The sequence below is a fragment of the Dendrobates tinctorius genome, unplaced genomic scaffold, assembly GCF_039654945.1.
Source record: "Dendrobates tinctorius isolate UK_male_01 unplaced genomic scaffold, ASM3965494v1 ptg000060l, whole genome shotgun sequence".
Classification (NCBI taxonomy): Eukaryota; Metazoa; Chordata; class Amphibia; order Anura; family Dendrobatidae; genus Dendrobates; species Dendrobates tinctorius.
Window position 1 is genome coordinate 78039821 of NW_027361728.1, and position 144179 is coordinate 78183999.

At 44.7% G+C, this 144179-nt stretch overlaps 1 long non-coding RNA gene across 1 annotated transcript; it reads right to left on the reverse strand.

The window, feature by feature from the left end:
* Positions 1-12623: 12623 nt before the first annotated feature.
* LOC141092797 (uncharacterized) lies at positions 12624-58978 on the reverse strand. Its single transcript, XR_012232924.1, has 3 exons — positions 58909-58978; positions 43691-43773; positions 12624-13434 (listed from the first exon to the last, which is right to left on the reverse strand). It is a non-coding gene; the product is annotated as an uncharacterized lncRNA (long non-coding RNA).
* Between the last annotated feature and the right edge of the window lie 85201 nt (positions 58979-144179).

Below are 144179 nucleotides of genomic sequence, written 5' to 3' on the forward strand. Positions count from 1 at the left end.
AGTCTAGGACGGTTCAGTCTGGGTGTGTACTGCACAGAAGTGACAGCCAGAAAGGGAAAGATGAGGAAACAAATAAATGTCACAATGTATCAACTGTGGATATAACGTGTGAAGTATTCAGTGAAGAAAATGTTAAAGTTAACTTGGACTGTGTCTCCATTGCTGGGGGTCACCAGGAAGAGGGACCGTCATTGTCTGGGAAGTGCCCACAGGAAGCTGAACTTGGAGATGCAGGTACGCTGAAGAGAAGATTACAGTTTTCTGTAGGGGAAAGACTGGACATAGATGTTGCAGTAATTCAGGTCACGACTACAGTCCTGTCCCTCCCTTACACAGACCCAGGGAGGCACCACACTCACTCACAACCATGACAGGCTGAGAGGTCCCTTTCACTAGCACCACTGAAACAGAGCTTTGCCTGCCTAGTAGGACTGCCATCAGTTCGACATTAGATATAAGCCCGATCTGTTAGGCCAGGTTCATACTGACCTGAAAGGGAGATTTACCAGTAGACTGATTAATATGGCAGTTGAACGCAAATTCTGACATGGGCAATACCTCACACCAGTCCTCCTGTCTGGAAGAGTCCAGGCATCTCAGAATTTGTTTCAATGACTGCTTGGTGCGTTCAGTCTGTCCGTTAGATTCTGGGTGGTAAGCAGAGGAGAATGACAATGTGACCCCCAACTTCTTACAAAAGTCCCTCCAAAACCTGGCCACAAAATGCACACCCTTGTCAGACACCACATTAACAGGTACCCCATGCAACTGACCTATATGTTGTATAAACAAGCGAGCGAAGGTTCCAGCAGAAGGTAACGCAGGTAACGGCACAAAGTGGGCTTGCTTAGAAAACCTATCAACCACTACCCATACTACAGAGTTGCCCTTGGAAGGGGGAAGATTAGTGATAAAGTCCATGGACAGGTGTGTCCATGGTTTATCCGGAATTGGCAAAGGCACCAATTCCCCGGCCAGCCGGACCTGAGAGCTTTTAGAGCGAGCGCACAAACCATAAGTACAGTATTTACAAACCTTTTGATATCAGTACCCATAGAGGGCCATCAAAAACCCCTAGCCAATGCCCCCCAGGTAGCTGCAATTCCAGGGTGTGCACTTAACACAGAATCATGAAATTCTTGCAGGAGTGTGAGACTCAAATGTTCAGGTACAAACAATTTACCTGGGAGTTTATTCCTGGGAGCTTGTGCTTGTGCTTCCAGAATATCTCTCTGTATATCAAATGAGACTTCTGCCACAACCACTCCCGGTTGAAGAGTGGAGGAAGGAGGTTCTGGAGGGGACACAGAATCAAAACTTCGGAATAAGGCATCCGCCTTTACATTTTTAGACCCTGGTTGGAACATAATAGTAAAACGAAACCGAGAAAAAAAAAGTGCCCATCGAGCCTGTCTCGGGGTTAGTCTCTTAGCGGTCTCGATATAGGCTAGGTTTTTATGATCAGTAATGGGATGAACAGCCCCCTCCAGAAAATGCCTCCATTCTTCGAAGGCCAATTTATCCGCCAGCAATTCCCTGTTGCTGACATCATAATTTCTCTCGGCCAAAGAGAATTTTTTTAGAGAAAAAGGCGCAGGGTTTAAGGTTAGCAAGGATGGATGGACCCTGGGACAACATTGCTCCCACCCCCACCTCCGATATGTTGACCTCCATGATAAAAGGTCTTGACGGATTGGGTTGTATCAACACGGGTGCTGAAGTAAAACATTTCTTCAGTGTCTGGAAGGAATTTTTTGCGGCCACGGACCAATTTTTTACATTTGCCCATTTAAGAGTGAGGTCCGTCAAGGGTTTCACCACCTGCGAAAACCCTTTAATAAATTTCCTATAGTAATTAGCGAAGCCCAGGAATCGTTGCAACCCCTTCAGGTCATGAGGTTGCACCCAACCTGAAATGGCCTGAACTTTCCCCGGATCCATGCGGAATCCCTCCCGATACAATTAAACCCAGAAAAGACAGTTCTTGCATAAAGAATGAACACTTCTCCAAACTAACGTATAAATGGTTCTCCCTGAGTCTTTCAAGAATCGTACGTAGATGGTGTAAATGTGACGGACTGTCCTCTTAGTGTATCAAGATGTCATCCAGGTAAATGACCACATAGCTCCCAATCAGGTCAGAAAAAACAACATTAATGAAATTCTGGAAAACAGCAGGGGCAATAGTGAGATCGAAGGACATAAGCAAATTTTCAAACAACCCCTCGGATCCTTACAAGGTTATAAGCTCCTCGTAAGTCAAGCTTAGAAAACCATTTGGCCCCCGTGAGTTGATTACATAAATCAGGAATCAGAGGGAAAGGGTAGGTTTTTTTCACAGTAATCTTATTCAGTTTCAAAAGTAGAGGAACAGCCGCAAACCACCATCTTTTTTCTTCACAAAGAAAAACCCTGCTGCCACAGGTGAGACAGAGGGCCGAATATGCCCCTTACGGAGGCTCACTGTGATGTACTCTTTCATATCTTGGTGCTCAGGCCTGGACAAATTGGGTAATTTTGCTCCTGGGACCAAATCAATAGCACAATCACAAGGTCGATGTGGTGGAAGCGCCTCAGCCTCGCTTTCGGAAAACACATCTTCGAAGTCCTTCAGGTACTCTGGAATACCCTCCAGACCAACAGACGGCACAGATACAGAACAACAGTATAGCTGACAGGGAATCCTAATATGGAGTGAGTATAAATACCCCTCCCAGATTCAATGGAGGCCGTCAAAATTAACCCTGAGAGAACAGGACATTAACCATGTCCTAACCATGACAGTTCCACACTTCAATAAAAGAGACTGTCGTTCAAATATAGAGTCTTTACTGAAAGATAACTTGGCAAGCGATATATACAAGTGATGTCGAGTACAAAGTCTTACGGACGTTTCCTCTATGGTATAAAGCATTCCTCCTTTACACCACATCCTTTTTTGTAGTTCTACTCCAGGGCTCTGCAGCTTGTCTGTTTCATTCTGCATCGCCACAACCCAGCCTGAATTACATAGTCCTGATCAGCGAGTCTCTCTACTCGCTCACTGGTTCCGCATCCTATTACTTCCACTACTAGTGCCCTGTATCTACTGCTCGGGACTACAACTAGTACCATAAAATTCAGTCCTGTTTAGGCCAGTTATTTTTGGTGTTGTAAGCTCAAGGGTTTGTGACTCGGCGTCCTATCCACAGATGCCTCCTCCAGATGGTCAGCCATTTCTCTTTCTGGATCTCGCTATCCCTGTTATTGAGTCTCCTCTTGACTGTGGATCACCCCAATGGTAGTACTGATTTCTTCACTCTCCATACCAGTCCCTCCCACTATGGGCTAGTCTCAACATTAACTACTTCTGACCTTGCTGTCTGTTGCTGGGCAGAATTTCCTATACATTATGTATTTTATAACACTATGCATACTACTCTTCACACCACTACTACTACACAGGAATATATCTCATTCCACATGGCACATTACATCACAAAATTACAATATATATATATATATATATATATACTGCTCAAAATAATAAAGGGAACACTTAAAAAACAAAATGTAACTCCAAGTCAGCCACACTTCTGTGAAATCAACATTGATTGTGATTAAGTTTCTCCTGTTGTTGTGCCAATGGAATATACAACAGGTAGAAATGATAGGAGGGTCACTAACATCCATGTGTCTGCTCAGTAAGAGTGTCCAGTGTCCCCTTTATTTTTTGAGCAGTATATATATATATATATATATATATACATATATATATACACACTGTATTTATATATATATATATATATATATATATATATACATATACAGCTCTGGCAAACATTAAGAGACCACTTCCAAATGTTCAGTTTGTCTGATTTTTCTCTTTATAGGTATATTTTTGAGTATAATGTAAATTGTTCTTTTAGTCTACAAACTTCTGACAACATGTCGCCGAATTTCCAAGCAATACATTTTTTTTTCTGAAAAGGAGGAATTGTCAAAATTTAAAAAAAAACCCAGTGCTTTCAGATCTCAAATAATGCAAAGAAAACAAGTTCATAATCATTTAGAAACAACAATACTAATGTTTTAACTTAGGAAGAGTTCAGAAATCAATATTTTGTGAAAACCATGATTTTTAAAAACAGCTTTCCTGCATCTTGGCATGCTTTCCACCAGTCTTTCACACTGCTTCTGTTGCAAATATTTAATCAGGTCTTCTTTGATTGCTTGTGACTATCCATCATCCTCTTTATTACATTTCAGAGCTTTTCAATGGGGTTTAGGTCTGGAGAATGGGCAGCCCATGACAGGGTTTTGATGAGGTGGTCTCTTAATTTTTGCCACAGCTGTACATACAAAGATGCAGGACAAAATAAACAAGATGCGATTGGTGTCTTCAGGGGTAGGAAAGCGGCAGCCATTGTCCACCACCCTTACAGCTGCAAGCTATGACATAAATATCCGATTGATGGTGTCCTAGAGATGGGACCTACATTTCTGGCATATCCTGTCCTGAATGCACAGTTGTTTTTTGCAACCATAACCATTTCAACATTCAGAATCGGGGTAGATGTATTCCGAGAGGTAGGAACTGCATTGTTCAGGCATTTATGTGGGTATGCCATAAATGTCTAAAATGAGATTAAGCTGCCCAGTGAAGAAGGTAAAAAGCAACAGATATTATTACACCTCTGCGGCACCTGGAATTGCTATGCAAGCAATACAATGAATGCATAAAAATGGCCACATATGGACATATGTTGTTCACTTTTTATCTATTAGTATAAGATCAGACAAAGAGGCTGAGAAATTCCCGAAACAGAACAATATTGACTACGAAGTTCAAAGCAGGATAAAGTTAAAGGCAAGTTTAGGCACAATTTCCATTTATCTCCTTTAACAGAGCATTCCCCATGGTAACTGTATAAACATCATCATTATACTCCGTTCTGCCAGTAGTGTGCAAAATGACATGGCTGCAGTTAAAAAAGGACACCAAGAAATTGTGAAGTAAGAGCTCCAGAAGTGTATTAAAAGATATCCCTGCCTGAAATGTAATGTAATGTACAGTGCATTGTGTTTCCAATGACCTCATCCATAATTATACAATTCTAAGATTATATGCATAATTGCACATGGATCATCTCAGCTTTTATTGTGAAAGCACAGATTTACGTGCTTGGGGATTGAATCTCTTATCATGTGGCAGTCACATGGAGTTGAGAAAAAAGTCAGTAATCACTTCTAGAAGTGTCTGCGGGCTGATTTCATTGCATCATGTAACGTACAGTGTCATGTATTATTTTGTATTAATTAATACCAGATAATATTACATAGTCTTCTGATTCTATATTTACATCTGTTCTTTTTTTTATTGGATCAATTTATTGTAAGTAGTTTTAGTCAACATTTTTGGCACCTTTTGAAGTTTTTTTTATATAAAAGGCCAATAGCTGTAGAAATAAGTGGTTACAGTTGAATATTATAATAGCATGTCCCTATGCAAACAACAAAGACGTTGATCAGTCACAAATCATGATGTCATTAAAAAAAGATGTACATAACATGGACAGGATTAAAGGCACCGTTCCCTAATACGTGGTTGAACAACCTTTGGCAACAATGACAGCCTACAGCCTTTAAACATTTTTTTGCATGTGTGAGCTACTTGCACCTGTCTGTTGGTAGAATCTTGTTCTTTTCCACCATTATTTTATCAAGAAGTGTAATGTTCCTTTTTAGAATTTCGGATTTCAGCTCCCTCCAGAGATTTTTAATAAGATTGAGATTCCTTCTTAACCATCCTCGAGCACTTTTACATGTGTCCTTGGAGTAATTATCAGATCTTGTAATACAAGTAGTTAGAGTGCACTTTTCTTTATAGGATCCTTCAACATATTTCACTGTAGGTAAAATGTGCTTTTATTTAAAGGGGTTATACAGGATTAGCAACTACCTGCCTGTTATACCCAGCACTGACTCATAGCAGTCATTGACTGCTCCTGCCAGCAATTCAGCTGCTCCACGTCAACAAAGCAGCTGTTCTTCTTCCGGACTGCTCCATCAACAGTTCATGTCTGCCGACATCATGCTGATTGACAGCAGGCCTTCTTCAGTTATGCAGCGGGAAGCTCGCTGTCAATCAGCATGACATTGGCAGGCACGCTCATCAACAGAGCAGAGCAAAAGAGAAGTTGCTGCTCTGTTGACATGACATCAGTGGAAGCCAAAGAATGCACAGCAGGAGCAGTCTGTGACCAGGTAGAATAGGCAGGTAGTTAGCAAAAAAAAAAAATCTAAGCCTTAGCCTCCTATATATTCAGACATAGCTTGGGGGAGCATTTATGCAGGGGGCATTTATGTACATGTAATCGAAGTACATGTATCAAAGTACGAGGCAGTTATAACATGGCAGTTAGACAGGGCAGGAGACAGGTAAGACATTTATATACATCTACTCCCTGTACATTTGGAGTACAACAAATATATACCATATGCATTTGTGTAATTTATATCCTGGCCGCTGCATTCACACACATCCACCGCCCTAGCATTAACGCTCTACACTCCATCCATATCGGCCCCTCGCTCCTTTCTTCTCCTATGTATAGCACTCACGCTCTTTTCACATTGTTAAATTGCACAGATCCAGTCAGTCCCACCATTCAACATAAGAGATGCTCTCACAAATCACTTAACCATCTGCTCACTCTTTCTATCCTCCTTCTCCTAGTCGCAGGAGACATTGCTCCCAACCCTGGTCCCTCATGTTATAGAAAGTCAAACCCCCCAACTGCTACACTCAGAAACCCCTCTAATCTTATTAATATTCCCTGCATGCCATCTGTCTCTCTTAATTGTGCACTTTGGAATTCTCGCTCAGTGTGTAACAAACTTTCCTTCATTCACGACTTTTTCCTTTCTAATTCTCTTAACCTTCTGGCTCTTACTGAAACCTGGATCCAGCAGTCAGACACTACCGCTGCTGCTGCTCTTTCATATGGGGGACTACACTTCTCTTATACCCCAAGATCAGACAGTAGAGCAGGTGGAGGCGTTGGTCTGCTCCTATCACCAAAGCGTACCTTTCAGGTTATCCCTCAACTACCATCACTAGTCTTCCCTTCTTTTGAGGTCCATGCCGTCAGACTCTACACCCCCTTCTCCATGCGAGTGGCGGTGGTGTATCGTCCTCCCAGCCCTTGTCAACAGTTCCTGGATCATTTTGCCACTTGGCTTACACATTTTCTCTCCTGTGATATCCCTACCCTCATCATGGGAGTTTTCAACATCCCCATTGCTCTTCCCCTCTTCCCATCTGCTACTCACCTTTTATCTCTAACCTCCTCGTTTGGCCTTTCGCAGCTTACTATTTCTCCAACGCATGAAGATGGAAACTCCCTCGACTTGGTATTCTCTCGGCTTTGTGCAGTGGATGATTTTGCAAACTCCCCTCTCCCGCTCTCTGACCACAATCTTCTTTCATTCTCTATCAAGAACTGCCAGGCTGCGCAGGTCACCCCCACTGTCCATACTTATAGAAACATACAGGCCATTAACACCCAGAAACTTATGAAGAACTTGCAGTCTTCATTGGCCCCTATCTCCTCCCGCTTAGGTCCAGATTCTGCATTGAAGCATTACAATGAAACACTTCAAAGTGCCCTGGATGAATTTGCACCCCCTATAAATAGAACACAACAACACAGACGGCGACAACCCTGGCACACCCTGCAAACACGTTTCCTGCAGCGGTGCTCCAGGTGCGCTGAATGTCTGTGGAGAAAATCCAATCTACACGAAGATTTCATCCATTATAAGTTTATGCTTAGAGCATACAACACTGCCCTTCACCTCTCCAAACAAACCTATTTCAACACCCTCATCACCTCACTGTCCAATAACCCAAAACATCTCTTTGACACTTTTCATTCTCTACTCAACGCAAGAGTACAGGCCCCAACCACGGAGCTCCGAGCTGATGATCTGGCCAATTACTTCAAAGAAAAAATTGACCAGATCTGACAGGAAATTATCTCCCAATCATCTCATACCATGCACTGTCCTCCCTCCCCCACTGCATCTAGCTCACTCTCTGCTTTTGAACCAGTCACAAAAGAAGAAGTAAGCAGGCTCCATGCATCTTCTCGCCCAACCACTTGCACCAGTGACCCATTTCCGTCACATCTCCTCCAGTCCCTTTCCCCTGCTGTCACCCCTCACCTAACTAAAATATTTAACCTCTCTCTCTCTTCTGGTATCTTTCCCTCCTCATTTAAGCATACCATCATACATCCACTACTTAAAAATCATCCCTCGACCAAAACTGTGCCGCTAACTATAGACCTGTCTCTAATCTTCCATTCATCTCTAAACTCCTGGAACGCCTGGTCCACTCCCATCTTATCCGCTCTGTCTTTGATAAATCTCTTCTCGATCCTCTCCAATCTGGTTTCCACTCTTTACACTCTACTGAAACTGCCCTCACTAAAGTCTCTAATGATCTACTAGCAGCTAAATCAAATGGTCATTACTCCATGCTAATTCTCTTGGATCTCTCTGCAGTATTCGACACTGTGATCATCAGCTCCTCCTCACTATGCTCTGTTCCATTGGCCTCAAGGACACCGTTCTCTCCTGGTTCTCCTCCTATCTCTCTGACCGCTCCTTTACTGTATCTTTTGCCGGTTCCTCCTCCTCTCACCTTCCCCTTACTGTTGGGGTTACTCAAGTATCGGTTCTAGGCCCCCTCCTCTTCTCCTTGTACACTGCCCCTATTGGTCAAACAATCAGTAGATTTGGTTTCCAGTACCATCTCTATGCTGATGACACCCAATTATACCCTTCTTCTCCTGACATCACGCCAGCCTTTCTAGAAAACACCGGCGATTGTCTAAACGCAGGGTCTAACATCATGGCCTCACTATATCTGAAACTTAACCCGTCAAAGACTGAACTCCTTGTGTTTCCTCCCTCTACTAATGTACCTATACCCGACATTGCCATTTCTGTGTGTGGTTCCACTATTACTCCCCTGCAACATGCCCGCTGTCTTGGGGTCATACTTGACTCCGAGCTTTCCTTTGCCCCCCACATTCGATCACTGGCTCGCTCTTGTCATCTGCACCTCAAAAGCATTTCTAGAATTCGACCTTTTCATACTTTTGACTCCGCAAAAACTCTTACTGTTTCTCTTATTCATTCTCGTCTCGACTATTGTAACTCTCTTCTAATCGGCCTTCCTCTTACCAAACTCTCCCCTCTCCAATCTGTCTTGAATGCTACAGCCAGGATCATATTCCTCACCAATCGTTACACCGATGCCTCTATCTTGTGCCAGTCATTACACTGGCTACCCATCCACTCCAGAATTCAGTATAAACTTATTACCCTCACCCACAGAGCCGTCCATGGCTCAGCACCACCCTACATCTCCTCCCTTGTTTCTGTATACCACCCTACCCACACCCTCCATTCTGCTGATGACCTGAGGTTAGCATCCTCTATAACCAGAACCTCCGGATATCTATCCTCTATAATCAGAACCTCAGGATATCTATAAACAGAAAGATAGTGAGGAAACACTTAGCTAACCTAAATGAATTCAAGTCTCCAGGTCCAGATGAATTACACCCCAGAGTACTGAAGGAGATAGCAGAAGAAATTTTTGAACCCCTCTCCATAATCTTTGAAAATTCTTGGAGAACAGGAGAAGTCCCAGAAGACTGGAGAAGAGCAAATGTTGTTCCTATCTTCAAAAAGGGGAAGAAGGTGGACCCAGGCAACTATAGGCCGGTGAGTCTGACTTCTATACCAGGAAAGATCTTTGAACAAATTATTAAACAACATGTATGTCAGTACCTGGATAAGAATGAAGTGATTAAACAAAGTCAGCATGGGTTTGTAACTAATAAGTCATGTCAGACTAACTTAATTTCCTTCTATGACGGAATCACTGATTGGGTGGATCAAGGAAATGCTGTAGATATAGTATATCTTGACTTCAGCAAAGCATTTGACAAAGTATCTCATACAATCCTTATTGAAAAAATGACTAAGTATGGAATGGACAAGGCAACTGTTTGGTGGATTCATAATTGGCTTAGTGATCGGACCCAAAGAGTGGTCGTAAATGGCTGCACATCAAGTTGGAAGAATGTCTCAAGTGGGGTACCACAGGGCTCTGTCCTGGGCCCTGTATTGTTCAACATGTTTATCAACGATTTAGATGATGGAATTGAGGGTAAACTGATTAAATTTGCTGATGACACAAAGCTAGGAGGGATAGCTGATACTAGAGAAGAGAGAGAGAGGATTCAAAAAGAAATAAACTGGAGAAGTGGGCAGCAACTAACACAATGGTTTTTAACAGGGAAAAATGCAAAGTACTACATCTGGGCAATAATAATGAAAAAAACATATACAGAATGGGAGGTATAGGCCTAAGCAACAGCACATGTGAAAAAGATTTGGGTATACTAATAGATCACAGACTGAATGAGTCAACAGTGTGATGCAGCAGCAAAAAAGGCAAATGCAATTCTAGGATGTATTAACAGAAGCATACAGTCTAGATCACGTGAAGTCATTATTTCCCTCTACTCCTCTTTGGTCAGACCTCATCTGGAATATTGTGTCCAGTTTTGGGCACCACATTTTAAAAAAGACATCAACAAACTGGAGCAAGTTCAGAAAAGAGCAACCAGAACGGTGACCGGTCTGCAAACCCTGTCTTATGAGGAATGGTTGCAGGATTTGGGATTGTTTAGTTTGCAAAAGCGAAGACTGAGAGGAGACTTAATAGCTGTCTACAAATATCTAAAGGGCTGTCACATTGTAGAAGGATCAACTTTATTCTCATTTGCACAAGGAAAGACTAGAAGCAATGGGATGAAACTGAATGGGAGGAGACACAGATTAGATGTTAGAAAAAACTTTTGGACAGTTAGAGTGATCAATGAGTGGAACAAGCTGCCATGAGAAGTGGTGAGTTCTCCTTCAATGGAAGTCTTCAAACAGAGGCTGGACAGACATCTGACTGGGATGATTTAGCGAATCCTGCTTTGAGCAGGGGGTTGGACCAGATGGCCCAGGAGGTCCCTTCCAACTCTATGATTCTATGATTCCCACTTCTGTCTCCAAGACTTTACACGTGCTGCGCCAATTCTTTGGAATGAACTTCCCAGGTCAATACGATTAGTCCCCAATCCCCACAATTTTAAGCGTGCCCTGAAACCGCATTTATTCAGACTGGCCTATCACCTAAACACATTAACCTCATCTATCCCTGGGTGACACAGTCAAAAGTTTTACTATAACCAGGTTCCTCGCATCATGTTCCCACATGCTTTATGCATCCATTAGCCCTCTGTGTCTGTACTGTTACACACTTAACATTATGGCTGCTCCATACAATCAGGGCAACTGTTACCACCCACCTTTTGTGTCTACCTCTTTCCTCATAGATTGTAAGCTTGCGAGCAGGGCCCTCATTCCTCTTGGTATCTGTTATGATCTATGTGATTATTGTTATGCTGTAATGTCTATCGTCTGTACAAGTCCCCTCTGAAATGTAAAGTGCTGAAGAATATGTCGGCGCTATAGAAATAAAATTTATTATTATTATTATTACCTGTCTGTTAATTCTTAGGTCCACAGTAGAAAATTAATATAGTCCTCGATATCCCCTTTAAATGATTTATCTAAGCATTTATAAATATAACGCTTGTAAACATTGCCAAGCGGTTCTTATTTCACCTGTCCTAGAACATTGTCCCAAAGGATTAAGGTTTGTCTTCCTAACTTTTGACAAAGTTCAGTCCTTTTTTTTTTATACTTTTCATTATCACCTTCAGGAGTGCCCATTGACCTTAAATGTTGGGCGGTCCACTCCTACTCTGCAGTGACATTCTAAAATGTCACTGCATAGGAGCTCAGCTACACACAATCATGTAGCTGTGGGAGTAGAGACCCAGCTGTCAGAGACAGCCGGAGTCCTCATAGCGCAACGCATGTGGCATGATGACATCACTATGTCGCTCCACACGCGCTTTGGACTGTGTAAACATGAGCTGTACTACCGATAGCATGATATGTATGGAGACAGAGCAATGTTAATGATCATTCTACATCCATTGTTCTTTGTTGGCCTATTTAAGAAGGCCAGTAAACAAGCACCAAAGGGCTTGTATATAACCAAATGCCGCTTGTTTAATAACCTGAAATCATGTTGCACCCTAAAAGTTTCTGTGTGATAGTACAAATATGTTAGCATCTAGGGCTTCACTTTTACTTTTTGCTCTGGAATACACTTTATCTAAAACTGGCCCTGCACACATCAGTCATGTGATCGCTATGTATAGGGAAAGCACAGGAGCTTCGGGGTCATAGGAAACCCACAAATGGCCCCAATTAAACTTCCCTTTAATTGGGTCAAATATACCAGCTCCAGTTATAAGCAAAGTAAAATAAAAATATAAAAAAATTATAATTAAATGTCCCCCATGGGTCTTTTATGACCTTACAAGGGACACACTGTGTAAGATAAGTGAAAAATTAATACATAGAAAAATAACAGTCAAAAAAATAAATAAATAATATAAAAATGCCTCTGTCAATCCAAATTGCTGTTATTTGCCCCTCCCCCATAAAAAGGGGCCAATATATAAAAGTATATATTACAGAATGTGGAACTAATTTTAAAATGTCTTATACTATGGTCATAATAAAAAAAAATGGATTGGAAAAACAGACACTTTATTTTGCCACCAATATCATTCCATATTGGGAAAAAAAAATATAAAGAATATGACAGTGACATTAAGATGAAACCCTTCGTATCACAAGCAAGATGTAAAAATTACAGCTTTTTAACGGCATGTAGAAAAATGTGCCTGGTCAGGAATGGGAGGGATAAAATTAGCCAGGTCCTGGATTGGTTGAGCAGTGGGCTCCTCCTTGCTCTTGTTTTGTTCTATGTGTGTTGTATGGTACAGGTTGAGACCATCACTTCAGATGTCTCCAGTTCAGTCTGAAGTTCTTTAGATGGAGTTCTTGGTTTCTTTGTCACATTTAAAACCAACTTTCATGGGGTTCTCTCATCAATTTTCTTCTGTCCATTACATCCCGGATGGTTTTTGACTTTTCCGTGAGTAGGAAACGTCCTAATAACGTATGAATCTGGGCTGCCAAGGTCTTTGGAGATAGACTTGCACTGTTTAGATTGCTTGTGCTTGGTGATAATAGCAATTCTGGTCTGCTCAGAGCAGACATTTCTGTTGTCTTTGCCATTGTGAACAAGAAACAGGGAATAAAACTTTCACTTGTGTTTCTGTTTTTTCCTCCTCTTCTTCCAATATCTGGCTTTGTCATTTCATGTTTTATTTTTCTGTTGGACGAGTTGTAGTTTTCAATGACATCACTCACTTTAGCATATAATTTACTGAAAATCTGAAAAATTGAAAAAAAAAGTGTGGTGGAACCCTGAGAAAATGGAATTCTAGCATAGATTTTTGTATTTCATTTTATGACAATCATTGTGCAATAAACATGTCCTGAAAATGAGATTATTCAGATCGATACGATGATACCGAACTTATCTATTTCTGTTATATTTAAGAGGTTACAAAAAAAGTAGAGCTTTGTAAAAAAAACCAAATAGGTTTGTCGACATTTCTGAGACTCGTAACATTTTTACTTTCATGTCGATGCAGCTGTTTGAGGGCTTACCTTTTACATGGCAATCTGTAATTTTTATTGGTAACATTTTCAGGAAAACATGATGTTTTGGTATCTTTTTACTGCATTTTTGTGAGAGGTGCGGTAAACCAAAAAACAGCAATTCTGGCATTTTGATTTTTTTTTTTCCTTTACATTTACCGTATCAGTTAATTAATTTTATGCTTTAATAGATTTAATTTGTAAATATCTAGCCAAGCCAAATATGAATATTATTTTTTATTTATTTCTTTTGGCATTTAGGGAAACAGTGTGAGTCAAACTTTTTTTGTTTTGAAATTTTTTAAAAATTTTTTTTCAAGTATTTATTCATTTTTGCTGTTTTTTTAAGTTCCCCTGGGAAATTCAATCTGTGATTGTCTGATCTTTTGTACTATTCAGTATTCAGGCATTGCAGTATATAATGCAACTGGGCTTCATTGACATACAAAGATGGTGACCACAGGGGGGTTCAATAGGCCTTTGGCTGCCATGGTCACACATGGACATCAGAAAATACCTTTGTCCCCAATTGCAACACTTAAATGCTGCTGTTAGAGATGGGTGCTAGCTGAATAATGCACTCACTGTTTATGGTGCAGGCTCACTTTCTGAGCCTGCCCCATATTCTTTCCGCTGACGTGCACCATACTTGTACTTTTTATGTTGGGAAGGGGTTTTCTAGTCAGGATATATTGATTATGTATCCATTGGATAGGGCATCAATATCAACTCGGTGGTGTCCGGTATCCAGCACACTCACCCATCAGCTGTTACAAGCTCCAGCTGCTGCCTGATGTAAACAGATGGAACAGCACTGCACAGCACTGCACAGTGGAGCTTTATTTACTGTGTAGCGGCCACTGTTGGGTACAGCAGAACATTTTATTTTTTATGGGGTTCAGCATGGGTCTATTAAATGTTATGGTGAACATATTTGCTTGATACAGATCTTAAATACAGAAGTATGCATGAGGAAGTCCAAATTAAAGAACGTTGTAAGGATGCAGTTAATTTTCATAATTTGTGACCACCCTTCCAATTGTACATGGTGAGTAAGTGCCAAAGAGATATATTTCTACATGTCACATATACTATACACGCTGATTAAGTAACACAAATGTTGCCTATGTTATTTCTGTACCAGCCTAGTTGATATCATTTGGAAACATCTTAAGTTACAAGACGATGAAATATACCTTGCTGGTTCTCAGTAAGATTGGACTTTAGGCGCTCTAGTTTGCATTGGCCTCTGGTAATACTAATAAGGTGCCAAAATGAACACGATTCAACTCTACCAAGTGGATCTGCTTAAAAGGAACTTTGTAGCTATGATTTACAATATTAATGAGCAGCTGAGTTTCAAGGTCAACAAGTGTGTCCCTAAAATAGACCTCTCACTATCTGTAACTGCATCATCATGGCACTTGAATACATATCCAGTTATGATTATGAATGCTAAAGATTCAATTGATATATTATTCATATCCAATAGGAGGATTGAGGTCATCTCAGCACATGCTCAAGTATTTTTGTATTTTTTGAAATTGCATAGTCTTTTGACTTTTTTTTTATTTTTAATTATATTTTCTTGCACCTAAAAAACAGATGGCATATGTGGGCTCATTTATATATATGTATATACTTGGACGTGAAGAACCATTGGGTTTCTACATGGAGGATTTTTTAACCGTTAATACAATGAAAATACTTGAGCGTATCAGTAAATAGAGAAGGAAAACCAGAGGAATTTCTCATTCTCTGAAGCTTTTCTTCTCTCTGTCAAAAGACTATAGGCTGCTTTGTTTATGTCAGTCTATGTCCAATTTTCAGATTATAGACTGTCTATAGCTCGCTGAAGGAAAAGTTCCCCAGGCTGACTTGGTTTTAATGTGCAAATTAATTGGGGGGGAAAAAAAAAAGTTATTTCGCACAACAGTCACAAAGGAATCTACATTCCTGTGCTCTCCCCATATTATCCTTTACTTTCTATACAATCTTGTGGCCATCAGATCATTTCAAAGATATTCAGCCAAATTCATCAAGACTGGCATTTTGTAGACCTCTCATGATGGACTGTATGCTGCACCAAATTCGATATGAGGCGTGCACCTTAGGCCTGTTTCACACATCAGTTTTTTTGTGTCAGTTAAAATCCGCCAAAATGGCGGAAAGTGGATCCGTTGTTAACTGATGTGAACGGAAGCCACCGGACCGTTTTTTGACGGATCCGCCGAATGAAGAATTTTAAAGGAACCGCTGCCCGGGAAGGGGAGAGAGAGAGAATTTTTTCTGTCCGCCAGAAATGATTTCAGGGTTAAATTTCTGCCTGACTTCATTCCTCCGGGCATGCGCACTATAAAAGTGCGGATCCTGTAGCACAAAAAACGGTACATGGTCCGTCCAGGCATCTCGGCGGACGCAAAAAAAATTGACGGATCCGCAAAAAAACGGATCCAACAGATGGCCATCCGTCAAGATCCGCCGGTAATGCAAATCAATGGGGAAAAAAAGGGATCCGCCCAAAAAAATGTCGGATCCGTTTTTTTGCAAAAATGGCGGATTTTGACTGATGGTCAAAAACGGAAGTGTGAAAGAGGCCTTAGATTGTTGTGCGTCATTGCCAGAAATATTATTGCAGTCAGGGTCTGGAGCTAATTTCTAGCAAAATTTACACCACCTTAGAGGGGCTGTATCTTTTTTCTGTGACTTTTTGTATTGAAGAACTGAAATAAATTAACTTTTTGATGATATTCTAATTTTGTGAGCAGCACCTGTATCTTCTATCCAATAGTGTGTTGCTTTACCTGAGCTCGTTTACTTTGCACAAGAACTGATACTCTATGTAAAATGCGCTGAGACACTATGATTTTGTTGTAGCACACCTTGTTTGTTCCATTTAAGGTTGCTAAATACATAGATCTCGCTTTGGAAAATGCATATTTTCTGGTTAGTATTTACAGGCACATCTACATTTTTTTATATATAATCATCCAGCAGACAAGTTCTCATCATGTATTTACATGCTTGCAGGGTCAGCTCTTCATTTACTACCGATATTAACTCATTTTGTAAATAAAAATGTAATTCATCTTGAAAATGTAGCGTAAGTCTGACATCTATCATCAAGGAGTTTATTTTTAATTTATGCCTTAAAATACACATTAATTTGCGTGTTAGAATGTATAAGAAAGAAATAACAATACACTTCCGTTTTACAATATTTATGCTTAGCTAGATGAACTGTACATGTGGCAAGGCTTTTCTAGTAATATGAAGGGATCATCTTTCTTAAAAATCACTCTTTCAACTTCAGCCATTTCCTATGTTTTTGTATTTACATTAGAAGATTATTTTTCTCCACTGTCAGTGTACATTGATAGGATTACAGCATCAAAGGAAATGTCTTTTTTCCTTTCCCACTCTATACTACTGAAAGAAAGGGGTAGCTCTAGTCTCTAATGTAATTTACAAGCAAACAGAATGGAGAGTATGCTTTCATTTTTAGCAATTGAATCACACAGTAAATATTTATGTATCCTTTGGGTGATTCTAATGCCCATGTATCAAAAAAAGTGCAACAGTTATTTGCCTAAGTGCTCTTCTGCATTTAGTAAGTTGTCTGTGAGTAAATATGGATCTCCGGATAATTCATCAAAACAACATTATTGATTTAGGTGGTAGAATTTGTAAGTTTGCAATCCATTTAGATGGAATGCAAACATGGCATTGGAAGTAACCCTTCATTTACCAGTAATAAATGAGGGTCAAGAAAGACAATCTATAGTCAGGTTGAGTTTGCACATTGCACAGAAACAAGCTTCAAAACTTTGTCAGAAATTGCAAAAGTAATTCCAAATACATATAATGCGATCCAGTGTTTTAAGGGGGCGTCACACATAGCGATATAGCTAGCAATATCGCTAAAGCGTCACCGATTTTGTGACGCAGCAGTGATATTGCTAGCGATATCGCTATGTGTGATACTTACCTCCAACCGGCTCCCCCGCAGGCTGTCGCTGACCGCGCGAGAACGTCCTGGACCGTTTCTCGTCAGCCGCTTCCTGCTGGGCTTCCTGCTGGCGCCGACGAGCGACGCGTAGACGCGGGCGGGAGGACGTCCTCATCGCCGTGTCTGAAAGGTAAGTAACGACCGCCGACCGCTGCTGCATCGCTGGTGAGATCTGCCTGTTTGGCAGCTCACTAGCGACCATTTAGCGATGCACCAGCGATCCTGACCGGGTCGTATCGTGGTTGGGATCGCTGGTGCATCGCTAAATGTGACGGGACCCTAACTCCTTAGTGACCGAGCCAATTTTGACTTTAATGACCAAGCCAATTTTTACAATTTTGACCACTGTCACCTTACGTGATAATAACTCTCACTGATTCTGAGAATGTTTGTTTTTTTGTGATATGTTGTGCTTCCTGATAGTGATAACATTTCTTTGGTATGACTTGTGTCTATTTATGAAAGAAACTAAAAGTTGGCAAAAATTTAGAAAATGTTGCAATTTTCAAACTTTTAGTTTTTGTGCCCTTAATTCAGAGAGTCATATCACGCAAAATTGTTAATAAACAACATTTACCTCATGTCTACTTTACATCATCACAATTTTTTAAACTTTTTTTTGTTAGAAAGTTAGAAGAGTTAAAAGTTGACCAGCAATTTCTCATTTTTCCAACAAAATTTACAAAACCATTTTTTTAGTCACTTTGAGGGGTATATTGTATATGACAGAAAGTACCCAAAAGTGAAACCATTATAAAACCAAAACCCTCAAGGTGTTCAAAACCTCATTCAAGAGTTTATTAACCCTTCATTTGCTTCACAAAAACTGAAGCAATCTAATTTTTTTTCACAAAAAATTTACTGTAGACCCAAACTTTTTTATTTTCACAGGGTAACAAGAAAAAAATGGACCTCAAAATGTGTTGTGCAATTCCTCCTGAGTATACCAATACCCCATATGTGGGGGAAAACTACTGTTTATGCGCACTGCAGGTCCTGGAAGGAAAGGAACACGCTTGACATTTTGAACGCAAAATTGGCTGGAATTGAGAGCGGACAAGACTCCCCGAGATTTTCCGATGCTGAGGGGCACTATACCTTTGTTTCCCGTGCCATTAAAAAGCAGCGCTGAGGAATAAGTACCCTTAACTACTGCCATTAAAAGGAGGCATATCGATGGTCATAAAGGGGTTAAACAAAATGTGTATATTGTGGTGTAGTGACCACTGTGTCCGCTAGGGGGCACTGTGCGGATGTCCCAGGACAAGAGTATAAGCATTTCCAGTGTCCTGATAGGTGTAGGATACTGAATGACCGTTATGTATCCCAAGGTGGGTGGCCTTGAGATGGAGACATATGTGTTTGTGGATCGTCAGTGATACTGCTGAGGTGCTGTTTCAATGTGTCAGGGATCAGCTACCTACAAATTCACCCAGGTGTGTGGTTAAGAATGCTATTGTAAAATGTGTATTAGTGGTTCAATGACCTGTGATGAAGTCATAGCCATGTGACCCGGTGGGCGTGGCTACGGACCATATAAGGTGGCTAGGGTAGGTCACATGAGGTTAATGCTGGGACCTGGTTGGTCCGTTTTGTAAGGTCCCGTCTGAGAGAGATGGGGCTGTCTTCCTGACAGCAAGGAGCGCTGTGTTGAATGGCTGCACGTGCCTGATGATTCCCTGGAGGGAATGGACATCTGCAGCATGATGAAGGAACTATGAGGAAACCCTGACATGGGTGAGATAACTGAGGCTGAAGAGCCTGTGTTTGCATAATCTGTGTGACCACAGGGATCACAGAGCCGAACTCTGTCATGGACGCTATGCTGATGTGATGACGTTTATGTTGCTGCTGTGGGTTTATGATGCTAAATAAACCGCATGGACTATGATTGTTTAAGGAAAACCCGTGCCGAATCTGGTTTTGTGGCGGCTAAGCAAGTATCCCCTATTTGAATAACAGCACTACCTTACAATATGTATACAAATTATAGTTTTTTTCAAACAGATTTTTTATTGTTTCTTTTTTTGTTAACAATAGAGAGAAAAACATTTATTTTTTACAAATTTCGGCTCAATCTTGAGCCATGGCAACTTGATGGATGAACAATCTGCAAGCCTAGATAACTCTATCATGGTCTTCTCCACTGTTATCTTGATGGTATCAAGCCATCAGGTAGATGGTCTTCCTGATTTGTTTGTTCGTATTGCCATCCATGGTTTTGATAACATCCTTCTCCAGCATCATATTTCAAAAGCATTGAGTCTTCTTCTGTCTTGTTTCTTCATTGTCCAGGTTTCACAACCGTGTGTGACCATAGAAAAGATAAAACATATGTACGAGATATGTTTTATTCCCCAGTGAAATGTTCATCGAATTGAAGACCTTGTCCAGTAACTTCATTGATGATTTGCCCATAGCTATGCTCCTATTGACTTCCGGTGTCGTCACTGCATCTTGAGTGTTGATCATCGATCCAAGTAAGTTGAAGTCTTTTACAACTTCCAGTTCATCACTGATCATCTCAATTGTGTCCCGGTTGTACCTGGCAGTAGTGTATGTCTTTGCCTTTTATGTGTTGAGTAGCAGTCCCATATTCGCGCTTTCCATCTTGACTCTCCTTAATAAGTCCTTAATTCCATCTATGCTTGTTGCTTTCAATGTTTTATCATTGGCGTATTTAAGATTGTTAGTAGTGTTGAGCGATACCACCCAATACTGAAAAATATTGGACCGGAATGGATCGGCCGATCTAAAAAAGTATCGGGTATCACCGATTCCGATCCCGGAAGTCCCATTCAAGACAATGGAACAGAAATATCGGAATTAAAAAAAAACCTTTTTTTCCCTGTAGGTTAATTCTACATGAAGAAAAACAACTAATAATAATGTAGAATGTATTGTGGGAGGTGTAGGAGACATTAAAGCCATAGAGGTTTAGCCCAATCAAATGGAATAGCAGTAATTTTTTTTTTTTTAATGACGTTCGTAGTTACAAAGATATTGACTATGTTAAAGCCTTTAATATTTTGTCAGATATGTATGTTTCACTACTTACATGCTCTTCACCTTTTTTACTTCTCCCACACTTTCTCCTTCATCATCCTCAGCAGCATCTTTTTCATCAACTTCTTCACCTTATTCATCTTCTTCACCTTATTCATCTTCTTCTTCTTCTTCTTCCAATTTTTTTTTTTACATTCTTCATATTCTTCTTATTCAACTATTATTCTTCTTCATATTCTACTTCTTCATCTTCTTCCTATTCTTCTTCATCATATTCTTATTTGTGTCAGGCATTCCTGTAGCTGTAATCTATAAAAGTTTGAAGATTACGCCTTCCGTTCAGTCTGTCACAAAAGATTTACAACAGGATTTGTCCGCGTTCAGTTTGGCCTGCAGCAGCAGACCTTTTCCAGGGGCACCACGAGGAGGAACGGACTCACCCCCATACACTGCTTAGTCTTCTTCTGCTTATAAATTAGATAATATCATTTGCTCAGATTTTTAGTCTTATGCTTAATGTTCTTCTGCTTTTGGTTTTTATGCTTCTTGTTCTTCTGTCTCTTGTTGTTCTGCATCTTGGTGGTTGTCTTCATGTTCTTTGTCCTCTTGGTCATCTTCTTCAGGGTCATCTTTTAGGTATTCTTCTGTGTGGTCTTCTGGGTCGTCGTCTTCAGGGTCATTGTCAGGGAGATCCAGAGTGAGAATCAAAAAACATTTCCACAAGCTTGAACTTGGAAAACTAGCAGAAGGTACAAGAAGGCTGAGGAACTGCTGAGGACCAGCTGACGGTGCTGGAGCCCGGAGGGGCAGCAGAAGGAACAAGAGCCAATGGCACAACTGTGGACCAGCTGACGGTGCTGGAACACGGTTACTAAGCAGGAGGTACCCGTGCTACAAAGCACTACCAAGGACCAGCAGACGTTGCTGGAACTCGGATACCAAGAAGGAGGCACCTAGGCCAAATGCTCTGCCGAGAACCAGCTGACGGTGCTGGAACCCGGATGGGTAGCAGAAGCTGCAAGAGCAAATGAAACTAGTGAGGACCACCTGACGGTGCGGGAACTCGGAGGGGCAGCAAAAGGATGAAGAGCCAATGGGACAACCGTGGACCAGCTGACGGTGCTGGAACACGGTTACTAAGCAGGAGGTACCGGTGCTACAAAGCACTACCAAGGACCAGCAGACGTTGCTGGTACTTGGATACCAAGAAGGAGGCACCTAGGCCCAAGGCTCTGCCGAGAACCAGCTGACGGTGCTGGAACCCGGATGGGTAGCAGAAGATACCCATAATTAACAAAGTTGCAAGGCCGTGAGCAGGACGCAGCTACCGAATCCCACAAGCAACAGGGGGTGCTTGTCCTATTGGCACTACGGAACCAGCCTTTAGTACCAGAACCCGCAGCCCACATAGGAAGCACCGAAACTGCAGGCACCATAGGCTCGGCTAACCCGACTGCAACACGACAGGACAACGTATTGGTGGCAAAGTGACGTTGACACTACCCAGAAACAGAAGGCGTGCTGGAACCAGGCTGGGCAGGAGGGAATACCCGTGCCAAAGACACTGCCGAGAACCAGCTGACGGTGCTGGAACCTGGATGGGTAGCAGAAGAAACAAGAGCCAATGGCACAACTGTGGACCAGCTGACGTGCTGAAACACGGTTTCAAAGCAGGAGGTAGCTGTGCTATAAAGCACTACCAAGAACCAGCAGACGTTGCTGGAACTCGGACACCGAGAAGGAGGCACTTCGGCCAAAGGCTCTGCCGAGAAACAGCTGACGGTGCTGGAACCCGGCTGGGCAGGAGGGAGTACCCGTGCCAAAGACACTGCCGAGAACCAGCTGACGGTGCTGGAACCCGGATGGGTAGCAGAAGGAACAAGAGCCAATGGCACAACAGTGGACCAGCTGACGGTGCTGGATCACGGTTTCTAAGGAGGAGGTACCTGTGATTTAAAGCACTACCAAGAACCAGCAGACGTTGCTGGAACTCGGACACCGAGAAGGAGGCACCTCGGCCAAAGGCTCTGCCGAGAAACAGCTGACGGTGCTGGAACCCGGCTGGGCAGGAGGGAGTACCCGTGCCAAAGACACTGCCGAGAACCAGCTGACGGTGCTGGAACCCGGATGGGTAGCAGAAGGAACAAGAGCCAATGGCACAACAGTGGACCAGCTGACGGTGCTGGAACACAGTTTCTAAGCAGGAGATACCTGGGCTTTAAAGCACTACCAAGAACCAGCAGACGTTGCTGGAACTCGGACACCGAGAAGGAGGCACCTCGGCCAAAGGCTCTGCCGAGAAACAGCTGACGGTGCTGGAACCCGGCTGGGCAGGAGGGAGTACCCGTGCCAAAGACACTGCCGAGAACCAGCTGACAGTGCTGGAACCCGGATGGGTAGCAGAAGGTACCCATAATCAACAAAGTTGCAAGGCCGCGAGCAGGACGCAGTTACCGAATCCCACAGTCCTACAGGGAGTGCTTGTCCTATTGGCACTACAGGACCAGCCATTAGTACCAGAACCCGCAGCCCACATAGGAAGCACTGAAACTACAGGCACCATAGACTCGGCTAACCCGACCGCAACACGACAGGACAACGTATTGGTGGTAAAGTGACGTTGACACTACCCAGAAACAGCAGGCGTGCTGGAACCAGGCTGGGCAGGAGGGAGTACCCGTGCCAAAGACACTGCTGAGAACCAGCTGACGGTGCTGGAACTCGGATGGGTAGCAGAAGAAACAAGAGCCAATGGCACAACTGTGGACCAGCTGATGGTGCTGGAACACGGTTTCTAAGCAGGAGGTACCTGTGCTTTAAAGCACTACCAAGAAGCAGCAGACGTTGCTGGAACTCGGACACCGAGAAGGAGGCACCTCGGCCAAAGGCTCTGCCGAGAAACAGCTGACGGTGCTGGAACCCGGCTGGGCAGGAGGAAGTACCCGTGCCAAAGACACGGCCGAGAACCAGCTGACGGTGCTGGATCCCGGATGGGTAGCAGAAGGAACAAGAGCCAATGGCACAACTGTGGACCAGCTGATGGTGCTGGAACATGGTTTCTAAGCAGGAGGTACCTGTGCTTTAAAGCACTACCAAGAACCAGCAGACGTTGCTGGAACTCGAACACCGAGAAGGAGGCACCTAGGCCCAAGGCTCTGCCGAGAACCAGCTGACGGTGCTGGAACCCAGATGGGTAGCAGAAGGGACTCATAATCAATAAAGTTGGAAGGATGCAAGCAGGATGCAGTTACCGAATCCCACAGTCCAACAGGGGGTGCTTGTCCTATTGGCACTACGGAACCAGCCTTTAGTACCAGAACCCGCAACCCACATAGGAAGCACCGAAACTGCAGGCACCATAGACTCGGCTAACCCGACTGCAACACGACAGGACAACGTATCGGTGGCAAAGTGATTTTGACACTACCCGGAAACAGCAGGCATGCTGGAACCAGGCTGGGCAGGAGGGAGTACCCGTGCAGCAGGGGAACAGCTGGCGTTACTGAACCCCACTAACACAGGAGCTAGTGTGTTTTTCTCTGTGAAGACGGCACTTCTGAACACCAACTGGTGTTGTTGGAGCCCAGGATGAGGCATGGAGCAGGCTGAGGCCTGATGTTGTTGGCATGTGGAGGCAGCAGGAGACTTTGCCGTCTACACAGCAGGGGATCAGCTGGCATTACTGAACCCCACTAACACAGGAGCTAGTGTGTTTTTCTCTGTGAAGACGGCACTTCTGAACACCAACTGGCGTTGTTGGAGCCCAGGATTAGGCATGGAGCAGGCTGAGGCCTGATGTTTTGGGCATGTGGAGTCAGCAGGAGACATTGCCGTCTAAACAGCAGGGGAACAGCTGGCATTACTGAACCCCACTAACACAGGAGCTAGAGTGTTTTTCTCTGTGAAGACGGCACTTCTGAGCACCAACTGGCGTTGTTGGAGCCCAGGATGAGGCATGGAGCAGGTGGAGGCCAACTTGCAGCTGGTTTTATAGAGGTTGTAGACTACAACTGATTGTAACCGTGCTCCACTTAGGCCTCTGGCTCCACTGTCTCTAGTATTTCCCCTGGCCTCCAACCCCGCCTGTTACAGCTCTGAAGTGTCGTCTGCGCAATCCACACTTGTTCCTGTGTTACTTGGGCTCAGTCACGTCAGTTGATTCCCTGATGTGTGTCCGGCAAGGTCTCCTGCTCTGTCCACATTCCCATTACTAGTAGTGTAAATGAGGACAGAGCAGAAGACCTTGCCGGACACACATCAGGGGATCAACTGACGGGACTGAGCCCCAGTAACACAGGAACAAGTGTGGATTGTGCTGACGCCACTTCAGAGCTGTAACTGGTGGGGTTGGAGGCCTAAGTGGAGCATGGTTAAAAATCAGTAGGAGTTTGAATGTGGATGGAGCAGGAGACTTGCCGTCCACACAGCAGGGGAGCAGCTGGCGTTACTGAACCCCACTAACACAGGAGCTAGTGTGTTTTTCTCTGTGCAGACGACACATCTGAGCGACAACTGGCTGTGTTGAAGCCCAGGGATTATAGTTCAGGTGGTAGAAACATGAACACAACATGAGACCTGGATACAGTTGCCAACCAATTATTTAGTCGGTAAGAGGACTGGCAAATTCTGGAGAGATCCAGGCCTTGTTCATTTTCAGAAAAGTAAGCCGGTCGACGCTATCAGAAGATAGTCGCGTGCAACGGTCTGTTAGTACACCACCTGCGGCACTAAAGACGCGTTCCGATAATACACTGGCAGCAGGGCAAGCCAGCACCTCCAATGTATACTGGCTAAGCTCTGGCCATGTATCCAGCTTAGAGACACAAAACTTGAAGGGGGAAGAGCCATCTGGGAGTACACTGACAGGGCAAGACATGTAGTCTGTCACCATCTGACGGAAACGTTGCCTCCTGCTGACTGGAGCCGTCTGTGATGGTGTAGACAATTGTGGCGGACACACAAAACTTTGCCACATTTGGGCCATAGTGGTCTTGCCTTGTGCTGAGGCGCTGCCTCTGCTCCCTCTTCGTGCCGAGTTTCCTCCACTGCCTCGACGCACAGAGCTGCTTTGTAAAGCACTAGCACCACTGCTGTCGGGTGGAATGGAAAACAAGATGGACTGCACCAGTGTGTCTTGGTACTCCCGCAGTTTACGCTCCCGGTTCAACGTTGGTATGAAGCTTTGTAAGTTGTCGCGGTAGCGAGGATCTAGGAGGGTGTACACTAGGGTGACCGCAAAAAATCGATGTCGGAATTTTGTCCGTCTGGACCCCACAAAACGATTCCCCTTTCCAGATATTGAGATAGCCAAAATTTGAGCTCGATCAAACGACGTTAACCCGTGCCGCTCGTCGCTCAAAGTTTGAAAAAATCCAAATTGAGGTATTTTAAGATTTAGGTATTTTGCATAGTCTGTTAGACTATAAAGAATGTGACAACAACATTGCAGAAATAGCCCTGACCATATTTTCGAACCATTTGTGGTATTTGAATGCAGAGTTGGTGGGATTATCGTTTTTTGATCCCACCATTACAGACAATGAAAAGTTGTTAATGGCTAATAAATTGCTCAGTAGCACAGATGAACCATCAGAGCACGCTAGGGTTGTAAATCCAAAAGTTAGGAAAGAAAAATTAAAAGAGGTAGGAAGTAACCGACTTTAACGACCTTCTGACAAAAGATGAAGAACAAAGCAATATGTCCTGCAAGTTGTAAGCAAATGCCGAGCATTATATTCTGACGTTTCAAAAACTACTTTAACAAAAGCTCTAGAATAGATAAGATAACTATGTAAAATTATCAACTCATGTAGGTTAGCGTGCTCTGATGGTTCATCTGTGCTACTGAGCAATTTATTAGCCATTAACAACTTTTCATTGTCTGTAATGGTGGGATCAAAAAACGATAATCCCACCAACTCTGCATTCAAATACCACAAATGGTTCGAAAATTTGGTCAGGGCTATTTCTGCAATGTTGTTGTCACATTCTTTATAGTCTAACAGACTATGCAAAATACCTAAATCTTAAAATACCTCAATTTGGATTTTTTCAAACTTTGAGCGACGAACGGCACGGGTTAACGTCGTTTGATCGAGCTGAAATTTTGGCTATCTCAATATCTGGAAAGGGGAATCGTTTTGTGGGGTCCAGACGAACAAGATTCCGACATTTTTTCCCCCCCATATGAGATCCGGTCACCATAGTGTACACCCAATAATCAGCCGTGTAGAGAATGTGGGCGATGCGGCGGTCGTTTCTCAGGCACTGCAGCATGAAATCAACCATGTGCTGCAGACTCCCAACTGCCAAAGAACCGCTGTCCCCTGCTTGAGGCGTGATCTCTGCCTGCTCTGCATCACCCCACCCTCGCTGTACATACTGACTAGAGCTTTGTGTACCTCCCTCCTCTGGAGAGATGTCTTCCTCAGGGGCGTATCTAGGGGGGGCATCTGGGGCATTTGCCCCGGGTGCAGCCGGCAGGGGGCGCAGCCCGGGCCGCCTAATGCAGCGGTCTGCAGTGTCCTCCCTGGTGGCTGCGTTCTGCCGCCCCCCTGGCCTGAGAGTCGGCGGTTCTCTGTGTCAGCTGTCAAGCTGACAGCTGGCGCAGAGAAGGTGCGCGTGCCGGCTCCCAGGGAACAATTGTACTGCAATTGCAGCTCTGACCGCCGGGCCAGAGCAACGTCAGCAGCGTGACATGTCATGTAATCACGCTGCTGACGTCACTCCCCGGTGCCCAGAGTGAACGCTCAGCGCTGGTGGTAAGTGTGCTCCAATGTGGAGCTGAAGAATCCACCAAAGATGGGGGGTGTTAATGTGTGGTGATGGGGGTTAATGAGTGGGGATGGGGTTAATGTGTAGTGGGGTTAATAAGTGGAGATGGGGATTAATGTGTGGGGGGGTTAAAGAGTGGGGATGGGGGTTAATGAGTGGGGGGGTTAATGAGTGGGGATGAGGTTAATGTGTAGTGGGGTTAATAAGTGGGGATGGGGGTTGCTGTGTGGGGGGTTAAAGAGTGGGGATGGGGGTTAATGTGTGGGGGGTTAATGAGTGGGGATGGGGGTTAATGTGTGGGGGGTTAATGAGTGGGGATGGGGGTTAATGTGTGTGGGGTTAATGAGTGGGGATGGGGGTTAATGTGTGGCGGGTTAATGACTGGGGGGTTAATGTGTGGGGGGTTAATGAGTGGGGATGGGGGTTAATGTGTGGGGGGGTTAATGAGTGGGGATGGGGGTTATTGAGTGGGGGGTTAATGAGTGGGGATGGGGGTTATTGAGTGGGGATGGAATTAATGTGTGGAGGGTTAATGAGTGGGGACAGAATTAATATGTGGGGGGTTAATGAGTGGGGATGGGGGTTAATGTGTGGGGGATTTGGAGTGGGGGGTACATAATATGTTGGGGGATTTGAGAGTAGGGATGGGGGGGTTAATGAGTGGGTATGGAATTAATGAGTGGGGATGGGGGTTATTGTTTGGGGGGGTTAATGAGTAGGGATGGGGTTAATATGTGGGGGATTTGGAGTGGGGGGGTACATAATGTGTGTGGGGGATTTGGGAGTGGGGAAGGGGGTTATTTAATGTGTGGGGGATTTGGAGTGGGGATGGGGGTTAATGTGTGGGGGATTTGGAGTGGGGGTACATAATGTGTGGGGGGATTTGGGAGGGGGGATGGGGGGTTATTTAATGTGTGTGAGGGATTTGGAGTGTGGATGGGGGGTTACTTAATGTGTCTGAGGGATTTGGAGTGTGGATGGGGGGTTATTTAATGTGTGTGAGGGATTTGGAGTGGGGATGGGGGGATTTAATGTGTGTGGGGAGATTTGAGGACACAGAGTATGTATGAGGAAACAGTATGGGGGTTGGGTGCAGACAGTATGGGGAGCGAATGGGTTAATGTATATGGACACAGTATAGGGAGTCTGGGGTATGTGTGAGCAGACAGTATAGAGAGTGAGGGGGTAAATATATGATGAGACAGTATGGTGAACAGAGGGATGTTAGAGGAGGGAGGGGAATAGTGTGAGGCGACAGTATATTGCAGACATTTTTATTCAGGAGCATTATAATGACACTTCTATCTTTAAGGGGATCGTGTGGAGATTTGATGCAGAAGACCGGAGAAGATGGAAGTCTGCAGAGGCCGCTGTGGATGAGAAAACTCATCATGGGGTTTGGACAAGAAGAAGAAAAGGAGAACGACTCCAGAGACGTCATCTATAAGGTACCTGGATGTAAATGTTATTTGTGCTACTGACTTATTCTCATGTTTTTATTTGTTAGGAACATTAAAGGGGTTGTCCAGGCTTATGCTGAGTCTGCAGTCATTCTATGTGACTGCAGGCTTCTGAATTCTCACAGTGCTCACTGAACGCTGTCAGGATTCTCTCGTGCCGGTAATTTACATACATGCGGTCACATGCTGACTAGACGTGTGTGGCCTCACTCAATGAAAATGAACGGAGCGAGGCCGGGCACGTCTAGTCGGAAAGTGGCCAGAAGTATATAAATCACCTACTTGTGCTGACATGACTGTACATCGGCAAGGGAGAATCCTAAAAGTGTGCAGAGCATTCGTTGTGAGAATTCAGAAGCTGCAATGTCAGGATTCAGCTCTGCAGGTTCCAGTGTCATCACACGGACACTTCACTCATATGCGATTTTCATAGTTATGGTCCTGTGACAACGAGCTTCTCTTCCTGCTTTCAGTTTTTTACTGAACATTGAGAGCATTAGGGAGAGCAGCTCGTGGGTACATGGCTAAGTGTGCAAGTCGCATATGTACTTGGTGTGGGGGGGTGCCGAACCAAATTCTTGCCCCGGGTGCCAGGAAGCCTAGATACGCCTCTGGTCTTCCTCCTCCATCGACTCCTCCTCATCCTCCTCACAAAGTGTCCCCTGCCTAGGCCTTTGTGAGGAACCACGTAGCGCAGACTGTCCAGAAGCAGATGGCATTTGGGACTCCTCATCCTCCACCTCTTCCAAAACCTCATCCCTTAGTGCTTGCAGTGTTTTTTGAAGCAGGCAGATAAGGGGGACAGTCATGCTGACTAGTGCATCATCTGCACTCTCCATCCGCGTGGAATCATCAAAGGCACGCAAAACGAGGCAGATGTCCTTCATAGAGGCCCACTCAGTGGTGCTGAAGTGTGACCGGCGCACAGTGCGACTTGTTTGCGCCTGATGCAGCTGGTACTCCATGACTGCTGGCTTCTGCTTACACAACCGCTCCAACATATGTAATGTTGAATTCCACCTGGTGGGTAGGTCACATATGATGTGATATTCCGGAAGGCGTAATCGGCGCTGCAGAGCAGCAAGGCGTGATCTTGCTGTGCTGGAACGCCGCAAGTGAGCGCACTCTATGTAGATCTTGTGCAGCAGTGCATCAAGATCCGGATAGTCCCTCAGAAAGCTCTGCACGACCAAGTTCAGCACATGTGCCAGACATGGGATGTGAGTGAGGTTGCCTAGGCCAAGAGCTGCCACCAGATTTCGGCCATTGTCACACACTACCAAGCCCGGCTGGAGATTCGCTGGCACAAACCACACATCGCTCTCCTGCTTGATGGCATTCCAGAGCTCCTGCGCTGTGTGGCTTCGATTCCCCAAAGAAATTAATTTGAGTATGGCCTGTTGACGTTTGGCCACGGCTGTGCTCATATCGGTCATAACAGGCTCCTGCTGCGCTGTTTCTGAGGAATTTGAGTAGGAGGAGGAGTCTATGTGTACAGACTGGATTCCTGCAATCCGTGGAGTTGGCAGAACACGTACAGCGCCACTCTCCAGATCTGTACCCGGCTCCACAACATTGACCCAATGGGCAGCGAGGGAAAGGTATCGTCCCTGTCCATGGTTACTGGTCCACGCATCGGTGGTCAGGTGGACCTTGCTACTAACGGCGTTTAGTAGCGCATGTTTTATTTTTCCCTCCACATGTTTCTGCAGGGCAGGGATGGCTCGCCTGCTGAAATAAAAGCGGCTGGGCACGGTGTATTGTGGGACTGCCAATGTCATCAAGTCCCGGAAGGTGTCAGTCTCCACCAGCCTGCATGAGAGCATTTCAAGTGCCAGTAGTTTGGCAATGCCAGCATTCAGAGCCTGTGCTCGGGGATGGTTTGCCGAGTATGGCCACCTTTTATCCCATGCCTGTGCTACCGATGGCAGTCGAGTGGCCTGGGTGTGTGAGGATGACTGGGAACGTGGTGCTGTGGGTGGAATGTCACAGGGTCTCCGGACAACAGTGTCAGAGGTTCTTCCTTGGCGATCCTGTGAGGAAGCCGAACCAGCTGTGTGTGAGCTGGAGGAAGAGGCCCCAACACGAGCTGAAGAGGTGGTAGGTGGTGCTGTACTTTGGCCTACGTCTTCAGTGTGTCTGTGTAACTCCACCTCGTGCTTGGTCCGCACATGTTTCCACATATTAGTGGTATTGAGGTTGCTGACATTTTTCCCTCTTTTGACTCTCTGATGACACAGCTTGCATTTGACAAAGCAAATGTCATCTGCAACTGTGTCAAAAAAGGACCACGCACTGCAAGTCTTGGGAGCGCCCGTTTTGCCTTTTGAAAGAGGAATGCTCCTAACGGGTGCCGAAGTGGAGGCTACAGGCAACCAAGTCTGCCCCCTCCCTCTCCCTCCTGTTTTGGCCGTTCAAGGAATCTCTTCCTCAGAGCAACTTCCACCACCTTCCTGTTCCTCACGCCATGATGGGTCAAGGACCTCATCATCTACACTCCCCTCTTCAAACACCTGCTTCTCCGGGGTTGTCTCACCAGCACCGTATGCACCAGAAAGTGGCACCTGTGTCTCATCATCATCTGATGTGTACTCAGGTGTGCTGACCATAGGCACTGGCCCACCCGCCTCTTCAGATTCAGAGGGACAAAGAAGTTGCGCATCACTGCATACTCCCTCTTCTTCACATTCTGGAATGCTGCTTGGCTGGCCCCCTCTTTCCACGCCAACAGATTCAGAGAACAGAAGTAGAGACTGTGATGGCTCCTGACCAGGGCTCTCTGACTGCCTGGGCACTTTGGCAGGTGGTGAAGAGACAGATGGTTGCTCTTCGGTGCTCTGGCCCTGAGAGGATGTGGAAGTCATTGAAGTCGATGCGTTAGCTGTCATTCATCCGACAACGGCTTCAATTTGTTCCTCCCGCAGCAGTGGGGTACGGCAAGGTCCTACAAAGCTGCGCATAAAGGACTGTTGCCTGTTAAAACTGGGGGATGCTGACTCACTGGTGCCCGCAGCAGGCACAGAATCCCCACGTCCTCTCCCTGCTGAAACTCTACGCCCACGCCCACGTGCCTTACTCCCTGCCTTCTTCATCTTGCTAGACTGATAAAGATAGGCAGAAAAGTACAAAGGGGGGGCTTAGTGTGCTTATTCCTGACCAGCTGGTTACAGGCAGAAGAAACACTAATTTTATGAAGTGTGTGTGTGGACTACACTTTAATAGGAGCTAATGTGGCCTACACAACTTTCAAATGTAGTGTTTGGTGAATTTTATTGTTTTTTTTTCTGAAAAAAAACTAAAAGGATGTGACCAAAGATTTGAAAGTGATAGTATCACCAACTTTTTGGAGCTATTACAATGCAGGCAGGTAACCTACAATGCAAAAGATGAGGCTCCAAAAAAATTGGGTAATACTAATCTGGCTGCAGCTGAAGGGCACAAGCCAGAAAAAAGGCTCCTCTATTTACTCCTATATAGTGTTTGCAACCAACCAATGTAGATGGATACGGATGGATGCACACTAATAGGAGAAGAAAAAAATGAGCTGCAATTAAATAAAAATATGTGTGAGGCAGTGACGCACGCTGAGCAGCCTACAATCAGACGTAGCTGCAGGACACACTACTCAGCGTGAGCTGCACTCACACACAGTCAGAGACCTCTCAGACAGCCGTGAACAGTGCAGCTAAGTGGACACTAGCACTGAAAGGCTGCAGAAAGGCTCCGCTGTCTACTCCTAGAGTGTTTGCAACCAACGTATATGGATACGGATGGAAGCACACTAGATAGAATTTTTGAAAAATAAGCAGCTCAAAAAGAAAAATATGTATGAGGCAGCAGTGATGCACGCTGGGCGGCCTACAACCAGACGTGGCTGCAGGACCCACTCCACAGCGTGAGCTGCACTCACACAGCCCTTGCAGACAGCTGTGAACACTGCTGCTAGGGAAAAGAAAGCTACAGTGGTGGTTTATGTAGCCTGGTTAAAGCACAATATGTTTTGTAGAATCGCTATTTCTAACTGTCCCTCACAGTCTTCAACAGCGGCCTGTCCCTAACTGAATTCACAGCAGAGTGAACAGAAATGGCGGCGGCGTCTTTTATAGTGCATCATGACATCATTTCAGCAGCCAATCACAGCCATGCCAATAGTTAACATGCCTACATGCCTAACAGGATGTGCCCACACTTCTGAGGATTCCCATTGGCTGAATCAAAGCGAGCGGGCTCATAGCATTATGGGAACTTCCAATTCCGGTATCCGATATGAAAAAAGTATCGGAAGTCAGTATCGGAATTCCGATACAACTAATATCGGCCGATACCCGATACTTGCGGTATCGGAATGCTCAACACTAATTGTTAGTGATTTGTCCAGTAATTTTGATTCCTTGCTTTTCGGCAAGTCCAGCCTAACTTCTGCATCTAAATTGAAGAGAAATGGTGACAGACAGGCTTACAAAAATATAGTCGAAAAACAAAAAGAACCACTTTCTGGAGGTCAATAGGTCAAAACAATGCACACAACTTCTTGCTAAAGTGAATCTAGCATTACGATACGATACGATATGATACACTTTATTGATCCCAATAGAAATTATGTTATCACAGCAGCATTACAACAGCATTACAAACAAAACATTAAGAACAGCATTTCTACATTACAAACAGCATTACATAGAGTAATTACCAGACACAGATCTTGCACATGACTAACCACAATACGTAACAAGCAAAGGTACACAAATCTCTGATCATTTCCATTAGTATGCCAGCCCTAGGTCATAGCCATCTTTCACCCTTAGTGAATTATTATACATCCCCATAGCAGTAGGCACAAACAATTTCCTGAATTTCTCCTTCTTGCACTTTAGTAGGATTAGTCGGCTGCTGAATGTGCTCTTCTGATTCAAGAACAGCTCCTATAGTGTGTGTGTATTATTGTGCATTATAGCCCTACACTTCTTCTGAATTCTATCTTCAACAACTTCCTCAAAAGGGTCAAGATGGAGGCCAACAGCTGCACTTGCCTTCTTGATAAGTTTGTTGAGCTTATTGGCGTCATCTACTCACACACCGCTGCCCCAGCAGATGATAGCAAAAAAGATGGCATTTGCTACCACAGACTGGTAGAACATTTCCAGCATTTTACTGCACACATTAAACGACCTGAGCTTCCGCAGAAAGTACAGTCTGCTCATTCCCTTCTTTTGGACCTTCTCTGTATGACACCTCTAATCAAGTTTGCTGTCAAGCTGAACCCCCAAATATTTATAGCTCTCAACCCTCTCCACCTCCTGGCCAGCAATAGTGATTGGTAAGTAAGCATCCTTTCTCCTTCTATAACTCACCACCATCTCCTTGGTTTTCTTTACATTTAGTTCTAGGCAGTTAGTCTGGCACTATTCTACAAAGTCAGAAACAACCCTTCTATATTCCTCCTCATCCCGGTCCCCCAAAATACCCCCTCCAATCACTGAGTCATCTGAGAATTTTTGGAGGTGACAGAGATCGGATTTATACTGAAAGTCAGCTGTATACAATGTGAAGAGGAAGGGTGACAGCACTGTACCATGAGGGGCTCCCACACTGCTCCGTACACTGCCAGATACCACCTCTCCCATCCTTACAAACTGCGGCCTGTCCGTCAGGTAGTCGCTTATCCAGTTCACCATCCCCTTATCCACTGCCATATCAGTCAACTTATTTCGTAATAAGAACGGCTGTAAGGTGTTGAAAGCACTAGAGAAGTCAAAGAACATGGCGCGCACTGCAGTTCCATCATTGTCCAAGAATGAATGTATTGTATGTAGCAGAGATACTACAGCATCATCCACCCCCAATCTCTGCTGGTACGCAAACTGCAGGGGGTCAGTGTAGGCCTTCACCCTCGGGCACAAGTAGGCAAGTACTATTCTCTCCAACGACTTCATAGTATGCAATGTTAAGGCCACTGGACGATAATCATGTAGGGAAGTTGGAAAGGTGATCTTGGGAACCGGCACCAGGCAGGTGGTCTTCCACAGCACTGGTATTCTCTGAGATTGTAGGCTCCTGTTAAACAGGAGCTGAAAGACATTACACAGTTGGCTTGCACACACTTTTAGGACACGTGGACTGAGTCCATCAGGCCCAGCTGCTTTGCCAATGGCTAGTTTAAGAAACTGTTTCCTCACATCGCTTGGGGAGACAGTGAAAGCGGGCAGTTCATCACCCAAAGTCAATGCTGCTGATCGTTCCTCAGCTCCATCCCTTTATCCTGATGACGCAGCACATGTGTTGGTAAATCTGCTGAAGAACTCGTTCATTTCATTAGCCATGGGCAGATCCACATTCCCACGCTCCGACCTATCCTTAAACCCAGGTAACTGCTTCATGCCTGACCACACCTCCTTGGAAATTGTTGTGTGACAGTTTATTTTCCAATTTAATTCGGAACGCCTCACGGGCATTCTTAATTTTCCCCTTTAAGTCCCTTTGTATCAATTTCAGTTTGTTAGTATCCTTCATTTTTAAATGCCAGTTTTTTCTCATTTAGTAAGTACGGTATTTCAATTCTTTTGTAATCCAAGGCTTGTTATTTGCATAACATTGAATCTTTTTAACTGGTACTACAGTATCAGTACAAAAATTTATGTAATCAGTTAGGGTCCCGTCACACATAACGATCTCGCTAGCGAGATCGCTGCTGAGTCACAAGTTTTGTGAAACAACAGCGATCTCACCAGCAAGATTGCTGTGTGTGATAGCGATCAGCGACCGGCCCCCTTGCTGGTATCGCTGATCATTGTAGGAAAGGCCAGGACTTTTCTTTGGTTGCTGGTCTCCCGCTGGCTAGCATGCATCGCTGCGTGTGACAGGCAGGAGACCAGTGATCAGCTGGTAACTAACGTACACATCGGGTATCCAAGGGATGTGCGCCCCTTAGAAGCCCGATGTGTATGTTAGTTACCAGCGCACTGATGCAGGGAGCTGGTAACTAATGTACACATCGGGTATCTAAGGGACGCACGTCCCTTGGATACCCGATGTGTACGTTAGTTATCAGCTCCCTGCATCAGCGCGCTGGTAACTAACGAACACAGCGACGCCGCGCGCTCGGCGTCGCCGTGCTCATCGCTGGTGAAGCAGTCTGACAGCTCACCAGTGATCACATAGTGACTTACCAGCGATCCTGACACGTTGATATCATTGTCAGGATCGCTGGTGAGTCGTTATGTGTGACGGGGCCCTTACTCTCCCGACAATATCATTTACATCATTATGCTCTCCTCTGTCCCAGTCTGTGAGGTCAAAGCAGTCTTGCAGAGCTTCCTCCACTGCAGGAGACCACTTCCTGATTAGTTTTATTGTCGCTGGTTGTTTGCTGACAACAGGTTGGTAAGATGGAGACAATAGTATGAGATTGTGGTTGGATTTCCCCAGGGGGGTAATGCAAACGATGAATAGGCATCTTTAACATTTGCATAGAGGAGATCCAATATACTGCTGTCCCTTGTTGCACAATTAACATATTGATAGAACTTTGGAAGAGTCTTTGAGATCATGACTCTGTTAAAATCCCCAGAGATTAATAATAACGAGTTTGGGTGCTTTGTCTGAAGGTGAGCCAAGACCCCCAGCAATACTTCCCTAGCTGACTCTTGGCTAGCAGATGGAGGTATATACATGACTTTTGCAATGCAAATGGAGAATTCTCTAGGAAGATAGTAAGGCCTGAGGCCAACTGCTAAAAATTCAACGTTTTGACAGCAATGACTTTCCTTAACAGTTATGTGCCGCTGATTACAAAATCTGTTATTAATATATAATATAACCCCCCTACCCTTATATTTACCACACCTAGCCTATTCTCTATCAGCCCGAACCATTTGAAACCCTGGAATCGAAACAATTCAATCAGGGACGTCCCCATGTAACCAGGTTTCTGTAAAACACATAAGACTGCATTCCTTGAACTCCGTCTGGGTTTTACACAGAGCTAGCAGTTCATCTGTCTTATTTCCCAGCAAGCGCACATTGCCCATGATGATTAATGGTACTGCTGGTTTAACCCTTCTTCTCCTAGACTTCACCTTTTTTCCTGCTCTGCAGCCTCTGAAAGGTCTCCACACTTCACGAGGAACCTGTGGTATGGCCATAGCTGGAGAAGGCTTCAACCTGCTCAGCTCCAGAAGTCGATCTCTTGAAAACACAACACGTTTATTGATGGACTTAGGGACTGCCAGCAGATCAGTGACCCTGTCCTTCGCTCCAGTCCACACCGTGACTGACTGTGTCCAGTGTCCACCTCTGTGCACAGATGGCTGCTTCCGTAACCAACAAGGTAGAAGCTGTGTGTATTGTGGAACTATAGCTGACAGAGGATGTATTAGATTCATGTCCATTGGTTCTATTAACTGCTCATCACATGTATCCATTTAGGATTTGCATGTACCTGTGTGGGTGATGTATGTAGTAGTGGCAGATCCGGGTGCCGATCCAGAGCTGTGTGTCCAAGGACACCTTCCCTCAATGGTCCGAGGGACCATTGTGTCCGAGGGACCAGTGCGATCCGCAGGGTGTAAAATATCCACAGTGCAATCAACAGGGTGTAAAACATCCAGGGTGTAAAACATCCATCAATTCAAGGTTAAAGTTAGGGGTCCATCAAAGTTCCCAGGGTCCAAAAGAAAGTCCAAAAGAAAATCCAACAAAAACAAACAAACAAACTGAGTGCAATGGGCTGCCAGTAGCATGCGCCAGTATTATCTGTTAAAGTTAGGGGTCCATCAAAGTTCCCAGGGTCCAAAAGAAAGTCCAAAAGAAAATCCAACAAAAACAAACAAACAAACTGAGTGCAATGGGCTGCCAGTAGCAGGCGCCAGTATTATCTCCTCTATCCCTCCGTCTTGCAGAGAGCAGACAGGCACATCCACTCTCTCCGGAGTCTAGAGGAGTGCTAAGAGGAGTCTAGAGGAGTGCTAGCAAATATGAAAACATAAAAAATGTAACAATATACAAAAGGAATCTGTACAGGCACTGCTTATAATATTCTAGTGTAAGGTAGCAAATTAATATTCATTCGGCTTAATGTCAACGTTAAGGGGTCCAAAATTATCCACATAAAAAAGATGCATGTGTGAATATTCTAATAACGTCTTTCAATATGCAAGAAAATGCAGAAATAATCCTATAAAGTATAATACCTTTTGATGGCTAGTTAGTACATAAATCAGAATAGATTATTCATGTTATGTTATGTAGGGTAAATGGCTCAAAATTCCCAGCTTTCACAAAATGTCTTTTTCCCGAATACACTGAAAAGAGAGGATTGCCTCATATGAGTATATGACATCTAGAGAAGAGGTCACTTCAGAAATGTTAGGAAGATTCAGAAGCTTCCAGTGTCTTGTAATGATTAGCTTAGGGGTCACCAATTTGTGACCAATTATAGGTCTAATTATAGATCTAATTGTGGATATCAATAAAGAAGAGGGCTAGATTAGGTCAGGGAAACACACATAAATGAGTGGCATTAGTTAAAATGTTGATTGTGCTTTACTAAAAATCCTGAATTTTTGGACACAACCATAGAATATGAAACAAATTCCCTTTTCTTTCACAATTTCTCTAACAAGGACTTGAGAACCCAGGTAGATCATTTCAGGTCTCTGTTATTTAAAAGGAATCTGCCACCACATTTGACCTATCTAAACTATTAATATGGGCATACAGGTTATACAGGGTGGGCCATTTATATGGATACAGCTAAATAAAATGGGAATGGTTGGGGATATCAACTTCCTGTTTGTGGCACGTTAGTATATGGGAGGGGGAAAATTTTTCAAGATGGATGGGGACCATGGTGACCATTTTGATGTCGGCCATTTTGGATCCAACTTTATTTTTTCCAATGGGAAGAGGGTCATGTGACACATCAAACTTATTGGGAATTTCACAAGAAAAACAATGTGTTCTTGGCTTTAACGTAACTTTATTCTTTCATGAGTTATTTACAAGTTTATGACCACTTATAAAATGTGTTCAAAGTGCTGCCCCTTGTGTTGGATTGTCAATGCAACCCTCTTCTCCCACTCTTGACACACCGGTAGCAACAACGCAGAAGAAATGCTGGCACAGGCTTCCAGTATCCTTTGTTTCAGATGCTGCACATCTCCTATCTTCACAGCATAGACAATTTCCTTCAGATGACCCCAAAGATAAAAGTCTAAGGGGGTCAGATCGGGAGACCTTGGTGGTCATTCAACTGGCCCACGACGACCAATCCACTTTCCAGGAAACTGTTCATGTAGACATGCTCGGCAAGATGGTGCACCACCACATTAGGGGTGTCAGGTCCCAGCATTCCTACAAATTATAGTGTTATTTTCCTATACTATAGCAATTGCTATACTCACCTAGGGCTCATGCAAACGACCGTATTTTCGATCTGAGTGTGATCCGGCAAAATATTGGATCGCACTTGGACCAATGTTAAAAATCGGCTCACAAGTCCGATTTCTTCGGACACAGTCGGCAGCAAGCTCACTTTGCATCAAATATTTGGATTGCACTCGGCCAGGTCAATGAGTCTGTGGAAATCATCAGACTTCACTTTGATGACATCTGAGTGAAGTTCGATTTTCATGGACTGACAGAATGGAGAAGATAGATAAATTTTTGCTTTCTATCTTCTACCCATCCGAGAAAATAGGATCACACTGATCAAACTTTGACCAAAGTGTCATTAAAGTTTTACTAATATAATTGGCCTGATTCTCTCTGATCAGAGAGTATATGTTAGTGTGACCCTAGCTTTAGAAGTATAATGAGCCATGTGTGACACATTTTCTCACAAATTAATCTGTACTTTTAATCAATAACTCTATATATGTCGATCACCGGTGTCTTTGAACTCCATAATGAGTCTAGGGATTTACCTGCATTGTATTTTTTATAAATTGCACATAAAAGGTATTGTGTTTCTATAAGCTTTGTTGCAGAGAAATGAAAGAAGTTTAAAAAGTCTCCAGCAGAGACAGTATTAAAATATATATGTATGGTAGTAGCATAAATACTTTCACAAATCCCGTTTCTTTCAACTCTAGGTTTTATTTTAATCAGTCTGTAAATCCTATCCCTAAGCTAAAGTCACCCTAGGCTGTGACCCCTTGTGATCCCTGGATCCTGAATTAATGACAAAACAACAGTTCACACAGGTTGAATAAGCTGGAAAAGGAAACACCAATAATGAAGGACATGAACATAAAAATAAGAGACTGAGGCTAGTTTCACACTTGCTTTTTTTTGCAGCGCGTTTTTCCCGCAAAAAAATGCATTGAAAAAACGCATACAAACGCATACAGATGCTGCGTTTTTTTCAAGCATTTTTATGAGCATGCAAGAAAAAAACGCAGCGTTTTTATGCGTTTGTATGCGTTTTTAGTGCGTTTTTACCGCGTTTGCGTTTTTTTCCAACATTAGGTGGCCCCTCACACTAACCCAAACCATGACTTTACTAACCCTAACCCTAACCCTAACCCTGACCCTAACCCTAACCCTAACCCTGACCCTAACCCTAACCCTTAACCAAACCATACCCTGATCCTAACCCTAACCCTAACCCTGACCCTAACCCTAACCCTAACCCTGACCCTAACCCTAACCCTTACCCTAACCCTAACCCTAACCCTTAACCAAACCATACCCTGATCCTAACCCTAACCCTAACCCTGACCCTAACCCTAACCCTAACCCTGACCCTAACACTGACCCGAACCCTAACCCTAACCCTGACCCTGACCCTAACCCTAACCCTTAACCAAACCATACCCTGATCCTAACCCTAACCCTGACCCTAACCCTAACCCTAACCCTGACCCTGACCCTAACCCTAACCCTTAACCAAACCATACCCTGACCCTAACCCTAACCCTGACCCTAACCCTAACCCTAACCCTGACCCTGACCCTAACCCTAACCCTTAACCAAACCATACCCTGATCCTAACCCTAACCCTGACCCTGACCCTAACCCTAACCCTAACCCTAAACCCCCTTAACTAACCCTAACTCTAACCCAAACCCCTAAATTCCATTGTCTAAACTAATGGTAAAAAAAATAAATGCATGTGCAAAAAAACGCATACATAAGCATGCCAATGCGCACATATGCTCACCATAGACTTATAATGGGTGTCTTGCTGTAAAAAAACGCATTGCGCGCGCATGCGTTTTTTTGAGGCAAGTCGGACGCCCAAAAAATGCAACGGGTTGCATTTTGTGCGCCCGAGCGCATACCGCAAAAAAACGCATGCGCGGAAAAACGCGTACAAACGCATGTGTATGCGCACATAAGCGCATCCCATGCAAAGTATAGGAAAAAAAAACGCATGCGCTATTTAGCGCTAAAATACCGCGAAAAAAACCGCAAGTGTGAAACCAGCCTGAGGAAGACCCTTGAAAATATCTCGCTCTCAACATCACTGCAGACAGAACGTGCATTGGAGTTCACTGTCCACTATTGATAGCAAATGTACAAAAGAGACATTCACAACAAAAATGCAGAAAATGTTAAAATGCAGATAGGAAATATGAAAAATGACCCCTTGTTTAATGCGCTTCTGTGTGACGTGGACCCGTCCTGTGTGACACGACCCGCAGGCCGGTAACTAAAACAACAAAACACGACATGTGTAACTGTCCTGTGTGACACGACTTGCTGGCCGGTAACTAAAACAACAAGACATGGGGGAAGGGGAAACAGTTACAATGGTGGGCCCTGCGATAGGGAACGGGGACGTGGAGACCTCTTGCACTCCCCTGAGTCAGTGTCCCTCACACACCTAACGTTACCTATACAGGCTCCTCCCCTGTCGCCGAGACGGAACCTGTCACCCTAGCACACCCTACACCTATCCCATGCTAGGGAGCTGGGTGGTGCAGGCACTGGCCCCACCGCTGTACTAATAAACACCATGGAAAAATACAAACGGGAAACACCACTTAGCTTTTCTCTGTTGCTATTGCTCCCAGCAACAGAGTCCACCACCAGAATGCAGATTTCCTCCAGAATAGCTGCTACTTTTCCAAGCTTTGTCAGAGCTGCAAGGAACACCTCTCTGTAATTCCGTCCTTCACCAGACTTTACACCAGAGCTCTCCTGAGCTGCTCTCTGTAGTTCCTTCCTTCACCAGTCTTGGTTGGAAATGAGCAATATCACCAACAGTGATTGCAACCACCTGACACTCTTTTATAGGTAAGAGCCAGCAATCACACCTGCTTTATAATCACATGCACGAAACTAAAGTAACCAGAGTGCAATGACCCTAATGGCCACCGGGGGCAAAACTATCTTTAAGCACACAGCTTAAGGAAAAAAAAAAGGTTACTAGTGCTGTTATCTGACATGATCCAGGATGGATACAAATTTCAAAAGCTGACCGTCACATCCAAGCATAAACATTGTGTGAACAGGTGCTAAACCTAGAGTCACCAACTCATATACATTCAAGCAAAAAAGGAAGCACACTGTAGCGCCATAACATGCAAATATGAAAAATGAAAAATGAATTGCATTACTGTATTAGAAATATGAAAAATTGAGAAAGTTTAGCGCATAAAATGACCAAGTTATGTGTACCTGGAAGCCACGTTAAGGTATTTCTCATTTTCCAGGTCCCTGTCTATGCCAATCCTCACTAAGACTGAAGTCTCCATCTGAATGGGAACCTATGAAAAATTCTCTGTTTAGGAAAATGAAAATAAGCACTTGTTCACACAATGTTTATGCTTGGATGTGACGGTCAGTTTTTGAAATTTGTATTCATTTGCTTTCTGACTGAGCACTCCACCTGTTAGCCGCAGGCATTTTTAATCAAAGCAGGGCCATTTCCCCTCCACAGAGATATAGACTTCAGTCTAAACAGAGGATTTTTCATAGGTTCCCATTCAGATGGAGACTTCAGTCTTAGTGAGGATAGGCATAGACAGGGACCTGGAAAATGAGAAATGCCTTAAAGTGGCTTCCAGGTACACATAACTTGGCCATTTTATGCGCTAAACTTTCTCAATTTTTCTTATTTCTAATGCAGTAATGCACTTCATTTTTCATATTTGCATGTTATGGTGCTACAGTGTGTTTCCTTTTTTGCTTGAATGATCCAGGATGGATCATGACAGTCTGCCACAAAAACACATAGGCATTCATAGATAAAGGGGAGGGTTTGTCCTGTTTTAAAGGAGTCTTCGGGTCCTGTTTCACTTAGCGACACACCAGCGATTCCGACAATGATACGACCTGGTAAGGATCGCTGGTGCGACCCTAAATTGTCGCTAGTAAGCTGCCAAACATGCAGATCTCTTCAGCGACGCAGCAACCATCCAGCGATCCTCGGCGGTTGTTGGTACCTTGTCACACAGCAGCTTTTCTCAACGATTCCAGCCTGCGTCCCTGAGTTCTGCGTCGCCAACGAGGTCGCTCATCTGGTCAACACAGTGATGCGCGCTGGCCAGCGGGATGCCGATGATGAAAAAATGGCCAGGACATTTGAGCACGATCAGCGATATCCAGTGGGGGGGGCGGTCACCGCTGCATGTCACATGTAGCGAGATCGCTGGCAAGATCGCTGCTGCGTCACAAAATCGGTGACGCTTCAGCGATCTCGCTATGTGAGACGGGGGCTTTAAGCTCATGATTAAAAATGGACTAGCTGAATCCTTCTAACCTCTATGTAAAAACAGGACGTCTCTTTTACCTTTTCCAATTGCAAAGTCCCTGGAACGGAGAGGAGGGTGCAGCTGGAGGATGACTCATGCCGGGAAAAGAGACTTCCTGTTTCTAGTACAAAGAAAATAGAATAATTAACAGGTAGAAAGGGAAAATCAGCAATTGTAAGTACACAGTGTTATGTAATATGATGATTGCAATATATTAAGTGGATAAAACTTTCATGGGAGGAGTGCTTCTTTGACAACTTGCTCTAAAGCTGGCCAGATTGCTAGATCCTGCCAGCTTCTGTCCTCTTGCTCTCCTCCCCAATGTGCTAGCACCACGGGAAGGAACACAGTTCGGACCATGCTCTGGTCTTAACTATCAATTTTCAGGAGTACTCTGTCCTCAGCAACCAGAAAGCAGAGAAGCGGTGCGCTCTGAAAATTTATCATGAGACAACCCCTTTAACTTTAATTACTCCAACGGCTCAGAGCCTGAAAAAATGGCAAATTAAGCTGTTAGTCACAATCGTCTGTCTGCAATGATGGCTGTACACCTGTGCTCTGGTGTTTGTTGATTGGCTGCAGTGGTGATGTCCTGTCTACAGTAATAATGAGAGAAGTTGCTGAAGTTTGCTCTAATTTGGCCATGAAATTTTATTTACTTGATGCAACATCTCCATCTTCTCTCTGCTTCTACCACTAAGTAGGCCTGACACATAATGTAGTGGTAAGAATAATAGTGGCACTCCAAGAACTGGTGCTCAAGTAGGATCCCAAACCATATACTGTAGCATTATGAAGGACTTGGCACTCAGATAAGTAGAAATATAAAGGAATATAAAGGTTTATACACAGTGTAGCAGTACAGTCTGACGTTTCGGTCGGCAAGGACTTTCATCAGAGTACTCACTGGAAAATTGTGAGTAGAAAAGATACAATGTCTGATGGTATGACCTCAAGGGTCCTCAGTGAATTCAGTGTTGATGTGGTGGTGAGATTTTGCATGGTGCCCCAGATCGATGTTGATTGACAGTCATTTTGTATTTCTTCCATTTTCTTACTATTGCACCAACAGTTGTCTCCTTCTCACCCGGCATCTTACTTATGGTTTTGTAGTCCATTCCTGCTTTGTACAGGTGTATGATCTTGTCCCTGACATCCTTATAAAGCTCTTTGGTCTTGCCCATGTTGTAGGGGTTAGAGTCTGACAGATTAATCGATTCTGTGGACAAGAGTCTTTTATTAAGGTGACTATGTAAGACAGCTGTCTTTAATGCAGGTAACCAGTTGATTAGGAGCATCTAACTGGTCTGTAGGAACCAGAACTCTTAATGGTTGGTAGGGGAGCAAATACTTATTTCTCACTACAAAATGCAAATAAATTTATATTATAATAATCAACAAAAATTTCGTCCACAACTGCCAGGAAAATTGTTTGGGATGCAAAGAAAAACCCTCAAATAACATCAGCTAAAATACTGGACTCTTTGAAAACTAGCTGTTTCAAAATACACAATAAGGAGGCACTTGAAGAAAAATAGGCTGCATGGTTGAATCGCCAGATGAAAGCCATTACTGCACAAATGCCATAAAGTATCTCACCTGCAATACACAAAACAGCACAGTGACAAGCCTCAAAACTTCTGGAACAAGATAATTTGGAGTGAAGAGACTAGAATTGAACTTTTTTGGTCACAACTATAAACGTTACATTTTGAGAGAGGTCAACAAGGTCTATGATGAAAAGAGCACCATTCCTACTGTAAAACATGGAGGTGGATTACTGATGTTTTGGGGATGTGTGAGCTACCAAGGCACAGGAAACTTTACTGGAGTAAAATTTGCAATCATCAGCCTGGAAGCTGCTCATGGGACGTACTTTGATGTTCTAACATGACAACGATCCAAAACACAAGGCTAAGTCAATCTGTCATTGGCTACAGCAGAACAAATTAAAGTATCTTGGAGTAGCCATCTCAGTCTCCTGATCTCAAAATCATTGCGCTCACCCTTGGGAGATCTCAAGCACACAGTTCATGCTAGACAGCCTGGGAATTTACAGGAACTGTAATCTTTTTGCCAAGAAGAGTGGTCAGCTTTACCATCTGAGAAAATAAAGAACCTCATCCACAACTACCACAAAAAACTTCAAGCTGTCATTGATGTTAGAGGGGGCAATACTCAGTATTAAGAAATGGGGTATGTGAAGTTTTGATCAAAGTCATTTGAATTTTTTGGGTTGTCATTATGATTTAAAAAGGGAAAACACAATAGTTTGACAATAAATGGCTTCACACAACCATTAACCATGAGTGGAGAAAAAGTTTTGGTGTCATCATTCATATTCTCTGAAGAAAGGCCAAGAAAGCAAAAATTCTGATGGGGTATGTAAACTTTTGATCACAACTGTATATGCAAGTGTAAAGTAACATACCAATATAATTAATTAAAGGGAATCTGTCACCCGGTTTTTGCATCTGGGAGAAGAACCGTAATGATCATATGACAAGTAAGACATATAATGATCTAGTAGTGTTGTACAACAATAAATTAACAGACAAATTATTAATTGCTTAGAATGATACATAACACACACATAAAAATGATAAAAAAGGTGCCTCAAACCTGAAGGGCACCCTCCTGCGAAGTTCCTAATAACATCCCAATACATACGAATAAACTATACTGATAGGCAATAACAATATGAAGAAATTGTAAAGACTATTAGGATCTTCTGAGCAGGGTAATCTTCTGGTTTGAGGCACTTTTTTAAAATAATTTTTATGTGTGTTTTGTATCATTCTAAGCAATTAATAAAGAGTTTGTCATTTAATTTATACTGTTGTACAACATTATATAATCCTTATATACTTATTGTCATAGGTTCACTATGGTTATCATAACTGTGGAGTGTTACCCTCTCTATCTATGAGGTATGGTTTGTGGGTTTATTATGGTTATCTCATCTGGGAGCATCATTATGTCACTTATTGGGCTGTTTGCTGCACTTTTGATAAAATCATAGTTTTATCAGCCGGAGATTATCACTAGAGGACTAGTAAACCTGCTGACATGCAGTCCTCCATAACCATGAGCTCTGTATAACTGCGCGATTACCACTGATTGGCTGCTTTCTGCCTATGCACTATGTACACAGAAAATTGACAATCAGTGGTGTGGACTGAGTTATACAGAGCTCAGCATTCAGAAAAATGGTAGATCTGCAGCAGAGAAAAAATTGATTTTATCAAAAGGGCAACAAACAGCCTAGTAAGTGACACATTGCAGGTGTAAGAAGAAGGACCACGGGTACCTGTTCTGTGCCGGGTCCGGAACTCTTTGCTGTCTCCTCTGTTGTCCGGGGGAAAGCTAATGATACCGCACAAACTGACACATCCGGGAGTAGGGATGTGGCTAAGTGGCTGCAGCCACAGCGCGCGCGGAAGTACTTAGTTTCGGCGGGAACAGACAGCGCGCGGCAGGGAGAAGTGACTGCTCTGGCCCTCGAGCTTGGTGACAGAGGAGACCCGCGCCCGCAGATCCCCACGGCGACTAGCAGCATTCGCTAGGAGAGACGTGCAGGAAGCCCGTTGATCACCCTGAAGCGAGCTGGCAAACGCTCCGGGCTCGTGAGTACCGCACACGCATCACCTCAGAGAGACTCCGTGTGGGACCGTAAGCTGTGCCCTGATTCCCCCGTGTACGTCCAACGGTCTACATTAAACCCGGAGAGTGTCGAGACCTATACCTTTTTGACTGCTTCAGTAGATGGGCTAAAGGCTCAGCGGAAGGTACCGGAAGCCAACCGCTGTCGCCAGAAGACAGATCCTTGTTATCCATAGGACTTCATCGGATCAGCATCGCACCCGCCGTTGTGGGCACCATCTTTGGATCAGCAACATCCACGACCCAAGAACTGACCTACACAGTAAGTCAGCCAAAAGAACTTCTGTTATTGTTGTTACTGCTATTTTCCCCCATCATATACTCTGCGTTTATTCACCTGTCCCCTCATTGAAATTGCTTAATCTCTCTGTGTGGAATAATCCACCGTTAATTAAATCCAAATCCTTTAACCCTTGCTTTGCCACTGCTGCCTCACTGCATCCTGCAACCTGCTCACACAGGAATCAGGGTTTCTGTCCCTACATCATATTGCTCTCAATTTACATAGCAAAAATACCTGGTGACAGTTTCCATTTTAGGTATGGACATAAACCTTACAAGTGAGGTGACCTTAGATTAAGTACTGCTAACAGAACTCCTTCCTAATGGGCTGCATTACTACCGTATTTTTTGGGGTACACAATTGCTACTAACATATTGCTGCAATGATTTAAACTTGCAAAGTCCTAATTGTTTCCAGTCCTAAGCTGCGTGTCTGATGATAGAGAGCAGTTATCTCTGCAATGTAAACAGCAGCAGCTGTACACAGCAGCCACTTATATTCAATGATGTTCATGTCATGCTGTACAAAATATTTCTTGAAACACGAGTGAAATTACATTTCTCTGCTTATAGGAGATTGTTTTGCATTTCTCTCAAGGTGTATCGATTGAGCAACAATTAAAACCTATTTGAATCAAACATGTCTTACCATAATGTTTAAGACGTCACACCAGGACAACACCTGTGTCATCTAATACCAATTTAAGCCATGTAGCCTCACTGTGTTTTATTAGACTTAACAATATGTGTTTGTGTAAATTCATTTTTTGCTTACCTTTGCTGCGGCACTCCTTTAAGATGTGACTAAGCGGGACTGCTGCACTCCTGTAAGGTGTGACTTACCTGGGCTGCAACACTCCTGTAAGGTGTGACTTACCTGGGCTGCTGCACTCCTGTAAGGTGTGACTTACCTGGGCTGCTGCACTCCTGTAAGGTGTGACTTACCTGAGCTGCTGCACTCCTGTAAGGTGTGACTTACCTGTGCTGCTGCACTCCTGTAAGGTGTGATTTACCCGGGCTGCTGCACTACTGTGAAGTGTGACTTACCTGGGCTGCTGCACTCCTGTAAAATGTGATTTACCTGGGCTGCTGCACTCCTGTGAAGTGTGACTTACCTGTGCTGCTGCACTCCTGTAAGGTGTGACTTACCAGGGCTGCTGCACTCCTATAAGGTGTGACTTACCAGGGCTGCTACACTCCTGTAAGGTGTGACTTACCAGGGCTGCTGCACTCTTGTAAGGTGTGACTTACCAGGGCTGCTGCACTCCTGTAAGGTGTGACTTACCAGGGCTGCTGCACTCCTGTAAGGTGTGACTTACCTGGGCTGCTGCACTCCTGTAAGGTGTGATTTACCTGGGCTGCTGCACTCCTGTGAAGTGTGACTTACCTGTGCTGCTGCACTCCTGTAAGGTGTGACTTACCTGGGCTGCTGCACTCCTGTAAGGTGTGACTTACCTGAGCTGCTGCACTCCTGTAAGGAGTGACTTACCGGGGCTGCTGCACTTCTCTAAGGTGTGACTTACCGGGGCTGCAGCACTCCTGTAAGGTGTCACTTACCTGGACTGCTGCACTCCTGTAAGGTGTGACTTACCTGGGCTGCTGCACTCCTGTAAGGGGTGACTTACCAGGGCTGCTGCACTCCTGTAAGGTGTGACTTACCAGGGCTGCTGCACTCCTGTAAGGTGTGACTTACCTGGGCTGCTGCACTCCTGTAAGGTGTGACTTACCAGGACTGCTGCACTGCTGTAAGGAGTGACTTACCAGGACTGCTGCACTCCTGTAAGGTGTGATTTACCAGGGCTGCTGCACTCCTGTAAGGTGTGACTTACCTGGACTGCTGCAATCCTGTATTGTTTGACTTACCTGGACTGCTGCACTACTGTAAGGTGTGACTTACCTGAGCTGCTGCACTCCTGTAAGGTGTGACTTACCTGAGCTGCTGCACTCCTGTAAGGTGTGACTTACCTGGGCTGCTGTACTCCTGTAAGGTGTGACTTACCTGAGCTGCTGCACTCCTGTAAGGTGTGACTTACCTGGGCTGCTGTACTCCTGTAAGGTGTGACTTACCTGGGCTGCTGCACTCCTGTAAGGTGTGACTTACCTGTGCTGCTGCACTCCTGTAAGGTGTGAATTACCTGGGCTGCTGTACTCCTGTAAGGTGTGACTTACCTGAGCTGCTGCACTCCTGTAAGGTGTGACTTACCTGAGCTGCTGCACTCCTGTAAGGTGTGACTTACCTGGGCTGCTGTACTCCTGTAAGGTGTGACTTACCTGAGCTGCTGCACTCCTGTAAGGTGTGACTTACCTGAGCTGCTGCACTCCTGTAAGGTGTGACTTACCTGGACTGCTGTACTCCTATAAGGTGTGACTTTCTTGGGCTGCTGCACTGCTGTAAGGTGTGACCATGTGCGCACGCCTGCGTTCCCATAGACTGTAATGTGTTTTTTTTTGCGTATTCCGTGCGCATGCGTTTTTTTGAGACAGGTCGGACGGACCAAAAATGCAACAGGTTGCATCCGGCGCGCCAAGGCAACACTACAAAAAAACGCATGCGCACGAAAATGCATACGAACGTGTGCATACGCTAGACCATGCGCCCCCATGTTAAAGATAGGGGCGCAGAACGCATGCGCATGGAGGTGCACGAAGCGCAGCGCTAAAAAACACTAGTGTGAAACCAGCCTAGACTGCCTTCACATGTAATCTAGTACACGCTGTGTGGTTCCGTTGGGGCATACGTTCAAACCCCTTGCAAAACGGGGTTTGGATGTATGTGCTGACGAAGCCATAGGCTATAATGGTGCTGGCAGAGCGAACGTAATGGACTGCATCTGGGTGTCCGCCTCTGGTAGGCATACATGCTCGAAAATGATGCATGGCAGAACGCATGTTTGCTCTGTCAGCACCATATAAGCCTATGGCCCCGTCAGTGCATATGTCAAAATTTCGTTTTGCAGGAGGAGTTTAGTCATAAGCCACTACAAAGCCAACAAGCATGTACTAGACGCAGTGTAAAAGCACCCTAAAACTTACTGCTGCCTATGTTCACTGTATGATTAGAGAACACAGTGCCTGCAGTGGGCATCTCCACAATTCCTGCTAAGTCAGCTGAGGTTTCCATACATTAAAATTTAGAAACCATGCCTCCTGTCAAGTTTTGGCCTTCTGGTTGTCTTCAGGGGTTCAGGATCATTGGCGCTGTGTTACATAGTAACATAGTTTTGAAGGCTGAAGGAAGACCTTATGTCCATCTAGTTCAGCCTATTTTTAGTGCAGCTGTTCTGCATTGTTGATCCTGGGGAAGGCAAAAAACCCACAGAGTAGAAGCCAATTTTCTCCATAGGGAAAAAAATTCCTTCCCCTAAGCTGGGTCAATCATCTACCTATAATATTCTGTTATTCGTAACCTTCTATACTGTTATTCACAAGAAAAGCATCCATTCCTTTCTTAAATTCATTCAGTGAGTTGGCCATCACCACTTCCTCAGGAAGAGAATTCCAGAGCCTCACTGCTCTTACCGTGAAGAACCCTCTTCTATGCTGGTGCAGAAATTGTCTTTCCTCCAAACGAAGAGAATGCCCCCTTGTTCTTGTCACAGTCCTTGGTACAAACAGTTCATTGGAGAGATCTCTGTATTGCCCTCTGATATACTTGTATATACTGTATATATTAGGTCTCCCCTAAGTCTTCTCTTTTCTAGAGTAAATAGACCTAATTTTGATAACCTTTCTGGGTATTGTAGTGAACCAACTCCATTTATCATTTTAGTAGCCCGCCTTTGAACCCTTTCAAGTTCAGTAATGTCTTTCTTGAGCACCGGCGTCCAAAATTGCACACAATGCTCCAAGTGTGGTCTGATGAGTGATTTGTACAGAGGGAGAATTATGTTTTCATCTTGTGTCCCCAGACCTCTTCTAATGCATCCCATGACCCTATTTGCTTTGGTGGCAGCTGCCTGACACTGGGCACTCCAATTTAGCTTCTTATTGACTAAGATTGCTAAGTCTTTTTCCAAGTCTGATTTCCCCAGCAGTTTCCCATTTAGTAAGTAATTATAGCATCTGTTTCTCCTTCCCATGTGCATAACCTTACACTTATCTGTGTTAAACCTCATTTGCCATTTTTCAGCCCAATTCTCCAATTTACTCAAATCTGTCTGTAGTTGCAAACTGTCCTCCTTTGTGTTAACTACCTTACATAGTTTTGTATCATCTGCAAATATTGATATTTTACTGTGTAAGCCATCCACTAGATCATTAATAAATATATTAAATAGTAGGGGGTTCAATACAGAACCCTGTGGTACCCCACTAGTAACCCTGGCCAAATCTGAGTATGCCCCATTAATAACCACTCTTTGTTTTCTATCACTAAGCCAGCTACCTACCCATCTACACACATTTTCCCCTAGCCCAAGCTTTCTCATCTTACTTACCAATCTTTTATGTGGGACAGTGTCAAATGCTTTAGAGAAGTTGAGATAAATGACAGCCAATGATTCTCCTTGGTCCATTTGAGAGCTTACATCCTCATAGAAAGTGATCAGGTTAGTTTGACAGGAGCGATCCTTCATAAATCCATGTTGATATGGAGTTAAACATTTATTAACATTGAGATATTCCATAATGGTATCCCTTAGAAACCCTTCAAAAATTGTACCCACAACAGATGTTAAGCTTACCGGCCGATAGTTTCCAGGTTCCCTTTTACACCCCTTTTTGAATATTGGTACCACATTTGCTTGCCACCAATCAAAAGGAACAGATCCTGTTTCTATAGAGTCTTTAAATATAAGGAATAGAGGCCTGTCTATCACATTACTTAACTCCCTTAATACCCGAGGGTGAATGCCATCAGGGCCTGGTGATTTGTCAATTTTAATCTTACTAAGGCGGTTCTGCACTTCTTCCTGGGTTAGGCAGGTAATACTTAATGGGGAGTTTACATTATCACTCTGCATTTCCCCTGGCAAATCCTTTTCCTGTGTGAACACTGTTGAGAAAGAAGAATTTAAAATATTTGCTTTTCCAACATCGCTCTCTATGATTCAACTCTCATTGTTCTTTAAAGGGCTGACACCATCAATTTTAATCATTTTACTGTTTATATAATTAAAGAATAGTTTGGGGTTTGTTTTACTTTCCTTAGCAATGAGTCTCTCAGTTTCCACTTTTGCTAAATGTATTTGTTTTTTACACATTTTATTTTTTCTCTATAACTTTTTAATGCTTCTTCATTGCCTTCTTGTTTTAGCTTCTTAAATGCCTTGTTCTTGTTATTTATTGCCCTTTTTACATCCTTATTTAGCCACATTGGTGTTCTCCTGTTCCTAGCCCTTTTATTTCTGTACGGTATGTCTAGCTCGCAGTGGGTGTGTAAAACTGATTTAAATATTTCCCATTTATTTTCTGTGCTCCTATTTTTGAGGACATTGTCCCAATCAATTCGGCAAAGGTCCTCTCTAAGCTGATCAAACTTTGCTTTCCTGAAATTCACAAAAAACAATGGAGGCAGCTATTCAAACTGACACCCAAAAAAAGAAGACAACCATAAATATGACAAACAATTTTGTTTATAAAACAGTAAAAATATTTAAAATAGCTACCAATTATTTTCAAACAAACATATACCCCTAGGGGGCAGCATCAACTATAGATTTGCAATATAGTCTTTGTATTATAATAATATCGCTCATTGAACATCAAAAATGTATGAGCACAATATTATAAGCACACCAAATATAGCAATAATAAGTGCATAATGAGAGGATGGCATAAAGGAATCCAATGAAACCGAGCCACAAACTTGCATACTCACTATGTGCCCCAATGTCATATACCTCCAATTATCCTAATCCATGCCCAATAGATAAGTGCTGTACGCATAAATATACCCTATTATAATGGTGTACTTACTTAAAATATAAGCAAGGATAAGTGCCGTTTGTGATGCTGTCCCCGCGCCCCGACGCGCGTTTCGCCCGCTTGCTTCTTCCGGGGGCGTGACCCAATGAGTTGGGGAGGTGTTTTTATACAGACAAGGACCGATGAGGGTGCCGATAAAGTAATGAGTCATCCAGGGCTTTAAACGGCACATGCGTCGATCACACAGCTCCGTTGCCATTAAACCACACTTCCTGACATGCGCTAAAGTAAATAGCGTGGTGTGACTCACGCATGTTACTATGGCAGCGCCCTCGGAAGTGTTTGGAGCGTTGACCATAATGCATGTGCACTAGCTCCAGGTGTCCTTAGAATGAGAAGTAACCCACTCCTTAACCGAATTCAAGTGCGCCAGCGAATTCACGCTAATAATGTGAAGAAAAAGATCACCAAAAAAGTGCACATGCTAAAATACTTATTTAATATAAATCATAATTAATGAGGAAAAAATATTAATAACAAATGTGCAATTGAAAACTGTGTAAAATGTGAATTATTACATAATACAGTGACATATATTGTGCACAAATTACACATTGCAGAAGGAAACTATAATTACCCTAATATAATGAATAGTGACAATAAATTACAATTATTAATTTATTAAAGTGACATGTGAGTCAGCATCATATAAATATAATAATAAAGCTACCTCAACGTAGCCATATATACCATTGTGATATTAAAGTGCCATGTAATATAATTGCACTATGATATGAATACAATAATAATAATAAGGCCACCATAAGATGGTCCCATATACCATCCTGATATACAATAACCATACCACTGTGCAATAGCTGAAAAAAATATAATAATAAAATATCTAAATAATAAAGATATAAAGATAAAAATATTAATAATAATAATAAAAAAATCCATAAGAAAATGGACTCATGATGATTAGTACCAAAAGCATTTCTTGTTACTTCTTCTTCAAAAACAATCGGCAAACCACAACTCTTCTTCAGCGTTTTTGTAACCCCCTTCCAGGGCACCTTACAGAAGGACAAGTGGAATTGTATTATATTGTGGTCACTGTTCCCTAGGTGCCCATCGACTCGTACTTCTGTTATTCTATCTGGCCTGTTGCTTAAAATTAAGTCCAGAAGGGCTGTCCCTCTAGTTGGGCCCTGCACAAGTTGTGACAGATAATTATCCTTGGTCACTGACAGAAATTGGTTTCTTTTCTGAGCTATGCAGGTTTCAGTTTCCCAGTCTATGTTGGGGTAGTTGAAGTCCCCCTATAATAATCACCTCATTGTGATTTGCTGCTTTGTCTATTTGTTTCAATAATGCATTTTCAGTGGTTTCTGTTATATTTGGTGGCTTATAACAAACCCCTATGAGGATTTTATTACTTTTCCCTCCTTGTGTCTCCCCCCCAGAGACTCCACCTCTTAATTTCCCTCTTGTATATCTTCTCTTAGTGTGGGCTTTAAAGAGGACTTTATATATAGACAGACTCCACCCCCTTTCCTTTTTTTATGATCCCTCCTAAACAAATCATATCCTTGCAAGTTAGCCACCCAGTCATAGCTGTCGTCTAACTATGTCTCAGTTATTCCTACTATGTCGTATTTTTCCTCATACATTACCAACTCCAGATATTCAATCTTATTGGTCAGGCTTCTTGCGTTGGTCAGCATGCAGGAAAGAAGTTTTGCTTCCTTTTTCTTAGCTTCCTTCTGAGTACCCTGTCTTGGGTCCTCTTTACCACATCTAGTATCCTTGATTAGTTTGTCCTTCTGCTGCATGTTCTTGTCTGCTGTTTTTCCACCCATCCCCTCTTCCTCTAGTTTAAAGCCCTCCTGATGAGTGTGGCAAGTCTTCTGGTGAATGTGTGTTTCCCAGGTTTTGTGAGGTGTATCCCATCTCTTGCGAGAAGTCCATCGTAGAGGTAATTCACGCCATGGTCCAAGAATCCAAATCCTTGCTGCCTGCACCACCGTCGTAGCCAGTTGTTCACCTCTAGTATCCTATTCCATCTTCTGATGCCATGACCATCGACTAGGAGGATTGATGAGAAAACAACCTGTACGTTCCGTTCCTTTATTTTCTTCCCCAGAATTTCAAAGTCTTTGCAGATAGTTGGTAGGTCATTTCTTGCCGTGTCGTTTGTGCCTACATGTATCAGTAGGAAAGGGTAGTCGTGCTTGGATTTGAGGATAGTTGGTATCCTGTTGGCCACATCCTTGATTTTTGCTCCTGGGAGGCAGCATACTTCTCGTGCGGTTATGTCCGGCCTGCAGATAGTTGCCTCCATGTCTCTTAGTAGTGAGTCGCCCATAACTACCACTCTTCTTTTCTTTCCGGACGCACTGCTTGTTGCTCATGAGTGTTTTTGAGTGTCATTTGTTTCCACTTTTGTTGACAGAGTAACTTCTTTTGTTGATAGTGTGTCTTCTCTTGTAGATACGGTATCATCCTGAGCTGTGCCATTTTCGTTCTCCAGCATGAGGGCTTCATATTGGTTGCTAAGCTGTGTGGGTGGTGATGACCACTTGATCCGTTTGCTTCTTTTCGTCACATGGCTCCACTCCAGTATAGCTGGGATTTTTAAAGGCCAAGCTGCTTGAGGTCTAATGTGAAGTTTCCACAATCAGTGATAGTTTGGGGAGCCATGTCATCTGCTGGAGTAGGTCCACTGTATTTATCAAGACCAAAGTCAGCACAGCCTTCTACCAGGAAATTTTAGAGCACTTCTTGCTTCCCTCTGCCGAAAAGCTTTTTGGAGATGGAAATTTCATTCTCCAGCAGGACTTGGCACCTGTCCACACTGCCCAAAGTACCAATACCTGGTTTAAAAACAACAATATCACTGTGCTTGATTGGCCAGCAAACTCGCCTGACCTTTGCCCCATATAGAATCTATGAGGTATTGTCAACAGGAAGATGAGAGACACCAGACCCTACAATGCAGATGAGCTGAAGGCTGCTATCAAAGCAACCTGGGCCTCCATAACACCTCAGCAGGGCCACAGGCTGATCGCCTCCATGCCACGCCGCATTGATGCAGTAATTGATGCCAAAGGAGCCCCCGACCAAGCATTGAGTGCATTTACTGAACGTACATTTTAGTAGGCCAACATTTCAGATTTTAAAATAATTTTTTAAGCTGGTAGTACAAAGTATTCTAACTTACTGAGATAATGACTTTTGGGTTTTCATTGGCTGCAAGCCAGGGGTGGGGAACCTTTTTTCGGTCAAGGGCCATTTGGAATTTTATAAAGGCGTTCAGGGGCCGTATAAAATTATTAACTTAATATTTATTCAAACATTTAAAGGGAACCTGTCACCAGGTTTGGCCAATACAAGTTAAGGCAATAGCCTTTCAGGGCTGATATACAGAGTTCTATAATGCTGTATATCTGCCCCCGATCCGACCTGTAAGAGAAGAAAAATAACTTATTATACTCACCTGGGGGCGGTCTGGTCCGATGGACGTCGCTGGTCCTGATCCAGAACCTCCCATCTTCTTACAATCCCAGTCCTCCTGCTTGCTTCATGTGGATGACGCATCCCTGCATCATCCACACAGTCTCACCGGAATCGCGCTCCTGCGCAGGCGTACTTATCTGCCCTGTTGAGGGCAGAGCAAAGTCCTGCAGTGCGCAGGCGCTGGGCCTCTCTGATGTTTCCCGGCACCTGCGCACTGCAGGACTTTGCTCTGCCCTCAACAGGGCAGATAAGTATGCCTGCACAGGAGCGTGATTTCGAGGAGACTGTGGATGATGCAGGGACGCGTCATCCACATGAAGCAAGCAGGAGGGCTGGGATCGTAAGAAGATGGGAGGCACCGCACCAGGACCAGCGACGCCTGCGCTGGACCGGACCGCCCCCATGTGAATATAAAAAAAAGTTATTTTTCTTCTCTTACAGATCGGATCGGGGCAGATATACAGCAATATAGAATACTACACATCAGCCCCGAAAGGCAGTGGCCATAACTCGTATCAGCCAAACCTGGTGACAGATGTCCTTTAAATAACTCCCACCTAATGTGATGGCTGGAAGGACTTCTCTTTGGTGAGGCCTGCTATGTTGGGAGGTATTAATGATGTTGCTACTCCCAACTGGTATTCTAAGCTTGCATCAGTCAGTAAAATGCTAATACAAAATAACTTGCAAGAAAAAAATGCAACTGCAAAATTATAAAAAAAAATTTAAAAAATGATAGTAAAATGCCTGCAAATATAAAAGTGCACAAGAAATAATTTGCAACTTTGCAAAATAAAATCACAAATGAGCATGCAAAAAATAAGAAAAATGCTAAGTAGTAAATGCCTAAAGCTGCAACCATGAAAAAAATGCAATATAAAAAAAGAGAAAAATATTAAGTTAAGCGTGCATGGAATTTTTGACCAGTTGCTTGCTGATTGACAAGATGCAATGGGCTGTGCAGTTTTTGCAGAGAGTACATGCATGCCAGTGCAGCCATGTCAGCTTGCACTAAGGGTATGTGCACACGCTGCGGATTGGGGTGCGGATTTGGACGCGCAGAGATTGTAAAATCCGCAGGTAAATATGCAGGTCAAAAGACCTGCGGTTTTACCTGCGGATTGCTCTGCGGTTTTTCATCTCCACAATGGAGGAGATGGCAAACCGCAGCGGAATCCGCAGAAAGAATTGACATGTCAATTCTTTCTGAAGTTTCAAAACCGCGGAAAAATCCGCACCGTCTGCACTGTGGTTTTTTATTCCCATAGGGAATAATGGTACTGTACACTGGAGCAAAAACTGCTGCGGACCCGCAGCAGAATCCGCAGCGTGTGCACACAGAGTAGTGATCTCCAGACATGTTGCATGGAAGCCCTGCCTTGCAGGAACTCTGCAGAAGGGCAGCCAGCAAACAGGAAATGCATCGGCAGCAGGGAAGGCTCAAACTTACTAATGCACTGGCCCCCAGCTGCCTGCACTCTCATATGCACCAGGAGGATTTTGCATTTGCACAGTGCAAACTCCAGAATTTGGGCTCCTCTTACCTCCCTTACCAGGCTGAGACATTCTCCCCTTTGCTTTGGCTGGGAGGGTGCACAAAATACAGAGTACAGCAGCAGCTGGCACAGAGGCTCCCAGAGTGGCCATTGCTGCCTATGGTGAGCAATACCTAATGACTACCTTGAGCACTATTCATATCCAGATTGGTCTAGGAGCTGGCAATGCCACTACAGAGCCACCTGGCCCTGGTTTGTAGCTGACAATGAGTACAAATCTGGGCAGAGGGGAGGCAATACTCCTCCACACACCAGCTGCTGCCTCCTAGGGATAGCATTGACCCCTCAGAGCTGGAAGGTGACAGAACTAGACACCAGAGCGACTGCCATCCTGAGCGGTGCCCGACATGAGGGGCACAGCACGTACTCACCCGATACTCAGGAGGGGGCCAGGCAGGAGGCGCCTCTGACTACGAGCAGCTCACTCACTGGAACGAGTCCCCCCATGAGTGGGCGGAGACATGATGTCACTTAGCGCATGTGCTTTGCTAATTAGATGCAGTTGTGATGGGAACCAAGTTCTCTGAAGAATTAAAGGTCCCACAGCGAAAAAACTGTCAAAGTGGCTGCGGGCCGCATCGGATGATATCGTGGGCCGCATATGGCCCGTGGGCCAGACGTTTCCCACCCCTGCCATAAGCCATAATCATCAACATTAACAGAAATAAACACTTGAAATAGATCACTCTATTTGTAATGACTCTATCTAGTATATGAGTTTCACTTTTTGTATTGAAGAACTGAAATAAACTTTTTGATGATATTCTAATTTTGTGATATGCACCTGTATTTGCCAACGGACTGTGTAGGGTCGTGGGCCGGACTGGGGGGTGGTCCCTCTCTTACCGCGCAGAGACGTAACAGAGACACGATGGAGGCAGGTGTCGGGTACAACAGGTCCAAGTTTATTCTCTTGCCGTCCGCCTGACGGCCTCCGAAGTACACCGCACTTCAATTCACTTATCGGCCCTCCGTTTCCAGGGCCGCTTCACGCACACCGTACTTTACTCCGGGGACGTACATATACGCACCGTCCCCTCTTCACTCTTCGACGCTCCTGTCAGATTCGTCACTGTGGCCTCCTTAGGCCCGTAAACCAACAGTACTTTTACAGATCAGTCTTCTCTCTCAATACGGCATGCTTTACCTCGGTGCCTCGTCTATACTGCGGTACTTTTGTGTCAGGACCACCCCCCTGACTATATCCTCAGTCCCCCTGGTTTAGTTTTCCTCACAGTACACAAACTGTCGTAGTCCTCCTGTCACTGGAGCTCCCCCTGGGGACTGGAACTTTCTGGAACCCTCCCTCAGTATTTATATCATTCCTGGTTCCCTCTAACTCCGCCCCCCATGACCAACGGTTTCCTAAGCCCTAAGCTGATGTCAAGTCCTTTACTCACACTCCTCCCTGCCCTCTAATGGTCAATCCAAGGTACTGCACGTCCACTACACTTTCTTAGCTGCTTCCCCACTGTAGTAACTGACACCTGTCAAACTGTGTAAACCTTCCCTTCCCTATTCTGACAAGTCTGTCCGTTCGTCAGGTCACCTTCCCTGCACTCCTCCTTCCTTTGTCTATTGTCGTCCTCGACAATCGTAATCCCTGCCTTCGTCGTTCTGAAGCTTTACCTACACTCTGTTGTCGGACCAGTTGTTGGGCCAAACCCACTACCCGCGGGGGCCGAACCATACTGGGAGCACCATGCTCTGAGCAGCCTACTGCTACTCACTAGCGCGCACGCCACATGACAATGTCTTTCAAATTGGGCTAGGTACACCCATATTCTCTCTATAGCGTGTACCTTCCCCTACTCTCCCCTTCTGTCACTTTCCACTGTCTGGTACACCATGATCGAGGCCTCACACCTACCAGATCATTACCGGCGTCCACTTTCCTCCTTCAGGGGTGTCCGTGGTGTCGGGGACCTGACCTAGGATGGCTGTCTTTCTCACATCTTCCATCTCTTTTTCCTTTCTTTCAGTTACATGTCATGGTCGGCGCCTCAGTCTCCCAGACCCTCTTCACACATAGACCCCTTTCGGATCTCACACTTCCCTTTGGTCCCTCAGACCTTCTCTTACCCAGACCTGTTGCATTTACTTGTGTGTATTATACAACAAAACAACTGTACAACATCACAAGTACCCCATTTTTATGTATTTTTTTTTCATTTTCTTTTGCTCTTACAACCAACATGTTACAACAAAACATTGCATGTCTTCTTCGTCCCCCCTTCCTTGAACATGGACACTCTCTTTCGGTTTCCCCGCTCTGTCAGACTTCTCCATTAAACACGAACCATCCTGTAAGAGAAATATCATACTACAAATGAACACACATTTTTCTTTAACTCAAGCTATTCTTCGCAACCTGCACTTCGGTGCACCAAACTCTCGACAGTCCTTTCCACTATGTAGTGGTCAGTGGCAAGGGCTCCACAGCCGTGGAACTCCTGGGGTACTGAGAGTGTCCACACAAGTCCTTTTTACGGGGGTTCGCATTCTTCGGGCTCCGCCAGTACTGCCACCGCATAATATCCAGGGGGCAGTATTTTTTATAATATGACACTAAGTCCCCCTCCTTCAGAGCCCGGCCGTGACGTATGGAGGCCACATTCACATAAACCTTTTGGCCAGTCTTATCTCGGATGAAACCGTACCCCTTGTCGACGTTGGTATACACCAGCCGTCCCCGAGATCTCTTCACTGCCATGCCAGCCTCCCCCTTTGAGTGGAGTAGGCCCCATATCTCCTGCTCCCGGGCCTTCTTTTTCTTGACCACCACTGCGACCCAAACGGAGGGCATTGTGCAGGTTCTGGAGTCCGGTGGGCGGGGCTCCGCAGAAGAGGTGAGCGGGGCAGAGGCGGCCGATGATTCTTGCAGCCCTACGGCCGCTGGACCCGGGTAGCGGGTGGGGGCAGCCGTATTTCTGGAAGACTGTGTTGTCGGGCTCATCAGATAGGCCGCAGCCAGTTCCAACACCGGCGTAACTGCGGCCGCAGAGTGGGTCGCATTTAAAGTCTCAGCTGGCGACCGAGGAATGACCGGTTTGGGAGAAGAGGTTGCCAGCGGCGGGGGAAACGTATCAGCGCCTCCTACAGTTCGGTTTTGCACCGGCGGCACCGGGCGTGGCTCCACCGGGCGGGATGGTCCAGGAACCGGAATGGAGGCCCGGCTTAGTTCGGCATAGATGGCTCTTTAACCGGGCTCTCAGTGACACCGGGTGCCACGTGCTGCGGCTGAAGGATGGGGGCCGCCCGAGGAGTCGCCGGCAAAGCCGGGGGAACTCTCACCTTCCCCGGCGCCACGACCTCCATCACGTCACTACACGGCTCCTCCCGCAGTCTCCGCTCCTCAATCCACTGTCCCACGGGCCTAGCCTCCAGGCTCAGGGACTCCACAGGGAGGCTCTCCGCCGGTATTGGTGGCGGCCGCTCCTGCTGGCTCCGCACAGGCTCCGCTCTCCCGCTCAGCATTCCGCTGTCTGCCCGTGGTTCTAAGGGTGACGTCTCCTGGCGCAGCTCGATCTCCCGCCTCCATTGCCACTCCAGGCGGCCGATGCCTCGACACACGCAGCGTCTCATACCGTCCGGTGGGCAGCAATCGAATGGTGCCAAGCAGCTGCAGCCAAACTTTTTCTCGGTGCTACTCCCTCTGCTGGGTGGGGCATTGGCAGGCCTTTCCACCCATCTGCCAGGGTACAGTATGTGGGAGCGCCGGCCTCCTAGTACATATCGCTGGCCCCAGGGGTACGTAGGAGGGGGCCCCAGTCCATTGGGGACAACAGCAAACACCTGGATCTCTCTGCGTCGAAGTAACACCGCCATCCTGCACAGCACCTGGTACCGCCCCGGATCCTCTGTCAACAACGTGGATCCGCCACAGCGTTCCCAATTTGTAATCCACAGGTGGATGATTTGTATTCCACAGGTGCTTATAATCCACGCAGAGAAGTCTGAGTCTCTTTCCATTCCTTGGGGCAGGCCTGCCGCAGAAGATGACGTATTAGCGGCGGCGATCCTGCCGACTACGCCAAATGTAGGGTCGTGGGCCGGACTGGGGGTTGGTCCCTCTCTTACCGCGCAGAGATGTAACAAAGACACGATGGAGGCAGGTGTCGGGTACAACAGGTCCAAGTTTATTCTCTTGCTGTCCGCCTGATGGCCTCCGAAGTACACCGCACTTCAATTCACTTCACTTCACTTATCGGCCCTCCGTTTCCAGGGCCGCTTCACGCACACCGTACTGTACACCGGGGACGTACATATACACACCATCCCCTCTTCACTCTTCGACGCTCCTGTCAGATCCGCAACTGTGGCTGCCTTAGGCCCATAAACAAACAGTACTTTTACTGATCAGTCGTCTCTCTCAATACGGTATGCTTTACCTCGGTGCCTCGTCTATACTGCGGTACTTTTTTGTCAGGATCACCCCCCTGAGTTTCTCTCTCCTCAGTCCCCCTGGTTTAGTTTTCCTCATAGTGCGCAAACTGTCGTAGTCCTCCTGTCCTACACTTTCTTAGCTGCTTCCCCACTGTAGTAACTGACACCTGTCAAACTGTGCAAACCTTCCTTTCCCTATTCTGACAAGTCTGTCCGTCCGTCAGGTCACCTTCCCTACAACTGCACAGTCCTAATCCCTGTGTACAGACTGGAATCTGTCCTCCCCGCTCTTGCGTATCTCTCCTTCCCTGGGCTAAATGCAGATTGTAGGCAATACAAACAGCAAAGCAAATGATTAGCCCTTAGAAGGGCGTAACTAAAAGGCTGTTAAACCTGGATGCTGTGCATTGCCATAGTGTGAACAGCGCCACATACAAGTCTTCATTGTGCATTTATATACCAAGAAGCCGCCCCCTCCATGGATTGGTAGGATGTGAGCGGTTGTCTCATCGGTATTCTTGCACCTGTGTTGCCGCCATCTAAACTATATGGGTCCACTGCATCCTGATAGTGCATTTGTTTGGAGGCATTGGCAGGTAAGCATCTCTGCCTTTTTTGCTGTATTTTTGAATTTTTGTAGGATTTTCAAGTCCTCTTTTTGTACTATTGCTGTTTAGTGTTAGCGACTAGTAAACGTGAGAATCCATGACGAGGATTACGAGCTTACATATTTTGGCCAAAATATCAACTAATACCTCACATTTTTTAATGTGTTTTTTGCACTTTTTTATTCATGTTGCAGTTGGGCCCATTTGGTCTTGTAAACTGTGGTGTCTGTTCACATGGGATGCATCTTGATAGCGCTGGGCAGCCCGCCTGATCTAATAGAAGGGCGTAACTAATAGGCTGTTATCCTGGATGCTGTGCATTGCCACAGTGTGAACAACGCCACATACAAGTCTTCATTTTGCATTTATATACCAAGCAGCCAGCCCCTCCATGGTTTGGTAGGATGTGAGCAGTTGTCTCATCAGTATTCTTGCACCTATGTTGCTGCCATCTTAATTATATGGGTCCACTGCATCCTGATAGTGCATTTGTTTGGAGACCTTGGCAGGTAAGCATCTCTGCCTTTTTTGCTGAATTTTTGGAGAATTTTCAAGTCTTTTTTTTGTGCTATTGCTGTTTAGTGTTCAAGATGGCTACGGCATTACAGTGACGTGCACACAATCCCTGCATGCTTATTGGCTGTGTATCAGGCACCAAAACTGCAGGGCGGGGATTTGAGTTTTACATCGAGCACCACCCATTTCTCGCTGAGTAACGAGCACATCCGAGCACCGTGGTACTCGAGTAGTAACCAAGTGTCACCGAGCACGTTCGCTCATTACTGACTCCTCTCAGTTCACTAACTAGTTGGGTGAATGAGACCTGCTGATTAATAAGTCATTTTTACTTTTTTCTATATTAAGGAATGGATAGGTATGCCTTTCTCTTAGATCATAAAAATGGCCCTACACTTATAGTGCTCTTTTTTACACATGGCTGTTTAAGTGCACTAACCACTTTTTAGCCATGGTCAGGTTTAGCTCTGAACTGGTTGCCATTGTGATGGTACTCAGTGACATCGCTGCGGGGGCTTATAATGGTCACGAGTATAGTATAGAGGACATAAATGTTTATAGCATGATATAGGGGTGTTTTTTACATTGTCGCTAATATGCTTAGATATGGTTTAACAATATGATATTTCATTATTAGTTTCATATCAGGACATGCACATGTGCTCGCACACGCACACATGTAATGAGGTGGCGGGGACCCTTATTTGCCTCCCCTCTCTCATTTACCTTGTGTGGTACCCGGTGGGTTGCCTGTAATGTTTTATGTCATCTATCTGTATTGAATTCATGTACTGTTTTTCTATTGTCATAACATGTTCTTTTATTGTCTAACCATTGTTGTATTGTTAGGGTAGGGATAGAATAAAGGGGCTGGTCCAGTCAGTGGGTAAGGAGCAGGAAGTTTCTGCTTCTGGGCAGAGCCCAGGCAGGATTGCCTGAGGTGGGACATGTGCCACTGTCCGGATCACAAAGGACTCCCGGCTGGGGAATAAAGGCTGCCACAGACTGGCGCTATAGTTTGCCAGGCAGAGTAAATGGACCGTGAGAACGTAGGTCCATCTTCAGAAAGACTGTATGGCACTCCAGTTCGAAGGGGAGCCATTGATGCTGATCGGCCTAAAGCAGATACAGGGATAGAACAGGAACCCCTATTTCATGTACATGTAAAGTTTTTCCCTGTTGCATCAGAACTGTGCCTGACGTGTTTTGTTCCTGGATCCTCACCCTCAGTGGCTGCAGTGATCGTGGAAAAGAAGGTAACTGATTGTGCTGTGGGACTGCGCCTGCATCTGTCTTTTTCATGTTCAAGGGGCCAGGGTGTTTATGGACTGCTGTTTTAAGAGACTCGGTCAGGACTACCACTCCATGCCACCTTGTTACACTCACACACACACAATTGTACACATCTATAAAGAATTTTCTTCTTGTAAACATTCATGTGAAGCTTTTGCTAAAAAAGCAATTGGTATGCAGTAATATGTCACCTCATAAAACTGCACTAACTAATGCTAGATATCCAGTGGGGGACTCTAGCCTGGAAGTTCTTCTTATTTTATTATTGTTAGATTTATTTGCTTATATATTTTGGATTCATTCCTCTATATGAATATGATGGCATAGAGCTCTGCTTGAACTTTGTTATATAATATTACACCTAAAAACATACATTTACCCAAATAATTCTGCATGGAAGCAAAAGATGTAAATGATGAAGTGTCACACACCAAGATTCTGCTAGCTACCCTGGAGCACCCATAAAACTGAGCAGCAGAGCTGCAGGAATATTTCATATGCCTGTAGGAGGAAGGGCCCCTGCCACGTGTCTGGGCCGGAACCAAGGGGACCGTCACTAAGGTTCCTAGGGGGTCTGTTTCCGGGGGACAGAATTAGAGGACGGACGGCAGAGACTTCCAGTACGGTTGGGGGAGGAGCTAATATAAAGGGCGGAGGACGCTAGGGAGAGTGAGTCAGCAGATAGGGAGAGTGAGTCAGCAGATCAGCAGAGGAGGAGCAGGAGACCTCAAGCGCACCAGAGAGCAAGAACCTTCAGCAGCCACCAGAGAGGAAGATAGCGGCAGGAGAAACGGGAGGGAGACTCGCTGTGGACCGCAGGGAGATGGCACTGAGCCAACCAACCAAAGAACACCGCTTCCCTCCAGTCCGCGGCTGCGGCCTGCCCACTGCCACCTAGGGCCTTTGCACTCCACTCCAGCTCGCGGCTGTGGCCTGCCCGTTGCTGCCCACGGCTGCCTCATCCCGGCTCGCGGCTGTAGTCTGCCCGTTGCTGCTCACACCCGCCACCACCCCGCTTCAGCCCGCAGCTGGGGCCTGCCCCTCGCCATCCATGGGACTCCCAGCACAGCCCCAGGCAGTGTTAGCGGCCTACCAGCCGCCACTCCACATCACTGTGACTTGTCCCTGCCCAGGGGCTGCGGTCTCCATCCTCCCGCTAACAGGCGGTATCCTGCTGCCTCCGCAGGGGGTTACCCCGCCAAAGGACTCTCCTAGGGCCTGTTGTGCCCCCGCCTCGCCTGGGCGTGGGAACGCCTAAAGCCTCCGCCATATCCTCAGCAGCTGGGCCCAGCGGCTGCGACGCCAAAGCATCATCGGACAGCATGCCATGGGATGTCAGGACGGCTAAGTGACACATAGTAACTAAGGACCCGTAGCTGGCCATAACGCGGCCTTATAATGACCGGTCTTCGCCGGGTTAGTCGTGTTCTCATTACCCGTGTTTCTTTGTGTTTGGTCCCTGCGAAGCCAATTGTTATTTTGTCTGGTTGCTCAGGATAGCCCTGTCAGCATCCATATATATAAAAGCCACCACCAAAAGTTACATCCGTCTCGTGTCTTGTCACTGCATCCCACGTACCTGCTGTACCTACATTTGGCATAGTCGGCAGGATGCAGTCTCCGAGCACCGACGACGGTGCCGCGGACCAGAGCGAGGCCGCAAATCCAGCAAGTAACGAGGGCCCCCGGTACAGTATTTCCTTGGGGGCTATGTTGAGCAACCAGCCCAGGTTCTCCAGCACTAACACCATGCTGTGGAGCTGGACGGAGCGGATGCGAGGATTCTTTCGTATGCATCTGATGACCCCTAACCTGGAAGCCGAGGTATCTTTCATGGCATTGGATGGGGAGGCCCGGGATTCAGTAATGTTGAGGTCCCCGGGACTCCGCAACAACTTTGGTAGGGTCCTGCGGATCCTGGAAGAGACCCATATGGATCCGACGAATGTGGGGGAGTTGAGGACCCGGTTGTTCAGTCGCATGCAAGGGGAGGGGGAGACCATCACCCAGTATATGAATGTCCTTCAGGAGCTATACACCGCCACCAAGTGGAAGGATGGCGTAGGTGTAGGACCCATCGACATTACCCTACGCGACCTGCTAGTGACTGGACTTCGAGACCCTCTGACGAAGCAGGCGTTATGAGAGCAAGTCCGGGCAAACCCGCGTATGGCTTTCTCCGAGGTTGGAAGTCAGGCGCCCGCTCGAGAGCAGGGGCTGACGGTCCCCGTGGGGAAGGTCCGGAGCATGGAGGCCTCCGTGAATGCTATCAAGGAGCCCCAGTGGATAGAGGAGATGAAGCAAGAGTTGAAGAACATCAGAGGTGAGTTGGCCGAAGTAAAGAGAAGGGCTGAGACAAACCCAGGGCCCTGGGGGCCTCACAATGCCCAGAGCGGCTGGCTCTCGCAACCCCGGTGTTAAGAGTGCGGGGAGCTGGGCAACTTCACACGAGAGTATCCACGGCGTGGGAGATGCCCACCCCAGCAGCCATTAAACTAGAGGGCTCTGGGCTGGGGGGACACCACTCAGAACCAGAAGCCACGACATGGAGTGGTGGAAGTCCCGAAGACCTGGTCGCAAGGTGTCCGGTAGAATGGGCGGAGGTCGAGGGCTGTGCCGTATGGTGCCTAGTAGACATGGGCTCGCAAGTAACGACCATGCCTGCAGCTTATTTTCAGCAGCTTTTCCCGAGGCAGTAAGACCCCAGTGGGGGTCCATGATAAGACTGGTAGTCGCCAACCAACTGCTGGTTCCTGTCACTGGAGTGGTTTGGATGCAGGTGACGCTGTGCGGCAAATCCCTCGGCCGCCGAGGAGTGATCCTAACCCAGGGGGAGACCAACAACAAACACCCAGTCACCCTGGGTATGAATATACTGTGGGAATTCGGTAATGTACTCCTTAATGACCCCATGCAAGAGATCCTGAACCAGTGGGGCTCCCGCACACCCCAAGGGCATGTCTTCCAGCAGTTCCAGCGCGAGTTCTCCAGGAGTGCCAGGAGGGTGAGGTACTGGGAAAAGTGATCGCGCCGGCAGCTCCTCCACTCGTGCTGCCGCCTGGGCAGACTGTAGTGGCCCTACCTATATGGGTTCTGGTGCCTCTGGAGGGCGTGGAGATGCAGGTGGAGCCATGTTTCTCGGAATGCCTGCATACTGGTGGCCCCTACCCTGGCCACTGTATGAAGGGGGACCGTCCTGGTGCGCTGCGTCAACCTTGAAGACCTAGACATCATCCTAAGGCCCCGGGCCGAAATGGCAAAGCTTGTGAGGCCTTTGGAAGAGGTGCTGCCAGCCCCTGGGATCCAAATAAAGGCACAGCCCGAGGACCTATGGGCGGTGACTATTTGTTTTCTGCAGACGGCCGGGTCCTCGACCCAGAAAAAGGGCAGAACCATCCTGGAGAGAATGCGGGCCGAACTCTTTGGCCTGACTCCAGCCCAAATCCTCCAGGTGGAAACTCTACTCGGGCAGTACCAGAAGGTATTCGCCAGCCATGAGGATGATTTTGGATGTACCACCGCCATCACGCATGGTATTCCCACAGCAGGGACGACTCCCATCAGGGAGCAATATCGGCAGATCTCTCCTCAACTATACCAGTAGGTGAAAACATTACTGGGCCAAATGCTGCAGAAGGGGGTCGTCCGAGAAAGCCAGAGCGTGTTGGTTCACGAAAAGGACGGCACCGTACGGTTCTGTGTGGACTATCGGAAATTGAACGCTGGCACCATCAAAGACTTGTACCCGCTGCCCCGCATAGAAGAGTCCCTGTCCGCATTGGGGAAAGCAACGTACTTCTCAACTTTGGATCTGACCAGCGGGTACTGGCAAGTGCCAATGTCAGAGGAAGACAGGGCCAAGACTGCATTCATCCTCCCCATGGGACTGTTCAAGTTCATTCGGATGCTGTTCGGGCTGGCCAATGCCCCGGGAACTTTCCAACGGCTGATGGAGCGATGCTTTTGAGATCTCAACTTTGAGGCCACGCTGATATAACTGAATGACATCATCATCTACGCCTCCACATTCGAGGACCACCTGCGGTGGTTGGGACAGGTGCTCGGCCAGCTGCAGAAGTACCGGTTGAAGGTAAGACCCCAGAAATGCCACCTGTTTTGCCCCCAGATCAAATATCTGGGGCACACCATCTCCGCCGAAGGCGTTAAACCGTCCCTGGAAAAGGTTGCCACAATCCAGGGGTGGCCTACCCCCAAGACGGTAAAAGACGTGAGGGCCTTCCTGAGGTTGTCCGGATACTACCGTCGTTTTGTAAAGAATTTTGCACGTCGTGCCCGGGCCCTGCAAGGCCTGCTAAAGAGGGCTCCCGCCGGGGCAAATGGGCGGGAGATTCAGTGGCAAGAACCGCAAGAAGCAGCCTTTCAAGACCTTAAGGCCGCACTCTCGGGTGTCCCGGTGTTAGTTTATGTGGATTTCTCGCAGCCGTTCATACTGCACACCAACGGGAGCCTTCACGGGCTGGGAGCTGTATTGTCACAAGTTCAAGATGGTCGGGAGAGATTGATCGCCTATGGCAGCCGATCACTTCATGACTCCGAACGTAATCCTGACAATTACAGCTCCTTTAAGCTCGAGCTCCTCGCAGTAGTGTGGGCCATGATGGAGCGGATCGCAGAGTACTTAGCGGGCTCCGAGGTGGTGATACGAACCGACAGCAACCCACTGGCCCACCTTGAGAATGCTAAACTAGGGGCCCTGGAGCAGTGATGGGTGGCCCGGATGTCCAAGTTCAATTACAAGATCATTTACAAGAGGGGAGCAGAGAATGTACACCCTGACGCCCTCTCCAGGATCCAGCATGCAACTCCAGGGCAGCACAGAGATGACGAATTAGAAGGAGAAGAAACACTGTTCGCTCTGACCCCCGCTGTACTCACAGCTACCACCCAAGAGCAGACTCATCTAGGACTTCCTAGGGGTATGCTGGAACAATCTCGAGACACATGGATACAGCAGCAGCAAGAAGACAGGGAAATTGGAGCCCTACGCCGATGGGTAGTCACCAGCAAACTACCTACCTACGTCCAGAGGCAAACCTTGACTCAGGACATGTTGCTAATGGGAGAAGTTAGTCATCAAGAAAGGACTATTATATTGCAAGGCGGTATCATGGACTACATCCACAACAACTTGGCAGGTAGTTGTGCCCGGAGCCCAACTCGGTGAACTGGCTCGGAAGCTCATAAAAAGGGAGCCCATTTTGGAGCTCAAAAGATCTTCCAGTGGTTGCAGCAAATGGTCTACCACCCTCGCCTACAAGCAGCAGTGGAAGAAGCCTGCCTGGTGTGCCGCCTGTGTGAGCTGTCCAAACCACCCACACAATGGGTCCCATTACAGATTATAGTAACATCAGCTCCCCTCGAACTCTTGATGGTGGACTATTTAACCATTGGCCCCGCACACCAGGGGTATAAACATTGTCTCGTCATGGTGGATCATTTCACCAAATTCGCCGTGGTAACCCCCACCCGAGATCAAACTGCGGAGTCCGCTGCCTATGCGATTTGCAAAAACTTCATCCAAGTGTATGGCTGCCCCCAACGGATACATTCAGATCAGGGAGCGTGTTTCCTAGGGAAAGTCATGGAGGAATTACACCGTCTGGCATCGATAAATCCCAAACCACGCCGTACCACCCACAGGGAAACGTGGCCTGTTAATGATTTAATCAAATGCTCATCCAAATGTTGCGCACCATGGAGAGCGACTGGAAGGCCCGCTGGCCTGAGTACGTTCCCAAACTTGTGTGGGTATATAACAACCGGGTAAACCGAGTCACCGGCTATACCCCCTACTCACTGCTATTTGGACGAAAAGGCAAAGGGATTATGGAGGTAGAACTGAACCCGGAAGAACCACAACCCTGTACAGGGGTTTCGTCATGGGTCCGGAACCACCGGCACCGACTACAAACCCTCCACCGAATCGTCCATACCAAGCTCCGGGACCTAGAGCATCCAGGGAGGACTCTGCCTTCACCCATCGACCTCCAAGCTGGAGACCGAGTACTCGTGCTGGATCAACACCCTCAGAACAAGTTGGAACCCTGGTGGGAAGAGGGTCCCTATCGAGTATTGCGCCGAATAAGCCCCGACGGGCCCGTGTATGACAGACAACCTGAAAATGACAAATCTCTCCCTGCTCGCACTGTGCACCGTAATATGTTAAGGCCCTGCAAGTCCACTGACCCCATACGACCTGAGGCCACTCCCCAGGCCCCCAAACCCCTACCAACGGTTTTCTGACCTGGGCGACGAGGAAGATTTCCCAACAGTATAAACGGGACCTCCAAGGACTGATATCTCCACAGGCCCCATCGAACCTCCAGGACCAACCAGCCCACCACCTTCCACCACTCCAGAAAGCTCTACCGCAGTCGAACCAAGACGCTCCGAGCGGTCAACAGCCGGCAAACCCCTGAACGTTACGCGCAAGATCAGTTCATACGGCAATGAAATTTTTGTCTCAAAAAGCCAACCAAGGCCCGCTCAAGGCCTCACCCGAGGACTGGTGAGCATACAGGATGGGGGAGGGTAGGACGAAGGGCCCCCGCCGCATGTTCGGGCCGGAACCAAGGGGACTGTCACTAAGGTTCCTAGGGGGTCTGTTTCCGGGGGACAGAATTAGAGGACAGACGGCAGAGACTTCCAGTATGGTTGGGGGAGGAGCTAATATAAAGGGGCGGAGGACGCTAGGGAGAGTGAGTCAGCAGATCAGCAGAGGAGGAGCAGGAGACCTCAAGCATGCCAGAGAGCAAGAGCCTCCAGCAGCCACCAGAGAGGAAGACAGCGGCAGGAGAGATGGGAGGGAGACTCACTGTGGACCGCAGGGAGACAGCACTGAGTGACCGACCAAAGATTACCACTTCCCTCCAGTCCACGGCGGTGACCTGTCCGCTGCCGCCCACGGCCGATGCCGCTCCACTCCAGCTCGTGGCTGCGGCCTGCCCGCTGCCGCCCGCGGCCGTTGCCACTCCACTCCAGCCCACGGCTGCGGCCTGCCTGCTGCCGCCTGTGGTTGCCTCATCCAAGCTCACAGCTGCGGCCTGCCCGTTGCTGCCCACAGCCGCCACTGCCCCGCTTCATCCCACAGCTGGGGCCTGCCCCTCACCATCCGTGGGACTCCCAGTACAGCCCCAGGCTGTGTCAGCGGCCTACCAGCCGCCACTCCGCATCACTGCGGCTTGTCCCTGCCCGGGGGCTGCGGCCTCCATCCTCCCGCTAACAGGCGGTATCCAGCTGCCTCCGCGGGGGTTACCCTGCCAAAGGACTCTCCTAGGGCCTGTTGTGCCCCTGCCTTGCCTGGCGTGGGAGCGCCCGAAGCCTCCGCCAGATCCTCAGCAGCTGGGCCCAGCGGCTGTGATGCCGAAGCATCATCGGACAGCATGCCGTGGGACGTCAGGACGGCTAAGTGACACATAGTAACTAAGGACCCATAGTTGGCCATACCCCGGCCCTATAGTGACCGGCCTTCGCCGGGTTAGTCGTGTTCTCATTACCTGAGTTTCTTTGTGTTTGGTCCCTGCGAGGACAATTGTTGTTATCTTGTTCGGTTGCTCACGATAGCCCAGTCGGCATCCATATATATAAAAGCCACCACCAAAAGTTACATCCGTCTCGTGTCTCATCACTGCATCCCGTGTACCTGCTGTACCTACATGCCGCTCATGAGATTTGTTTGCTCATGGATCATGCCAAGAAGTAGGGACATCTCAGTAAAAATAAATGTATAATAAATTAAACTATTGATATTTAACTCCAATTACATGTGAAAAATTGGCAAATAATTTATTTGAAGCCAATTAACGGTTTGGTTCAAGACTATTCTGTCGGCTATAATTGTTTGCAATTATCAGTAAATTCACGTAAATTCTCTTAGCTGTAGGCCACTGCTAGCAGCACGATCCAGAGGCGACGATGCAGTGGTAATAGACTTGCCACACAGCAAGTGGGTCATTGGGACAAGGTTAGCAGTGTCTGCAGAACAGCATATTGGCAAGCAAAGCTGGAAGCACCAGATGCAGCAGAGCCAGCTGTGCTGCTTGTATATTAGCAGAAGAGATGAATAGAGTAAACAATATCTTATGTCAATGATGTGGTTATAGACAGACAAAGTAAATGTGTAGGCAACTAAGGGGTACTTCACACAAAGCGAGATCACTGATGCGTCACTGATTTTGTGACGCAACAGCGATCTCGCCAGCGATGTCACTGTGTGTGGCACGCATCAGCAACCGGCCCCCCCTGCTGGGTATCGTTGATCATGCAGGAATGTTCTGGGCCATATTTTGATCATTGGTCTCCCGCTGGCCAGCATGCATTGCGGCGTGTGGCAGCGGGAGACCAACGTTCAGCGAGCTCTCAGCACTGTAAGCAGACGCTGGGAGCTGGTATCCAGGGTAAACAGCGGGTAACTAAGCGCCGCGTGTGCTTAGTTACCCGCTGTTTACCCTGGATACCAGCTCCCAGCATCTGCTTACAGCACTGGGAGCTCGTTGATCGTTGGCTTGAGTCTGCCTGTTTGACAGCTCACCAGCGAGTGAGAGTGGTGGTCATGGGGGATTCCCTGTTGAGAGGAACTGAGGCCGCTATCTGCAGACTGGATATTACTTCAAGAGAAATGTGCTGTCTTCCAGGTGCAAAAATTAAAGATGTGTCTGACAGGATATCAGGACTCTTCAGACCTACAGATGACTACCCATTCCTGCTACTACATGTGGGGACAAATGACACTGCAAGAAACGACCTGGAAACCATCTGCAGAGACTTTGAAGACTTAGGCAAGAAAGTGAAAGAACTGGGAGCGCAGGTGGTCTTCTCTTCCATCCTCCCAGTGGATGGCCATGGAACAAGGAGGTGGAATAAGATTCTGCAGGTGAACAACTGGCTACGTCGATGGTGCCGTCAGCAACGATTTGGATTTCTGGATCACGGAGTGAACTACTTATACGATGGACTACTTGCTAGAGATGGGGTGCACCTTACGAAGACTGGTAAGCATGTATTTGGAAGTCGCCTTGCTACACTTGTAAGGAGAGCTTTAAACTAGAACAACATGGGAAGGGAAGCAAAAGACCAGAAAAAGCCATACACCTGACAAATGCTATTGAGAACTCTGCTATTAGAAGTGGAAAGGAAGAACAAAGACGAAAGAATCTAATTAATAAAAATATTGGAGAAAGAGAAACCAATCACAAACTAAAATGTTTCTATACTAATGCACAAAGCATGGGCAACAAACAAGGAGAATTGGAACTACTAACACAGGAAAAGAAATATGATGTCATTGGAATCACTGAAACTTGGTGGGACAATACACATGATTGGAATACAAGACTAGAAGGATACAACTTATTTGCAAGAAACAGACTTGATAAACGAGGAGGGGGTGTCGCATTGTATGTTAGAAACGCGTATATCTGCACAGAGATTGAAGCTTCAGAGACTGGGAGTTCTGTGGAAACTGTTTGGGTAAGAATACAAGGACAGAACAATGGAAAGGACACCATTGTAGGCATTTACTACAGGCCGCCGGTGCAAGCTGAAGCTATGGATGAACTCTTTATGCATCAAATGGCCAAGTTCTCCAAAAAATATGACATAGTTGTCATGGGAGATTTCAACTATCCAGACATTTGTTGGGAATCTCTCTCAGGCAAAACTAACAGGTCAAGGAAATTCTTATCCTCTCTTGCTGACAACTTTATCTTCCAAAAGGTAAGGGAGAAAACAAGGGGAACTGCTACCTTGGATCTAATCCTTATAAACAGGGAGGAAATGGTTGAGGAGGTAAAAGTGGCTGGGACCCTAGGAGGTAGCGACCATGCTATTTTAGAATTTTGGATAACTAGAGGCGGAAGACCTGTGAAGACTCAGACGTCAAGGTTAGATTTCAGAAAGGCAGATTTTAAGGGATTCAGAAAGAGAATTGGAGGAATCCAATGGCTGGATATCCTTAAAGACAAAAATGTCCAGGAAGGATGGGAAATCTTGAAAAATGAAATTCTCAAAGCACAGTTGTTAACAATTCCGAAAAGAGGGAAGAATAGGAAGCAGTTAAGGAAACCAGGATGGATGAACACAGAACTTAAGCACATGCTAAAAAGGAAGAAAAAAATGTTTATAAAATGGAAAGAGGGAGGCATATCTAAAGAAGAATATAATGCTGTCTGCAGAACCTGCAGGGCACAAATCAGATTAGCTAAAGCTGAAAATGAATTGAGGCTTGCAAGAGATGTCAAAAGCAATAATAAAGGATTTTGGGGATATGTCAAAAGTAAAAGAAAAGTCAAAGATGCTATAGGATTTTTACAGGATGAAAATGATGAAATGGTAAGACAGGATGTTGAGAAGGCTGAACTTTTAAATTCCTATTTTGCATCTGTTTTCTCTCAGAAAGGAAATGTAACATCAACTGTTATTCACTGTCCTATTAAGGGAATAGAAGAATCCAGGATATCTATAAACAGAAAGATAGTGAGGAAACACTTAGCTAGCCTAAATGAATTCAAGTCTCCAGGTCCAGATGAATTACACCCCAGAGTACTGAAGGAGATAGCAGAAGAAATTTTTGAACCCCTCTCTATAATCTTTGAAAATTCTTGGAGAACAGGAGAAGTGCCAGAAGACTGGAGAAGAGCAAATGTTGTTCCTATCTTCAAAAAGGGGAAGAAGGTGGACCCAGGTAACTATAGGCCGGTGAGTCTGACTTCTATACCAGGAAAGATCTTTGAACAAATTATTAAACAACATGTATGTCAATACCTGGATAAGAATGAAGTGATTAAACAGAGTCAGCATGGGTTTGTAACTAATAAGTCATGTCAGACTAACTTAATTTCCTTCTATGACGGTATCACTGATTGGGTGGATCAAGGAAATGCTGTAGGTATAGTATATCTTGACTTCAGCAAAGCATTTGACAAAGTCTCTCATACAATCCTTATTGAAAAAATGATTAAGTATGGAATGGACAAGGCAACTGTTAGGTGGATTCATAACTGGCTTAGTGATCGGACCCAAAGAGTGGTCGTAAATGGCTGCACATCCAGTTGGAAGAATGTCTCAAGTGGGGTACCACAGGGTTCTGTCCTGGGCCCTGTATTGTTCAACATCTTTATCAACGATTTAGATGAAGGAATTGAGGGTAAACTGATTAAATTTGCTGATGACACAAAGCTAGGAGGGATAGCTAATACTAGAGAAGAGAGAGAGAGGATTCAAAAAGATTTAAATAAACTGGAGAAGTGGGCAGCAACAAACAGAATGGTTTTTAACAGGGAGAAATGCAAAGTACTACATCTGGGCAATAAAAATGGAAAAAGCATATATAGAATGGGAGGAATAGGGCTAAGTGACAGCACATGTGAAAAAGACTTGGGTATACTAATAGATCACAGACTGAATATGAGTCAACAGTGTGATGCAGCAGCAAAAAAGGCAAATGCAATTCTAGGATGTATTAACAGAAGCATACAGTCTAGATCACGTGAAGTCATTATTTCCCTCTACTCCTCTTTGGTCAGACCTCATCTGGAATATTGTGTCCAGTTTTGGGCACCACATTTTAAAAAAGACATCAACAAACTGGAGCAAGTTCAGAAAAGAGCGACCAGAATGGTGACCGGTCTGCAAACCCTGTCTTATGAGGAAAGGTTGCAGGATTTGGGAATGTTTAGTTTGCAAAAGAGAAGACTGAGAGGAGACTTAATAGCTGTCTACAAATATCTAAAGGGCTGTCACATTGTAGAAGGATCAACTTTATTCTCATTTGCACAAGGAAAGACTAGAAGCAATGGGATGAAACTGAATGGGAGGAGACACAGATTAGATATTAGAAAAAACTTTTTGACAGTTAGAGTGATCAATGAGTGGAACAGGCTGCCACGAGAAGTGGTGAGTTCTCCTTCAATGGAAGTCTTCAAACAGAGGCTGGACAGACATCTGACTGGGATGATTTAGCGAATCCTGCTTTCAGCAGGGGGTTGGACCAGATGGCCCAGGAGGTCCCTTCCAACTCTACGATTCTATGATTCTATGATTCTATGATTCATGTAGTGATCCCTCACCTGGAGGACGTAGCACTTTGAAAAAAAAAAGAGTACAAGTTAGTAGCATACATCAGGAATTAGAACTAGTAATGGTTAGTTTACTGTCTTTGAACTTATTCACTTTTATCCTCACTCCTGTATGCTGAAAAAATTAAAAGCTGCGATTTTGCAGTTAACACTGCTAAAAACAGTGATCACTGCCTAGCTCTTAATTTCTGGTAGATTGTCAGACACATGAGAGGCGCTTTATTAAAAGAAACTAACGAGATAGAGTTTGTTCTTTGGTCTCCTGATGAATATTCACCCTTGATATCATGTCATATATGGCTACACAAAACAACAAAGGTGGAAATGTAATTCAGCTACTTTAGACTTAAATCATGTAACTAATTAGTCTTTATAGGCTATCAAAGCCACTAGAGAAATGCCTTGTGTTACATCTTATACGTTTGAATCTAATGGTGAACGGCTGTAAAAAGGCAGATACAGTAAAATAATTTTGCACTGAGGCCAAGCAATCAGATGGTTCGCATGTGTGGCTAAGAAGTATGACAGGAACTGGTCATGATGGTATTACATTTATTAGGCAACGGTGGCTCTTTACAGAGCTTAACTATTCATAGAAGTCTTGTTAAAAATGTAGGAAATCCCGAGTGTATAAATATTCCTTCTGATCGTAGATCAGATGTTTTCTACAAGACTTCTTTCATTTAGTGCACTATGATATGATACAGTTGACACATTACTGATATTCTAACTATTCTCTGCAGATGCGATGCATACAAAGAGGACTGGTCTCTTAAAAGGTAAAGTGAATTTGTAGGTTAATTTTCTATTCAGTAACTATATTTTCTGCTTATTTCTAGTGCTCAGCGAATCTTGCGAAATTGATATTGGGTGGTTTTGCTCAATTCAGTGACTCAGGAGAGGTGGACCATTAATTCATAATGCATAAATTTAAAAAAAAAATCCCTTACATTCATGTCTCCCCTGCAGTCCTCATATCTGTCCCTCTGCTGATTGGTCCTCTGATCAGCTCTTCTTCTGCATTCCTTGTCATCTTTCTGGAGCGCCCGCCAGGGCCGGGGGGTACTCTGTACCGGGCCGGTTCTTAGTTAAGGGGATGTGTCACGGCAGCAGTGACCCGGTCCGTGGCCCTGGGCGTCCAATGAAAATGATGATAAGGGGATGAAAGGGGAACAAAGTTTATAAGAAATACTTTGTGACGCCACCTGTGGTATTCGGCAAGTGAGGTGTTAGCTGACCCTGCAGATTCAGTCCACTGGGGCAGTTGTTGATGTAGCAGAGTTGGTTCAGCTCCCACAAGCAGAGCTATTCTCCAGGGCAGTTATGGTATTGTGGTCCAGCCAGCTCTCAAGTAATGTGGTGGTCACTTTACCAGGATTTCTTTCAGATGATCCTTTCCTGGCCGTTTCACTGCTCTGGTCCACTCCTCTCCTGCCCTGCACCTTCACATGCAGTGTGGGGTTGGCTGCAGCACATGCAGATACTGCAACCTCTGGTTTTCCAGCTGAGTCTTTAGTTTCTCCACTAGTTTTGGGGCCGGTCCCCTAATTGCGACCTTTTCCCTCCACCTGACAGCGATCAGCGTGGATGCGGGCCCCAGGAGTGGATTCCTCACTACCTGTGCCCCTAGGACCCCTTCTTCCTTCCTCCAAAGCTTAGCTTTCTGTCTTTTCTGTCTTACCTTTCTCTCTTTCTACTGTCGTCTGCCGCTGGGATGAGCTCCTCAATACTCAAGTCCCCAGCCTCGACTACCTGTCCTCCTCCCAACTGTCACTGCTCACTCACTACAAGCTCCTCCCCTACCCCACTTCCTCCACCCACACCCTCTATCCAGCTCTCCCCTGGCCATGAGAGGATTGGTGTTGAGTGTCAGGTGTCAGAATCCTGGGCTGAGACCCCCTCCTTACCCACGAGCGGGGTACCACACCTCTGGATGAGGTGCAATACATCTGTGGCGACTGAACCGCAGGGGCACCACATTTCTTCTGGAGCTTCTGGGTATTTTCTTTTCTGGTGCTCCCAGGTCTTTTCTTTTTTGAAGCCGCTGATGTTAAATAAACCTCACCCAGTCACATGGGCATGATGCATATAATTGACTGTAATGACAATTATTGCAACCCATTCAGTCATGTAGATGTGTCTGTGTTATGTCATCACAGTTATCTTGTCAGCGGTGGCACCTGCCAGAAGACCCGGAACAAGAAAAAGACAAAGAAGAGTAATCAAACCACTGAATTATGGTAAGAAAAATATGGGGAGCACCGGGATATAGGAGAGTTTAGTAGATGTGGAGACATGAAGGTCAGTGGGTGCTCTCATCTGCTTGCCTGGCTGTCTTTAAAAAGACTGCATGGACTAGGGCTCATCCCACTGAACACCCTTACTTCTTTCCCATGGGCAGAATACTGAGGGTAAAACAGTGTGGCAATACTTTATTGAACCACCAATTGACAATAACATATAGTACAGACCCAGCAAGTACATAAGATGGTGCAAATAACAGAGTCTCACCCTTCCACTGGCTCACTGAGAATTAGAACATTTGTGATCTCAGGGGGTACCCTGCTTTTGGCTACACCCACAGAGAGGAGTAGCGGCAATCTTAGGAAACTGGCAGAGTCTGTTGAGGTATGTGGCCAGGTGACCTGATTGTCCCAAACTGGATTGTCTAAATGTCTCTGAGGGTTCAATAATGGTCCATGGAGAATGCCCCATATGTTTTCTGCCAGCTGAAATCATGGTCCCTTAAGCTGACAACCTATAGAGTATTAAATTTGTATTCCTCTAGTTAGAGCCATGGTGCATGGATTTATACAACAGGTAATCAACATATCAGCAAACATCGATTGTTCAATTATCCTCGTCCTTTATTTCCCATGGAAAGTAGGACAGTAAGCTGTAAGGACTGATAGAATAGGTAAACAGCATTCATTCTACATTTCACAAATATCAATTCAAATGACAAGAGTTAATGTTCAACTCATGAACGATAGCTCATGTCCCTGGGCCTATTAAATACACTTCTGGCATAATTAAGAATAAATGCTGTGTCATCACAGTAGATTATTAATTTTTTTAAACCTCTACCAAGACCTCAGAAAGCAATAAAATGGTGGATAGTTGGCTACTCTTTTTGGTGGATTCTACTGTGAGTTGTTAGAATCCTAATGTTTGGGGAAATTCTTAGCAAAATCAATTAGTTAATTTGCTTGTTTTTACTTATTTTTAATTATATCATTATCCACAACTTTTTTACAAGTCCATTTACTTGCGTTCTAAAATGCAAACAGTGCAGGCAAATCTTCACAACTTGAGCAGCACAGCATTTTCTTACTAGGCATGATGAAAAGCTAGATGGCTTCAAAGTGAGATGTATAGAACTGGTGTTCAAACACAAAAGTCAAGTAAACTGAATCACTTTATCACTAGGTGATCAGTTTGTGCTTCTATATTATTTCTGCTGCTTCCCTAAGTATTTATGTTTTTGTAATTTGTAAACCCACTATAAGGTTTCAGAGATATGTGTCTTTTTATTTAGTGCTAATTTGTATGATCTTTCTCAAGAAGACTGTAGACGAGTCCTTTTTTAAACAGGACCTATCACTGAGTGCTAATTTGCATGTTCTTTACCAAGAAGGTGTTGCTTATAGCACAACCTAAAGGCACACCTCAAGAGAATCCTATCAAACTTGCCTGCTTGGTAAAGTTCATAAAAATTAGCACTAAATAAAAAAGCCAGTATCTCTGGAACACTATTTAAAAACACAAAAAATAGAATTCTCAGGAGAGCAGCGTGAATAGAATGAAACCAATAATATATGGCGGGAATAAATAAAACCTGGAAAGAGCTCCGCTTTAAAGGGAACCTGTTGTTTAAATTCCTTCCTTCTGAGCTCCCAGTGTACCTATAGCACCTTTAGCATACACATGTTTGACATTTCTGGAGCGATGACAGACCATCTAATTTACGAGCACATGTCTCCAGAAGCATGAGCTAGTGACTACAATGTACTGGTCACTACAATGTACTGGAAACATATATATCTTTGTACCGTGTGAGCCAGTAGATAGAAGAATATTTAGAATTGAGAGTCCTCAATGGTTGATACCTTTTAATGTTAACTAAAAAGATGGTAACAAGTTGCAAGCTTTCGAGACTGCGCAGGTCTCTTCATCAGGCTGGACTAATGGACTAATTAGTCCTGCCTGATGAAGAGACCTGCGTAGTGTTGAAAGCTTGCAAATTGTTTCCATCTTTTCAGTTAGCCATTAAAAGGTATCAACCACAGAGGACTCTCAATTCTAAATATTCTTCTACAATGTACTGGTCACTACTAGAGTTGAGCGATACCGTCCGATACTTCAAAGTATCGTATCGGATGGTATCGGCCGATCTTTAAAAAAAGTATCGGTATCGCCAATTCCGATACCGGAAGTCCCATTCAAGTCTATGGGACTTCCGGTATCGGAATAAGAAAAACCCTTTCCTGCCCTTGTACAGCCTCTCTGGGGTCTGTACGGGCCTTTCGGGGGGCTGTGCCGGCCTGCCAGGGGGTCTGTGCAGGCTCCGGTGGTCTGTGCCGGCCTGCCGGTGGTCTGTGCAGGCTCCGGGGGGCTGTGCCGGCCTGCCGGGGGGCTGTGCCGGCCTGCCGGGGGGCTGTGCAGGCTCCGGGGGGCTGTGCCGGCCTGCCGGGGGGCTGTGCCGGCCTGCCGGTGGTCTGTGCAGGCTCCGGGGGTCTGTGCAGGCATCGTCCGATGGGACTACAAGTCCCATCGGGCGATGCCTGCTACCATGACAGTGATTGACACATTAGCCAATGATGGGACAGTAGTAGTCCCATCATCCGGCTAATGTGTTAAATGTAAAAAAAAAAAAAAAAAAAATTACATGCTACATACATACAACATGCATACTACATACATGCTACATTCATACTACATAAATACTACATGCAACATACATACTACATATATACTACATGCATGCTACATACATACTGCATGCTACATACATACCACATACATACTACATACATACTACATGCATGCTACATGCTACATACATAACACATATATACTACATGCATGCTACATACATACATACTACATGCATGCTACATACTACATGCTACATACATACTACATATATACTACATGCATGCTACATACATACTGCATGCTACATGCATGCTACATACATACTACATACATACTACATGCTACATACATACTACATATATACTACATGCATGCTACATGCATGCTACATACATACCACATACATAACACATATATACTACATGCATGCTACATACATACTACATGCTACATACATACCATATACATACTACATGCATGCTACATACATACTACATGCATGCTACATACATACTACATGCTACATACATACTACATATATACTACATGCATGCTACATACATACTACATGCTACATACATACTACATATATACTACATGCATGCTACATACTACATACTACATACATACTACATATATACTACATGCATGCTACATACATACTACATGCATGCTACATACATACTACATGCTACATACATACCACATACATACTACATATATACTACATGCATGCTACATACATACTACATATATACTACATGCATGCTACATACATACTACATGCATGCTACATGCTACATACATACCACATACATGCTACATATATACTACATATATACTACATGCATGCTACATACATACTGCATGCTACATGCATGCTGCATACATACTACATGCTACATACATGCTACATACATACTACATATATACTACATGCATGCTACATACATACTGCATGCTACATGCATGCTACATACATACTACATACATACTACATGCTACATACATACCACATATATACTACATACATACTACATACAATACATTCATACAATACATACATAGACATACAGTACATATAACATAGAGTAACATACTTACCAATACTTGTCACATTGTTCCCCGAAGCCATTGTCGTCTACGGAATAAATATTAACATAACAAACCACAAAAATACTCACCCACGATCCGAAGCAGTCCACGAGTGTGTCCCACGACGATCTTGGGTAGAGAACTGCAGCATCAGCTGTTGCTGCCGTTCTCTACGGGCTGCAGGAATCCAATGACGGAAGGTAGGTATCCTTCCGCACTGTATTCCTCCGCCACTTAAAAAAAAAAAGTCCCTAGTCTCACTTTATGCCATTGCTGTGTGGGAAATTCCCACGCAGCAATGGCATAAAGTGAGACTAGGGACTTTTTTTTTTTTAAGTGGCGGAGGAATACAGTGCGGAAGGATACCTACCTTCCGTCATTGGATTCCTGCAGCCCGTAGAGAACGGCAGCATCATCTGATGCTGCCGTTCTCTACCCAAGATCGTCGTGGGACACACTCGTGGACTGCTTCGGATCGTGGGTGAGTATTTTTGTGGTTTGTTATGTTAATATTTATTCCGGAAAAGACAATGGCTTCGGGGAACAATGTGACAAGTATTGGTAAGTATGTTACTCTATGTTATATGTACTGTATGTCTATGTATGTATTGTATGAATATATTGTATGTATGTAGTATATATGTGGTATGTATGTAGCATGTAGTATGTATGTAGTATGTATGTAGCATGCATGTAGCATGTAGTATGTATGTAGCATGCATGTAGTATATATGTAGTATGTATGTAGCATGCATGTAGTATATATGTAGCATGTATGTAGTATGTATGTGGTATGTATGTAGCATGTAGTATGTATGTAGCATGCATGTAGTATATATGTAGTATGTATGTAGCATGTAGTATGTATGTAGTATGTATGTAGTATGTATGTGGTATGTATGTAGCATGTAGTATGTATGTAGCATGCATGTAGTATATATGTAGTATGTATGTAGCATGTAGTATGTATGTAGTATGTATGTAGTATGTATTGTATGTATGTAGTATATATGTGGTATGTATGTAGCATGTAGTATGTATGTAGCATGCATGTAGTATATATGTAGTATGTAGTATGTATGTAGTATGTATGTGGTATGTATGTAGCATGTAGTATGTATGTAGCATGCATGTAGCATGCATGTAGCATGCATGTAGTATGTATGTAGTATGTATGTAGTATGTATGTAGCATGTATGTAGTATGTATGTAGCATGTAGTATGTATGTAGCATGCATGTAGTATATATGTAGTATGTATGTAGCATGCATGTAGTATGTATGTAGTATGTATGTAGTATGTATGTAGCATGCAGTATGTATGTAGCATGTATGTAGTATATATGTAGTATGTATGTAGCATGCATGTAGTATGTATGTAGCATGTAGTATGTATGTAGCATGCATGTAGTATGTATGTAGTATGTATGTAGTATATATGTAGTATGTATGTAGCATGTATGTAGCATGCATGTAGTATGTATGTAGCATGTATGTAGTATGTATGTAGTATATATGTAGTATGTATGTAGCATGTAGTATGTATGTAGCATGCATGTAGTATGTATGTAGTATTTTTTTTTTTTTTTTTAACATTTAACACATTAGCCGGATGATGGGACTACTACTGTCCCATCATTGGCTAATGTGTCAATCACTGTCATGGTAGCAGGCATCGCCCGATGGGACTTGTAGTCCCATCGGACGATGCTTGCACAGACCCCCAGACATCAGCACAGCCCCCCGGCAGGCCGGCACAGCCCCCCGGCAGGCCGGTACAGACCCCCACAGGGTGCACAGACCACCGGCAGGCCGGCACAGCCCCCCGGCAGGCCGGTACAGACCCCGGGCAGTCCACACAGCCCCCCGGCAGGCCGGCACAGCCCCCCGGCAGGCCGGCAGAGACCCCCGGAAGGCCCGAAATGACGGCGCATCATGATGCGCACACACCGCGCATCATGATGACGTCAGGCCGTCAATCAACTGAACTTCCGATTCCGATGCCGAATTCCGATATTGAAAAAATATCGGAAGTCGGTATCGGAATTCCGATACAGCAAGTATCGGCCGATACCCGATACTTGCGGTATCGGAATGCTCAACACTAGTCACTACAGTACAGCGTACTAGTTACTACAACGGTAGTTTGCAATCTTCACTAAGCAGCATCCACTACTGCTTGTTTTTGGAAAACACCTATGGAGCCTAAATCATCACTACGTCTGTAGACAAATTCCCAAAGGAGTATAATTTCCAAAATGGGGTCACTTGAGTGGGGATTCTGCTTTTCTAGCTCTTAGGGGCTCTGTATACTGTGTCTGCAAACTATTCTAGGAAAATTTGCACTCCAGGAGTCAAATAGCACTCCATCCCTCCCAGTCTCACTGTATGGATAAGCAGTACTGTACATATGAAGTATGTCTACATTAAGCACAAATTGTGGAACACATTTTGATACCATTTCTGCCCATTTCCCCTTGTGAAAGTGTAAAATTCAGGGCTAAAACTAAATTTTGTTGGCAAATATTTAATTATTTTTTCTTCACTGCCCAATGGCATAAAATTCTGAAACACACGTCTGGTGTCAAGTCAATATGATCACTGCACCTCTAGCTGAATTAATTGAAAAGTGTAGTTTGTAAAATGAGGTCACTTATAGGAGGTTCTGCTTTTCTGGCAACTCAGGAGCTTGGCCAATGTGACATGGCACCCTCAAACCAGTCCAGCAAAATATTAACTTCCCTTCTGACCTTTACACTGTACCTCAAAAGTAGATTTTGACCACATATGGGGTATTCACGTACTGAGAAGAAATTGCACAACAGTTTTTAGGGTCCATTTTGTCCTGTTACCATCATGAACATAAAAAATCTGAGGCTGAAATAACATTTTTGTGGGAAAAATGTTATTTTTTTATTATCACGGCTGAACGCTATAAAGTTCTGTAAAGCACCTCTTGGTTCAAGATGCTCACTACACATCTAGACACATTACTTAAGGGGTTTTGTTTTCAAAATAGGGTCTTTTTTGGGGGGTTTTCACTGTTAAGGCACATCAGGGGCTCTCTAAGGCTGAGTTCACACGTGGCGTTTTTTTCGCGTTTCCGCGGCGGTTTTAACCGCGCGATTTTGCCGCGAAAACGCGAAAAATAATGCTGCGGTTTTTACCGCGGTGGAATCGCTTCGCGGTAAAAACCGCAGCATGCTCATTAATTTGCGGAATCGCGGCGATCCCGCACCCATAGGAATGCATTGTTCCGCTTACTTCCCGCATGTGGCTGTGCACACCATGCGGAAAGTAAGCAGAACATTTGCGGATGGTACCCACGGTCCGGAGGAGAGGAGACTGTCCTCCGGGCTTTGGGTACCATATCCCTGTAAAAAATAGAATTTAAAAATAAAAAATATTGTTATTCTCACCCTCCGACGTCCCGCGCAGTCTTCCCTCTTCTCTTCACGCTTTCGTTCCCAGTAATCCTTTGCGAAAATGCCCGCGATGGCGTCCGTTCTCGCGGGATCGCGATGTCTCGCGGTCATTCGCGCGACGTCATCGCGAATTACCGCGAGACTTCGCGATCCCGCGAGAACTGACGTCATCGCGGGCATTTTCGCAAAGGATTACTGGGAACGCCTGCGCGGGACGTCGGAAGGTAAGAATAACACCGTTTTTTATTTTTTTTTACATTCTATCTTTTACTACTGATGCTGCATAGGTGGCCTCAGTAGTAAAAAGTTGGTCACACTTGTCAAACACTATGTTTGACGAGTGTGACCAACCTGTCAATCAGTTCTCCAAGCGATGCTACAGATCGCTTGGAAAACGCTAGCATTTTGCAAGCTAAATACGCTTGCAAAATGCTAGTTTTTCCGCGGGAAAATCGCGGGAATTTAAAATGCGATTTTCCCGAGGACTGGAATTCCGGAATTCTCGCAGTAATTTCCGCGAGAGTTCCGGTACGTGTGCACTTAGCCTAAAAATGTGACCTGACACCCGTAGACCATTTCATCAAAGTCTGCAGTTTAAAACATCAATTCTTCCTTTCTGAGGTCTGCCTTGAGGAGCTTAGTTTCCAAAATGGGGTAAAGTTTGGGGGGTTCCACTGTTAAGGCACATCAGGGGCTCTCCAAATGCGACATGGCGTCCGCTAATTATTCCAGCCAATTTAGTGCTCCCGAAGTCAAATAGCGTTGCTTTCTTTCCATGCCCTGCCATGCATCCAAACAGTAGTTTTCCCCCACATATAGGGTATCAGTATACTGTATAGGCACATCAGTGGCTCTCCAAACGCAACATGGCATCTGCCAATGCATTCAAAAAGTCAAATGGTGCACTATCCCTTCTGAGCCCTGACGTGGACCCAAACATTAGTTTGCCTCAACATATTGAGTATCGGCATGCTCAGGAAAAATTGCATAACAAATTTCATGGTGCAATTTCTCCTGCTATCCTCATGAAAATGCAAAATATGGGGCTAAATAACATTTTGCGAGGAAAATGTGATTTTATTATTTTCATGGTTATAAACTTCTGTGAAGCACCTAGGGGTTCAAGATGCTCACCCTGCATCTAAATACATTCATTGAGCGGTATAGTTTCCAATATGAGGTCACTTGTCGAGGCTCCAGGAAATTTTACCTTCAAAAAGACATTCATTCCAAGCGCCCAAACAGTAGTTTTCTCCCTCATATTGGGTTTTGGCGTACTCAGGAGAAATTGCACAACAAATTGTATAGTGCAATTTCTCCTGTTACACTTATGAAAATGCAATATGTTGTGCTAAAAACATATTTGAGGGCAAAATTTGATTTTTTTTAAATTTTTACTGCTTAACATTATAAACATTACAAACTTTTGTGAAGCATCTGAGCGATCATTGTGCTCACCACACATCTAAATCAGTTCCCTGAGGGGTCTAGTTTCCAAAATGGTGTTGCTTGAGAGGGATTTTTACTGTTTAGGCACATCAGAGGCTCTCCAAACACAACAGATGTCTGCCAATTGTTACAGGAAATTTTACATACTCATTCTCAGCATTCTCAAGAGAAATTGAGCAACAAATTGTATGGTGCAACTTCTCCTGCTACCTGTTATGAATGGGTCACCGAGGAGAAAAAAAGCAACACACGCTAAGTCTCCGAAAACCAGAGAGGTTGGTAACTATGCAGACTGCAGATCCCTGATCCTAACACACAACTAGCAGCAGTCTTGGAGCGTGCCTACGATGGTCCTGGACGCCTCATCACAACCAGAGAGCTAAATAAGCCTAAAGTAAGAAAAGTGGAAAACTAACTCCCCCAGAGCAGACCCCAAAGGAAAGGCAGCCCCCCACATGTATTGACGGTGAAGCAAGAAGAAAACACAAAGGCAGAAAAATAGGCTGAGCAAACGATGGGGCCAAACTAACTTGAAAGGACAGGAAAGGAAAGATACTGTCTGCAATCTGCCAAAAAACCCTACCCAAAATAATGTCCAACACTTCTGATAACAAAATTAACCCTGAAGTCACTAGACTTCTCCCACTATATCAGCACTCTGAAATATTCTGAGACAGAGCAAATAAAAGGCCAATCTAAAAAAGGAAAAAAAAGGCAAATTGGCAAATACTGATAAATAAGAGTGGAAACCCAGCACAGCCCAGCCGGGCTGGCTGACCACACAAAAACATGAGTTGACCAACAAGAGCAAGTGTGAACATTAGCAAAAACAAACTTAACTTGAGAAGACTGGAGCAGAGCTGAAGTCCAAGACCTGAGAAGCAAACTGAATCATCAGCAACAGGATAGGGCGTCGGCTCTCTTATATCCAGTCTGATATTCCAGAGATCCAATCATTATCCTCCTCGTCAGGTGGCAGACCATTACCAATTAAACTAACCTCACTACCTCTTGTCACCATAAGAGGGAGAACGGAAGGAGAACTCCCAGCTGGTGGAGCAGAAAATGAGCTCATAACAGTATCCTTGTGAAAATGCAAAATTTGGGGCTAGAATAACATTTTTATGAGGAAAATGTGATTTAATTATTTTCACGGCTCAACATTACTAACTTCTGTGAAGCACCTGGGGGATTCAAGGTGCTCACCACATATCTAAATTTTATTTGAAAAATGAGAAATCACTGGTCATCTTTTATCCCTTACAACTTTGTAACAAAAAAAAGTTCAACTTCATAAATTGTACAGATGTAAAGTAGAAATGTGGGAAATGTTGCTTATTAACTATTTTGTGTGACATACCTCTCTGATTTAAGGGTATAAAAATTAAAGTTTGAAAATTGCAAAATTTTAAAAATGTTCACCATATTTCCATTTTTTCCACAAATAAATGCAAGACACGTCAAAGAAATTATACCACTGTCATGAAGTACATTATATCATGAAAAAACAGTCTACTCAGAATCAGTGGAATCCGTTGAAGTTCCAGAGTTATTACCACACAAAGTGACATAGGTCAGAATTGGAAAATATGCCCTTGCTATGAAGGTGAAAACGGGCTGGTATTTTTAGGCTGGGAAGGCCTCAATAACCATAGACTTTCCAACCTGACAATATCAACTCACAGTTGTCTACTTTACCTTTGCTGGTTTCATAAAATCGGGTGACCCCACATCATGTTTTGTTATTTATTTATTTTTTAATTTATTTATTTATAAGGTTAAGCAATCCTAAAAAGCTGTACAATAAACTCCACATGAAAGGCACTAAAGTGTGCAAGTTTATTATATGTAGGGGGATGTGAAATTATATATCTGCAGGTTATCTATGTATCTATCTCAGTCAAAAAAGTTGAAAGCAGCAAGCCTTGAAAAAGGTTCTAATTTGAACTGAAATATCACTGAGCCCCATTGGGTTGTTAAACCACCTTTTCTGATTTTTCTCTAAATGGTGTGCTATCTTCATCTTTTTTTTAATTATTTGGAGTTTTGGTCTCTGTGTGGAAGGCTTATCACCCATATTACTGTGTCATTTGCTAGTGCTGCTTCCTATTTTTCTTTTTTTTATCTATCTATCTATCTATCTATCTATCTATCTATCTATCTATCTAATCTGGAAGGCCACTCTATCTCATCGGTTATTTCAGGATCTTGCTATCCCTGTCCTCAAGTCTCATTTCCTTTTGTGGATCACCCAGCTCTGATCCCTTTACTCTCCAACCCCTCCCTAACTCCATGACTATCAGGAAGCATACTCTTTCCCTAACACTAAGTCCCTCCCACTACAGGTTAGTCCCAAACTAGAGTTGAGCGAAACAGGTCGGTAAGATTCATAAGTCGCCGACTTTCGCTAATGTCGGGTTTCATGAAACGAAACCCGACCATAGAGTGAGGTCGGTGACCAGAGCGCCAAAGTCGCATTTCAAATGATGCTTCCAGCGCCCTTTTTCAGCCAATGATGGAGGACGCACACTGTGGGCAACGCGATGACATGGGCAGCGGTCACCACCATCTTTGAGAAGGGCATGCAAGTGATTGGCTTGCTTTGTGTGGTGTCACAGGGGCTATAAAAGGGCGTGCACGCCGACCGCCATCTTACGTCTGCCGAACTTAGCATAGGGAGAGGTTGCTGCTGCTGATTCTGAATAAGGGAGAGGGTTAGTCAGGGAAGAAGAAAAAAAAACAGCTTCTGCTGGTAGCGATTTTCACTGTACAACACAACAGTTTGTGTGCATCAGCTCTGTTGGTTATTAGGCTGCCTTACAAGGCTCCCTGATAGCTGCATTGCTGTTTGCACACAGCTGTGCCAACTGCTTTTTTAAAAGCAAAAATACTTTTCTTCCTCTTTTCTGCACAGTTACCAAGCGTTCATTTTTCCACACTTTTGTGTGCAGCAGTCCTGCTTATTAGGCTGCCTGCTGCCATACTTGGACTGAGAGCATCATTGTCAGCCTCCTAAAATCTCTAGGGAGATTCAAATTCTCCCCAATACTATATACACCTTGTACCTTGTCATACACCAGCCAATTTCAGCCTGTTAAATTGAGGTGTAATCTATAGTGGGCCTGAGATAATAGTTCAGCCTCCTAAAATCTCTAGGGAGATTCAAATTCTCCCCAATACTATATACACCTTGTACGTTGTCATACACCAGCCAATTTCAGCCTGTTAAATTGAGGTGTAATCTATAGTGGGCCTGAGAAAATAGTTCAGCCTCCTAAAATCTCTAGGGTGATTCAAATTCTCCCCAATACTATATACACCATGTACCTTGTCATACACCAGCCAATTTCAGCCTGTTAAATTGAGGTGTAATCTATAGTGGGCCTGAGATAATAGTTCAGCCTCCTAAAATCTCTAGCGAGATTCAAATTCTCCCCAGTACTATATACACCTTGCACCTTGTTTTAGAGTACCAAAAAGCTGGTGGTATTTTGGGTACATTTTCCCAAAAATGAGGAAGTATGGTGGAAGAGGCCGTGGAAGTGTGCGGGACTTGCCAGCTGGTACTGATGGTGGTGGTAGAGTATCTGCTGGTAGTGGCAAAGCACAATAGCACCTAAGGCAGAAGGGGTTGAGCCTGCGTCATCGTCTGGCTCCACAAGGCCTCGAAGGCTCCCTTTTCTGGGAGTAGGTAAAACGCTTTTAAAGCCGGAGCTTCAGGAACATGTTTTGGCTTACATTGCTGACACAGCCTCCAGCTCTATCACCTCCTCTTCTGAAGTTTCAAAAAATAAAAGCACTGAGTCGTCATTGGAGGCTCATGGTCAGGAACCCCACCTTTCCTTGTGTCCTTCACCCCTACCAATAGTAAAGGATGCGGTTGGCCACACTACAGATTACTCCATGGAGCTCTTTTCACATACCATGCCTGGGTTATCAAGTCAAATCGTGAATTACCCAGTCCAAGAAGAATCTGACATGGAGTGCACTGATGCACAGCCACTGCTAGATTTTTCTGCTGGTACATTCACTCAGGGCACTATATTGTCCTCACAGTGTACTGAGCCAGAATCTGACCCTGATAAAACTCAGGTGCCCCTTCCTGCATACTATACCACCTTACACGGTGACACAGAGGAAGGTGCACATGAAATTGAAGAGGAGGTGATGGATGACCCAGTGGTTGACCCAGATTGGCATCCATTGGGGGAAGAGGGTGCCGCTGCCAATAGCTCTGAAGAGGAGGAGGAGGATCCGCAGCAGGCATCGACATCGCAACAGCTGTTATCTGGCAGGCCCGGAGCAGTCCAAAAACGGGTTACAAAAACAAAAAGAGTTGCAGGACAGCTTGGCCAGACAGTCAAATTAGCACAGCGTGCAAGGCCTCAAAATGTCTTCCATAGCAGGAAGAGTGCAGTGTGGCACTTTTTTGAACAAAATCCTAATGATCAGGCAAAGGTTACCTGTAAGAAGTGCACAAAGACCTTTAGCCGAGGGAAAAATCTGAGAAATTTGAATACCAGTTGCATGCTTAGACATTTAACCACCATGCACTTGCAAGCGTGGACAGACTACCAAACCTCACGTACCACATGTGCACCTGCTCCGAATGAAGGTAGTCAGCAACGCTACATCGCTTCCCCCACTGTAAGCCCACCGGTTAGCGCACCACCAGCAGCAAATGTCGAGGTGTCGTCGCAAGGGCAAAGCAGTCATGGAATCACAATGTTATTGCTATGAAAGACTGAATCTAGCCCATCAGCAACACTACCAACACCATCACCATCACCAACCCTCTCTCAGTCCGCCATGTCCACCGCTAGTTCCACCATATGCAGCTCACCCTACCAGAGACTCTGAGTAGGACAAGAAAGTACTCATTCTCTCATCCGCGTGCACTGTGTTTGATCGCTCACATTGCCAAACTAATCTCATTAGAGATGATGCCCTACCGGTTGGTTGAAAGCAAAGCTTTCCGCGAGCTAATGGCCTATGCAGCACCACGTTATGACCTACCCAGTCGGCACTTCTTTTCTCGAAAAGCCATCCCAGCCCTCCACCTGCATGTGAAAGACCGCATTGCCCATGCACTCAATCAATCAGTGAGTGGAAAGGTGCACCTCACAACAGATGCATGGTCCAGTAGGCATGGCCAGGGCCGTTACGTGTCCATCACTGCACACTGGGTTAATGTGGTGGATGCAGGGTCCACAGGGGACAGCGGCGGTGGGACAGTACTGCCTAACCCACGGTATAGGAAACAGTTGGCTATAGGCGTTCGAACCTCCTCCTCCTCCAGAAGCGAAAGCTACTCCACAGAGCGCAGTCGCACGAGCACTCCATCCGCAGCTGCCAGTGTTGCACACGAGGTGTCCCACTATCGAACAGCTAGTGGTAAGCGTCAGCAGGCTGTGTTGAAGATGATGTGTTTGGGCGACAACAGACACACCGCAGAGGTACTGGCCGACTACTTGCAGCGACAAACTGAGTCATGGCTGGGCAGTCTACATCTTGAGACAGGCAAGGTAGGTAGTGATAACGGCTGGAATTTTGTGGCAGCCATAGCCCTTTAAAAACACAGACACATACCTTGCCTGGCTCACACCTTGAACCTGGTGATGCAGTGCTTCCTCAATAATTATCTGGGGTTAACATCCCCGCTCCATAAGGTGCAAAGACTGTGCTCGCACATCCACCGGTCGCCGGTACTCTCCAGTCGTATGCAGAAGCTGCAGCAATTGCTCCACCTTCCCAAGCACCACCTAATTTTCAACGTTGCAACAAGGTGGAACTCCACCCTGCACATGGTTCAGAGGCTGTGCGAACAGAGGCAGGCTGTAATGCATTTGTGGGAGGATACACGGGCAGGCAGTTGAGGGCAGACATGGAGTTGTCGGGTGTGCAGTGGTCGAAGCTGAAAGACCTCTGTAAAGTCCGTCAGTGTTTTGAGGAATTCACATGGCTGGTAACTGCAGATGACGCCATCATAAGCATGAGCATCCCACTTATGCGTCTGCTCATGCAAACTTTGATGCACATTAAGGAGCAGGCTTCTGCAGCCAAAGAGGAAGAGGAGGAGGGAAGCCTTGATGACTGTCAGCCATTGTCTGCTCAGGGAACGCTCCTGGACGAGGTGGAGGAAGAAGAGGAAGAGGAGGATGATGGGGATGATTATTTAGGGGAGGAGGATGCTTCTCAGGGGGCAAGACAAAATTTTGGCGTGGCAAGGTTAGGTACAGGGTTTGTGCGTGACTGGAGGGATGTGGATTTGCCAGAAAATGCTCCTCCACCCAGCACTCGCAGTGCATCATTGACACCTGGAACATTGGCCCACATGTGTGATTATGCCTTGCAGATCCTAAAAAGGGACCCCCGCATTGCCAAAATCATGAACGATAATGACTACTGGTTGGCTAGCATCCTGGATCCACACTATAAAGGCAAATTCCAAAACATCATGCCACAGGAGAGCCTAGAGCTAATATTGCCTAACAAACAAGCAACTCTCGTAAACCGTTTGTTTGAGGCATTCCCAGCACACAGCAGCGGTGATGGTTCTCCCACGAGCCGTAGGGGGCAACATGGAAGAGGTGTTCATGGTGCACACATCCCAAGTGGCGTTGGAGATAGGGGTTTCATAACCATGTTGTGGACTGATTCTTCAAGTACCGCTCACACGACTGGTAATACTGCATCGATTGAAAGTGACAGGAGACAGCAGTTGTCAACTATGGTTACAAACTACTTCTCCTCCCATATCGATGTTCTCCCTCACAGGTCATTCCCCTTTGACTATTGGGCCTGTAAACTGGAGTCCTGGCCTGAATTGGCACAATATGCCTTACAGGAGCTCGCTTGCCCTGCTGCTAGTGTGCTATCTGAAAGAGTCTTCAGTGCTGCTGGATCAATCCTGACAGAAAAAAGGACCCGTCTGTCTACCCAAAATGTTGATGATCTAACCTTCATTAAAATGAACCATGCATGGGTTTCAAAGGATTTTGTCTCACCTTCCCCTGATGACACATAGGTTGCCAGAAAAATGGCTCGCTTTTGTCCTCCTCTTCCTTGGACTTCTCCAATTCCTCCATTTGCAGCTGCTGAATGTCCAATATCAACATATGCCATTTCTTCAACCTCCCTAACTGGGCTGCTTCCCCCCCAAGGGCCGGGGTCACCACCTGGCGCACGCACCCGTGCGAGTGCCGTTGCCCTGGACAGGTGGGTGGGCCCACTCTTGGGCGACGGCACTGGCACAGGGTCCCTCATAGTTCAATCAAGTGTCTCTGACGGTGGGGGTGGACTCCCGCCATCAGACATACCGGCGTACTATGAGGATCCCAGTGCCAGTACCGCCGCCCACGAGTGGGCCCCCCTGCTTGCTCAGGGCCCCAGGACTTGCAATACTTACCTCTCCCTGCTCCACCGCTGTGTAGTCTGGGCTGTTAAATCCTTCACTGGGACTGCCACTACAAATTTGGTGAACTGATAGATGATGGTTAAGACGTAGCTATGCCCTGTCCTGCTGGTCTATATCTTCAGATGATCAATGGCTTCCATTTGTTATGGACGCTGACTCACAATGAGATGCAGTGGTGGTTTATCATCAGCTTTCACAGTTTTCCTACTCACAGACGTGTGACATTCCTGCCCACATTTTTAAATGTGTCCTCTCATGCCAATCCAATAGAATCCCCTACGGCCTGTGGCTTCTGTCGTTTGCACTCCAAAGTTACCTGACAGATCATGATAGGCAGTGAGGACCATATCTACATCTCTCCCTGTGATCACAATTTGATGGAGATGAGTAACGGTGATGGGATCCACGGTACTGTGATACAGCAACCCTTTCTTCACAAAGAACTGTTTTCTCTGTCTCCACAGACAAAGTAATTGAGGGTCAGCATCGCCTCTGAGAATTCTCCCGGGAGTTTTTCCCGTGATTAGTAATTCCAAAATTTCTGCAATCACTCGACTTTCCGTCTGTACTTTTATCCATCTCGTTTTCTCTTGCGGAGAGTCTGGACTGTCTTACTGAGACTGAAATATATATGAAGATTTAAAAATACCCCAACAGTGTATACTGGTGTACACTTAGAATACATTACCCTTTTTCTGCTTTTTAGATTCTTGTCTAATCCATACTGAGGCTGTGAGTGTCTTTGTCGGACTCCGGAAATATACACGGAGATTTTTAATGTTTATTCTATGCTATATATACCTGGTATCCGGTGATACTGTACCCTTTCTCAACTTTCTACAATCTTGTGGAATCCATACTGGGCCTGAGACCATCTGAGTCTGCCTCCTGATTAGAGATGAGCGGTGTTCGAGCCGTTCGTCGAACTCAAACACTTTGCTTAAAATTCGGCTGTTCGAGGTTCCGTTCGAGAACGGTTCGTTCACCAAAAGCGTAACTTTATTTTCACATTAATAATGGTTTTCAATGTTAATAGACAGTTTCATGGCATAGTAGCGGTGTCTGGTAGCCAGCGCTGTAGTACACCTGTTAAGTTGCTACACCGTGTGTGTTTCTAATAATTTTTTACCGCATCTTGTCCAGAAAATCCTTTTGGGCCTTGTAGCACTGTCTGCTACTCAGCAGAGGAGCCCACCCGTGAACCTAGCTATGCCGCCTGTTTATGAAAGAACCAGCTTTTGACTGCATTTAGCCCAGTTAATACTTTGGGCCAAGTAACTGTGTCTGCTACTCAGCAGAGGAACCCACCCGTGAACCAAGCTGTGCCGACTGTTTATGTAAGAACCATTTTTTAACTCCATTTAGCCCAGTGAATACTTTGGGCCTAGTACCTGTGTCTACTGCTCAGCAGAGGAGCCCACCCGTGAACCTAGCTATGCCGCCTGTTTATGTAAGCACTGTCTGCTACTCAGCAGAGTTGCCCACCCGTGAACCAAGCTATGCCACCTGTTTATGTAAGAACTGTGTGCTACTCAGCAGAGGAGCCCAGCTGTTAAGCAAGCTACAGCACCTGTGGTTTGGACAATTAATTTTATCACATTCTTTCTGGAATGCCGGTTAGGCCTAATTTCGGAATTCCGGTTGACCTGCACTTACTGGGAAATCCTCGTTCGCGGGGAAGAATTGGAATCCCAGATCCCCATCACTAACGTGGTTCAGCGGGTTATCCGCACCTGTAAGCGACACACGCTTGTCCTTTCAGTGTAGCGCTCGTGCAGCCCCGGACATGTAAGGGCATGACAGACCTGTTATTGCCCGATCTCGCATGCCAGAGCCTCGCGTGTCCCTCTAGTAAGCTGTGTAAACTAACTTGGCACACACACGTGGATATTGCAGGTGAAAAGAGGTATTTTAATGAAAAGTAGTACATACAGTAAACGTTTCGGTTACAGCGACCTTCGTCAATGTACTGAAAACAAAATTAAATTACAAAGTTTCAAAATAAAGTATATACAGTAAAATATTGCTGGGTACAATTGTATGTCAAAATACGTATTATGCCGTATGTCAATGGAACATTATAGCAAAAAATTGAGAGTTTAGAATTTCATCCATAGGAATAATTTACACATTGAAAGACACAAAATGTATATGAGCACATACCTATATAGTGTACTGAATGCACTTGTTTCTAGGGCAACCTGTCCTATAGAAAAAGGATCTTTTTAATGCTATTCAGCATGCCAACACCAAAGTACCCCTGTGCCCAAAGTGGTGTGATGGTGTTACGTACCATTAAGAATAATGCCAGAGCATGGAGGGTTAATTGACTGTGGAGTCAAAGAGCCTAAAGTAAAACAAAAGGATCTCTAATGAAGAATGTGATCATGAAACTGATCAGGAATTACATTAAAAGAGTGTGGTACTTTGCCGGTTATGAGGGCGTGAGGTGGGTAGCAGCTTGGACGCGGTTTCCACCGCTTGTCTCCCGTGGTGTGTAGCATGCGCTGGCTCGTGTTATATATACACGGTGATTACTGCCTCCAACCGGAAGTACTGAGGCGGAAGTATCTTAGCGTGCAGTTCAGCATTGTCCTCCTGTGTGTTCCATAGACAGGAAGGACGTGGGAGGGAGGGTGTGCTCAATGCCTGTCTATCATTGTGGGTTATCCTTGCGAGAGCCGTCCTACTTAGAACGCTATAGCGATCAGGATGTGTCTCAGTGCAGCGATAGAAAAAGCAGCATTTGTAATTGTGCTATTCAGATGGGGATGTGATCAGTGTTGGTCCGTGCTCACAGAGTACAAATTCAGTTACGGGAGTTCTGTAATAGAGATACAACATGTTAGTGTCATATAGATTACAGCTAGGTCACAAAAATTATTACATATGGAGAATTAACAAGCAAAGATGGCAACAGAACAAATTATGAAAACATGCATTTATGTTAAAAAGGATTGCACGTCATACTCTTTATTTAACCCCTTAGGTGCCAATGAATTCAACTCATGAATCCAATATGCTTCTCTTCTTTTTAGTAGGTTTATACGGTTACCTCCCCTACGTGGTGTCTGGACCTGCTCTATTACTTGAAATTTTACCGTAATTGAGCAATATTATGGCCTGCTGAAACAAAATGTGATGGAATCGGGAGGAATAGATTTTTACACCTGATTGTAGATTTGTGTTTGGAGATTCGATCACTTACGGGCTGTGTGGTTTCCCCCACATAGAGAAGCCCACAGGGACATTTAATCAAATATATCACAAAAGACGTATTGCAGGTGAAATAATCCTTAATATTATAACTTTTACCTGTATAGGGATGGAAGAAATGGTTGCCTTTAAGTACATTGTTGCACTATGTGCATTGTAGGCAAGGAAAGGTGCCAAATTTAGGATTCATGAGGAAACATTGTTTCTTGGAGGGTTGTAAAGAGCCAATATCCGCTCTAATTAAATGGTCACGTATATTACGTGGGCGCCTAAAACAGGGAAGAAATGGTTCTTTAAACTCCGTAATGATCGAATGGGCCGTACTAAGGAGGTGCCAATGTCTACGTATAATGCTATGGAGGCGATACGCCAGAGGGTGGTAATCGTGAACGAAGGGGATACGATTGTCCATTTTAGGTTTAAGTGGGATATTGGATGGAACCATTGATTTTTTTCGGATATCCCCTTTCTGTAAATTTTAGGCACATTTCCTCCATACGTTGTTCCCGGATCAGCTGGTTAGACACTATTCTCTGGACACTTTTCATTTGAGATTTTGGTATGGCATCTTTCATCTTGGTAGGATAAAAGCTCTCATAATGGAGCAAGCTATTACGGTCTGTAGGTTTGACGTATATGTCTTTTGAAAGGATGCCAGATTCATCCTTAATGACAAGGGTGTCCAGGAAATTGATCTCTCGATAGCTATATGACATTGTAAAATCCAAACCTGGCCAAGAGGAACGTAGGCGGGAAAAGAAACAGTTCAATGTATCTAGATTGCCCCCCCAGCTGCAAAAAACATCATCGATATTCCTATTCCACACCAATGCGTGTGTGCAGAAGAGGTCATCCATGTAAATGATGTCTTCCTCATAATGTGCCACATAGCAATTAGCATACGGGGGCGCAGAGTTCGAGCCCATCGCTGTGCCTTTAACTTGAAGATAAAAAGTATCCTCGAATAAAAAATAATTATTTGTGAGGAGGATGGAGAGAAGGTCACAGCATAAATTCACTTGCTCTGAGTCAAAATGTGATAATTCCAATAGTCTACGTATTGATCTTAGACCTTCCATGTGTGGTATTGATGTATACAGGTCTTTTATGTCAAACGTGACCAATAGGGCTTTGTTGGGAATTTGACCTAAATTATGTATTAGGTCAAGGAAGGCACCCGTGTCTAGTATGAAAGAAGTTGTGCGTCTGATGAGGGGTGTTAGAATTTTTTCTAGATATTTTGAGACAGGTGAAAAGATAGATTCTGTGGAAGCCACAGTGGGTCTTCCAGGTGGATTATTTAGACTTTTGTGGATTTTGGGGAGTACATAGAACACGGGGATGATGGGGTACTGTTTTGTGAGGTATTCACAAGTTTTTTTTGTCTAAGACTCCTCTGTTTGTGTATTTCAGAAATAATTCTTGAAACTGGTTTTGAATTTCATGAGTGGGGTCACCCTGTAATGGTCGATATGTAGATGTATGCCCTAATTGGCGGTATATTTCATTCACGTACATGGATTTGTCGAGGACTACAACCGCTCCCCCTTTATCAGCAGGTTTAATAATTATATCTTTGTTGTCTTGTAGTTTTTTAATGCTTGCTGATCTAATGAAGACATGTTCGTAGGAAAGTCAACCTTTCCTTTTTTGATGTCATCCCTGAGGTTCTGAAATGTATCATTAATGAAGGAGATAAATGTCTCTAGAGCATGTGAACCTGGGGGGGCCTATAATTACTCTTATTTCTGAGGCCTAAGCTATCCGAGGATATGATTGAATCAGATGGAGTAGTAGTAGGATTAATATTTCTCTCATTGTCAGAAAAATGTAATTTGAATCTTAACAGTCTATAGAACCTCTGTAGGTCCATGTCTAAGTTAAATGTATTAAATCTGTAGCTTGGGCAGAAAGAGAGGCCCTTTTGTAACAGCTGGTGTTCTGCTATACTCAGGCTTTTTGATGACAAATTAATTACAAGCGGGTTGTTACCTGAGAACGAGTCACTCTGTTGTAGTCCATGTTTCTCCGTGAATCTTTTTCCTCTACGGGTCCTCTTCTTCTGGTGGGTCGGCGTCTCTGTCCTAAAAAACGATTCATGGGAGGTTGCCTCTCGTGGTCTGATCCGGACGTGGCGATATCTGTTGAAGACCTGTAGTTGGAACGTGGAAAAAGGTTTACAGAGTTGGAGGATACCTCTTTTCATCTGCAATACCCACGTGTGTGTGCCAAGTTAGTTTACACAAGTATATGGATTGGGATCCTACTTGTGCACCACCACTCTAGAGTTGTGCTGACGGTTTTGTATACCTCTAGTAAGCTGGACGCGGACCGCGGGGGCATGCCGGAGTCTTGTTCGTTAACGGAATTAAGCTGACAAACCGCTCGCACAACTAAAAATGCACCACCACCCACAGAATCGAGAAAGCTTGCAATCTGTCCATCCTTCCCGTGGCTGGCATGGTTGAGGTTGTCCATGTGGAGTCCAATTAAGCCGCAGACTCCACTCCTGGTGGTGCCCTTCTGGACATTCCTTTAAGGTTCAGCTTTGCAACCATACTGCCTCTGGAAACCAAGCACTTTGCCTTCATGGACGCTGTTCTGAGGGTCGTGGGAACAACGCCGCCCGATCGGCAGTTGGCATAATTTATGGTGGGAAGTCCGACGGTATATGATCGTCTTCGATTTTAGAGTTTTCAAATTTTTTTTTATTTTAGATTTTTATTCCAGCCTTTCTTGACTTTATAAGGGCATGACAGGCCTATATTTGTGTCTCTTCCTCCTTTTACTCCTCCACCTCTTTTCTATATGTAGTTGCCCTTTTCCATGTTATTTGTGTCTTCTGAGCATTTTGTCTGCTTTGGGACACCTTTTAAGGTGTTTTGTATGTGTTTTCTATGTGTTTGTATGTGTTTGTGTTTGCCTGCCATTGTTTTCAATGGGGTTCGATGGTGTTCACGTTCGACGAACTTGCCTCCTGTTCAACGAACTGAACCGAATTCGAACACTAGCGGGGTGGCTCAACACTACTCCTGATATATAGACGTACATTTTTAATGTTTGAACTATGCTATATATACCTGGTATCTGGTGATACTGTACCCTTTCTGCCAGAAAGTCCTCCTCCACCTACCACTCTAAGTGTATCACTGATACCTGGAACATTGGCCCACATGTGTGATTATTTCTTGCGGATCTTCTTTTTATATTGTGGTGTGATCCATCCTGAGCATGTGAGAGTCTGTGGGTTACTCCTGCAATTTATTTGTAGATTTAAAAATTACCCCAACACTGTATACAGCTCTACGCTTGTGATACATTACCCATTTACTGCTTTTTATATTCTGGTCTAATCCAAACTGACCAAGTGAGAGTCTGTTTCTGACTCTGGAAATAAATACTGAGATTGACAATGACCCCTACACTGTGTACAGCTGAACGCTTCAGATCCATTACCGTTTTACGGCTTTTTATATTGTGTTGTAATCCATACTGAGCCTGAGAGCGTCTGTGTCTGCCTCCTGAAATATATACGGAGATTTAGAATGTTTAAACTATACTATATATACCTGCTATCTGATGATATTGTACCCTTTTTCTACTTTTTATATTCTTGTCTAATCCATACTGAGCCTGTGAGCGTCTGTGTGACTCATGAAATATATACAGAGATTACCTTTGACTGTATACAGATGTACGCTTCTGATACAGTACCATATATCTGATGTTATTTTGGGTACATTTTCTCCAAAATTTGGAAGTATGGTGGAAGAGGCTGCGGACGTGGGCGTGGGGGGGCCAGCTGGTACTGTTGATGGTGGTGCATCTGCTGGTAGTGGCAAAAGCACAATAGCAGCTAAGGCAGGAGGTGTTGAGCCTGCGTCATGGTCTGGCTCTGGAAGGCCTGGAAGGCTACCTTTTCTGGGAGTAGGTTAACCTGTTGTGAGTTCATTTTCCCCTTCGTCACTGAGGTCTGGTGAACTCCCTATTCTGGTAAAGGAAGGTAATGAGCCTGATTATCAGGCACCTGAGCCTAATGAGGATAACTGGCTGAGGGGAGTCACGGACTGGATATAAGGCTGCCGACGCCCTTCTGCCCTGCGGGTGATTTCTCTGTGGACTTCTAGGACACCAGTCTGATTCCTGCTCCTCTAAAGCTAAGTTTTCTGTTTTGCCTGTTAGCATTTTTGTTTTGTTTTTTGTTTTTCCTTGCTTTTCTGTATTCTGCTATTCCCTGCTGGGGTGAGCTGAATCTCCTTTTGCCTGTAGCTCTGTCTTCAGAATATTCCTGAGTACTGACATAGCTTTTTTGAAGCCTAGCGTCTTCAGGGCCTTTTGAACTCCTGACGTTGCGCCTTAGACAAAACTCTATCACATTGCATAGGTTCAGACGTCTGTTCAACCGGTGGCAACACCTCTCGTGCAATCCTGCGGTCACATAAACGCCGATCAACCTGAATGGCTAATGACATAGAATCGTCCAGACCAGAGGGAACAGGAAATCCCACCATAGTATCTTTTACGGCTTCTGACAAACCCTTCCGAAAGAGAGCAGCCAAGGCATTATCATTCCAGGTAGTAAGGACCGCCCACTTTCGGAACTGTTGACAGTACAACTCTGCAGAATCTCGACCCTGGTTCAATGCCAACAGTGTCTTTTCAGCCTGATCAATAGCATTAGGTTCGTCATACAACAACCCCAAAGCTTGAAAGAATGCGTTCACATTAGTCAGAATAGGATCATCTGGTTTCAAAGAAAACGCCCAATCCTGGGGATCGCCACGCAGCAAAGAGATGACAATTTTAACCTGCTGCGCGGAGCTCCCTGACGAGTTAAGCTTCAAGGCAAAAAATAATTTACAATTATTTTTGAAACTCAAAAATGTAGATCGATCCCCAAAAAATACATCAGGTGTAGGGATCTTTGGTTCAACAGCATACGAACGAGCAAGGTAGGCGGAAATTCCCCGCACTTCCGCAGCGAGCTGCTCCACACGATCAGACAATTGCTTTATCTCCATTGAGAGAGCAAAAAAAAAAATTCCCCCTACGGCCTCAGAGATATAGAGGAAAGAATATACACACACTTTTTTTTTTTTAAACACAATTCTTTCCTGCTATTGAGTACCCTAGGATCTGCGGTATGGCGGGTGATTCTGTTATGATTGAGTCACCGTAGGAGGCAAAAACAGAAATGCTAGCTAAGTCCAGAAAACCAGAGAAGTTGGCAGCTATCGGATTGCAGACCCCTGAACCTATCAACACAACTAGCAGTAGCTGTGGGGGGTTCCTACGATGCCCTAGACCCCTCGATCACAGCCGGAGAATTAAATAGGCCTAAAGAAAGAAAGGGGAAATCTAAACTGCCCCAGAGCAGACCCCAAAGCAATAGGCAGCCCCCAACATATAATGACGGTGAAGCAAGATGAAAATACTAACACAGACAGAAAGATAGACTGAGCAAAGACGGGGCCCAAGCTAACTAGATAGAAAAGGACAGGAAGGCTGCTGTCTGCAATCCGTGAAAAACCCTATGAAAATAAGAGCCAACAGACTGACAGTGAAAAAGGCCCTGAAGACGCTAGGCTTCAAAAAAGCTATGTCAGTACTCAGGAATATTCTGAAGACAGAGCTACAGGCAAAAGGAGATTCAGCTCACCCCAGCAGGGAATGGCAGAATACAGAAAAGCAAGGAAAAACAAAAAACAAAACAAAAATGCTAACAGGCAGAACAGAAAACTTAGCTTTAGAGGAGCAGGAATCAGACTGGTGTCCTAGAAGTCCACAGAGAAATCACCTGCAGGGCAGAAGGTCGTCGGCAGCCTTATATCCAGTCTGTGACTCCACTCAGCCAGTCATCCTCATTAGGCTCAGGTGCCTGATAATCAGACTCATTGCCTTCCTTTACCAGAATAGGGAGTTCACCAGACCTCAGTGACGAAGGGGAAAATGAACTCACAACATTAACCGCTTTTAAAGCTGGAGCATCAGGAGCAGGTTTTGGCTTACATTGCCGAAACAGACTTCAGCTAATATGCCCTCCTCTTCTGAAGTTTCAAAAAATCCAAGCACTGAGTAGTCAAGTGCTGGCTCCTGGTCAGGAAGAACCTCTTTCCTTGTGTCCTTCACCCCCATCAAAAGTGAATGATGCAGCAGGCCACAATTCACATTAGTCCATGTAGCTCTTTCTCACATACCATGCCTGGGTTATCAAGTCAAATTGTGAATTCCCCTGTCCAAGATGAATCTGACATGGAGTGTGGGTTGCCAGCCAGGGCAGTGGGGTTAATTAGTACCAGGCTGGTTTCTTAGAGGGATGTGTCACGGTGGTGGTGACCCAGTCCGTGGCCCTGGGTGTCCATGCAAAGGGGTGATTAACGTTTATAGGTGAATGATACGTGACGCTACCTGTGGTTTCTGATCAGATTGACCAGCACTGCAGTGTCGCTTCTCTGAGACAGATGTTGTGGTGCAGCTAAGATGTAGAAGCCCTGCACAGGTAGGGCCGTAGTCGCAGGGCAGATGAAAGAGTTGGTAGATGGTGTGCAGTGCAGGATGTAGCAGAGCCGTGCGCCAGGCGCAGGAGAAAGATGACAGACACAGTCGTGCAGTTCCTTTACCTGTACTTGGTAAGTGCCATCCAGGACCCAGAGGACAGATGGAGAAGGAGTTGGTCAGCCTGGAAGCAAATTAGGAATTCTCTCTCTGCAGATAGGTAGTGTGGCCTCTGTTCTAGCGCTTATCTGAGGTACTCGCAGTACTGAGTTCACTGAAGTTCCCCCTGTTGACTCTCTTTTGGAACTTTCTCGTATGGCAGGCAGCCTTAGCCTTTTCCTTCTGGCTCACACACGTCGCTCCTGGGGCCTCCGAGCCTAGTTGGGAACAGAGCATTTACAGCTGCTACTTCCACCGGTTTCTGCTGCAGGACCGTCAGTGTCCCTACAAACTGGGAGACCAGAATCTGGACCATGCACTCCAGCTAGGAGTGAGCCTTAACTCTGCTCATCCTCCAGCTCCCCTTCTCACGTCCATACACTTCCCCTTCCCTTCACAGACTTCCCTAACTTCCCTCCTCTCAACTACAGAGAGCAGCTCCTCAGCAGTCAGGTTCTGAGCTCTCCCTGCTGGCCTGGAGTGGGAACTGTGTTGTGTGTTGGTTTAACTGCTAGAGAGATCCTTCATTGCTCCCAAGCATGACATCACACTCCCTAGGAGGAAGGTAATGCCACTGTGGTGACCGTACTCCTGGGGGCGCCACAAGTGCACTGATGCCCAGCCACTGCTAGATGATTCTGTTGGTACATTGACCCAGACCACTACAATCCCCTTGCACTCTACACAGCCAGAATCTGACCCTGATGAAACTCAGGTTCCCCTTCCCGCATACTATACCACCTTACACGGTGACAAAGAGGAAGGTGCAGATGAAAGTGCAGGTTCCTTGAGCAGGTGGGGGGAATACTCATGGGCAACGGCACTGGCACAGGGCCCCTCATAGTACGCAAAAGTGTCTCTGCCGGTGGGAGGAGGGCCCACCCGCCGTCAGACACACCGCCGTACTATGAGGGGCCCTTTGCCAGTGCCGTCGCCGAGTGCCCCCCCTTCTTGCTCAGGATCACAGCACTTGCAAAGTTGAAATACCTCTCCCTGCTCCACCGCCGTGACGTGTTCCGTGTTTCCTGACAGTGACATTCTGGTCGGAGAGCGCAATGACATCACGTCTGTACGCCCTCTGCCTAAACAGTCCAGGTGCAGAGAGATGGAAGATGGGGACGATGATGAGTCCAGAGTACAGGGATTCCCTAGCGAGGAGACTTATTTAATTGTTTTAAAGGTTGGGAGCAATTTTTGGGGAGCACTATACTCTGGAGAATGATATATGGGGACCACCATACACTGGAGCATTCCAAAGGTGGACATCAGACACTGGAGGAGCATTTACAGGGTCCATTATACACTGGAGCATTACAAATGGGGCCCATTATATATGGAGCATTATTTGGGCCCAAAAGACACTGGAGCATCATCCATGGGGCCCATCATATACTGGAGCATTGTAAATGGGGCAGATTATATATGGAGCATTATTTGGACCAATCGTACACTAGAGCGTCATCCGTGAGGCCCATCATATGCTGGAGCTTTCCAAATGTTGGACATCAGACACTGGAGCAGCATTTACAGGGCCCATTATACACTGGAGCATTAGAAATGGGGCCCATTAAATATGGAGCATTATTTGGGCCCATAAGACAGTGGAGCTTCATCCATGGGGACCATCATATACTGTAGCATTATGTGGAGCTCATCATAAACTGTATTGAACATTATATAGGACCAATGATTCTGTATGAGAAATATATGGGCCTCATTACTCTGTATGGCGCACTATGCGGTGGCCATAATACTGTATGGAGTAATATACTGACCGTTTTTGGAGCTATTGGAGAATTTAAAATGGATATCAGTCATGTGATGTAAGAAGTGAATAATTTTTCATTGTACTATATCGCTATTTCTCTGCCGTATCAGAGGATCATGAATTGTGGCATGTGTAAAAGGAGCCCAGTGACACTCTTTGGCCCTGGGCCCACGAAAATCTGGAGCCAGCCCTACCCCCCCACAAATTTAGCCAAATAACCCCCAGTTTTCAATGCCTAACTATTATTATAAAGTAAATTAAGGTTGACAAGCCTAAGTAATAAGAATTGATGTTTTTGGCATTAAAATGGGCACTGTAGGTATGTTTCCTGTCCTCCACTCACTGCCGACTTTTCTTCCCCATTGACTTGCATTGGGTTTCGTGTTTCAGTCGGCCTTCGACTTTTCACGATAATGGGCCGATTGCGTTCGACCCGACTTTCATGAAACCCGACTCGACCCGAAAAAAGGCAAAATCGCTCCTCTCTATCCCAAACATTTACTCTGTCCTATTTTACCCTAACGTCACTACCTAAACTGTACACTGTCACATCCTACTCTGCACATATTATATTTCACACTACTTAAAACAGTACTACACACTGTACATAACCATATTACAATACATTACAGTTCACATAAATCAATATATACAAAAATGCAAGACATAATTCACATTACACAATACACATGACAGTGTAGTACCTGGACTCGGAGAATGAGACTGTGAGTCTGGCTTCATTCTATACTGAGCAATTAACAACTTTTATTATACAAGCAATATGTTAATTACTCTATTTGGGTAAATGAGCACTCCATGACTTTTTATGCAAGACTGGAAGCATTTCTTGAGAGAGCTTTTCTCTTACAAAATGCACAAAATAATATGAAGCTTAGTGATAATGTGTGCAAAACTGTAAAGCGCTGCGTAATATGTTAGCGCTATATAAAAATAAAGATTATTATTATTAGGGTCTTTGATCTATCACATGTCGTCTTTAGAAAAGATATAATAGCTCCAAAAGAATCTACGGGAAAACATCTTACATCTTGCATTGTTCACCTAGTTTCTCCTGATCTTTACTAAAGAAAATACAAGTAACAAATTTGTCTACATCCCATTAAACAGGACCTCATGAGTCATGAGAAATGCCCATGTGCAAATGAAAGAATTATACGCAAGTTTGAAAGGCAACTGTTAATATTCCTTTAATATCCCTAATAAATGGGAAATATTTTCTTTGCGTTGATGGTCATGGTTTGGCAGCTGAACTGAAGATACATTCTGCAAAGCTGACAATTTATTTGCTTTCTTCCTTCTGCTGCTGACGAGATGATGGCAGGTGGGCTCTGGTGACCTATTGACTTTTATGGTCAGAGATGCTATTTCCAAATGGAGACACGCAAAGCTATGCAACTGCCTAAAACATTTGCTGTCCGGTATAGAGATTGTAGATGGTTGTAATGAAATAGGAATGTCTCATTCACAAAGGCAAAGTCATTTTTCTTACTGGATTTAGTTTGATAGAAATATTATTTTTAGTTTTTGCTTTATTTGTTTAGTAACAACTGTGATGACAATGTTTCAGGATCTAATCAATACTGACCTAATACAGAGAATGCAAAGACATATTTAAACATGAGTTACAGACCATGCACATTATTATTACCAGTAACACCATTATGATTATAGATGAGCGGATCAATCTTTTGAGGATCGGGTTAGATTAAAATTTCTTGTAATTCACGGTTTCATGCCTAATTTGAACATTTTGAGAGTCAATTTGCAGTTTGCATAGAAAAAAAAAAATTGCCCGGCACCATTGCCCAGATTGCAGAAGCATCAGAGTGTGGGTTATAATCATTATGCATTGCCGCGCTGACCTTCCCATAATGCCCTGCAGCTACGACATCTTACGGATTATCATACCTTGTACAGTGGTGGTCAGTACCTGGGCCATCACAGATCAGTGTTTCTCATTGCAGCGCAGTTTGTACAGCAGAGTTGTTTTCCATCTCCAGAGCCACTAGGTGAGTCTCTCCTTTCCTGCAGAGTGTAAGATCTTATGAGCAGCAAGGTCCTGTCTTCTCCCCCACATGTATTTTCTAAGCAATTTCAAGCTTTTTAGAATTGGTTTTGCGCATATTTCTTCACCATGAATCAAATTTTGGGGGGAAAATTCAGCAAAATCTGCAAATTTGATTTGCTAAAGATCCACTCACCTTTAATTAATAAGGATATACAGTAACCGCTAGGTCAATACTGTTCATCGTGTATTTGACTAGCAGTTCTACTTTGCAGGCATGTTGGTGGGCATTTTTGGCATTTTAATGTCTCAACGTTCTAAACTTCTGTGAAGCTCCTGGGGGTTCAAGGTGCTCACCACACATCTAGATAAGATACCTGATGGGTCTAGGTTCCAAAATGGGGTCATTTGTGGGGCGTTTACACTGTTTAGGCTCTCCAAATGAGACAAGGCATCCACTAATTATTCCAGCAAATTTTGCATTCAAAATGTCAATTGACACTCCTTGCATTCTGAGCCCTGCTATGCGCCCAAACACATATGAGGTAACGGCGTACTCAGGAGAAATTGCACAACAAATTGTATAGTGCAATTTCTCCTGTTACCCTTGTGAAAATGCAAAATTTGGGGCTAACTTAACATTTTTGTGGGAAAAAATGTGGTTCTTATTTTCACCGCTAAACGTTATAAATTTCTGTGACGCACCTGTGGGTTCAAGGTGTTCACCACACATTTAGATAAGTTATATGAGGGGAGTTTGATTCCAAAATGGGGTCATTTGTAGAGGGTTTACACTATTTTGGCACATCAGGGGCTCTCGAAACGCGACATGGTGTCCGCTAATTTTTCCAGCAAATTTTTCATTCAGAAAGTCAAATGGCGCTCCTTCCCTTCATAGCCCTGCTGTGAGCACAAACAGTAGCTTTCCCCTACATATAGTGTATCGTGTGCTCAGGAAAAATTGTACAACAAATTTTGGGGTCCACTTTCTCCTGTTACCCTTGTGAAAAGAAAAGAAAAGAATTTTGGTCTAAAGTAAAATTTTTGTGAAAAAAGTTAAGTTGTTTTTACTTCCACATTTCATTAATTTCTGTGAAACATTGGAAGGGTTAATTAGCTTTTTTACTGTCTTTTTGAGCACCATGAGGGGTCCAGTTTTTAGAATGGTGTCAATTTGGGGTATTTTCTGTTACATAAACCCCTCAAATTCACTTCAAATGTGGTGTGGCCCCTTAAAAAATGATTTTGTAAATGTTATAAAAGTGAGAAATTGATGGTCAGGATTTAACCCTTCTAACTTTCTAATGAAAAAAAATGATGTTTCAAAAATTGTGTTGATGTAAAGTATTGTAAAGTATAGAACTACCAATCAATAATTAGGTTGGGTCAGCAAGGTAGACAGTATAATAAAATATATTTTTTAATAATTATTTAAAAGAGACCTTCAAGCTCAAACTACAAATAATAAAGATATAGGTCAGCACTGGTTAGCACTGCAGCCTTGCAGCGCTGGGGTCCTGGATTCAAATCCCACCAAGGACAACATCTTCAAGGAGTTTGTATGTTCTCCCCATGTTTGCATGGGTTTTCTCTGGGTTCTCCGGTTTCCTCCCACATTCCAAAGACATCCTGACAGAGAATTTAGATAGTGAGTCCCAATGGAGACAGTGATGATGATATCTGTAAAGCGCTGTGGAATTAATGGCGCTGTATAAATGAGTAAAATAAATAAATAGTACACCAGCAAAATTGTGACGTGATGTGTAAAGCAGTAAAAACTGTGTCCTCATCTATTTATATAATTGCTTTGTATTGTTTTAATTTCCTGTTCTGCCCAGATGTCACCGTATCTCAGAATTCCAAACGGAGGAAGTTCACCGACCGCCATATTGGGACGCCCAAGTGATCGGTGTTACAATATGGAAACTGCTGCTGTTACCAACCTATTGTGCGGTACCACCAGCGGAACACCGTCGCACCACACACACACACACTCTGTACGCCGAATGCACCACACACACACACTCTCACACACTCAGACACACACTCACACACACTCACACACTAACATTCACAGTCACACTAACACTCACACTTGCACTCACACACTCACACTCACTCACACACACTCACACTCATATTCACAGTCACACTCATGCACTCACACTCTCACACTCACACTCATACACTCACACACTCACACTCACTCACACTCACTCAGCTTCTTGCATGGTACCACCAGCGGAACACTGTCGCACTGCGTCTGCACGAATTCCACACAGGCGTAGTGAATCATTCGGCAGATCCTGACAGCAGGTGCACAACGTGTCCACAGGCAGAGGAAGCCGGTCACATTAAAGGGGTTTCCCACGAGCGAAAGTTCATCTTAAAAATTGTGTGTGTGTGAGTGAGACCGTGTACAAAGCATACCACATCTCCTGGGCAGGGGAGAAAGCAAAAGACAATACTGACATTACAGCAGGGGATCACAGAGGATTCATACTGTGAGGTAAAATATTTCACTGACTAGTTGCAAACAATATTTTACCTCACAAAATGTATCCTCTGCGATCTCCTGCTGTAATGTCAGTATTGTCTTTTGCTTCCTCCCCTGCCCAGGAGCTGTGGTATGTTCTGTACACGGTCACACTCACACACAGCCAATTTTTAAAATGAACTTTCATTCGTGGGAAAAGCCCTTTAATGTGAAAACTTTGTACAAAAAATCCAGCTCACCACAGTATAATCCAATGGGCATGCACAGAAAGAAGTTTGTGTTATCAGCAAATGAGCAGTATCAAAGAAGGAAAGGTATCCAGCAACAGATCAATCTGTGAATAATTATTTAAATACAAAAATCTTTAATGTGTAACATGGTTAAAATTATGGTATAAAACTATTAGTTTAGAAAAAAAGGCAAGTAACCCGGGAAACTCATGGGCTTATGCGTTTCAAACTGATTAGTTCTTAATCATACTTGAGAGTGTTCCCATACTCAAAGTAGCCCTAAAATAAATAAGGGAGTGGAGGGAAATGAAGAGAAAAATTAACCTGTGGGTGGGTAATTGAAAGGCATTTTGCGATAGCCTGCATGGCGGTGCCTTAGGCAATTTGATGTTGTTTAACCACTCTTCCCAATCTATCACAAAGCGTTTGGTGGTTATTTTAGACTTTTCATGCAAAGCGAAAAAAGTATTGACATTTCTGGACATCATTGTGGCTTTGCAGCTCTGAGGTCCTGGATTCAAATCCCATCAAGGACAACATTTACTACAACCCCTGGCAAAAATTATGGAACCACCAGCCTTGGAGGATGTTCATTCAGTTGGTTAATTTTGTAGAAAAAAGCAGATCATAAACATGGCATAAAACTAAAGTCAATTCAAATGGCAACTTTCTGGCTTTTAGAAACACTAAAAGAAATCAAGAACAAAAAATGTGGTAGTCAGTAATGGTTACTTTTTTAAACCAAGCATAGGGAAAAAATTATGGAATCACTCAATTCTGAGGAAAAAATTATGGAATCATGAAAAACAAACCAACAAATAACACTCCAGCATATCACTAGTATTTTGTTGCACCACCTCTGGCTTTTATAACAGCTTGCAGTCTCTGAGGCATGGACTTAGTGAGTGTCAAACAGTACTCTTCATCAATCTGGCTCCAACTTTCTCTGATTGCTGTTGCCAGATCAGCTTTGCAGGTTGGAGCTTTGTCATGGACCATTTTCTTCAACTTCCACCAAAGATTTTCAATTCGATTGAGATCCGGACTATTTGCAGGCCATGACATTGACCTTATGTGTCTTTTTTCAATGAATGTTTTCACAGTTTTTGATCTATGGCAGGATGCATTATCATCTTGAAAAATGATTTCATCATCCCCAAACATCCTTTCAATTGATGGGATAAGAAAATTGTCCAAAATATCTACATAAACTTGAGCATTTACTGAAGATGTAATGACAGCCACCTCCCAGTGCCTTTACCTGACATGCAGCCCCATATCATCAAAGACTGTGGAAATTTGCATGTTCTCTTCAGGCAGTCATCTTTATAAATCTCATTTGGAATGGCACCAAACAAAAGTTCCAGCATCATTACCTTGCCCAATGCAGATTTGCGATTCATCACTGAATATGACTTTCATCCAGTCATCCACAGTCCACGATTGCTTTTCCTTAGCCCATTGTAACCTTGTTTTTTTCTGTTTAAGTGTCAATGATGGCTTTTGTTTAGCTTTTCTGTATGTAAATCCCATTTCCTTTAGGCAGTTTCTTACAGTTTGGTCACAGACGTTGACTCCAGTTTCCTCCCACTTGTTCCTCATTTGTTTTGTTGTGCATTTCCTGTTTTGGAGACATATTGCTTTAGGTTTCCAGTCTTGATGCTTTGATGTCTTCCTTGGTCTACCAGTATGTTTGCCTTTAACAACCTTCCCATGTTGTTTGTATTTGGTCTAGATTTTAGACACAGCTGACTGTGAACAACCAACATCTTTTGCAACATTGCATGATGATTTACCCTCTTTTAGGAGTTTGATAATCCTCTCCTTTGTTTCAATTGACATCTCTCATGTTGGAGCCATGATTCATGTCAGTCCACTTGGTGCAACAGCATTCCAAGGTGTGCTCACTCCTTTGTAGATGCAGACTAACGAGCAGATCTAATTTGATGCAGGTGTTAGTTTTGGGAATGAAAATTTACAGGATGTTTCCATAATTTTTTCCTCAGAATTGAGTGATTCCATAATTTTTTCCCTATGCTTGGTTTAAAAAAATAACTATTACTGACTACCACAGTTTTCGTTCTTGATTTCTTTTAGTGTTTCTTAAAGCCAGAAAGTTGCCATTTGAATTGACTTTAGTTTTGTGCCATGTCTGTGATCTGCTTTATTTCTACAAAATTAAACAGCTGAATGAACATCCTCCAAGGCCGGTGATTCCATAATTTTTGCCAGGGGTTGTAGTAGTTTGCATGTTCATCCCGTGTTTGTGTGGATTTCCTGAGTTCTCCTGTTTCCTTCCATACTCCAAAGACGGACTGATAGAGAATTTAGATTATGAGCCCCAGTGGGGACAGAGATGCTGATGTTTGTAGAATGCTGTGGAATATTATGGCGCTATAGAGTTAAAAAGCGTTTGCTCCTTTCCTAATTTCCTATTCTTTTGCATATTTGTCACACTTAAGTTCATATCACCAAACAAATTTAAATATTAGATGCAGATAACATAAGCACAAAATGAAGAATTTAAAACGGGCCTCTGTGAAAACGTGACTACTCCTCCCCCCACTGTTCAAATTTTCTAGTCACATCCAGGCCTGATTAATACCATACCTGTCCTCAATCAATAAATCACTGAAATAGAACTTGCCTGACAAAGTGAGGTAAACCAAAAAATCCTCAAAAGCTAGATATCATGCCGCAATCCAAAGAAAATCTGGAACAAATGAAAAACAAAGTAATTGAGATCTATAAGTCTGCAAAAGGTTATAAAGCCATTTCTAAAACTTTGGGAATCCAGCAAACCACAGTGAGAGCCATTATCAACAAATGGCAAAAACAGGGAACATTGGGGAATCTTCCTATGAGTGCCTGGCTGACCAAAATTACCGAAGAGTGCAGTGATGACTCATCCAAGAGGTCACAAAAGATCCCACAACAACATCCAAAGAACTGCAGGCCTCACTTGCCTCACTTAATGTCAGTCTTCATGACTCCACCATTGGCAAAAACGGCGTACATGACAGAGTTCCAAGATGAAAACCACTGCTGAGCAATAAGCGTAAAGGCAAAGGCTCATCTCAGTTTTGCCAGAAAACATCTTGATCATCTCCAAGACTTTTAGGAGAATACTCTGTGGACTGATGAGACAAAATTTGAATGTTTTGGAAGGTGTATGTCTTATTACATCTGGCATAGAAGTAACACAGCAGTTCAGAAAAGGACCATCATGCCAACAGTAAAATATGGTGGTGAAGTTTTGCTCTTTCAGGACCTGGAAGACTTGCTGTGATAAATGGAACCATCAATTCTGCTATATACCAAACAATCCTGAAGGATAATGTCTGGCCAAATGTTCATGACCTCAAGCTGAAGCGCACTTGGGTTATGCAGCAGGATAATGATCCAAAACACACCAGCAAGTGTAGCGAGTCCACCTCTGAATGGCTTAATAAAGATAAAATTAAGACTTTTGGTGTGACCTAATCAAAGTTCTGATCTTAATCTGATTGAGATACTGTGGCATGACCTTAAAAGGAAAGGTTCATGGTTGGAAATCCTCCAATGTGGCTGAATTATAACAATTCCGCAAAGATTAGTTGGCCAAAATTCCTCCAAAACATTAGAAAAGACTCATTGCCAGTTATCGCAAGCTCTTGATTGCAGTTGTTGATTCTAAGGGTGGCCCAACCAGTTATTAGGTTTAGGTGGCAATCACTTTTTCACAAAGGGCCCTGTAGGTTTGGATTTCTTTTTCCCTTAAAAATAAAAACCTTCTTTTAAAATTTGCATTTGTGTTTACTTGTATTATCTTTGTCTAATATTTATATTTGTTTGGTGATCTGAAACAATTAAGCGTGACAAGCATGTAAAAGAATAGGAAATCAGGAAAGGGGCAAATACTTTTTCACACAACTATATATGCAAGTATAATAATAAAAAAAGAAATTCCCCCAACTCCCAATTTTCTAAAATTCAATGCAAATTTGATTTGCTTCTGAACAATTATCTGATTTCTACTAATGATATACTGATTTTTTACAATAAAAAAAGACAAATGATTTTTATCTTATATTTTTTCTTACGGTAGACAAAGACAGACTGGATATACCATATCTTGATATTTATCAGACCTACGGGCTACAAATGCTTGCATATCTGATAGCATCTCTGAAGAGTGTAAATTCTATCACCATGGTTAAACCTGCTCTTTCAGCTTACTAACTACAAGCTGGTAGGTTACACAAAAACATTGACATCTAATTATATTTCTTCTAGTACTGACCAGAAAGAACTAGATTTAGCTAAACACTGGCTATGAGTTACTGGATAGATATTTGTAAGATACACGCAGACACTTGCATGGAATTCCCTTTCCAGAACAAATCTGTTGTAAAAGAGCAACAATCTAACCCTCAGTTTTCCTAGTTTTCTTCACTTGATTGATTATAAGTAATAGCGGCTGATTGCTTTCTATGGTTTACGCTTTATTACTAAATTTCATGCTCACATATCTGTGTACATGCCACAAATAGGTTAAGCTCAATTCCAGAAGGATGCAGTATAAGTTTTAAAAGAGCTAGGATCAGTATAAATTCTGGCCATGTTAGCATCACTGGAGAAGTCATATGTGAGTTTTGGGCTACACGGGAATTTTTGCAGTAGACACAGATTGTGTGGGTAAAGACCACTACTAGTCATTGCTACATTGCAGGGCAATATAAGTGAATGGGGTTGCATAGAGACCCTTAGGGCCCCATCACACATAGCGACTCACCAGCGATCCCGGCAACAATATGAACTTGTCACGATCGCTGGTATGTTGCTACATGATCGCTGGTGAGCTGCTAAACAGACAGATCTCACCAGCGATCAGCACCAGTGACGACGAGCACGCGCGTCGCTGTGTACCTTAGATACCAGCGCGCTGGTGCAGGGAGCTTGTATCCAAGGTAAACAGCGGGTTTCTAAGCGGCACGCGGTGCTTAGAAACCCGCTGTTTACCTTGGTTAACAGCTCCCTGCACCAGCGCGCTGGTATCTAAGGTACACTGTGGGTTTCTAAGCGCCGCGTGGTGCTTAATAACCCGCTGTTTACCTTGGATACGAGCTGGGAGCTCGCTGATCGTTGCTCTACCGCCTGCCACACGCGATGCATGCTGGCCAGCGGGAGACCAACGATCGAAAAAAAGTCCAGGGCTTTTGAGCACGATCAGCGATAACCGGCAGGGGGGCTGGTCACTGATACCTGTCACACACAGCGATCTCACTGGTGAGATCGCCGTTGCATCACAAAACTTGTGACTCAGCAGCGATCTCGCTAGTGATCTCGCTGTGTGTGATGGGGGCTTTAGAGTACCGTGACAATCAAATCACAAAAAAATCAAAGTTTTTTAACTTGATTTTTCCTGTAACAGTACTCTAGGGGCCGCATTGGAACCCCATTCACTTGTATTCACATTGCAATATTTGGGCTAACGAGTCAACCTATCACTGCATAGCCCTACTCATACAGTTGTAGCGTCAGTAAATTTGAAAATATAAAAAATGGTGCAAAAATTGCTTTTATATATCAGGAATTTTTACAAAGAGCATCCATACTGTATATAAGACATTACAGGGTTAATCCAGGACTACTTTTTTGTTTTTACTGTGGACTTAAAAACTAACAGGAAGGTTTCAACTATAGCATAACATCAGCATTCACGCCCTGTCAACAAAGTACAGCAGAAGAGAAGCCACTGTTCTGTCAATGTGACGATAGTGGAAACAGCTGAAACCCTGGAAGGAGCAGTCTGTGACCGGTCTGTGCTGGCAGAGATCGGCGCCGGGCGCAACAGGCAGGTACTTAGTAAATACTTGCCTATTAATTTTTAAGCCCATCATAAAAAAATAGTCCTTGATAAAACCTTCAATGTTGAATATTTCCACTAAAAAGTATGACTTGCTCACATTAGCATCTGGAAATATTTCATTATTGCAAATAATGGTAAAAAGTTATCATTTTCTTTTCTCTTGTTGTACCGGGTATATTTCATGCATTTTTAACCATTGGAGCAATAAAGAAAATCTTCGTTTCTGAAGAAAATGAATTGAAACTTGGTCTAAGGGTATATAAGCGCAGTCTTTTTTATGCGGATCTACTTGAGAAATCAACAGCAAAACCTGCTTCAAATATTCTGAATACTCTTTGATATTGATTTTAAAGTGGATCCACTTCAAACTACATGTTGAAAAATTCCGTGCTAGCATACCCTAGGGCTTCAATAACATGACAATATTATGTATGCTGGAACTTAACTGTGGTCACAAAGTTACAGCAAAGTTTGTTGAAGAGGGCGCAGTCACCCAGCAGAGCCTGGTGCTTCAGGGAGCATAATAGCCTGTCTGCTATGTAAGATGAGAAAAATCCCATATACAAAAAGGATGTAGGTATAAAAATACAAACCTTGTTACCATTTATAAAAGAATAAGGTAGAAACTAGAATGAGCCACAGAGAAAAAAGGTGACTTGACAGCCACATAACAGTACTATATACACTGCTCAAAAAAATAAAGGGAACACTAGATACCACATCGTAGATATCACTGAATGAAATATCGCAGCTGCAATTCTTTATTCATTGTATGGTGGCATGTATTGAGAACAAGAAAACATAAAAATGATCAATGTAAATCAAAATTAATAACCCATGGAGGTCTGGATTTGGAAGGATACTCAAAATCAAAGTGGAAAATTAAATTACAGGTAGGGATGAGAGAGTATACTCGTTAGGATTCGGTACTCGGCGAGTAATGAGGTAATCGTGGTACTCGAATCCTAGCGAGTAGAGTTGAGCGAAACGGGTCGGTCATATTCAAAAGTCGCCGACTTTCGCTGAAGTCGAGTTTCATGAAACGAAACCTGACCATAGCATGAGGTCGGCCACGAGGTCGGCGACCAGAGCGCCAAAGTCACGTTTCAAAAGATGCTTCCAGCACCCTTTTTCAGCCAATGATGGAGGACGCACACTGTGGGCAACGCGATGACATAGGCATCGATCACCACCATCTTTGAGAAGGGCATGCAAGTGATTGGCTGGCTTTATGTGACGTCACAGGGGCTATAAAAGGGCGTGCACGCCGACCGCCATCTTCTGCCAATATTAGCATTAGGGAGAGGTTGCAGCTGCTGATTCTGAATAAAGGAGAGCGTTAGGCAGGGAAGAAGAACCAAAAAACTGCTTCTGCTGTTAGCGATTTCCACTTACAACACAACACTTTGTGAGCAGTGACAGGGGAGGCTCTATTTTTGTGCATCAGCTCTGTTGGTTATTAGGCTACCTTATAAGGCTCCCTGATAGCTGCATTGCTGTTTGCACACTGCTGTGCAAACTTCTTTTTTAAAAGCAAAAATACTTTTCTTCCTCTTTTCTGCAAAGTTACCAAGGGTTCATTTTTCCACCCTTTTGTGTGTGTACTGTGCAGCAGTCCTGCTTATTAGGCTGCCTGCGTCCATACTTGGAATGAGAGCATCAGTGTCAGCGTCCTCAAATCTATAGTGAGATCCAAATTCTCACCAATCCTATAGACACCCTCCTCCTTGTCATACACCATCCAATTTCAGCCTGGTACATTGAGGTGTAAACTCTCCTGGGCCAGAGACAATAGTTCTGCGTCCTATAATCTATAGTGAGATTCAAAATCTCACCAATCCTATAGACACCCTCCACCTTGTCATACACCATCCAATTTCAGCCTGTTACATTGAGGTGTAATCTCTCCTTGGCCAGAGACAATAGTTCTGCGTCCTCAAATCTATAGTGAGATCCAAATTCTCACCAATCCTATAGACACCCTACACCTTGTCATACACCATCCAATTTCAGCGTGTTACATTGAAGTGTATTCTCTACTGGGCCAGAGACAATAGTTCTGCGTCCTCAAATCTATAGTGAGATTCAAATTCTCACCAATCCTATAGACACCCTAAATCTTGTCATACAACATCCAATTTCAGTCTGTTACATTGAGGTGTAATCTCTACTGGGCCAGAGATATTAGTTCTGCATCCTCAAATCTATAGTGAGATTCAAAATCTCACAAATCCTATAGACACCCTCCACCTTGTCATACACCATCCAATTTCAGCCTGTTACATTGAGGTGTAATCTCTCCTTGGCCAGAGACAATAGTTCTGCGTCCTCAAATCTATAGTGAGATCCAAATTCTCACCAATCCTATAGACACCCTACACCTTGTCATACACCATCCAATTTCAGCGTGTTACATTGAAGTGTAATCTCTACTGGGCCAGAGACAATAGTTCTGCGTCCTCAAATCTATAGTGAGATTCAAATTCTCACCAATCCTATAGACACCCTAAACCTTGTCATACAACATCCAATTTCAGTCTGGTACATTGAGGTGTAATCTCTACTGGGCCAGAGACAATAGTTCTGCGTCCTCAAATCTATAGTGAGATTCAAAATCTCACAAATCCTATAGACACCCTCCACCTTGTCATACACCATCCAATTTCAGCCTGTTACATTGAGGTGTAATCTCTCCTGGGCCAGAGACAATAGTTCTGCATCCTCAAATCTATAGTGAGATTCAAAATCTCACCAATCCTTTAGACACCCTCCACCTTGTCATTCACCATCCAATTTCAGCCTGTTACATTGAGGTGTAATCTCTACTGGACCTGAGACAATAGTTCAGCGTCCTCAAATCTCTAGTGAGATTCAAATTCTCACCAATAGTAGATACACCTTCTACCTTGTTTTACAGTACCATATGGCTGGTGGTATTTTGGGTACATTTTCACAAAAAATGAGCAAATATGGTGGAAGATGCCATGGAAGTGGGCGGGGGTTGCCATGGTGGTGGTGTTGCATCTGTTGGTAGTGGCAAAGCACAATAGCACCTAAGGCAGGAGGTGTTGAGCCTGCGTCATTGTCTGGCTCCACAGGGCCTCGAAGGTTCTCTTTTCTGGGAGTAGGTTAACCACTTTTAAAGCCGGAGCTTCAGGAACAAGTTTTGGCTTACATTGCTGACACAGCCTCCAGCTCTCTCGCCTCCTCTTCTGAAGTTTCAACAAATAAAAGCACTGAGTCGTCATTGGAGGCTCCTGGTCAGGAACAACACCTTTCCTTGTGTCCTTCACATCTACAAAAGTGAAGGATGTGGCAGGCCACACTACCGATTACTCCATGGAGCTCTTTTCACATACCATGCCTGGGTTAGCAAGACAAATCGTGAATTCCCCAGTCCAAGATGAATCTGACATGGAGTGCACTGATGCACAGCCACTGCTAGATTTTTCTGCTGGTATATTCACTCAGAGCACTACATTGTCCTCACAGTGTACTGAGGCAGAATCAGACCCTGATGAAACTCAGGTGCCCCTTCCCGCATACTATACCACCTTACACGGTGACACAGAGGAAGGTGCAGATGACATAGAAGAGGAGGTGATGGATGACCCAGTTGTTGACCCAGATTGGCATCCATTGGGGGAAGAGGGTGCCGCTGCCTATAGCTCAGAAGAGGAGGAGGAGGATCTGCAGCAGGCAACGACATCACAGCAGCTGTTATCTGGCAGGACCGTAGCAGTCCAAAGACATGTTACAAAAACCAAAAGAGTTGCAGGACAGCTTGGCCAGACGGTCAAATTAGCACAGCGTGCAAGGTCTCAAAATGTCTTCCATAGTAGGAAGAGTGCAGTGTGACACTTTTTTGAACAAAATCCTAATGATCAGGCAAAAGTTATCTGTAAGAAGTACGCAAAGACCTTTATCCGAGGGAAAAATCTGAGAAATTTGAATACCAGTTGCATGCTTAGACATTTAACGACCATGCACTTGCAAGCGTGGACGGACTACCAAACCTCACGCACCACATGTGCACCTGCTCCGAATGAAGGTAGTCAGCAACGCTACATCGCTTCCCCCACTGTAAGCCCACCAGTTAGCACACCACCAGCAGCAAATGTCAAGGAGTCGTCGCAAGGGCAAAGCATTCAAGGAATCACAATGTTATTGTTACGAAAGACTGAATCTAGGCCATCAGCAACACCACCAACACCATCACCATCACCAACCCTCTCTCAGTCCGCCATGTCCACCGCTAGTTCCACCATATGCAGCTCTCAAGTCCAGCTCACCCTACCAGAGACTCTGAGTAGGACAAGAAAGTACTCATCCTCTCATCCGCGTACACTGGCTTTGAATGCCCACATTGCCAAACTAATCTCGTTAGAGATGATGCCCTACCGGTTGGTTGAAAGCAAAGCTTTCTGCGAGCTCATGGCCTACGCAGTACCACGCTATGACCTACCCTGTCGGCACTTCTTTTCGCGAAAAGCCATCCCAGCCCTTCACGTGCATGTGAAAGACCGCATTGTGCATGGTCCACAGGGGACAGTGGCGGTGGGACAGTGCTGCCTAGCCCACGATATAGGAAACAGTTGGCTGTAGGCGTTCGACCCTCCTCCTCCAGAAGCAAAAGCTCATCCACAGAGAGCAGTCGCATGAGCACTCCATCCGCAGCTGCCAGTGTTGCACATGAGGTGTCCCACTATCGAACAGCTAGTGGTAAGCGTCAGCAGGCTGTGTTGAAGATGATGTGTTTAGGAGACAACAGACACACCGCAGAGGTACTGGCCGACTACTTGCAGCGACAAACTGAGTCATAGATGGGCAGTCTACATCTTGAGGCAGGCAAGGTAGCTAGTGATAATGGCCAGAATTTTGTGGCATCCATAGCCCTTTCAAAACTCAGACACATACCTTGCCTGGCTCACACCTTGAGCCTGGTGGTGCAGTGCTTCCTCAATAATTATCCTGAGTTAACACCCCTGCTTCATAAGGTGCGAAGACTGTGCTCGCACATCCGCCGGTCGCCCGTACACTTCAGTCATATGCAGAAGCTGCAGCGATTGCTCCACCTTCCCAACCACCGCCTAATTATCAACGTTGCAACAAGGTGGAACTCCACCCTGCACATGGTTCAGAGGCTGTGCGAACAGAGGCAGGCTGTAATTAATTTGTGGGAGGATACACGGGCAGGCAGTTTTCAGGCAGACATGGAGTTGTCTGGTGTGCAGTGGTCGAAGCTGAAAGACCTCTGTAAAGTCCTTCAGTGTTTTGAGGAATGCGCATGGCTGGTAAGCGCAGACGACGCCATCATAAGCATGAGCATCCCACTTATGCGTCTGCTCATGCAAACTTTGACGCACATTAAGGAGCAGGCGTCTGCAGCCGAGGAGGAAGAGGAAAAGGGAAGCCTTGATGACAGTCAGCCATTGTCTGCTCAGTGAAGTCTCGTGGATGAGGTGGAGGAAGAAGAGGAGGAGGAGGAGGATGATGGGGATGATTATTTTGGGGAGGAGGATGCTTCTCAGGGGGCAAGAAAAAATGTTGGCGTGGCAAGGTCAGGTACAGGGTTTGTGCGTGACTGGAGGGATGTGGATTTGCCAGAAATTGCTCCTCCACCCAGCACTCTTAGTGCATCATTGACACCTGGAACATTGACCCACATGTCTGATTATGCCTTGCAGATCCTAAAAAGGGACCCCCGCATTGCCAAAATGATGAACGATGACAACTACTGGTTGGCCAGCATCCTGGATCCACGCTATAAAGGAAAATTCCAAAACATCCTTCCACAGGAGAACCTAGAGCTAATATTGGCTAACAAACAAGCAACTCTGGTAAACCGTTTGTTTGAAGCATTCCCAGCACACAGCGGCGGTGATGTTTTTCCAACAAGCCGTAGGTGGCAACATGAAAGAGGTGTCCATGGTGCACACAACCGAAGTGGCGTTGGACACAGGCGTTTCATGACCATGTTGTGGACTGATTTTTCAAGTACCGCTCACACGACTGGTAATACTGCATCGATCGAAAGTGACAGGAGACAGCAATTCTCAACTATGGTAACAAACTACTACTCCCATATCGATGCTCTCCCTCACAGGTCATTCCCCTTTGACTATTGGGCCAGTAAACTTGACACCTGGCCTGAATTGGCACAATATGCCTTACAGGAGCTCGCTTGCCCTGCTGCTAGTGTGTTATCTGAACGAGTCTTCAGTGCTGCTGGATCAATCCTGACAGAAAAAAGGACCTGTCTGTCAACCCAAAATGTTGATGATCTAACCTTCATTAAAATGAACCATGCATGGGTTTCAAAGGATTTTGTCCCACCCTCCCCTGCTGACACGTAGGTTGCCAGAAAAATGGCTTGCTTTTGTCCTCTTCCGCGGACTTCTCCAATTACTCCATTTGCAGCTGCTGAATGTCCAACATCAACATATGCCAATTTTTCCACCTCCCTAACTCGGCTGCCTCCACCTACAGGGCCGGGGTCTCCACCTGGCGCACGCACCCGTGCGAGTGCCGTTGCCCTGGACTGGTGGGTGGGCACACTGTTTGGCAATGGCACTGGCACAAGGTCCCTCATAGTAGAATCAAGTGTCTCTGATGGTGGGGGTGCATACCCGCTGTCAGACACACCGGCGTACTATGAGGGGCCCTGTGCCAGTGCCGTCGCCAACGAGTGTGCCCCCCTGCTTGCTCAGGATCACAGCACTTGCAAAGTTGAAATACTTACCTCTCCCTGCTCCACCACCGTGACGTCTTCCGCGTTTCCTGACAGTGACATTCTGGTCAGAGCGCGATGACATCATGTCTGTACGCCCTCTGCCTAAACAGTCCAAGTGCAGTGAGATGGAAGATGGGGACGACGAGGAGTCCAGACTAGTACAGGGATTCCCTAGTGAGGAGACTTATTTAATTGTTTTCAATGTTGGGACAGCTATTTTTTGGGAGCACTGTACTCTGGAGAATGATATATGAGGCCCACCATACACTGGAGCATTCCAAAGGTGGACATCAGACACTGGAGCTGCATTTACAGGGCCCATTATGCACTGGAGCATTAGAAACGGGGACCATTATATATGGAGCATTATTTGGGCCCTTAACACAGTGGAGCTTCATCCATGGGGACCAACATATACTGTAGCATTATGTGGAGCTCATCATATACTGTTTCAAACATTATATGGGACCAATGATTCTGTATGGCGAAATATATGGGCCTCATTACTCTGTATAGCGCACTATGCAGTGGCGTAATACTGTATGGAGTAATATACTGCCCGTTTTTGGAGCTATAGGAGAATTTAAAATGGATATCAGTCATGTGATGTAAGAAGTAAAGTATTTTTCATTGTACTATACCGCTATTTCTCTGCCGTATCAGAGGATCATGAATTGTGGCATGTGTTAAAGGAGCCCATTGACACTCTTTGGCCCTGGGCCCACGAAAATCTGGAGCCAGCCCTACCCCCCCACAACTTTAGCCAAATAACCCCCAGTTTTCAATGCCTAACTATTATTATAAAGTAAATTAAGGTTGACAAGCTTAAGTAATAAGAATTGATGTTTTTGGCATTAAAATGGGCACTGTAGGTGTGTTTCCTGTCCTCCACTCACTGCCGACTTTTCTTCCCCATTGACTTGCATTGGGTTTCGTGTTTCAGTCGGCCTTCAACTTTTCACGATAATCGGCCAATTTCGTTTGACCCGACTTTTGAGAAAGTCGGGTTTCATGAAACCCAACTTGACCCGAAAAAAGGCAAAGTCGCTCATCTCTACTAGCAAGTAAATTTCACTACTCGCCTTGCAATTTTCGGATCTCCTGCCGGCATGTGTTAGCCAATCATAGTAAAGCCGCCACCTTCTTTGTTGTGGCATTACTGTGATTGGCTGGCTGCTCAGCATCACTGTATCGCTGGAGCCCCTGGAGAGCGGTCTCATCAGCTGATGCGACTGCTCTCCACAGGAGATCGACATGGGACCCTCGTTATTAATGGGATTACAGCGCAAAGGTGAGTATAGGTTGCTTTATTATTTTAATTTTTTTACAGGTGATCAATGGCTTCGGGGAATTAGATGTGTGCGGTGAGTATGTACTCTGTTATGTGTTGTATGTTATGTGTATGTACTGTATGTTATATGTTGTATGTTCTGTATGTCTTTTTTTTTACATTCACCACATTAGCCGGATGATGGGAATACTACTTTCCCATCATCCGCTAATACTGTCACTGTAGCGGGCATAGCCGGATGGGACAAGTAGTGTCCACACAGGCCCCGCACAGCACCAGCACAGCCTGCACAGGCCCCACACAGCACCGGCAGAGTTCGCAGAGCCCAGCACAGCCCCGCACACACACAGCCCCACAGACCGCAGATGTTGTCATGAGGGATCTCCTCCGAGACCAGGACTAAAGCATCCGCCAACTCCTGGACAGTCCGCGGTGCAACGTGATGTTGGTGGATGGAGCGAGACATGATGTCCCAGATGTGCTTAATCTGATTCAGGTCTGGGGAATGGGTGGGCCAGGCCATAGCTTCAATACCTTCATCTTGCAGGAACTGCTGACACACTCCAGCCACATGAGGTCTGGCGTTGTCCTGCATTAGGAGGAACCCAGGGCCAACTGCACCAGCATATGGTCTCACAAGAGGTCTGAGGATCTCATCTTGGTACCGAATGGCAGTCAGGCTACCTCTGGTGAGCACATGGAGGGCTGTGCGGACCTTCAAAAAAAAGCCCCCCCACACCATTACTGACCCACTGCCAAACCGGTCATGCTGAAGGATGTTGCAGGCAGCTGACCGCACTCCACGGCGTCTCCAGACTCAGTCACATCTGTCACATGTGCTCAGTGTGAACCTGCTTTCATCTGTGAAGAGCACAGGGCACCAGTGGTGAATTTGCCAATCTTGGTGTTTTGTAGCAAATTCCAAGCGTCCTGCACAGTGTTGGGCTGTGAGCACAACCCCCATCTGTGGACGTCAGGCACTCAGACCATCCCCATGGAGTCGGTTTCTAACCATTTGTGCAGACACATGCACATTTGTGGCCTGCTGGAGGTCATTTTGCAGGGCTCTGGCAGTGCTCCTCCTGTTCCTCCATGCACAAAGGCTGAGGTAGCAGTCCTGCTTCTGGGTTGTTGCCCTCCTTCAGCCCCCTCCACATCTCCTGGTGTACTGGCCTGTCTCCTGGTAGCACCTCCAGCCTCTGGACACTACGCTAACAGACACAGTAAATCTTGCCACAGCTCGCATTGATGTGCCATCCTGGATGAGCTGCACACCCTGAGCCTCTTGTGTGGGTTGTAGTGTTTGTCTCATGCTACCACGAGTGTGAAAGCACAACCAACATTCAAAAATGACCAAAACATCAGCCAGAAAGTATTGGTACTGAGATGTGGTCTGTGGTCCCCATCTGCAGAACTACTCCTTTATTGAGGGTGTTTTGATAATTGCCAATAATTTCCATCTGTTGTCTATTCCATTTGCACAACAGCATGTGAAATTGATTGTCAAACAGTGTTGCTTCCTAAGTGGTCAGTTTGATTTCTCAGAAGTTTGATTTACTAGGAGTTATATTCTGTTGTTTACGTGTTCTCTTTATTTTTTTGAGCAGTGTATATATACTGTATATACATACACACATACATAAACACACGTTGGTTTCTTGGTCCATTGCTATTTATATTCTGAAATGTTATGCACCGCTTTTCTTTGGTGTCTCCTCCTGTTGTTATGTTGCCTCTCATCTCTGTGATTCATATTGCCTTTTACTTTACTATTTTTTATGGTATGTATCAATAAAGTTGTATTTTTATACATACATCTTTGTTGGCTATCTGCCTTTTCTGGCTATAGAATTTTTCTGTTTATCTTTCAATATCTGTAAGTAACTACTCACTACCCCATGTGACTATTATCTGAGGCGGTCACTGGTATGTTCTATACATTTGTGTGGTATGTCTTGTATGCGATTTTGACTGTCGTATAAGAAAAGATTAATATAAGTAGCACATTGTATGTAGGGTATTGTTACAGATTTTGAATTGCAGCAGAAGAACTTTAACAATCCATATTTTGTAACTAATTGAAAAAAGTTTGCCACTGCAAGGAAATGGTTTTGTTCACATTTCATTTTTTTAATATTATAATAATAATTTTATTTCTATAGTGCCAACATATTCCGCAGCACTTTGCATTTTAGAGGGGACTTGTACAGACAATAAAAGACATTACAGCATACCAATAATCACATAAACAACAGATACCAAGAGGAATGAGGACCCTGCTTGCAAGCTTACAGTCTATGAACATGTTTATACACAATATTTTTAATGCTTCATGCTCTAACAGATTTTTTTTGGCCATTGAAGTCAAAGGGACAAAATTTTAAAATGCATATTGTGTCTAAATAGTTGTGCATTTGAATCCTCCTTATCGCTCATATTTCTCCAATAATAAAAAGAGCAAAAATCAAAAATGTTTGAACAATAGATAACTCAATATCATCAAACATAAATACAAAAATAAAGGAAAAAAACAAACAAACAAATTTAGAAAAAAAAACAAACAAAAAAAATGAAGCATTGCTCTGTGTGCAAAGTTCATGAATGACATATGTGAATCTCGTTTCATTTCAGGGTAATTCCAGGAAATGTTTTTTCCAGCATATTTTGTAATACATTTTCTGTTTATGGTAGAATATGATTCTGGTTTGGGAATAAAATTTACCACCAAATGTCTGAATGATAATGTACCTTAATAAATATGTTGCATGAGATATGGCGCTTCACCATTACATTTTAAAAATGTGTTGCTAATGTCAGAATAATCATTATTCCTCGGAATAAGTTTAGTGCACACATGGTAAGTTATTATCCAAGCTTCCCGTCATAGGCTTGCTGTTGCATGCAGTATATGGAGGAGCTTAGTATTAAGATTTTAGTCATCCATTTTTCCCCTTGGTTATGAAACATTTAATTCTTCCTTGCTTGCAATCTTGGGCCTCAATTCTCTTCCTCTTGGATAAGGCTCGTCTGTACAGAATTTTCCACACATACTAATGATGATGTTGATGAATATGTCAGCACTCACTCTGCACAAGGAAATGTTTTCTTCTGCGAGGGCTTTATCTTTGTCATAAAAAATGTGGAGTAGGAACACAAAGGGAACTCTTTGACCTGTCTTTATCTGTGTTTCACTTGGTGTTTGACATCACTGTTGGAAAATGCATGGAATGTGTTGTAAAGCATCTATGGGAAGTCTTGCTAATATGATTTACAACTCTGATGATGGGGGGCAACTTAACAAGTGGTGGCTGGGTCTTCAAAGCAAAAGGGGCATCCCAGGTGGACCCTGCTAAGAGTACAGAAAAAAAAAGTGATTTTGCACACGATTATTATATTGAAGCTACTGCATATAAAAACGAATAAGGCTATAAAAGGAAAAAGTTGAAGGATTTAACAAGTAAAGTACAATGTGGATTCTGTATCTAATGACATAAATAGAGATCGTTTAGTCTGCTTTGTGAAGCTAATTCATAAATATTTGTGTCTTGGTGACTCACACATTTCGGATCACATGGTCAATACCTCCCTAGTTTTGTTTGGGTCCATATAAAATCCACCAATCTCTAATTGTCTTCTGTAAAGTATAAATATTTTGGTTAGACAAAGGTGAAGCTTCTCTAAAACATTGCCTCATATATACATAGAAAGCTTTTGAGAACGTTAAGCACTTTCAGACAGTTTTGGCTCCCCTCACGTGTCCCATTTCCTCTATCTCAGTGGGTGTATAGATGACAGACGACAAAAAAAATAACTGATGCAAAGTGAAACCTGACTTCAAGCCATCCTAAACCAGTCTGTAGATAAAAATAACACAAAAGTTTAGCATCATGTGGAGGCTTCATTATTGTAAACATTTGCTACACAGCTTGCAAAAATAAAAATAAAAGTGAAATAATAAGTAATATCATGCCATGATGAGATAAAGTAACATGTTGGCAGGCACTGAAAATATTATAAAAGGAAAGTAACTCAAACATGTGGTCTCATTGCAAAGATATGTGACCTTTGCCCAAAAGCAAAAATTAAAGATAGAAGCGTTTGTACTTACCATATCCCGAGATGTCTGACCTAATCAGCTTTGAAAAAACATTGAAATAATTTTGTGATATCCTGTCATGAGATGTCTATGCTATGTGTGAATGTGTTACTACCTAGCAGTTGTGATGCGAGTTGCATTCTGGTAAGAAAGTGGAGTCTTTAAAGGGAACCTGTCACCCTCCCAGGGCATTTTTCAGTTAAAGAGCCACCTTCAGCAGCACTAAGGCTGCATTCTGGAAAGGTGGCTCTTCTGTTTCTGACCCCTAGTAATGCTGAAATATCGACTTTTATAACTATCTCCTCATCCCCAGCCCAGCAGTGTGAATACATCATAACACACTGCGGGGCGGGATCTGGGGCCTCCACAACACGCAGGCACAATAGCCTGATGTCGGTTCTCGGGCAGCCCGCACTGCGCATTCCTGAGAACTCTTGTCACAGCGCAAGCGTCGGCATTGCAAACAGGAGGATGCAGCGACGCACAGGGGCATCATGATGGACGGATGGTGGGCGGTGCCCAGACACAAAACAGGCATGATGGACGGATGGTAGGCAGCTGATACAGGGGGACACACCATACCTATGGGACACATTACAGGTATGAGGAGCTATTTATAAAAGTCGATATTTCAGCATTACTAGGGGTCAGAAAAAGAAGAATGCAGCCTTAGTGCTGCTGAAGGTGGCTCTTTAACTGAAAAATGCCCTGGGAGGGTGACAGGTTCCCTTTAAGGGTATGTTCCCACGGTCAGTAATTGGCAGCGCTTTGGGCGCAGCACATGTCCGCTGCGTCCAAAGCGCCGCCTGATTTTGAACGCAGGTGGTTCCTCAAGTGTTCATTGAACCGGGCAAAATCACCACGTCCAAGACATTGTCTGGGGGATATTTATCTTGCGCATTTATCTCCGCAAGATAAATAGACATGCTGCTGTCTGGAAAGACGCGCCGCATGTCCATCTCTGCAGTGCACACATAGTGGGCATGGGATTTCTTGAAATCCCATCCACTATGCTGTAACATCTGGATGCTGCGGGATAGATGCTGTGAATGATACAAGTGATCTATCAATAAAAAAAAATTAACCCGATCGCTAAACTGCGTAACGATAAAAAAATTCAAAACGCCAGAATTATGTTTTTTTTTTGTCGCCGCAACATTGCTTTAAAATACAATAACAGGTGATCAAAAGATTGTATCTGCACCAAAATGGTATCATGAAAATGTCAGCTCGGCGCAAAAAATAAAGAAGTCCTCACCCAACCTGAGATCACGAAAAATGTAGACGCTATGGGTCTCGGAAAATTATGCATTTTTTTTAACAAAAAACAATTCTTTTACCACTTTAATAAAAAAGAACCAAGACATATTTGGTGTCTATAAACTCGTAATGACCTGGAGAATCATAATGGCAGGTCAGTTTTCGCTTTTGGTTAACATGGTAAAAAAAAAAATCAAAATCCAAATTAACAGTTGTAGAATTGCTCTTTTTTTGCAATTTCACTGCACTTGGAATTTTTTTCCAGGTAAAACCAATGGTGTCGTGTGGAAAAATAAAAAACTTATGGCTTTGGGAAGAAGGGGAGCGGAAATCAGAAACGCAAAAACGAAAAAGGGCTGTGGCGCGAAGCGGTTAAGTATTAATTAATTTTTCAAACTCAGAGCACTTAACAAAACTGCCTATTTAGGTTATTTTCATCCTCAGTGCCTCTCTCTCTAACTTGAGTGACAGCTCAGTATATCTGTGACAATAGGCACCAGGCCAAGGAATCTAGCACAGGTTTAAATACACACTTCCCTCTATTCTGTGTACTAAGGTGCTTTGTTAAGGGCACTGGCTTCAGCTTTCTGCTGTGCTTTTGTCACCCAGCCTTGCTGAAAACCGATAAGTAGAGCGTAAAGGATGCTTGGCATGTCTGGGTGTATAGCGTAGCTGAGATGAGAAGTGCATGCGCAGTACAGCACTGAAGCCATTGTGCTTAGCAGGGCAACTTAGTGTGAAAAAGTGAGTAAAAGAGTGATTTACGCAAACACTCAATTTCCTGGTCAGCACGACATCAAGCTGGACATCCTCCTTGCTCTTCATCCAGGTCTGCAGCATGGCTGGGCAGCATATGTACAGCAAAGTGTTGACGCAAGTCATAGGTGGAAGAAGCTAGGAAAGCGGCGATCTGTACAGGTGCCTGTTTGTTTACGTGGCCTATGCCTGATGTTGCAAACACATGGAGCTATCACTCAACAAAGAGAAGGAAGCAATAAAGAAGGAAATATCTTCTACTGGCAGAATGTCCTTAAGCTCTTCCAGCATGACAAAGCACTTCACACCTTGTTTGTATATTGTGAAAATTGTGACTTTCTCCAGGTTCAGGCAACAGATAATGGATATAAATGTACCAATGCATGTATCTTTCACTGGCCTACATGCTCATATAAATGTTTTTTTTGAGGAGGGGTGATGTTCCTGACGTGTGCCTCTGCATTTGTTTTTCTAAAGCAGGTACTCTCTCCTCCTCTTCCCTTGACCAAGACTATAATGGGCATCATGTAACGTTACCTGATCCATTAGTCAGCTTAAAGTTCATCTGGTAGCTGAAGATTTCAACAGTTTTTGAAAGTCAGTGTCAATTTTAGGCGACTGGCAGGGGGAACAAGTGGCCCAGAAGGGGGGTAAAAAAGCATTACATACAGTGGGAACAAATGTATTTTGTCAGCCACCAATTGTGCAAGCTCTCCCACTTAAAAGATAAGAGAGACCTGTAATTGACATCATAGGTAGACCACATCTATGAGTCAAAATGAGAAATCCAGAAAATCACCTGATTTAGCAAGAGTTATTTTGTAAATTATGGTGGAAAATAAGTATTTGGTCATTAACAAAAGTTAATCTCAATATTTTGCTATATATCCTTTTATGACAGAGGTCAAACGTTTCCTGTAAGTTTTCACAAGGTTGGCACACACTGTGGGTGGTTTTTTGGCCCATTTCTCCATGCAAATCTCCTCTAGAGCAGTGATGTTTTTGGCCTGTCGCTGGGCAATACGCACTTTCAAATCCCTCCAAAGATTTTCTATGGGGTTGAGATCTGGAGATTGGCCACTCCAGGACCATCATATGCTTACGAAGCCACTCCTTCGTTGCCCTGGTAGTGTGCTTGAGATCATTATCATGTTGGAAGACGATACATGGCCCTATTCATATTTTCATATACACGGATCAGTTGTCCTGGTCCCTTTACTGAGAAACAGACCCAAAGCATGATGTTGCTAGCCCCATGCATCACAGTAGGAATGGTGTTCTTTGGCTGCAACTCGGCATTCTGTCTCCTCCAAACACGACGACTTTGGTTTCTACCAAAAAGTTCAACTTTTGTTTCACCAGACCACATGACATTCTCCCAATACTCTTCTGGATTATCCAAATGCTCTCTTGCAAACATCATACGGGCCCGGACATGTACTAGCACTGCAGGATCTGAGTCCCTGGCGGCGTAGTGTGTTACTGATGGTAGCCTTTGTTATAGTGGTCCCAGCTCTATGCAGGTCATTCACTAGGTCCCCCCAGTGTGATTCTGGGATATTTGCTCACTGTTATTGTGATCATGGGGTGAGATCTTGCGTGGAACCCCAGATCGAGGGATATTATCAGTGGTCTTGTATGTTGTCCATGTTCTTATTATTGCTCCCACAGTTGATTTCATCAAACCAACCTGCTTGCCTATTGCATATTCAGTCTTCCCAGCCTGGTGCAGGGCTACAATTCTGTTTCTGGTGTCATTCAACAGCTCTTTGGTTTTCACCATAGTGGAGTTTGGAATGTGACTGTTTGAGGTTGTTGACAGGTGTCTTTTTATACTGATAACAAGTTCAAACAGGTGCCATTACTACAGGTAATGAGTGGAGGACAGAGGAGCCTCTTAAAGAGAAGTTACAGGTCTTTGAGAGCCTGAAATCTTGCATGTTTTTAGGTGACCAAATGCTTATTTTCCACCATACTTTGCAAAATAAAGTTACAGGTCTTTGAGAGCCTGAAATCACGCATGTTTTTAGGTGACCAAATGCTTATTTTCCACCATACTTTGCAAAATAAATCTTGCCAAATCAGACAAAGTGATTTTCTGGATTTGTTTCCTCATTTTGACTCTCATAGTGTGGTTTACCTATGATGTCAATTACAGGCCTTTCTCATCTTTTTAAGTGGGAGAGCTTGCACAATTGGTGGTTGACTGAATACTTTTTTTCCCCACTGTATATAAAGTTTATTATATTTGTTTGTTCTATTGATGCATGCAAAGCTTGACCAATTGACCACATTTTGGCAAAGATAATGGTGGGCACATGTGTATGTTTATTATTTACTTTCTTGGATTTTGAGCAGTCATCATGTAGAGCACCACAAAACTCCGGAATAAGTAAGTTTATCTATTCCCTTCTGCATCTGGTACAGCAGTGATTGGCTTCTTAGACACCATAGACATGAGATAAATGATAGTAATACCAGATGATTTTGACTGACACTACTCATTTTTACAATGAGAGAATCACTGACTGATAATTTGCAATAAATTTGAGAGCCATAGAAATCCAAATGGCCTTCTATATTCTCTATTTCATGAGAAGGTGACCCGAAAAAAGCACAATATACCAAAATAATTACAAAAAATTGCATATACTTTATTATTTTTGTTTGCATATACTTTATTATTTATTATTAAAATAATAAAGTATATGCAATTTTTTGTAATTATTTTGGTATATTGTGCTTTTTTCGGGTCACCTTCTCTTGAAATAGAGAATATAGGAGGCCATTTGGATTTCTATTGCATTTTTGGCACTAAGTATATTTATAGTGGATCTTATATGGTTAAATTTGAGAGCCAGTATGCTTTATACAGTATGCTTTAGTTTTAGTCTGCTTGTGCATTTAATGTTACAATAACAAAGGGAGCTACTAACTGCCATCACTGATCATTTATACAGGCCGATTGGACACCCATTACAGGTAGCGTATGGTTTCAGGGGAGCGGCTTACAGAGCAAGAGGAGCAGAGAAATTCAATTTTATATATTTAATCCAGAAAGGTAAGCAGTGTTTATAAAAGATATACAAAGATGTTGCAAAATGGGAACAAAACAATATGGTATATACAAATCACCTGTGTAACTGAAATGGCTCAGAGCTTAGTGGAAGTAGGAACTCCTTAGGAAATTTCTCATTTCCTCAGTTATAATTAATCCTATGTGTTCAATGTGAGGGTGATATATCCCCTCTCTAGAGATGTCTTTATGGATTTTTAATTTGTCTCTACGATAAATGACATCAAAAGGTCTTATAACTTGACACCGTACTTCTATTCATCTGTCTGATGCAACTTAAATATATAGTTGCTATCTTTTGTGATTGACCACACAGAATACAAAAGCACACTGCAAATGCTTGTGTAGTCATCAGTTTAGCTATAGCTTGCTTAATGCAGCATATATGTCAGTTAATGAACCTGGAAAATCAGATATGGCAAAGTAGTAGGAAGTACATCTATGCCTCCCACTAAGAGGACAAATACAGAAGTATTTACAAGATTGCGATATAGGGCGGATGACAGCTGGATTTATATACTCACTTGGCTGTTAAACTTTTCAGTATGTTATCAACATCTGTAACAGCTGCCAGGAATAGTTATTAAATGAATGGAAGTAAATGTCAATCTAAATTCATTAGTTACTTTCCTAATTTATTATAGTTAAACATTTTGAGGACATAGGTTTTGTCAATGGATGAAATATAAAATATTTTTCTTTCTATTTCATTTGCAGAGGAATGAGGCTTAAGCTTTGTGTAAGAACAATGCATTCATATAATTTTATCAATTTTCTAAGCATCATGTAACCTACAGCGAAAAAAAAACCTCTTGTCATGCTACAAATTGGGTTGCATCGCTATAAAGAAAATAGAATGTTCAGATTGAATCAAGTTGTTGGCTGAGTGAGATTAATGAATGTATCTATTTATTGAAGGATTTGTCACTCATTTATCACCCATCTACAGGATAGTTTATGAGTAGAGTTGAGCGACTTTTGGTTTTTTAGGGTCGCGTTTCGTTTCGTGAAACCCGACTTTTCCAAAAGTCGGGTCGAGCAAGATCGTCCGATTATAGGGAAAAGTCGGGGTCGTCCCGAAACACGAAACCCAATGTAAGTCAATGGGGAATAAAAGTCGGGAAACACACAATGGGGAAACACACCAACAGTGCCCATTTGAATGCCAAAAGCATCAATTCTTCTTACTTAAGCTTGTCAACCTTAATTAACTTCATAATATAAGTTACGCACTGAAAAATGGGTGTTATTTGGCAAAAGTTGTGGGGGGGAGGGCTGGCTGCAGGTTTTCATGTGCCCTGGGCGAAAGAGCGCCCCTTTAACACATACCACAACTCATCATGCTCCGATACGGCAGATAAATAGCGGTATAGTACAATGAAAAATACCTCACTTTTTACATCTCATGACGAGGCCCATCTATTTCTCCATACAGAATCATTGGTCCCATATAATGTTTGAAACAGTATATGATGAGCTCCACATAATGCTACAGTATATGTTGGTCCCCATGGATGAAGCTCCACTGTCTTATGTGCCCAAATAATGCTCCAAACATAATGGGCCCCATTTCTAATGCTCTAGTGTATAATGGGCCCTGTAAATGCTGCTCCAGTGTCTGATGTCCACCTTTGGAATGTTCCAGTGTATGGTGGGCCCCATCTATCATTCTCCAGAGTATAGTGCTCCCCAAAAATTGCTGTCCCAACATTGAAAACAATCAAATAAGTCTCCTCGCTAGGGAATCCCTGTACTTGTCTGGACAGGTGCTGTAGCTTGCTTAACAGCTCGCCAGCCGTTCTCACGCCCAGTATGGATTGCACGTGATTGCACAAAGGTTAGAAAGGGTACCGTATCCCTGGATAACATGTATGGATAGCGTACACATTCAAAATATATGTCTATACAGCATGAGGCAGGCTCAGACGGTGTTAGGCCCAGTATGGATTGCACGTCATTGCACAAAGGTTAGAAAGGGTACCGTATCCCTGGATAACATGTATGGATAGCGTACACATTCAAAATATATGTCTATACAGCATGAGGCAGGCTCAGACGGTGTTAGGCCCAGTATGGATTGCACGTGATTGCACAAAGGTTAGAAAGGGTACCGTATTCCCGGATAACATGTATGGATAGCGTACACATTCAAAATATATGTCTATACAGCATGAGGCAGGCTCAGACGGTGTTAGGCCCAGTATGGATTGCACGTCATTGCACAAAGGTTAGAAAGGGTACCGTATCCGCGGATAACATGTATGGATAGCGTACACATTCAAAATATATGTCTATACAGCATGAGGCAGGCTCAGACGGTGTTAGGCCCAGTATGGATTGCACGTGATTGCACAAAGGTTAGAAAGGGTACCGTATCCCCGGATAACATGTATGGATAGCGTACACATTCAAAATATATGTCTATACAGCATGAGGCAGGCTCAGATGGTGTTAGGCCCAGTATGGATTGCACGTCATTGCACAAAGGTTAGAAAGGGTACCGTATCCCCGGATAACATGTATGGATAGCGTACACATTCAAAATATATGTCTATACAGCATGAGGCAGGCTCAGACGGTGTTAGGCCCAGTATGGATTGCACGTCATTGCACAAAGGTTAGAAAGGGTACCGTATCCCCGGATAACATGTATGGATAGCGTACACATTCAAAATATATGTCTATACAGCATGAGGCAGGCTCAGACGGTGTTAGGCCCAGTATGGATTGCACGTCATTGCACAAAGGTTAGAAAGGGTACCGTATCCCTGAATAACATGTATGGATAGCGTACACATTCAAAATATATGTCTATACAGCATGAGGCAGGCTCAGATGGTGTTAGGCCCAGTATGGATTGCACGTCATTGCACAAAGGTTAGAAAGGGTACCGTATCCCCGGATAACATGTATGGATAGCGTACACATTCAAAATATATGTCTATACAGCATGAGGCAGGCTCAGACGGTGTTAGGCCCAGTATGGATTGCACGTCATTGCACAAAGGTTAGAAAGGGTACCGTATCCCCGGATAACATGTATGGATAGCGTACACATTCAAAATATATGTCTATACAGCATGAGGCAGGCTCAGACGGTGTTAGGCCCAGTATGGATTGCACGTCATTGCACAAAGGTTAGAAAGGGTACCGTATCCCTGGATAACATGTATGGATAGCGTACACATTCAAAATATATGTCTCAGGAGGCAGGCTCAGACGGTGTCAGGCACAGTATGGATTTGACGGCCCAGATTACACAGCGGAGGAGCAGGGAGAGGTAAAGATTGCAAATGCTGGGGCCCTGCCCAAGCAAGGGGGGGCCCACTCTTGGGCGTCGGTACTGGCACTGGGCCCCTCATAGTACAGCGGTGTGTCTGACGGCGGGTGTGCACCACCACCGTCAGAGACACTTGATTGCACTATGAGGGACCCTGTGCCAGTGCCCGCGCCCAAGAGTCGGCCTACCCACCTGTCCAGGGCAACGGCACTCGCACGGTGTCGTGCGCTAGGTGGTTACCCCGGCCATGGGGGGGAGGCAGCACAGTTAGGGAGTTTTAGAAAGTGGCATATGTTGATGTTGGACATTCAGCTGATGCAAAAGGCGAAATAGGTGAAGTACCAGGAAGAGGTGGACCAAAGCAAGCCATTTTTCTGTCACCCTATGTGTCATCAGGGGAAGGTGGGACAAAATCCTTGGAAACCCATGCGTGGTTCATTTTAATGAAGGTTAGATCATCCACATTTTGGGTTGACAGACGGGTCCTTTTTTCTGTCAGGATTGATCCAGCTGCACTGAAGACTCTTTCCGATAGCATACTTGCAGCTGGGCAAGCGAGCTCCTGTAAGGCATATTGTGCCAATTCAGGCCAGGTGTCCAGTTTAGCGGCCCAATAGTCAAAGGGGAATGACCTGTGTGGGAGAACATCGATATGGGAGGAAAAGTAGTTTGTAACCATAGTTGACAACTGCTGTCTCCTGTCACTTTCCATCGATGCAGTATTACCAGTTGTGTGAGCGGTATTTGAAAAAATCAGTCCACAACATTGTCATGAAACCCCTGTCTCTAACGCCACTTCTGCTGTGTGCACCACGAACACCTCTGCCAAGCTGCCCCCGGCCCGTACGGCTCGTGTGAGAACCATCACCGCTGCTGTGTGCTGGGAATGCCTCAAGCAACCGATTTACCAGAGTTGCTTGTTTATTAGCCAATATTAGGTCAAGGTTCTCCTGTGGCATGATGTTTTGTAATTTGCCTTTATAGCGTGGATCCAGGATGCTGGCCAACCAGTAGTCGTCATCGTTCATCATTTTGGCAATGCGGGGGTCCCTTTTTAGGATCCGCAAGGCATAATCTGACATGTGGGCCAATGTTCCCGGTGTCAATGATGCACTGCGAGTGCTGGGTGGAGGAGCACTTTCTGGCAAATCCACATCCCTCCAGTCACGCACAAACCCTGTACCAGACCTTGCCACGCCAACATTTTCACTTGCCCCACGAGATGCATCCTCCTCCCCTAAGTAATCATCCCCATCATCCTCCTCCTCCTCCTCCTCTTCTTCCTCCACCTCGTCCAGGAGAGGTCCCTGAGCAGACAATGGCTGAATGTCATCAAGGATTCCCTCCTCCTCTTCCTCCTCATCAACATTGGCTGCAGACGCCTGCTCCTTAAGGTGCGTCAAAGTTTGCATGAGCAGACGCATAAGTGGGATGCTCATGCTTAGGATGGCGTCGTCTGCGCTTACCAGCCGTGTGCATTCCTCAAAACACTGAAGGACTTTACAAAGGTCTTTCAGCTTCGACCACTGCACGCCTGTCAACTCCATGTCTGCTCTCAAAGTGCCTGGCCGTGTATCCTCCCACAAATGCATTATGGCCTGCCTCTGCTCGCACAGCCGCTCCACCATGTGCAGGGTGGAGTTCCACCTTGTTGCAATGTCGATAATGAGGCGGTGGTTGGGAAGGTGGAGCAATCGCTGCAGCTTCTGCATACGAACGGAGTGTACAGGCGACCGGCGGATGTGCACGCACAGTCTTCGCACCTTCTGGAGCAGGGCTGTTAACTCCGGATAATTTTTGAGGAAGCACTGCACCACCAGGTTCAAGGTGTGAGCCAAGCAAGGTATGTGGCTGAGTTTTGAAAGGGCTATGGCTAACACAAAATTACAGCCGTTATCACTAACTACCTTGCCTGCCTCAAGATGTACACTGCCCAGCCATGACTCAGTTTGTCGCTTCAAGTACTCGGCCAGCACCTCGGCGGTGTGTCTGTCGCCCAAACACATCATCTGCAACACAGCCTGCTGACGCTTTCCACTAGCTGCTCGATAGGGGGACACATCGTCTGCAACAGTGGCAGCTGCAGATGGAGTGCTCGTACGACTGCGCTCTGTGGACGAGCTTTCGCTTCTGGAGGAGGAGGGTCGAACGCCTACAGCCAACTGTTTCCTATACCGTGGGCTAGGCAGCACTGTCCCACCACCGCTGTCCCCTGTGGACCCTGCATCCACCACATTAACCCAGTGCGCAGTGATGGACACGTAACGGCCCTGGCCATGCCGACTGGACCATGCATCAGTTGTGAGGTGCACCTTTCCGCTCACTGACTGCTTGAGTGCATGGACAATGCGGTCTTTCACATGATGGTGGAGGGCTGGGATGGCTTTGCGAGAGAAGAAGTGGCGACTGGGTAGGTCATAGCGTGGTACTGCATAGGCCATGAGTTCGCGGAAAGCTGTGCTTTCCACCAACCGAAAGGGCATCATCTCAAACGAGATTAGTTTGGCAATGTGGGCGTTCAAACTCAGGGTACGCGGATGAGAGACTGAGTACTTTCTTGACCTACTCATAGTGTCTGGGAGGGTGAGCTGGACTTGAGAGCTGCATATGGTGGAAGTAGCGGTGGACAGGGCGGACTGAGAGAGGGTTGATGATGGTGATGGAGTTGGTGTTCTTTCTGATGGCCTAGAATCAGTCTTTCGTTGATATAACAGTGGGATTCCCTGACTGCTGTGGCCTTGCAACGACACCTCAACATTTGCTGCTGTGCTAACCGGTGGGCTTACAGTGGGGGAAACAATGTAGCGTTGCTGACTACCTTCGTTGTGATCAGTTGCACATGTGGCACTTGAGGTTTGGTGTTGTGTCCACGCTTGCAAGTGCATGCTGGTTAAATGTCTAAGCATGCAACTGGTATTCAAATTTTTCAGATTTTTCCCTCGGCTAAAGGTCTTTGCGCACTTCTTATAGATAACCTTGGCCTGATCATGAGGATTTTGTTCAAAAAAGTGCCACACTGCACTCTTCCTACTTTGGCAGACATTTTGCGGCCTAGCACGCTGTGATCTTTTGACCCTCTGGACAAGCTGTCCAGCAACTCTTTTGATGTTTGGAACCCGTCTTTGGAGTGCTCCGGGCCTGCCAGATAACAGCTGTTGCGATGTCGATGTCTGCTGTGGATGCTCCTCATCTGAGCTATTGGAAGCAGCACCCTCTTCCCCCAATGGATGCCAATCTGGGTCAACAACTGGGTCATCCATCACCTCCTCTTCTATGTCATGTGCACCTTTCTCTGTGTCACCATGTATGGTGGTATAGTGTGCGGGAAGGGGCACCTGAGTCTCATCAGGGTCAAAATCTGGCTCTGTACACTGCGAGGACAATGTAGTGCTCTGAGTGAATGTACCAGCAGAATCATCCATCAGCGGCTGTGCATCAGTGCACTCCATGTCAGATTCATCTTGGCCTGGGTAATTCACCATTTGACTTGATAATCCAGGCATGGTATGTGAAAACAGCTCCATGGAGTAATCAGTAGTATGGCCTGCGTCATCCTTCAATCTTGGTTGGGGTGAAGGACACAAGGAAAGGTGTGGTTCATGAACATGAGCCTCCAATGACGACTCAGTGCTTTTACTTTTTACAACTGAAGAAGAGGAGGCGATAGAGCTGGAGGCTGAGTCAGCAATGTAAGACAAAACTTTTTCCTGATGCTCTGCCTTTAAAAGCGGTTTGCCAACTCCTAGAAAACTAAGCGTTCGAGGCCTTATGTAGCCAGACGATGACGCAGGGTCAGCACCTCCTGCATTCGGTCCTATTTTGCTCTTGCCACTACCATCAGATCCACCACCAACACCATCATTACCAGCTGCCAACCCTCGCCCAATTCCACGGCCTCTTCCACCAGCCTTCCTCATTTTTGGTAGAAATGTAGACAAAATCCAACAAACTATATAGTAATGTAAAACAAGGTACAAGGTGTCTATAGGACAGGGGAGATTTAGAATTTCTGCACACACTTTTGGACACTGGACACTTGTAGATTGTGTGAGGCCCACTGATATCTGAGCGCTATGTGACACGCTCGATGGCACAGCTGCCTGTGACCAAAGTGACGAGAGGATAATGGAGATTTTGAATCTCTGCGTACACTTTTGGACACTAGACACTTGTAGATTGTGTGAGGCCCACTGATATCTGAGCACTATGTGACACGCTCGATGGCACAGCTGCCTGTGACCAAAGTGACGAGAGGATAATGGAGATTTTGAATCTCTGCGTACACTTTTGGACACTGGACACTTGTGGATTGTGTGAGGCCCACTGATATCTGAGCGCTATGTGACACGCTCGATGGCACAGCTGCCTGTGACCAAAGTGACGAGAGGATAATGGAGATTTTGAATCTCTGCGTACACTTTTGGACACTGGACACTTGTGGATTGTGTGAGGCCCACTGATATCTGAGCGCTATGTGACACGATCGATGGCACAGCTGCCTGTGACCAAAGTGACGAGAGGATAATGGAGATTTTGAATCTCTGCGTACACTTTTGGACACTGGACACTTGTAGATTGTGTGAGGCCCACTGATATCTGAGCGCTATGTGACACGCTCGATGGCACAGCTGCCTGTGACCAAAGTGACGAGAGGATAATGGAGATTTTGAATCTCTGCGTACACTTTTGGACACTGGACACTTGTGGATTGTGTGAGGCCCACTGATATCTGAGCGCTATGTGACACGATCGATGGCACAGCTGCCTGTGACCAAAGTGACGAGAGGATAATGGAGATTTTGAATCTCTGCGTACACTTTTGGACACTGGACACTTGTAGATTGTGTGAGGCCCACTGATATCTGAGCGCTATGTGACACGCTCGATGGCACAGCTGCCTGTGACCAAAGTGACGAGAGGATAATGGAGATTTTGAATCTCTGCGTACACTTTTGGACACTGGACACTTGTAGATTGTGTGAGGCCCACTGATATCTGAGCGCTATGTGACATGCTCGATGGCACAGCTGCCTGTGACCAAAGTGACGAGAGGATAATGGAGATTTTGAATCTCTGCGTACACTTTTGGACACTGGACACTTGTGGATTGTGTGAGGCCCACTGATATCTGAGCGCTATGTGACACGCTCGATGGCACAGCTGCCTGTGACCAAAGTGACGAGAGGATAATGGAGATTTTGAATCTCTGCGTACACTTTTGGACACTGGACACTTGTGGATTGTGTGAGGCCCACTGATATCTGAGCGCTATGTGACACGCTCGATGGCACAGCTGCCTGTGACCAAAGTGACGAGAGGATAATGGAGATTTTGAATCTCTGCGTACACTTTTGGACACTGGACACTTGTAGATTGTGTGAGGCCCACTGATATCTGAGCGCTATGTGACATGCTCGATGGCACAGCTGCCTGTGACCAAAGTGACGAGAGGATAATGGAGATTTTGAATCTCTGCGTACACTTTTGGACACTGGACACTTGTGGATTGTGTGAGGCCCACTGATATCTGAGCGCTATGTGACACGCTCGATGGCACAGCTGCCTGTGACCAAAGTGACGAGAGGATAATGGAGATTTTGAATCTCTGCGTACACTTTTGGACACTGGACACTTGTGGATTGTGTGAGGCCCACTGATATCTGAGCGCTATGTGACACGCTCGATGGCACAGCTGCCTGTGACCAAAGTGACGAGAGGATAATGGAGATTTTGAATCTCTGCGTACA